Genomic DNA, 144179 nt, shown 5'->3' with positions numbered 1-144179 from the left:
CCTCGACCTGCCTGCCTTCTTCCCATAGTGCATCCTGCTGCTATCTCTTCCCCAGAAAATGACACACAAGCACCTGGTCATCCACCTGATAATGAAATGTGATTCATCAGATGAGGCCACTTCCTTCCATTGCTCCATGGTCCAGTTCTGACCATCACCTCCCCTTTGAAGGTAATTTTGGTGGTAAACAAGTGTTATTATGGGCACTCTGACTGGTCTGCAACTATGCTGCCCCATACTCATCAAACTGAGATCCACTGTGTGTTCTGACACGTTCCTATCTTGGCTAGCATTATGTTTTTCATGGGCCAGATGGGCTAGCCTTTGCTCCCCACCTGCATCAATAAGACATGGACACCCTTGGACACCCATGGACACCCATGGACACCCTGTCCCTAGCACAGGTTCACCAGTTGTTCTTCCTTTTGCATCGCTTTTGGAATTTACTAACCACTGAATACCCAGTACACTCACAAGACTTGCCATTTTGGAGATGCTCTGACCCACCCTTGTCAAAGTCACTCAGGGTTTTTCACTTGCCCATTTTGCATGCTTCCAACACATAAAATTCAAGAAATTACTATTCACCTGCTGCCTACTATATACGACCACATGGCAAATGCCATTTTAACAATATAATCAGTATTATTCACTTCCCCTGTCAGTGGTTTTAATGTTGTGGCTGATATATATATAATTGCCCACATATCTTGCACTCGTGGACTTCAATCCCAACTTGCCCGGTGCAACGTTAAGCAGATAATCTATGTTCAAAACAAACGTCACTCCAAGTACTTTTAAGTTCATATATAACTTTTAGTTTATTGTTATATGTAACGGACGCTTCCTAGCTTGCACCAAGGACCACAAGCACCGCACTGGACATGGCAACCACCACAGACTCCACAACCGCCGTAGCTTAACTGGAGCCTCGTCGTCTTCCGTCCACCCTGGATCAGCTTCTGTCCTCCAGGACCGTGTGGGGAAGACTTCTCCTCCAGGAGAGTGTATCAGGAACAAGAGCTAAGTGATTGGTAATATTGGCCTGTAATAAATAATATTATTGGTAATACAATAAATTAAAATGATCAAGGGAGTATGCAGAGCATAGCAATCCCCAGTGTGATATAGCAGTTCCCTCCAATAACGAGACAAGGCTACGTATTAAGGGTCAAGAAGATCTCTGGTTTAATGACACACACTCTGCTTTTATGCAATTCTCCCCTGCAAGGGAGACGCCCACATACAATTATACATTCCCCAATCACACAATGGTTACATCCCACACATCTCCTCCCTTAGAGAGGTAACCCAATTATACGTACAGTTTAAAACATACTTTTTACCCAACTTTCATAACTCTAAAACCATACATCCAATATTAATAACAGTTACATATTATTAATCAGCACATTCCAAATACAAACATACCCAAAAATCATTCAAATCCGTTCAGCCATTCGGGAGATAGGTATAAGTCACTTTTGACCGACCGCAAGCACATTTTCATGCCCAAAACAGTTCCATGGATTTGGGCTATACGGTCGGTCTATTTTACACCGAGCGTTCGAATCTTCGAACGGGACTTAGTCTCCAGCCGCAGTGTTGAAGAAGGTACGGGTCAGCGGTGTTCGTGCAATTGGGTAGCCGAAAACAGTTCCATAGATTTGGCTGCACACACCGCTGACCGCGTTCGAATAAGTTAAAATGGCCGCCGCCACGTGTTCGTTTGTCGAATGGTAGCCACTTCGACAACTTCAGCACTTCGACTGCATTCGAAGTGCCAGTTTAAAAGTTGTAACACTGCTCCAAAGTATTTAAAGGGCCAGGAACAGCATTATACAAATCCATTATCCCCAAATGCAGTTCTTAAAGGGCAATACATCCCAGGGCCATAGTCGCAGGGCAGGAGGCTAGCGATCAGTCCTCTCCAATGCCCAGTGGCAAATGCCAGTTTGTCACATTATATATATGTAATATGGCTTTTTACCCCACCAGTTGGTATTTGTGTATTTCTCATTCTCATGTCCTCTACCAGAGGACAGAGGGATTTGTGCATTATCTTGGCTGTTCCTAGAACTGCACTCTTCTAATTAGTCCTTGGTAATCTGGCTACAAGCGGGCTACTAGAAGAAACCATTCATGGGCATGAAGTGATCAGTCTGTCTGTCATGAAATCATGCTGTTTAGTATAAACTCTTTGTGTAATGATTTGCTAGAGGTTTACTGAATTAATAAAAGCTATCAAATCACAGGCACATGGTATATGTTATGTTAGAATAAAATCAGAAAGATGGATGCTGTGCAGCTGTTTGCCTTTACCACTTCTTGCAGTAACAAGACAGGATTGCAAAGTAAGCCACTATTAATTCCAGAGATCCTTCTGGCAACTTTCAGTATGGTTCACAGCTGCAATTAAATATTAATGGATTCACTAGAAGTGTTTTTTTTTTCTTCTTCTAATTTTTAGGACCCTGCATGACAAAATAACAATAACACAAATGTTCAATCCACCAGAAAGATCATTATATCTCAAAGTAACATTTGTACTTAATATACACGTTGAAAGATAGTGCTAATACACCCACATCCCCAGGTTTCTCTAAAATACAGTAAACTTGGTACTTTACACATTCAAGGGCAATGAAGATGCAACTTGCCTTGGTTGCTAAGAAAGCATCATGTTTTATAAATTTCGCATTACGCTATGGACAAACTAGCTCTGATATTACTAGGCATTAAATATTTATAACTAAAGAAACTCTGTCTTCGGCACGTCAATACAAAACAGCAGCTTATAAAGTATTGAGAAATAGTTGACATACTTTGTGCTTTTGTCCTTGCAGTCAAAGTTTAACAATATGCATTTACATATATTTGCAAACAAAGATTCTAAGCTATTCATTTGTTCAGTATATTGCTTCTTTCTCTAGTGTCCAAAGATTTAAGCGAACATTCCCAACTTTAAAAAATAAACTTTAAAAAAAAACATTATTCAACATAACAAGCATCTTACACAAACAAATAACGGAAAAGCAACTTATCAGGTCCAACTGGTGACCTTGGATGAGACAGTTGAAGCATGAAAAAAACGTAATGTTTCATCAAAACCTGCAGCATGTTATTCTATTCACTCCTTTTTTTTTTGGACAATCTTTATTGTTTAATGCATTTAGATAGTTACATAAATACTTTTGATGTCACATACTTTTGACATATTAGGGCTTGATATATAGAAACAATGCACAGTTTTATAATAATTTTAAACAAGAACGAGAGATACGTTAACATGCTAGCAACTTGTGTTAGGTAGGACATGCTTTAGGAGCCACTTACAGTTCGTTGGAGTTAATCTGCATAGGTATTAACGCTAGGACAGAAAACAATAGGATAGAGTACTATGCAGATTAGTTCCTTGCACTTTGAGCGTAAACAAAAGCTGAATTGCTGACTTGGTGCTGTTCGTACATATTGGCATAGGATAAAAATGAGAGTGGCCTACATCCCATGCGGAGTAGTGTGCTGATACAAAACAGTACTAATGCCACCAGGTCTCGACTTTAATAGGTAAATGGAGCTGGATGAGTCGTTGATACAGGTTCATGCTATCCAATCTCTCCAGAGTGCTACTCTCACCTATCTATCTTTCCCTAAGTCCACCCCCCTTGACAACCTTTATTTGCATATTCTCAGTGCATAAATAAAAAATCATGGCAGGCATATCTGTAACCCAGCTATGCGTAGTAGGGGCAAGGTACCAGTAGTGCAGATAATATGTGTGGGCAGGCCATGACAAGCATTGTTGAGTGTGCACTCACTTGGTTTAAAGACTATTTTGTAACAGGGTGTGCTTAACTTACATTAGGGGTTAAAGGATAGGGGTGCTAAAGAAACAAACAGTCTCTTGAGCCGTTCGGGAGTGTTACTGTGAGGGGTTATATAGGTTCACAGCGGGGATACCCCAGGGGCATGTTCACTGTTTGCAGAAGAGACAAGTCTGTGTTCTGATGAATGTAAGGACCTTGTAGAGAGGATTAACACTTCGGGGTCTAACTTTGTGAATAATATTCGACCGTCCTTATCTCGACAGAGATAGTCAGATAGTCGGTACATCGGGAACATTCAAGGACCTGCTGTTCAGTTGCAGGTCAGTGTCACCTGTTTGTATGGCTGTCTTAAACGTGGGGATGTCTCTCAGGTGGTGTACACCTATGGTGCGTGTCTTGCTTCTTCTTGTTGGGTCCCAAGTAGTGATATGTTGCAGTATCCCATCCAATGTAGTGCCTACTCTGCGTGTTGTGCTTGGAGTAAAGGGGTGGAGCAGGAGAGGGGGAAGGGGAAGGGAGGGCAAAGGGGGGGAGGGTCCGTGGCAGCTCCCCCATAGGTCTCTGTGTACCGCTGTAGGTGTTTCCACATCATGCAATTGTCTGTCTGTGTGACATTCTAGTCTAGGGCAGCCAAGTCGTGGCCCCTCAGAAACCTGCCGGACCCCTGCCCCCATGGTGCCCCGGCCATTTGTTCCGCCGAGAGAAATCTGGATTCTATTCTATTCACTTATTTTTATAAATTTATAATGGGGGATTGGTTACATTTAGTTACCAAGCAGCAATAGTAAAAAATAAAATAGAGTAAAAAAGTAAAATGGCAAAGTAAGTTTAAAAGTAGCCAATATACCTTTATTAGGAATGCAGAATAAAATATTAAAATATCCACAACGCGTTTCACCTATGATGGCTTTTTCAAGTGGAGACAAAAAACCTGTCTCCACTTGAAAAAGCCATCATAGGTGAAATGCGTTGTGGATAGTTTAATTCTTTTGAAAAGTAGGATGAGACATCTGCCAATTAAAACATAAGCTATCTGATCCTACAATATCTCTAGAGGGAATCCACTATAACTTGATGGTGCTACCATCAGCTCCACCACGCAGGCTCGTTGCCTAGGTGTTCTCTTTGACTCCGACCTCTCCTTCAAGCCTCATGTTCACTCTATCGCCAAATCCTGTCATTTCCATCTCAAAAACATTGCGCGCATCCGCCCCTACTTAACGCCAGATGCGACTAAGGTGTTGGTCCATTCCACTGTACTTTCTCGCCTTGACTACTGTAATCCGCTTCTCAGTGGTCTTACGTGCTCACAACTTGCGCCGTTACATTCCATAATTAATGTGGCGGCGAGGCTCATCTTCCTGTCCGCCAGCACCTCCCATGCCTCACCCTTCTGTCAGTCCCTACATTGGTTTCCTATAAAATATATAGCTCAATTTAAAATTCTGGTTCTTGCTTTCAAATGTCTACATAATGCTGCTCCCACCTATCTATCCTCCCTTATACACAAGTATGTCCCGTCTAGGCCCTTACGATCTGCTGAAGACTTACGTCTATCTTCTGTCCGTACTCCCACCTCTGATGCTCGCCTTCAAGACTTCTCGAGGGCTGCACCGTTCCTGTGGAACTCGCTTTCCTCCTCCGTTAGATGCTCACCCAGCCTCCACTCCTTCAAAAAATCATTAAAAACACACTTCTTCATAAAAGCGTATCAATTAAACTCTTAATAGCTCCCAACTGATTCCTCTTCTGCAACTGTCACTAGTCTAATACTATCCTTACCTTTTGTGTCCTTTTACCCCACTCCCTCTAGCATGTAAGCTCATTGAGCAGGGCCCTAAACCCCTCTGTTCCTGTGTGTCCAACTTGTCTGGTTACAACTACATGTCTGTTCGTCCACCCATTGTAAAGCGCTGCAGAATTTGACGGCGCTCTATAAATAATATAATAATAATAATAATAACGTCTCCATTATTTCCTCTTCCTGGGTAGATTGTGGGTGAGCTTGACCAAATAACATCTACAGAGAATGTCCTTTTAAAATAATTTTTATTACATTTAAAAAAAATCTTGTTAAAATCATAGAAAATAGAATGTGATGGCAAATAAGAACAGTTTGGCCCATCTAGTCTGCCCAATACTTTCATTAGTAGGGATGTGCATGGGCAAAAAAATTCAGTTTGGTTAGAAAATTCGGGAAAGAAAAAAAATCGTCTGCTTCGGCACTTCGGACCAATGGCATTTGGTTCGGCACTTCGGACATTTGTAAGCATCCGAATGTCCCAATGGCATGAAATTCGTACGAATGTACATTCATAAATGAAACGAATCGCACATATCTATTGGTCACATGAATGCAAGCCAACACCCTGACAGCCTGATTTATATACTATCCCACCTCAATGACTCTGTGTGCCTCCATTGGCCAAGTGTCAGTGATAAAATCACCAATATTGAAAAGCCCTACGGAATCTGTTGGTGCTATATAAATTGCAATAATAATATTAATAAAAATAATAATAATAATAATAATTGACTGTCCTCTAATATCAATCACAAAAATGTGCTTATTTCATTGGACAGGGAATAATGAAACCGGATTGGGCAAGCAAGCATTACATTGCACAAAGCTTATTGGTCAAGATGCCTGTCATCAGTAACATAATTTTCCCTCCCTCTCTCTTGTTTTGCCACTTTTCAGAAACCCAAATCACTTCGTCACTTCAGCGCCTCGGAACTTTGGCGCTTCAGGACTTCGGTACTTCCGACATTAGTAAGCATGCAAAAGGAATCGCACATGTCTATTCATTAGTCCCTGGACTTATCTTAAGTCTAGAATAGCCTTATTCCTTATTCCTTTCCTATTAGGGAAAGGGCAGAAGAAAAAATGGGGAGAAAATGTCTACATCCACAACAATATATTATTTATATATATATATATATATATATATATATATATATAAACAAAATGTTCAGAATCTGGCACTCTACCTTTAAGTGGATCTGAAAAAAAAGCCTCGGTGCTGCAGAGCGTAAATATATATACGAGAAGTGAGAAGAGCACTCCAGAGGACTTGTTTAAAGTAGTTTATTCCGTGTAAAAAAATCGTTTTTTTACACGGAATAAACTACTTTAAACAAGTCCTCTGGAGTGCTCTTCTCACTTCTCGTATATATATATATATATATATATATATATATATATATATATATATATATATATATATATATATATATATATATAAAATTGAAGAATAAGGGTTCACTCCACAGGATTTGTGCAATCACTTTGTTATTTTAATAATTTCAAAAAAAACATATACAATGTCCCTATCAACATTTCGACCTCTCTAGTCGTTTCTCTCACACCTCACCCCTCTGCCAGTCCTTACATTGGCTTCCTGTATGCTATAGGAGTCAATTCAAGGTACTAACTCACACCTATAAAGCACTGAACAACTCTAGCCCCTCTTATATCTCCTCACAGATCCATAGGTATGTCCCTTCTCGGTCTCTCCGCTCTGCCCGTGACCACCTCCTGTCCGTTGTCCGCACTCGTACGGCCAACTCGCGCTTGCAGGACTTCTCGCGGGCGGCTCCCTTCCTATAGAATAGCCTGCCTACCGCCATCAGACTCTCCCCTAGTCTTGCATCTTTTAAGAAGTGCCTTAAAACGCATCTCTTTAGGAAAGCTTATGGCCTCCAAGACTAACCAATACCTCACATACCTGTCTCTTGCCCTCTCCTAAAGGGCAGTCCACCTTATTTGATAGCAAATTCCTGTCCTAATGTGTTTTACACCCCACCTCCTATAGAATGTAAGCTCGATCGAGCAGGGTCCTGTTCAACCTATTGTTTCCTGTAAGTTTATTTGTAATTGTCCTATTTATAGTTAAATCCCCCCTCTCATAATATTGTAAAGCGCTACGGAATCTGTTGGCGCTATATAAATTGCAATAATAATAATAATAATAATAGGGTCTTTCTCAATATCAGTTTGTACAGTGTATGTATGTACAATATATAGATAAACAAGTAAAGTGACTTACCAATCAATGTGATACCCCTCCGTGTACCCGAACTCGGAAGTGCTCATGCGGGACACGTGATCACCTGGTGAAACTTGAGGATGTCAGATGCTGACCTCCGTTGAGCTTGGTAACTAAACAAACAATCAACTGCTTGTTCAGCTCTAGCCATCTTTGGTTTAATTTATTTATATATTTTGGAGTCCAGGCCAACTCATTGGTTTTGCACCTCTCCCTGTCACAGGTGCCTCATTCCTGGATCCTATTTAGCCTTGACTTGCAGGGAGTCCCAGGAGGAAGTATTTCCCAAGTAAGTGGATTAATCTCATAAGAGCCGACATTAGGCTGCTAGAGTTGGACCTGCCAAGAAAGGGGTTCATTGACGTTGTAGCAGGCTTATACAATATATGATCATATAATGTAACTAAACCCCCATTATTTATTGCCTAGTTGAGGTGCTTTTAAATAAAACTATTACAATCTGTGATATTTGAAATCATTGTTTAGTGAATAAATGAGTGCGCTGGATTATATATTGTGTATGTAATATATATGTGTATATATACAGGTGATACTCGAAAAATTAGAATATCGTGCAAACGTTCATTTATTTCAGTAATGCAACGTAAAAGGGGAAACTAATATATGAGATAGACGCATTACATGCAAAGCAAGATAGTTCAAGCTGTGATTTGTCATAAGTGCAATGATTATGGTTTACAGTTCATAAAAAAAACCCAAATCCACAATCTCAGTAAATTAGAATATTGTGAAAAGGTGCAATATTCTAGGCTCACAGTGTCCCAATCTAATCAGCTAAGTAGGCCATAACACCTGCAAAGGTTTCTGAGCCTGGTCTCTCAGTCTGGTTCAGTAGGAATCACAATCATGGGGAAGACTGCTGACCTGACAGCTGTGCAGAAAACCATTGTTGAGACCCTCCATAAGGAGGGAAAGCCTCAAAAAGGTAATTGCGAAGGAAGTTGGATGTTCCCAAAGTGCTGTATCAAAGCACATTAACAGAAAGTTATGTGGAAGGGAAAAGTGTGGAAGAAAAAGGTGCACAAGCAGCAAGGATGACCGCAGCCTGGAGAGGATTGTCAGGAAAAGGCCATTCAAAAGTGTTGGGGACTTTCACAAGGAGTGGACTGAGGCTGGAGTCAGTGCATCAAGAGCCACCACACACAGACGGATCCTGGACATGGGCTTCAGATGTCGTATTCCTCTTGTCAAATCGCTCCTGAACAACAAACAACGTCAGAAGCGTCTTACCTGGGCTAAAGAAAAACAGACCTGGTCTGTTGCTCAGTGGTCCAAAGTCCTCTTTTCTGATGAGAGCACCTTTTGCATCTCATTTGGAAACCAAGGACCCAGAGTCTGGAGGAAGAATGGAGAGGCACACACTGCAAGATGCTTGAAGTCCAGTGTGAAGTTTCCACAGTCTGTGGGGAGCCACGTAATCTTCTGGTGTTGGTCCACTGTGCTTCATTAAGTCCAGGGTCAACGCAGCCATCTACCAGGAGATTTTGGAGCACTTCATGCTTCCTTCTGCAGACAAGCTTTATGGGGATGATGACTTCATTTTCCAGCAGGACTTGGCACCTGCCCACACTGCCAAAAGCACCAAAGCCTGGTTCAATGACTGTGGGATTACTGTGCTTAATTGGCCAGCAAACTTGCCTGACCTGAACCCCAAGAGAAAGATGAGAGACTTGAGACCGAACAATGCAGAAGAGCTGAAGGCCGCTATTGAAGCATCCTGGTCTTCCATACCACCTCAGCAGTGCCACAGGCTGATAGCTTCCATGCCACGCCGCATTGAGGCAGTAATTGCTGCATTAGGGGCCCAAACCAAGTACTGCATGCTTATACTTTTCAGAGGTCCAATATTGTTCTTTGTTCACTCCTTATTTTATTGATTGCAGGTAATATTCTAATTTACTGAGATTGTGGATTTGGGGTTTTCATGAGCTGTTAGCCATAATCATCGCACTTATGACAAATAAAGGCTTGAACTATCTTGCTTTGCATGTAATGTGTCTATCTCATATATTAGTTTCCCCTTTTACTTTGCATTACTGAAATAAATTAACTTTTGCGCGATATTCAAATTTTTCGAGTATCACCTATATATATATATGTGTCATATATATATATGTACGACATTTTAAATAAATATGAAATATAGTGATTAAACTGTTGAAAATGCAGTTATAATAACAACCTATACAGAGAATTCTAGTGTGATTTTCCATTAAATTATGGACCTTTTTGGTGGGTTGAATGGTTGATTATAATGAATCCAAACAATAGTTACCCAAATGCAACTCTAATACAGAATGATCAATCAAAAAAATAGCAAAAAAAACATTAAGTGATGATTTTTTTATTGTTACCAATACTATTTTTTTTAAAATATATTTCTTCAAGGGTAGACATTCCTTTAGTTATCACAATTATTCTTTGACTTTACTATTGTTTTAAAATAAGAGCTATGAGTCAATAATATACATCATCTCATCTGAGAAAAACGACAATCCTTCAGCCATGTGCTTAAAGAAACATTCTGTAGAATGTTTATATGACATTGGCTCAATACATGACCTTTCCAGAACCTTATACTAAGAAATAAATACTTACCCTAGGGCAGTGTCAGGAAAGACATAACCTCTGTATAACTGCTTTGTTTAAATTGTTGAAAGAGATAATAGTACTTGGATTTTAAAATGCATGATTTAATTATTTTGTCAATAAACATATGACAAAACAAATGATCAGCCATGGGCGTTCTAAAATACTCATAAGGCTAGGGTGTGAAGGAGATTCTAAATAAGTAGCATAGTCTAAATGTATGTCAAAGACTTGATAGAATTGTGCACAAGTGCTCTGTCTCCAAGAAGTATACATCTGTCACTTTCTGATAATTACATGAGGGAATGGAGACAATTGTATGTGACAGAAATAAACTATTGGAATACATATTGTTATAATTTACCTCTGAGCTAAAAACGTGATCTGAAATTAACCATATCAGAAGAAACCTCCCCATTTCACCGTCCACTCAAGCTTAAAGGCATACTATGCACATCAATAAAACTTTAATTTAATGAAGCAGTTTTAGTGTATAGATCATGCCCCTGCAGTCCCACCGCTCAATTCTCTATTTTCAGAGTTAAATCATTCTTGTTTCTATTTATGAAATCCTAGCCCTCTTGCTGTGACTCAAACCAGGGGCATAACTAGGAATTGAAAGGCCCCGGTGCAAGAATCCTAGAAGGGCCCCCTTTATGCCCTCTCTGATATAAATGCACTGACACACACTCACAGACAGACAAACGTCATTGGCACACAAACTGTTCAACCAACACATTTTAAGTGACAGAAACACACACACACTCACTGACAGACATACACTGACATACAAACATTCACTGACAGACATACACTCACTGGTACACTGACAGACACACGCTCTCAGTCATTTGCCACACACTGACAGACACACTCATTGATTTGACACACATGCTCACTGGCTAAACACAGGCTCACTGACAGACACACACACTCACTGACAAGACACTCTCTCTCACTGACAAGACATACATTCTCACTGACAAGACACAAATGCTCACTGACAAGACACAAACGCTTACTGACTGGACACACATGCGAACTGACAAGACACACCCTCTCACTGGCAGACACACACTCACTGACAGACATTTTCTCTCACTGACAAGACACACGCACACACTCACTAACAGTCTCACACACACACACACACTAACAGACACTCACACTGACACACACATACTCTCACACACACTCAAATATTTTAGAGAATTGCAGGCAGCATTCTGCACACACAAGTAACAGTAATATATAATGCCCACCTCTTTGATCATGTCCCTCTTCTGTGTGACATCAATATCTTGGGAATCCTTCCCCACCACTCCCTCGGGGGCAGTGAAATCCCTGGGGTCAGGTTCACCCAGCCACTGACCTTAGGTGCTTCTCTCAGCCACCGCCGATCTCCTGTCCTTCCTCTAGCTCAACTGGACCAGCCTTAGGGCCTGCTGGAACAACAGCCCGCTTATCAGCATGCAGTATGGCACGAAAAAGCCACATGGTGATGAACCAGCTCACAGAGCAGGAACTTCTCCGTGAGCCAGAACCTGAAGAGATTTCTGCTTGCGGGACCCCGCCTCCCCCCATCCCTACAGATGACTCCTCTCTGACTTTCCCAGGCACAAGGTGATGGAGAGCTACTGGGAGGGAGCTACTTAGAGAGCGCGCAGGGTATGGCCTGGAGGGGTGAATTCCTCACTCTGCGACCGCGGTAGTTCAGCTACTGACTCACACAGCTTCCATGGAAAAAAATTGATGAGCAAAAAACAGCTTGAGAACTGAGCAGGGACCAACCGAAGGGCAGGCTATTTCAGCTACTGCCCGTTCTCAGTATTCTCTTGCGACCCATTTTTTACTCTCCACAAGTTTAAAGGGATAATCCAGATGTGGACCCCTTGCTCACGGTGCCTAGGGAGATATCAGCTATGCCTCACTGATGATGCCTATCAAGGCTGAAACGATTGTCTGGGGTTGCTGTGTCTCTCGTGCAGAGGGAACTTGCTGGCATTTCAGATCTGGACTGCCCGTATGGGAGGGAACAGTCTGATATGTTTCAGAGAAGTTCTCTCTCTAATGGCACAAGATGAGCAAAAAACAGCTTGAGAACTGAGCGGGGACCAACCGAAGGGCAGGCTATTTCAGCTACTGCCCGTTCTCAGTATTCTCTTGCGACCCATTTTTTACTCTCCACACGTTTAAAGGGATAATCCAGACGTGGACCCCTTGCTCACGGTGCCTAGGGAGCTATCAGCTATGCCTCACTGATGTCTACAGAAATCTACAAGAGCTAAATTCTTATGTAGTCTATCACCACTTCAAATTGTAAGGTATCCATCTCCTCTGTGATCTTCTACAGGATAGAGATTGGTTTACCTAGCTTGACCTCAAGGTTGCATAACTCTGTAATTCATCCAGATTGTTGCCGCTACCTTCGGTCTCATCTTGCCCCCCTGGTGCTTTACCAATCTCCTCAAGCTGGTTGTAGCTCACCTGAGATTGTTGAGGTTTCATTGTAATATCTACTTCAAGCATGTCAAACTCTAATGTTAACACGGGCCAAATAAACAAGGTTTAAGTTGATGTGGGCTGCAAATTCAGTATGAAAACAATGATAAAGTTAATGTTTTCCTCTACTAAACCCCAGCGCTCCCTCTACTAAACTCCAGTCCCCCCTCTACTAAACTCCAGACCTCTTTACTAAACGCCAGCTACTTCCTCTAATAAACTCAATTACCATATACAAACCCCCAGCCCTCACCTTTACAAAACCTCAGCATCCCCTCTACTAAATAAGAGCACCTCCCTCTACTAAATCCCAGCTCCCCCTCTGCTAAACTCCATCCCCTCTACAAAATCCCAATGCCCACCTCTACAAAACCCCAACCCCCCTCTAAAAACATCCCAGCTCTCCCCTCTACTAAACCCTAGTCCCCCTCTACTAAACCCGAGCCCCTACCTCTACAAAACTCCAGACTCTGCTCTACAAAACCCCAGCCACCCCCTTTACTAAACCCCTGCCCCTGTTTTAAACAAAATATGCATTTATTCGTCTTCATCTCCTGGCCTGGAGAGTGGGTCTGTTGTCTTCCTCCATTTACACAATCTTCTGGTTTTAATATATATTTCAGATGTTTTTATGTCTGCAATGTCCAGTTTATAAGTTAAAGGAGCAGTTTAGGGTCAGGAACACAAACATTTATTCCTGACCCGATAGGGTTAAAACCACCATCTAGCCCCCCTGTGCCCCAATGCCTCCCTAAATAAAGTAAAATCTTACTTGTATTCAAGTCTGCAGCTGCTTACATGTCACTGTTTCCTTTAGACCTGCCCACTGCCTGCTGACATCAGCAGAAGTGGTAGCCTGATCAAATCACAATGCTTCCCATTAGGATTGGCTGAGACTGACAAAGAGGCAGATCAGGGGCAGAGCCAGCACAATTCAAACACAGCCCTGGACAATCAGCATCTCCTTATAGAGATGAATTTAATCAATGAATCTCTATGAGGAAAGTTCAGTGTCTGCATGCAGAGGATGGAGACACTAAATGTTTGGATGCATTTTAGGCAGCCATGACCCAGGAAGATTCTCTAACAGCCATCTAAGGAGTGGCCAATGAAGTTTTCTCTGAAAAGACTGTTTACAGCAAAAAGCCTGAAGGTAATGATTCTACTTACCAGAACAAATTCAATAAGCTGTAGTTGTTCTGGTGACTATAGTGTCCCTTTAATGGAACTCACTCTAAATACAGCCCTGCATCCAGATGTATTATACATCAACATTTTAAATAGAAGAAAAAGAAAGCATAAAAAAATCTACACTGAAAATTTCTTGTGTATTTGTATGCAACTTTATTCTTGGTATCTTTTTTTTTTTCTTAAAGACATATTTATTCCATCTTTTCCTAATAATAATTTATTTTTTATTTTTCTCTGTATCTGAACGTTTAACTTTTTATTTATACATTATTTAAAACTAAGTCCCCAAACTGCTCTTGATTTTCAAGGTATTATTATTTAAATATATATATATTTTTTTTTTAATTCTTTATTTTTGAGTGCAGTATCAGATATATATTATAGCATTTTCACATAGCTTCATAGATAGAATAACAGCATGTCGAGTAGCGTAATCACAGATTACTGCACTTTTTTGTTTTTAGTATACGAGTAATATCAGATTACAAACAGGCATATTGGTTAACAAAGTATTCAAAATTAACAAATTGAGCTAGGCAGGCGTACGGTTAGTACTTACATGTGAAGAGTTAAGAACTTTCTGAAACAATTGCATAGTGAAAGTGTAAATATCTTGGTTGTGTCTGGAGGGCGGTAACACCTTATAACAGCCATATATTATTTTAAACTTGTACTGGGAAGAATAATTATAACGGTAAGTACCTGAGTTGCTTAGCAGGTTTAGGCATACATGTCAGAAGAGGCTAAAACATGGAAAAAATCTAGCCGCGTGTTGTCATTTGTTGGGGTTGGGATAACTGAGCTAGGCTTGCTCACGTTTAATACTGTTGTGTGTACAGAGTTAAGAACATGTTTACAAACAATTGTAAAATGAGAGGTTGTAGGTCACCGTGTTGTCTAGAGAACATTAAAACTGAATAACCGTTATAGAGTAGATTAAGCCTGTGTTGAGGAAATCGGTATAATGATGACTGTTGGTATGTCCCCGTTCGTTAGATGGCAGGGTTAATATAATTATAAAGATATGAACCAGAAGTAGTTAGCAGGTATAGATACATATGTTAGAAGGGGCAAAAACATGGAAGGATCTAGCCGCATGTTGTCATTTGTTAGTTTTAGGCTATTTGAACTAGGCAAGCTTACAGTTAGTACTGTTGTGCATAAAAAGTTAAGAACATTTTAAAACAGTTGTAAAGTGATGGGCTATATATCACTGATTCGTCTAAAAAACATTAAAACGTAATAACCTCTATAAATGGGGTTAAACCTGTATCGAGGAAGACATGAGAAGTATAGCTGCTGGTATGTCCCTGTTCATTATTAGGCAAGATATGCCTGGTAGATAACACAACGAAAAAGGGAAGATACGTAAGGCTACGTCTTGCAGTTCATACCAACGGTCCTGACATAGGAGCCGGCTAGTCCTATCAGGCGAGTCTCTGGATGCCAAGCAGAAAAAATGAAAAAATAGAAAATAATAAGAGTAAGAAGAAAAAGTAAAAACCAGTTTCAGTATAACCGTCTTGAGTTCGGCCCCTTGGTGCAGCTGGGGCAGGGACACAGGGTTGCCAGGGAGTAATAGGGTTTTTGTTGATGTCGGGAGTCTTCGGTGTAGGCTATCTTGCCGCCGGTTTCTTGTCATGTCACGTCGATCTTATCACAGGGTACTCCTGCAGTTGTCCAAATGACACTGGGTCGCGGGTTATTTGCTGTGTCCCTACTGAAACCAGGTGGGTGTGTTGTGCCTCCGACAGGTGAGCGTCTCTGTGTATTCATGTCGTAATTGCAGAGTAGGCATCCGGCGTGGAGCTGTGGGGGGTGAATGGGGTGATCCGATCTGGGTCCCAGGTGTGGGTGCGGTTAGGGGAGCTGTTGCCGTTCTCAGTGGCCTCACCAGCCGGGGACAGCAGGTCTTGTGGTAGTTCCAGGAGCCGGAGGAAGGCCGGGGCGTCTCGGATGTCCTGAATGCTGTGCAGGTTTGATCCCTTTTGGACCACCAGGGTCCTGGGGGCTCGCCATCTGTAGTCGATCTTGCGGGCACGCAAGATTAAGGTAAGCGGCCGCAGTGATCTGCGCCAGGCTAGGCTGCAACTGGATAGGTCTGGGAATAGTGAGAGGTCCATGTTGTCGAAGCGGAAGGGGGTCCTGCCTCGAAGGGCCTTCAGGATCGCCGCCTTGTGTCCGCCATTTCGGAGGGTCATAATGACATCTCTCGAGGCCGCGGTTGGAGCGTTGGTGGGTTTGGGGACTCTGAAGACCCTTTCCGGGGTGATTGTCGAGGTCTGGCTGCGTGGTAAAATTTCTTGTAGCATGCGCTCCGTGAATTTAGGCAATTCGGCCTCTGTGATGTCCTCTCGGACTCCCCTGAGTTTAATATTGGAGGCCCGTCTGGCGTCCTCAATCGCCGCAAGGCGTTGGTCATATTGCCGGGCCTGTAGTTCCAGGGCTTGTACCGAGTGTTGTATAGTAATGACACTCTGTGCCTGTGATAGGGAGCTGCTCTCCAGTTTGGAGATGCGGCCCGTCAGGCCTTTTAGGTCAGCGCGGAGCGCCGCGACCTCCTCGTGGAAACTGCGTTTCAGATCCGCCATTAGTGTCTTCATGATCGCTATGGTGATCGGCTCTGTATCCGTTCCTCTACCGCATTGTTGTACCCGCTGGGGTGGATTGGGGGGTTGTTCCCTCTCCTCCTCATCGGATATATCCTCAGAGAAGTCCGAGCACCCACCGTGCTGAGCCGCCATGCTTGCTTCGGAGGCCCCACGCGCCTGCCTCCATAAGTCTCCTATTGTTTGTCCCGATATGGGCTTGTGCGGTGTCATTTTCTTCCCCTTTCTCCCCATAAGGATTTTGGGGTGTTTGCCAGATAGTTGGGCGTTGAGGGGGGAGAATTTCAAGCGTTTTCCCCCCGTATTAGCTCGGAGCTCCCCTAGCATTTAAATATTTATTTAGTAGCAAAAATAAACTTTTTTCTCCATTATTATTTTTTTTTAGTCAATATAATATTTTATAGTTCTTGAAGACTAATTGCACAGGCATAGTGTTGTAAAGTTTATTCTTGTTAAGAAGATTCTTACTGAGTATGTACTTTACAAGCTCATTTGTGTAGCCACTGGGTTCACCAGAGGTGAAACAGGCTACGCAAAAACTATGGTTGCTAAGTGATAGGGATTATAGTACAAGCCAATATTAACTGAAAAACTGTTATTACGGAACACAGAAAGTAAGGAATCAGTAGGAAGCCTGAATCTCTTGGAAAGTTTGGTTAAGATGGGGCCTGGTGGACATCGCAATCTGGCACATCTTCCAAGTTCTCCGAAATATAGTAGAGGAATTGAATATATAATGCCTTCACTGTAGGTTGAATACTACCTGACAGTTTTACAAATGCTTCTGAGTTGAGGAGCATTTTAAAACACATTTTGAAATTTGAAATTCCAGATAACCGTATTCTTTACACAGTAAAGCACAATCCTGCCAATTGTAAACATATGGCAGCTACTGTTCTAGCCCTTTCTAGCCCTATTAGCTGGGATTTCCCTGGAGCACAACTCACTGAGGCTTGTCCTCCCTCCTTATGTTTGTATCTAACATGACTTTGCTGTGGCCTGGCTGCTTAATCCTGTGGTGCAGTATTAAAAAGAAAAAGTTGATCAATTTGACTTGCTATTCAATTGCTACTTTGTATACCTACAAATAGTTCTTGATTTCCAAAGGTATGTCTAGTTCTCCACCGGAAATAAAAACATAACCACTGAATAAGGGAAAGAGGTTTGGCAACAGCTTTATTTCTAATATTTCTAAACCATCTGTACATAAACAATTTATTAACTCCCCACTGCCATCTGAAAGGGCACAGAACCCCTGGGAGGTCCCTCACTCCAGAATTTAGCTTTTTAAATGGCAGGAACCACACTCCCAATGCTCTGTCTTCAAACTAACCTTCCAGGGGCTGGCCAGGGGAAACTCAGCAGGTGTGACAATAACTGGAAAACAAAACACTTCAAAAATGCACAAAAGGAAAGAAAAAAATGGTAGAAAAAAGGGAGGGGATGAGGAAAAAGTGAGAAAGAAAGGACAAAAAAAGAAAAATTGGGGTGAAGAGAAATAAAGGGGACGATGGGCAGGGAAGATCTTGCTCTTGTGCTATCCAAAACTGAAAAGGAGGAGTAGCAGTAAGTAGCAGCATTTTATACACTTACTGTAACCAAACCATCACTGCCTTACAAGACTGTCATGCAAGGCAGACTAGCATTCAAGGCAGTCATGGTCCAAAACACATAAATCGTGCATTGGGCTTCATTTTCACAGAAAACTCCTCAGCCATTAATATGGTGGATCCTGGCTCAATTTAAAATTCTCTTGTGTGGTAGGTGCAAGGGATCTGAGATGAGATTGCAGGCCTGATAAAATGAATACATCTCCATATCTGACTCCTCAAAAAATATTTCAGGTTTTGAGCATGAGCCACTTTAGCTTTGAGCGACTGATCCTTATTTGTGTATTTTGTGTAAGACCTGTAGAGTCTCTTGCAATATCTTCTATACACTCTAATTGTGCACACTTGTGCATGCAGGCTTGCCAAACAGGAGTTGAAGGGAACATGAATGTACCAAAGTTGAGAACATCAAGTGATTATATTGCCTACCCTTCTTCTTCTCCAACATGTCCTCTCGGGGATTCTTTGCAAAGAATTTTAAGAACGATCTGGTGACCACACATGACCTGTTCCTTCTTCCCTTTTATGTGAATACTAAATATATAGTATATTTAGATTTACTTACAAGGCTCCTGATGGCTGTCAAAATAAATAGGATGAATAGGGCTATGCTAGCCCACGGACCAGGGCTAGCATAGGGAACAGCCTGTCGTGAACATAGTTTTAGCATCTGCATTATATAGTGGTCTTTAACTATGGATCCCTAGCTACTAATGTATTCTAGCCACGGGAGCCCCCAAAGGGAAGCTTGTGGGACTACACATTACAGTACTTTTTATGTTGAATTATAGAATAGGCATATGCACATGTGATGCAGGTATGAGTTGAACTGAGATAGTGACAGCGACCCCTAGTGACTTGTATGGGGCAACACATTTAGGGATTGGTATTTATTTCTAGTTTAGACTTATTGTGACACATAGATCTCTAAATTATAAAAGACATGCGAGTGGCAAAATATTTGCCTGTTAAGGATTCCAATTAAAAGTAATTTTTTATAAATATATACCCACATGTATTTATTTTTCTGAATTTTTAAATTTTAGGGCTTAAACCCCTTGGTTGTGAGGGCAACCCCAATAAACTCTATGGACTCTACCATTTTTGTATCAATTAATTTTGTAATTTGAAAGAGTCCTTGTTATAAAATCATAACTGCTTGACACTGTGTTTTTATTTTTTCTGTGTGTAATGAAAGCAGAGCTTATTCTATCGTTCTACTATTTACATTCTTTATATAATGGTCTTTTTGTACCTTAGTGATTAAGCCACCTGCTGAAAAATAATTTTGTACACTGATTACTACTGGACTCTCATGTATATTGGTATAGATCTTTGCCAGTCATTGCAAATAGAACTCCTGATACACTTATATACTGAAAAATATTTTCACACTTCAAATCTCACCTTATGTTTGAATACCTGGAAAGTCGCATGACATTTAATTCGCAGCTGTTCTCACTACTCACATTTTTTCTGGACAATCATTCCTTTTCTTCCTCTGTGGTAATATTGTTCTAGGAGATAGTTCCTTGAAAAAATAAAGAAACAATTCTACAAATTATAGTATATTGGAAGTTGAAAATAAAGAGGGCGAAAGCTTTTGAAGGAAAATGACAGATAAATAGCATTATCATTTTTGTAATATATTTCTTGATTGTTTTCATATCTAGTTTTCATTGAAAATCTAACCTTCTCCCAAGATAAACAAATCTTTTCTATTTCTATGACCGGAACATGCACTAACTAGCAAACAAGAACAACAAAACAAGCAATATAATTCCCTAACTACCAAAATTGTCACAACCGCACTAACCAGCGACTCCCGTGCCGCGTCTCCGCCCGCAGCTGCAGCGGTCTCCTCTCGGTGCACAGCATTGTGTACATCTGACCGGCGGTCCTGCAACACGTGTACGCGGTGCCGCTGCTATCCACACCACTCCGTGACCCACGGGAGGTCCCGGCGAAAGCTACGTGTGATACTCTCACTAGGCGCGCGCAGGCCCGAACGCCAGCTTCTGAAAGGTATAGTACAGCTGAAGTTGTTTAAAGGACTAATCACCTTCTAACCAATAGAATGTGAGAGGAGAATACCTCTCTCCTATATATTCGCAGTCTACCTCTTCCTCACTGCTCAGTTCTACTGTGCTTACTGTGGTGTCAACTTCAGGGTGCCTATCCTGCCTTTTCAGATTTATCCGGTATCTGACCCTTTGCTTGTTTTATCGTCTCTGAACTGACCCCTGGATTTCCTTGACTACAAATTTGGTTTTCCCTTTGGTAAGTCACCTTGGCTGATTCCTGCCTCCTGGACTCCTCCCGTCAAACATGTTCCTTTACAAACTTAGTGATTTTTTACTAATATACACTCCCAGTGCAAATCATTGCTCTAATGTGCTACACTGACAAGGTTTAACAGAATTCATTTCTAGAATGTATACATGATTGCTAAAGTTGCTCTCATATCTCAACATCATGAATATATGATATGAATCATTGCAAATTACATTTGTTTAACATGAACTTTTTTTGCACAATATTTCGATTTTATAGATGGTTTACTTTAATCCAAATTGTTTGTATGACATAAGCTTACATTTCCATGACAGGCTATTGGCTCTGGTGTAGAGGGGGATTCAGCTGTTCTAAATCCATGCAGCTCTTCTGTTGCAGCCATATCACCCATAACCCTTTTGGAGCTGCTATACTGCTAGCGCTGCTGAAAGAGTTCATGCTGGAGGCACTAGTATTTGTCATATGTTCTCCTTACACGAAGCATGTCAAACTCACGGCCCACGGGCCGCATGCAGCCCACAATATATCTGTGAGTGAGTGTGTGTGTGTGTCTGTCTGTCTGTCTGTCTGTCTGTCAGTGAGTGTGTGTGTCTGTCAGTGAGTGTGTGTGTCTGTCAGAAAGTATGTGTGTGTCTGTCCGTGTGTGTCAGGGAGTGTCTGTGTGTCTGTCAGTGAGTGTGTCTGTGTTAGCGAGTGTGTGTCTGTCAGTGAGTGTGTCTCTGTGTGTGTCTGTCAGTGAGTGTTTGTCTGTCAGTGAGTGTGTGTGTGTCTGTCCGTGTGTCTGTCAGTGAGTGTGTCTGTCAGTGAGTGTGTCTGTCTGTGTGTCTGTCAGTGAGTGTGTATCTGTCAGGGAGTGTGTGTGTCGGTCAGTGTTGCGATGGCCGCGGCTGGATAGTGGAGGACTTGGAGGTGCACGGAGGCTTGCACCGCCACGTCACATACCAATGTGACGTCGACACGCTCCACCTTCACAGGGTGTCAAGAAGTAGCGGGAGGATCCACTTTGGCACAGGGTGCGGACAGCGCCATTTGGGATATTCCGGAGGCTGGGCTCCGGAGTCGCATACTGGCAGCGGCAATGTGAGTGGAGTCTGCTTGTTGGCTAGAGGGGGTTGCTGGGATTTAGTAGAGGGGGGACTGGGATTTAGTGCTGTAGTTTAGTAGAGGGGGATGCTGGGGTGTTTTTTATACTGTACTTTTCAAAATAAACCTACGCTTCAGGTTTCTTTTTTTCTGCGGACCACATAAACTTAAACCTTGTTTATTTGGCCCTTGCTAGACTTTGAGTTTGACATGCTTGCCTTACACTAATTGGCTGCTTGCTCTTTAGTTACCTTCAAGCACATGTTAGAGGATTTTGCAGTTTTTTGTTATCATTATTGCTGCCCTTTGATACAATGTCCAAAATGGTTGGTAAAATCTCAACACAATGCACTGATTGTGTCATATCATCCAGTATTTCAGATGGACAAAGAGCAACACTTTGATTTTAGGAGTGTGAGTGGGGTGAAACTGTCCTGACAATTTTTAAATGAGATACTAAAATTTTTTTGGTTCTGTTCTTTAACATGGCTTCTTTTTTCCATTCCTTCTTGTTTTCTGAATGTTAATTATACTTTTTTTGTGTCTGAAAATTCCTAAATAATCAGAACAGATCAAAGAAAGATCAGAACACTACAAATCAATAGCATGAATGAGGCAAATATGCCTATGCCACAAGCTCCTGGAGTAGTCTGCTAGCCTCTTGCCCAAAGACTGTGGAGTGTTTAACCGACCACTCTGTCCCTTAAAATACTCTGGTTGAATATTTTTCCTTCTTCAGTTCGGTTACCAAACAAACTCACAAATTGTCTCTCTATACCCTCCATACTCAGACCAGGCCAGGCTTGTTAACCCCTGTTAACCTCTCCTGACACCTGCATCATCGATTCACGCTTTTTTTATCCCAAGTGTTTGGCTGTGTGGCCGCCGTTCACATGAACGAACATGTGGGAAATTAATTGGCGCCATCTTAGTGCACGAACGCAGGTGTCGAGTGCATGGAACTAAAATCGGACAGACTAACTCAAGGGCACCGCTTATTTTTTTTTAACCATCTGAGTAGAGCGCTGTTCGGTAGGATTGTTCACACAAACTAGGTGAACAATTGCTACCTAGAAACCAGAGAATCTGTTCGGTATTTATTTCATTTTGGGATTCCCGAAAGTGACCGACCACTTATGAAACTATTTTGGGCAGAAGTAACGTGTGCGGTCAAAACTTTACCCTGGTGGCGATTCAGCTGTGTTCATAGGATCTGAGCGCTATTTAAACACTTTCGGCGCTTAGATCCAGGCTATCTGGAGATATAGCGCGTGTGGGGGTTCCTTGTAATATTGTGTGTTTTTGGGGTGTGTAATATTTTGTGCATTGTACCTCTGTGCCTAGGAGAAAATTAATTTAAGCAAAGTACACTCAATTATCTCCCTGACACAGAGACTCTGGGGAGGAATCTGTATTGAATTGTATGGAGACCCCCGGCTGGGGGTCTGAGTATAAATTGCCCATACCATGCCCCATTAAACCAGTTCACTCCCAGTATTAAGTCTCGGCTAATGTGTGTGTGTGGGGGGGGGGGAGGGGGGGAAGGCTATGATCACTCAGCTTGCTATAATCAAGCTGGATCCAGGACCCTATTCCAGGTTGGGAAGCAAAGGCGAGACCTCCGCCAAGCTGTGGCGGCTAGGGGCTGAAGTGCTGATGGTGTCCCCATGTTTTGTCACATTGCCCTCATGTAGTCCCATATGTTGTTGTACATTATCTCCCATTTATACAAACACAGATACAAACACATATAGCGAGAGATATAGTCACACAGAAAGAGTAAGCAATCAAAATCACATAGGGACCGACAGCTGCATCACCACAGATAGAAGTTCAAAAAGTACAGTGAGACGCACTGTTACTTACCTGTCTCTCTATGAACCTATTTACAGCTCTGCTAATTCAACTTCTGCTTGGGAGCTGCTGCACTCTTTAGCCGTTTAGTAGCATGGCTTTATTTTGCATGGTGCTGCAGCTGTTCCCAAAATATATATACAATATTTGAGTATATCTCTTGCATTTATGTGTACACTTTATTGGTAGGGTAAAGGTACTTTACAATCTATTTGAAAGACTAATACATGGATCCTCTATAAATCCATGTGAATCCACTGATCCTGGCAGTGCATAAACGGGCTAAACCCAAAATATCACCTACAGAAATTACTAAACGCATCCTCTACACAGATAGGGTGCCAAATGATTTGCCTAAGTAATTACAATTATATTGTAACGAGTATATACCCCTACACGCAGGATCCAGCCTAACAGAAGACAGTACAGAGGAGAGATACGTCTACCGGACCTTAGAGTGGCCGGACTCGACGTAATAGGATAAGACAGAGTCAGGAACGATCCGAGGTCAAGGGCACAAAGAGACAGCGTAAACGAAAACTAGCCGGGGACTGGTACACAGGAATCAGCAAGCCGGCAAACAGTACAGAATAGGATAAAGCGAAAACGAAGTCAGAATACAAAGCCAAGGTCAAATACGGAGAAACACAACTGAACACAACAAGCACTAAAGGGAACTGTAGCAGAAACCACGATAGGGCAAGGAACTAAGGGAAAAGGGTAAGTATAAGTAGCCTTCAAACTAATGTGATTGGCTCCTGTCACTTCCACTCCCCCAACAGGTAAGTGTATGGGGTGATTGGCATGACAGGAGCCAATGGGAGCCTTTTTGCAATTTAGGCTCCCACTGTCTCTTTAAGAGCGCGCCCGAGATTCGCGGCGCGCTCTTAGCTGCAGGCGGGACACGTGACCGCTTCCCGCGGTCACTGCCCGCCTTCCTGTCTGAACAGTCGGACGAGCCGCGCGCGGCTCGTGCAGCCGCAGGACCGCGCGCGGCTTGAAGAGAGGACCGCGTCCGGCCCCCGGATAAGGTAAGTACCGCTACAGTACCCCCCCCTGAGGACACGCCCTCCGGGCGGGCAGGACCAGGCCTGGCAGGAAAACGCGAATGGAAAGAACGTACAAGGCGGGAAGCATGAACAGCATCCGCAGAAATCCAACTGCGCTCCTCAGGCCCATAACCCTTCCAATGTACCAAGTACTGAAGCCGACCCCTAAGAAAACGAGAGTCAATAACAGCAGATACTTCGAACTCCTCATGACCCTCCACAGAGACAGGAGGGGGAGGGGGAGTATGCCGGGTATAGCGGTTGCGTACGTAAGGCTTCAACAAAGAGGTGTGAAATACATTGGGTATACGCAGATTCTTAGGCAGACCCAAGGCATAAGAAACGGGATTAACCTTATGTATAATGCGATAAGGACCAATGAAGCGGGGAGCCAATTTCATAGAAGGCACCCGGAGGCGAATATTCCGTGTGGAAAGCAAAACCCTGTCCCCCACAACATAGGAAGGAGCCGCTCTGCGATGCTTGTCAGCCTGAGCCTTCTGGCGGGCAGCAGAGTCCACCAAAGAACGCTGAACCTGCTCCCAAGTACTACGCAAACCAGCCAAATGCTCATCCAGAACTGGCATGCCCTGAGAGGAGAATGCAGCCGGAAGAACAACGGGATGCTGGCCATAGACAACGTAAAAAGGGCTTTTGCCGGAAGAATCATGAGTGGCATTATTCCGAGCAAATTCAGCCCAAGGAAGCAGGTCAGACCAATTGTCCTGATGGTGAGACACAAAACAACGGAGGTACTGCTCAAGAGACTGGTTGGCACGTTCAGCAGCTCCATTAGACTGGGGATGGTAAGCGGAAGAAAATGAGAGGGAAATACCCATCTCCGAACAAAAGGCTTTCCAGAACCTGGAAATAAATTGGCTACCCCTATCGGATACAATAGATAAGGGAATACCATGTAATCGAAACACTTCTCTAGCGAAGATAAGAGCCAATTCCTTGGAAGTGGGCAACTTGCGAAGAGACACAAAGTGAGCCATTTTGGAAAACCGATCTACTATCATTAGGATGACCGTGTTACCATTCGAAGGGGGTAATTCAACAATAAAATCCATTGATAGATTAGACCAAGGTCTCTCGGGAACGGGCAACGGATGCAACAGCCCACAAGGAACTCTACGAGAGGTTTTCATACATGCACAAGTAGTACAAGCACTTATATAGTCAGTAACATCCTTACGTAAGGTATCCCACCAGAAATACCGAGAAACGGCTGACACTGTTTTGGAAATACCAGGATGTCCAGCAGTCTTAGTATCGTGATAAAGTGACAGAATATCCCGTCTCTCGGGAATGTCAACGAACAATTTATCATTAGGCCTCTCGCTGGGTGCCATGCCTTGTTTCGCTTGTATGGCCTGCAAGAGGGACGAGGAAATAGACAATATAGTAGTTGCTATTATCCTGTCTGGGGGAATGACAGGAGTGACATCAATCTCCTGTTTGTCAATAGTCTCGAATTGTCTGGACAGAGCGTCCGCTTTGGTGTTCCGGTCACCTGGCCTATAGGTGATTATATAATTAAAATGAGACAAGAACAGTGACCACCTAGCCTGCCTTGAAGACAATCTTTTAGCTTCGCTAAGGTAGGATAGGTTCTTGTGATCTGTAAATATGAGAATAGGATCCTTAGTTCCTTCTAGCAAATGTCTCCATTCTTTGAGTGCTAAAATGATAGCAAGGAGTTCGCGATTACCCACATCATAATTCCTCTCTGCCTTGGACATTTGTTTAGAAAAGAAGCCACAAGGATGCAATGGCTTGTCAGGAGACTCTCTTTGGGATAAGACAGCACCTACCCCTATATCGGAAGCATCAACCTCAAGTATATATGGCAATGAGGGGACAGGATGCTGTAAAATAGGGGCAGAGGCGAACGTAGTTTTAAGAAAGTCAAAAGCCTGAAGTGCCTCAGTAGACCAGACACGTGTATTGCCATCCTTTTTAGTCATACGAGTAATAGGCGCTACTATAGACGAAAAACCTTTGATAAAACGTCTATAATAATTAGAGAAACCCAGAAAACGCTGGATGGCTTTCAGACCTTGCGGCAGAGGCCATTCTATGACTGCAGCGAGCTTCTGGGGATCCATCCGAAAACCCTCGGCGGAAATCAAATACCCTAAAAACTGGACCTCGGACTGGTCGAATAGACATTTTTCTAATTTGCAATAAAGACCATTAGCAAGAAGGGTCTTCAGAACTGTTGTAACATGTCTGTGATGAGCGTGAATGTCAGTAGAATATATTAAAATGTCATCCAAGTACACAATAACAAATGAGTGAATAAAGTCCCTTAAGACATCATTAATAAATTCTTGGAACACTGCTGGGGCATTGCAAAGCCCAAATGGCATGACGGTATACTCATAATGACCTGACCGAGTGTTAAAGGCTGTCTTCCATTCGTGGTCCTTTTTAATACGTATCAAATTGTATGCTCCTCTAAGATCTAATTTGGTGAATACCGTAGCATGTTTGAGCCTGTCAAACAATTCTGTTATTAGAGGTATAGGGTAAGCATTTTTGATGGTGATCTTGTTAAGACCTCTATAATCAATGCAAGGTCTTAAATCACCTTCTTTCTTTGATACAAAGAAGAACCCCGCTCCAGCCGGAGAGGAGGATCTTCTAATAAATCCCTTGTCTAATGACTCTTTAATGTACTCCTCCATGACACGGTTTTCTTGAACCGATAGGGGGTACACCCTGCCCTTAGGAGGTATAGTACCAGGCAACAAATCAATAGCACAATCGTAGGGTCTGTGAGGCGGTAATTTGTCAGCCTCTCTTTTATCAAAGACAGTCTTTAAAGTTAAATACTGAGAGGGTATTGTCGTAGATAAAGGAGGAACAGTAGGAACGTTAATAGAATTCACAGGCGTGACTTCAATAGTACATGACTCATGGCAGGCTTCACTCCATGATTTTATCTGCCCTGTCTCCCAGTCAAAAATGGGATTGTGGGCACGTAACCATGGATACCCTAACACCAACTGTGAAGAGGGAGAGGTGATGACCTGGAACCGAATGGTTTCATAGTGTAGAACCCCTGTGTACATGTGTAGCGGTGCAGTCTCGTGAGTAACAACAGGAGATATCAATGGTCTACCATCTATGGCCTCAACGGCCAAGGGTATCTCCTTCTCTCTGATGGGAATATTGTTTCTCTTTACAAAACCAGAGTCTATAAAGTTCTCGGCTGCCCCAGAATCAACCAGGGCGTCTATGTTTTCAACTATACAACTTTCTCCCATATGTAAAGAAACAGGGAGAAGCAGTCGGTTAGGAGGCAATGTAGGAGACTTAGAAATCACACCCAAGGCCAGTCCCCTATAAGGTCTTAGGTGCGAGAGTTTTCCGGGAGCAGAGGACACTCCTTTACCATATGGTCTCTCTTACCACAATATAGGCAGAGTCCCTCCCTTCTCCTATGTAATTTCTCAGTATCTGAGAGTTTGGCAACCCCTAATTGCATAGGTTCCTCTTCAGATACTTTAACACTCTCCGGTATATTAACTCTGGGTTGAATAGGTGTAACAAAACGTCTATTCCTGTTCTTAGTATAGAGCCTGTCACGAATCCTATTATCTATATCGATGAGGTAGTCAATAAGGTCCTCTAAGGCAATAGGAAGCTCCTTAGCTGCTACCTCATCCAATATAGAGTCTGATAAACCTTCCATGAAGGCCGTAGTTAACCCATTATTGGTCCAATCGACCTGTGAGGCAAGGGTACGAAACTGTATAGCGTAATCAGCCACAGACCTAGAACCCTGTTTAACCCTCATTAATGCTCTAGCGGCATTCTTAGACCTTTTCATAGTATCAAAAGTTCTGCGAAAAGCTGTTAGGAAACTGTGAAAGTTATGCACCATAGGTCCATTAGCCTCCCAAATAGGGTTTGCCCATTCAAGTGCTTTGTCGGTAAGTTGGTGCATAAAGAACCCAACTTTAGACCTCTCTGTGGGAAATGAACGTGGATACATTTCAAAATGAAACTCTATTTGGTTAATGAACCCTCTGCATGTCTTAGAATCCCCTCCATACCTAGGAGGAGGCGTTAAATGTGCTGTAGCGTTAGGCATAGTCGATACTTCAGGAAGCAGGGGTGCAGGAGGGTTAGGTGCGGTTGCTGGAATGGTTCTAGCTAAGAGCGTCTGGAGAGCCTGAGCTATTTGATCCATACGGTGATCCTGCTCTACAAATCTAGCCTCATGGGTCGCCATCTGTTGAGCTAAATCTGCGGGGTCCATGGCCCTATCGTAATGTAACGAGTATATACCCCTACACGCAGGATCCAGCCTAACAGAAGACAGTACAGAGGAGAGATACGTCTACCGGACCTTAGAGTGGCCGGACTCGACGTAATAGGATAAGACAGAGTCAGGAACGATCCGAGGTCAAGGGCACAAAGAGACAGCGTAAACGAAAACTAGCCGGGGACTGGTACACAGGAATCAGCAAGCCGGCAAACAGTACAGAATAGGATAAAGCGAAAACGAAGTCAGAATACAAAGCCAAGGTCAAATACGGAGAAACACAACTGAACACAACAAGCACTAAAGGGAACTGTAGCAGAAACCACGATAGGGCAAGGAACTAAGGGAAAAGGGTAAGTATAAGTAGCCTTCAAACTAATGTGATTGGCTCCTGTCACTTCCACTCCCCCAACAGGTAAGTGTATGGGGTGATTGGCATGACAGGAGCCAATGGGAGCCTTTTTGCAATTTAGGCTCCCACTGTCTCTTTAAGAGCGCGCCCGAGATTCGCGGCGCGCTCTTAGCTGCAGGCGGGACACGTGACCGCTTCCCGCGGTCACTGCCCGCCTTCCTGTCTGAACAGTCGGACGAGCCGCGCGCGGCTCGTGCAGCCGCAGGACCGCGCGCGGCTTGAAGAGAGGACCGCGTCCGGCCCCCGGATAAGGTAAGTACCGCTACATATATACAACATGGGAAAATAAGATACACCTAAATATATAAACAGAGAAAAAAAGGCTCATAGGGCAATAGCATATATCAACTTATGGCCCCTTGTGTTTATATTGCACTCACAAACTAGATGAATTTCACAAGCTCATCAATTTAGATTTTCACGAATCCACCATCCCTCGGTCCTCCATGAATACATGCAAAAAATGTATAGATTGACATAGTACAGAACTGTTAAACGTAAAAAACACACGCTTTATTGGGTACACTCAGGGCCAGATTAAGAAAAGAAAATGTTACTTGCGCTTTTTCCTTAATCCCTATGTATATTTAGACAAATGGAGGTCATTTAGTTGCTCCAATGGCCATTGGAGGGATGCCCGCCTGCCAACGTCAAGGCAGACCCCCCCTAAGCGGGTCCTAACACTGACCCTTCAGCCTGCTTCCTTGAGCTTCTGGCAAAGATATCTCTAATGAGACAGAAAGGGGTATTTTTTATATACACCCCTTTACTTATTAACCCTTAATAGGGAACACATGGGATGGGTAGCAGCATTGTAACCAGGCTGTGTGATACAAAGTAAATACAAATACAAAAAGAGAAGTCCTGCGCTTAAGCTGCAAGGACTACAACACACATCAGCCCCAATATATAGTAAAAACCAAAGAAAAGAAAATGTTACTTGCGCTTTTTCCTTAATCCCTATGTATATTTAGACAAATGGAGGTCATTTAGTTGCTCCAATGGCCATTGGAGGGATGCCCGCCTGCCAACGTCAAGGCAGACCCCCCCTAAGCGGGTCCTAACACTGACCCTTCAGCCTGCTTCCTTGAGCTTCTGGCAAAGATATCTCTAATGAGACAGAAAGGGGTATTTTTTATATACACCCCTTTACTTATTAACCCTTAATAGGGAACACATGGGATGGGTAGCAGCATTGTAACCAGGCTATGTGATACAAAGTAAATACAAATACAAAAAGAGAAGTCCTGCGCTTAAGCTGCAAGGACTACAACACACATCAGCCCCAATATATAGTAAAAACCAAAGAAAAGAAAATGTTACTTGCGCTTTTTCCTTAATCCCTATGTATATTTAGACAAATGGAGGTCATTTAGTTGCTCCAATGGCCATTGGAGGGATGCCCGCCTGCCAACGTCAAGGCAGACCCCCCCTAAGCGGGTCCTAACACTGACCCTTCAGCCTGCTTCCTTGAGCTTCTGGCAAAGATATCTCTAATGAGACAGAAAGGGGTATTTTTTATATACACCCCTTTACTTATTAACCCTTAATAGGGAACACATGGGATTAAGAGCCCAGTGGGCCTGGGGCTGACAATTATGATGGGGCCTAATTACAGACTTGTCACGGCCCCTGGAACGCCGCGAGGTGCGGTCACACCGGACCGGTGCGACCACGCCAACGAACTAAGCTTACCTGCTCAGTGGTGAGTCGGGAGCCGCTCTGCCGCCACACAAATGCACGTTCTGCAGTCAGAGGCCAGAGGGATATTTAACCTCGGTTATTGCCCTGTCGTAGTATTCGTTCCTGGTTCCAGAATCCTAAGAGTGCGTTTTCTTGTCCTGTTTTTGATATTACCATTATTTCGACCTTGACTATTCCTGACTATTCTGATTCCTGGTTTCCCTGACTTGGCTTGTTAAAGGGTATTGTATATTTCTGGCTCCCTTGACCATTCTCTGTTTAACGTATTAGTCCGGCCATTCTAAGGACCGGTTTATGTTTTATCATTTTCTGTTCTGTCTATGTAGATGTTACATAGTTCTGCGTGCTGGACCACACTAGCAGTCATGACAAGAATCTTATTGACAATAGACACTAAAACAGTCATACCTCTCAAGCGTCAAGTATCTAGTGAAGCAGGAAGTCAATGGGGACACTGGGAGAAATGTAGACACAGACACTAGGTACACAGAGACATGGAGACAGAGACACTGGGAGACATGGGGACACTAAGACACTAGGGACACTGAGACACTAGGGACACTGGCTGGGAGGCATGGAGACACAGGCATGGAGATGCTTGGGGACACTGGGAGACATGGGGACATTTGGGGACACTAGGGACACTGAGAGACATGGGACACAGACACTGGGAGACATGGGGAAACAGACACTAGAGAGACTGGCTGGGAGACATAGGGACACTGGGAGACATGGGGACACTGAGACACTAGGGGGACTGGCTGGGAGACATGTGGACACTGGGAGACATGGGGACACTGACATTTGGGGACACTGGGAGACATGGGGACACTGAGACACTAGGGGGACTGAGAGACATGGGGACATAGACACTGGGAGACTAGGGGACACTTAGACAATAGGGACACTGGCTTGGAGGCATGGGGACACTGTGTCCCATGTGTCTCCGTGTCACAGTGTGTCTCCCAATGTCCCCATGTGTCTCAGCATCCCCATATCTCACAGTGTCCCCTAGTGTTTCAGTGTCCCCGTGTTTACCAGTGTCCCCAAGTGTCTCCCAATGCCCCCTAGTGTCTCAGTGTCCCCTAGTGTCTCAGTGTCCCCATGTCTCTCTGCTGCCTTTCCCCCCATCCTTCACTTCCCTGAGCTGTAGTCTGTCTCTGCAGGCTGGGAGCTGCTGTCCAGTCAAGTAAAAAAAAATGGTCCTGGAGCTGCAGCTCCATCAGCCCCTATGTTAATCCGGCCCTGGGTACACTTACAGTAAACAAGAAGTTAAAATGCGCATCAATATATCTCTGCGTTCCCTCAGTTCAAATAGCACAGGGTCGAGTGTTGTTTGCAGGAATAACAGGCAAAGATTTATTAAAAATAAATAAAACTGTATGAATACACTCTACGCGTTTCGTCTACTCCGTTAGACTTCCTCAAGAGAAAATAAAATTAAGTGTTGTGCAAATAAAGTGCTGCATTCAATCAATTTTGTCTGCATATTAATTAAATAAAAAAGTAACCTTTATTAAATGTTAAAGAACTTGTTAGGAAAAATACACAGTGGAATCATAGTGGATAGTAAAAAGGTAGGGTTGGTTGAGATAGGAAGCAGAACACATTGCTTGAAGCTGGGAAGAAATAGATCAAATTTGGGATGGTCAACTAAACTAAAGGGATCCTCAAAACTTTCCAACCTTCATCCTAACCTAATAAAAATACAATACAAATAAAGGGTCTAGCGTGCGTTTCAGAGCTCTAGAGCACCTTCGTCAAAGGCAAAAAGACAATTGTTCTATGGCCTAAAATGTACTTTGCTCTATTTTGACTTTGCTAGTCATCTACTACAATTACATTAGGGAGCTATTTCAAAGCCGGATATTGAACAAGCTCTACCATATGTACTGGGCACCCATTAGCATTTAGAGATTTTACTCTTTAATTCACCATCATGAATTTGATCTATTCTTTTCCAGCTCTAGCAATACGTTCTCCTTCGTCCTTCCACCCCACTCCACCTTTTCACTATCCACGGTTTGATTTCACTGTGTGTAGTTATTAACAAGTTCTTTAACATTTAATAAAGATTACTTTTGTACATATTTGCCATTATTTTGGTAAATCCTTTGGTATTCTCTCTGTCTAGAGGGCACTTATAGTTATTTATTTTGGCAAATATATTATGAACTTAGAAAACCTTTAGTTTTAATATTAGAATCCAAAGACATATGGGCCGATGATTTCAAATCCTACTGAAATAGATCATTTGATCTGAAACAAAGTAAACAAGTAAATGTGCCAAAAAAAGGAAATACTTGTCTCCTTATTTACCTTTGGAGCCTTCATCCCCACACCTTTACCTCTAATCTCTAAAGAAATCTGTCACAACCTATATCTTACATATTCTTCCGCTAAATAATCTTGGAGACAGTATGCAGAAACCTATTTTTATTGTAAATAAAATTGCAATTTTATTTAAAAAGATCCAAAAATAAGTAAAAATCCTAATTTAAAAAAAAATAAACAAATAGAAAATTTCTGTTTAGCATTTGCAAACAAAACAATAAGATGCTGTTATTAGATTACTATTTATTTTATTCATCCTTACATAATAAAAGCAAAATACTTATTTGGTGTACGATAAATGCTATGTGTCACGTCTTTTCAGTATTCTATTGCATTCCATGCTCACCTATCATTTTCTTCCTTGTATTAGATTGGAGGATATGAGGCTGAGCACCATTAAAAAAATTAAGGTATTTTGTTATTTTAAACAATATGGCTGCAAATTTGGTACACATCCTTTCACTATTTTTAAACATTCTTTTTTTGTTGAGGAAAGAAGAAACTTTTTAAATTTCACATGCTAAAGTGCTCAGCCAATACCTTGTCAAGCTTGAAAAGCGCCTTTAAGAAAATATTATTAGAATGACAAAATGCTTGCATTGGCAAACTAGAAGAAATTATCTTTCCAATTCAATTCACTAAGCGAAAATGACTACGGTAGTTATTTATGCTAGCCAGGCTTGGTGGAAGCCTAACAGAAATTACTTAAAAACCAGTTCTAGTATATTCATGTTACAGAAAGTACATTCAGTACAAAAGAAAAGAAACTAACTCGTCTTTGTGGCTTTATTAACATTTCATAACATAGCGTTGGGTTAGCGATTTAGGTCCCCCCCAAAATGGAGTAAAAAGGTATTCATATCATTAACCTCAGAATAATGAAGAGCTAGACGGGGCCCTCCAACCTTGTGGTTTGAACAGGTAGTATATTAGCTGTAGATCACAAAATATATTTTCAGATTCTGCTACAAATTGGAAGAGAACGAATATGGAGAGAATTTTCTTTTATAGTGAATATTCTTTAATGGTTAGTAACCAAAGGGAAACATGATCATTATCAATGACCTACTACCTATCAATTATCTATATGTCAGATTGTGATATAGGTGCAGCACCAGTAATAACACATTATTTTCAAGAATAATCTTGCTCAATTATTCCTGGCATTTACCTGCATTCTCTGTCTCCTGTAAGGTATATTATTCAGAAATCCATATGTCAAAGCAGCAGAATAAATATATACCGACCTTTTCTTTAAGAATTGTCTATTTCTATAAAGATGTTCTCACTATGAAACACTTTTATTATACAAATTGTCAGAAATTTCCAGCTACAAGATAATTTAACATGACCACATCCTTATAAGATCTTAAAGAGGCACCGACAGTCTTTTATTGTTGGTCCTACCTTCAACATAGGCTTATTTGGTCCATCAAAAAGCCCCAACCACCACTTTACTTCTTGTCTGTTGTCGATATGTACCACTCTTGCCGGTATCCCAGAAAGATCTTTGTTTCTTGACCATCCATTGTGATATTATTATTATTATTATTATTGCCATTTATATAGCGCCAACAGATTCCGTAGCGCTTTACAATATTTTCAGAGGGGGGGATGTAACAATAAATAAGACAATTACAAGAAAACTTACAGGAATAATAGGTTGAAGAGGACCCTGCTCAAATGAGCTTACAGTCTATAGGAGGTGGGGTATTAGAAACAGTAGGATAGGAAATATCAAGTAGGAGTGAAGCAGAGCTGGAGGAGAGAGCAAAGCACTATCCCATAGGAGAGCAAGAGACAGGTATGTAAGGGAGAGATTACTCTGGGAGGCCATACGCTTTCCTGAAGAGATGGGATTTAAGGCCCTTCTTAAATGATTGAAGACTAGGGGAGAGTCTGATGGCAGTAGGCAAGTTATTCCATAGGAGAGGAGCCGCCCGTGAGAGGTCCTGCAAGCGTGAGTTGGCCGTACGGGTGCGAGCAGCGGTCAGGAGGTGGTCGCGGGCAGAGCGGAGGGTACGAGGAGGGGCATACCTCTGGATCAGTGAAGAGATATAAGAGGGGCTGGAATTGTTCAGTGCTTTAAATGTATGGGTTAGCACTTTGAATTGACTCCTATAGTATACAGGGAGCCAATGTAAGGACTGGCAGAGGGGCGAGGTGTGAGAGGACCGACTGGATAGGAAAATCAGTCTAGCTGCAGCATTCATTACAGACTGTAGTGGGGCAGTACGGCTTTTGGGGAGACCAATAAGGAGAGGGTTACAGTAATCCATGCGGGAAATTACTAGAGCATGGACAAGCTCCTTGGTAGCATCTTGCGTAAGAAAGGGGCGGATGCGGGCTATGTTTTTGAGTTGGAACCTACAGGACTTGGCAACAAACTGGATGTGAGACTCAAAGGTGAGACCAGAGTCAAGTATGACGCCAAGACAGCGCGCTTGTAGGGATGGACTCATGTGGATATCACTGACTTGAAGGGAGAGTGAGAGAGGAGGATCAGTATTAGGAGGAGGAAAGACAAGGAGTTCAGTTTTAGAGAGGTTAAGTTTGAGAAAGCGTGACGACATCCAGTCAGAGATGGAAGAGAGGCAAGCAGTGACACGTTGCAGGACGGCCGGGGAGAGGTCCGGTGAGGAGAGGTATATCTGAGTGTCATCAGCGTACAGGTGGTAGTTGAATCCAAAAGAGGCAATAAGTTTTCCAAGAGAGGCAGTATAAAGAGAAAATAGAAGGGGACCAAGGACAGAGCCTTGGGGAACTCCAACCGAGACAGGGCGAGGGGAGGAGGTATCCTTGGAAAAAGAGACACTAAATGAGCGTTGGGAGAGATAGGAGGAAAACCAAGAGAGGACAGAGTCACAGAGACCGAGTGATTGAAGAGTTTGAAGGAGGAGAGCATGATCAACTGTGTCAAAGGCAGCAGAGAGGTCAAGGAGAATTAATATGGAGTAGTGACCTTTGGATTTAGCGGAGATTAGGTCATTAGTCACTTTGATAAGAGCGGTCTCAGTAGAGTGGAGAGGGCGGAAGCCAGACTGAAGAGGGTCAAGGAGAGAGTTGGAATTAAGGAAGTGAGATACACGGGTAAAGACAAGTCTTTCCAAAAGCTTTGATGAGTAAGGGAGCAGGGATATGGGACGATAGTTAGAGGGGGAGGACGGGTCAAGAGATGTTTTTTTTCAGGATAGGTATTACAGTGGCATGTTTAAGGTCAGCAGGAACAGTGCCAGAAGAGAGAGAGCAGTTAAAGATGTGTGTTAGGATAGGCACAAGACAAGGGGAGAGAGATCTGATGAGGTGAGATGGGACAGGATCAAGTGGGCAAGTGGTGGGGCGAGATGAATGGAGAAGTGCAGCCACCTCTTGTTCAGTAGCTGGGGAGAAAGTCTGAAGGGTAGGGATTTATGTGTGGTTGAGAAAGAGAACGGCAAGGAGGGGAGAATTGTTTCCTTAGCTGTTCAATCTTGTCAGTAAAGTAATATGCAAAGCTATCAGCTGTAAGGTTAGTTTGGGGGGTGGCCACAGCAGGGCGGAGAAGGGAATTAAAAGTGTCAAAGAGACGTCTGGGATTGCGGGAGCATGAACTTTGATCATGAACTGGGATTGCGGGAGCATGAACTTTTGAATATTGATTATGTGTTAATTATTGCTTGTGAAATAAAAACACTTAAAATATGAAGGGCTCTGGGTACACTCAGGGAAGTGGTCTGGGTGCAGTAGTAATATAAAATATCGCCCTTTTTAGGTACTGTTTATACTGCCGGGTTAAATCCATCTCATACGGCCAATCACTAGAGGCGCTTCCACTGCACTGACTGAGTAAAACTCGCTCACGGGATTCAGAAACCTATGGGGAGTAAGAACCGCTGATGGATCCTCAGAGCTAGAAAAAGGTAAGTAGAGCCTTAATTTTATTAATTATTATTACACACGGCTGGTGGTAAGAGGGTACGGGATATACTTAGGAACAGGGGCATTATAGAGTTATGAATACATTTACTGAAATCAATATAAAGCTTTTTCCACTTTCTGAACAACTCCACAAAATTCTAAGAAAAAATGTAGTAGGTATCTGGAAAAGTATTTAAAATGCTTAATGTTTTATGTTCAGTGACTTGTACAATCATTACACTGTTTTATCTACAAAGGATTGAAAGATCTCTGCAGGAAATCAGATCAGTAGTTTACATCCAGAAAGTTCATAACGTAGTAGGGAACATTAAATATAAATGGCACAAGTAACAGGTTTAACACTTTTTACTGAATAATTAAGTGTTTCAAGCATTTATTTTTTGTTTTACTTAATTGATAGCAGTTATGTGGGATGCACAAGAACAAACATAATCTCCAGCTATTAAAGAAAACTTAATAATTGTGTTTAACAAATTATACTTTATCATTACCATTTTCCTTTACTGTGATAAACATTATTTAAAATTAATATTAATAGATTATATGGGTCAGAGAGAATTGAACTTATCATTATCATTTATTTATGCAAAATAAATTCTGCATCATTTTAGAACAACAATTATTTTAAAGTGCTACAGTAGACCCCTTACCCTCATAATTAGTAATATAGATGACATGATAAAATGTAGGCTTAAAGGAGCACTATAGTGACAGGAATACAAACATATATTCCTGTCACTATAGCTTTGACAACACTGTTTAGCTCCCAGTCCCCCCTCGTTTCCCCCATTCTAACCAGTGTAAAAGGTGAGTTTATTCACCTTTTTTCCAGCTCCAAGTGGGTACGTTGCAGCTGGCTCCACCCCCGTTCCTCCTCCATTGATGAGATCAGCAAATGTGACAACTTCAGACAATCCAATGCTTTCCGATATGAACGTTTTGGGAAATTAATGCACACCTGTGGCAAAAATGCAGCACTATGCCAGTCAGCATCTCCTCACAGAGATGCATTAAGTCAATGTATCTCCATGATGACCATTCAGTGACTGCAGATCATGGAGATGCTGAACATCAGCTTTGCACATTGTGCAGCACTGACACAGGAAGCACCTCTATTAGCTATCCGATTGACTGCCTCTAGAGTTGTACCTAGGCAGTAATGTAATCACTGCCTTTTCTATAAATGGCAGTGTTTACATTAAATGCCTACAGGGACAGGCAGTAGACACCAGAATAACTAAATTAAGCTGTAGTTGTTCTGGTGGCTATAGTGTTCCTTTAATCGTATTAATCATGTGACTTATTAATGTAGATTTTTTTGTTTTATATTATACAGAAGCTAAAGTATCAATGTTTAAAGTATCAAAGTGGTGAGTTCCAAACATATTTGGGGTTTAGACAAAAGTCTTGGGGGAAAAAGTTTAATTTTTAAAGCCCGTTTGAGAACCAGCTATGAAGAACATAAGTGTTAAATGGAATACCCATCCACGACCCATTTCCAATGCCCTGGCTGAGAGAAGGAGGTTCTCACCCAAGATTTAAAGGTACATGGCCCCGTCCATCATCCCTTTGATGTGGTGCAGTTGTCCTGTCCCCTTAGCAGAAAAACACCTCAAAAAGCATAATGTTTCCACCTCCATGTTTGACGGTGGGGATGGTGTTCTTTGGGTCATAGGCAGCATTCCTCCTCCTCCAAACATGAGTTGATGCCAAAGATGCCACATTTTGGTCTCATCTGACCACAACACTTTCACCCAGTACTCATCTGAATCATTCAGATGTTCTTTGTCAAATTTCAGACGGACCTGTACATGTGATTTCTTGAGCAGAGTGACCTTGCAGGCAGTGCAGGATTTCAGTCCTTCACGGCGTAGTGTGTTACCAATTGTTTTCTTGGTGACTATGGTCCCAGCTGCCTTGAGATTATTAACAAGATCCTCCCATGTCATTCTGGGCTGTTTCCTCACCATTCTCATAATCCTTGAAACTCCACAAGGGGAGATCCACCAGACCAAGGGAGACTGACAGTTATTTTGTATTTCTTCCAGTTGCATCAGTTACGTCCAGGATGTGGGCTCCGGTCTGTTCATTATCCCCCTTGGATCTACTCATGGCATTGGAGGTGAAGGAAAAGATTGTGAAGGGTGAGTATGTGGATCTATCATTGCTGATTCCAGTGGAAAAAGAAAAGGTAGACAGACTGAGCAGAGGTGAATTGGTGGATGGTGAAAAAGGTAAGCACATCCTTAGGACATTTGGGAACTGGCTCCTTTACGTTCTTTGCTAATATCATTACTAGATAGCCACTTCCTTGTTTTTCTATCTTGATTTAATTGTTGCCGAGTACAAGGTTTATGTGGGTCAATACTGGTTCAAGTATGACCAGCAATTTTGGCAATAGAGGGTTTCTTGCCTATAGCTGGAATTTAATTTCCAAGAATGGAACCTATAGTTGTTATTAATTATGTCCTGTCACCTGTATGGTTCATGCTAGTTCAAGCATGATGCTCCCACTGTGGAGGTGTGCCCAATGTGGTGCATTGCTTCAAGAAGGGGAAGCAGTCCTCCAAGATTGATGATGTTAATCAATCAGAGGACGCTGGTGAATTTCCGAAAGATGTTGCTGTGCTTAGATCTGTATCCCAAAGTTAAGGACGTGGCAGAGATGCAGTTCTGTTTTTCGGTTGGGTTTTTGATTCCGTTTGTTCACTCTGACCTTTCAGGTTTTTGCTCAGAATTTAAAATCAGTCATAGGGAACGAAGACGTACTTGAAGCAAAGTTCTCTTTGGAGGCTGAGTTGGGGTGAATGGTGGGTCCATTTGATGACCATCCGTTTGTCAATCTCTGTGTATCACTGTTGGGACTGGTGCCTAAAGTGTCATTTGGTTCATATTAGCTGATTCATCATTTGTCTTGCCCTTCAGTGGGTTCAGCTTTGTATATGAAATCCACTAAAGAGTCCACGTTTTGTTTGCTTCCAGGATTATTTTCATTTGTTAGGCTGTTCTTTTTGGAATTTGTTTTATTATGACATGTATTTGCCCATTATCTGTTCCATTTCCTGTGCCTATTTTGAGCTGTTTATCTTTTTTTTTTTTTAGTGCGTAGTCACGCAAGATTCTGGGTTGTCTTTGTTATTATACTACCTGGAAAGTTTCTTGTTTGTGGGTTTAGCCACATCGTATAACTATGCGGTTTTACTTTACTTGTTTCAGTCAGTGGCAGAGGACTTTGGTGTCCCTGTGGCAAACGACAAGAAAGTCACTCTGTGTACAGTGCTTTCATTTTTGAGGATCGAGGTAAATCCCGGGGTTATGGTTTTTCGTTTGCCATAAGAAAAATGTAATACTTTAGTCACGTTGGTTGATCAGGTAAAAAGCGTGTGGAAAGTGCAGCTTCGCTTGCCATAATCTCTCCTGGGTTACCTAGCCTTTGCCTGTCAGGTGATGCCGATGGGCAGGGCCGTCTTTAGCGCGGGGCAAACGGGGCAGCTGCCCCGGGCCCAGTTGCTCCTGGGGGGCCCAGAGCAGCTGCTCCGTGGGCTCCGCGATTTGGGCAGCCCCCCTTGGACCCGGTGGTGCGGCTGCACAGAGCCGCACCATCCCGCATGCTAAAGAGGGCCCCCGGGTGGCCCATGCACTAAGGGCCACCCGGTGGACATGTGCCAGCAGGGGCCCAGTCGGGCGCTGTTACGCTTAAACAGCGCGACCGGGCCCCTTCCTGTTCGTCAGCCCGCTGGGAGGAAGTGAGTGCCGCGCGTCACTTCCTCCCACCGGAGATCAGAGCCGCACAGGAGGAGAAAGGCAGGGAGGAGGGGAGTTTAAGAGGAGAACTCCCAACTGCCTCAGCCTGCCACTGTTCCCCAGGGAAACCACCCTCCAGAAAAGGTAAGGGTGGTTGGAGGGTGGCTAAATGTATGTCAGTATGTTTGTGTGTGTATGTCTGTCTGTGTTTCAGTGTATCTGTGTGTGTATATCAGTATGCCTGTGTGTGTCAGTATGTCTGTGTGTGTGTCAATACTTCTGTCAGTGTGTGTGTGTGTGTGTGTGTCAGTATGTCTGTGTGTCAGTATGTCTGTGTGTGTGTGTCTGTGTGTGTGTGTCAGTATTTCTGTCTGTGTGTCAGTATGTCTGTGTGTATGTCAGTATGCCTGTGTGTGTCACTGTGTCTGTGTGTATGTCAGTATGCGTGTGTGTATCAGCATGTCTGTGTGTGTGTCAATACGTCTGTCAGTGTATGTGTCTGTATGTGTGTCAGTGTATGTGTATGTATGTGCGTCTGTGTGTGTGTGTGTGTGTCAGTATGTCTGAATGTGTGTCAATATGTCTGCCAGTATATATTTGTGTGTCAGTGTATGTGTGTGTCAGTATGTATCTGTGAATGTTTTAATATGTCTGTCTGTGTGTGTGTATGTGTCAATATGTCAGTGTGATTGGGGGTTGGGCGTAATTGGGGGGTTGGTGGATTGAGAGGGTCGCAGGGCCGTGGGGGCCCAACAAAATTCTTTGCCCAGGGTCCTATTCATATTAAAGACGGCCCTGCCGATGGGGAGCAGGTTTTGTCGGCAGTTATCATTGGCTACAGTGGGGGTATCAAAGCCTTTTTACTACATTCGGATTGTGAAGTGGCTGCGTTCAGATTTAGAGATATGGAGCATGTCGGTCACGATGTCCAGACAGGCACCAGCTCACGTTACGTGGGTTATATTGCTGCAGAGCTCTGTTTCACATTCAGACACACTAACAAGATAGAGCTCCAAGAAAAGAGGGGCATTAAAATAGAAAGGGAGGGATTTAAGTCCAAATTAGTGAATGACCCTCCTTAATAGGGACACTTGGGAGCAGCATAAAAGCAGTTGTGTGTCCTCTAACTATGCACCTTAATCATGTTCAGGGACCCGCAGAACCCACTATTTCACATACTTTAGCACAGTTGAGATAATTTGTTTAGTTACATGAATATGCTAAATTTCCAGCTATTATAATGGTTTTCTAGAGATGGCTCTGTTATATCGTTGGACACTTTTATTAATGGTAAAAGCAATATATGTATGCCCCTGATATAAAAAATAATTAGATAAGCTAAAAGCCACATTGAATAAGTGAAGAATTCATTTTAAATTTACTTATCCTATAGACTGTGGATCTGTTGATCTACTTTATCTACTCACTCTATCGAAAGGGGAACATGATTTTAGTTCCGTAGATTTATGAAACACATGACAACACAAAAAAAGTCATTGGGAAAACTGCACAACGAAATGAACATTGCAGGCACAATTTTCACTACACCCCCTGTGTTAAAAGGTTTTTTACAACTAACCTGAGTTCCCCAAGCACCCGCTCTGCATCCAGTCTTCTTGCACGTGAGAAGCTGTGTGTTTTCATTGAGCTAAAGCATTGCTCATTGACTGAGAGCATTCAAATAACCATTCACTGCCCTGTATAGCTCAGTGGAGATAACTGCATTGACCTGCAAGAAGAATCTAGAAGCAGGAGATGCAAGATGTAGTGGTTGTAGTGTTTTGGCTGTGATGGTGATACTTGTATGCTACATGAGGTAATGTAAATATATTCCCATATATCTTTATTGGAAACATAATTAAAAAAAATGGAGGACCATGTAAATGTTAATGGATGGTATGTTTCAAATGTCACCGCCATAATTGTTTATGCCAACCATCAGTATAGGGATGTTGTAATTTGTTTGCATTCATAAGTACTGCAATGGCATTTCAGTGCTCTCTATGACCGTGTGACACAAATTATACCTAAACTCACAGCAAGAGAGTCACCACTGTATTCAGCAAAACTACAACACAATATTGTTTCTGTAATATATTCACTCTAGTGAAGAATATTTTTTTTTATGTTGACATTTGAAATGTAATACTTACAGATAAGGATAGATGGTTTCAGTAGGAAATGTCAATTGTCAAATGTCAATGTCCAACAGATATTTAGTGTTAGTGTTATTAACATCCATGTGTTTTTACCAATGAAACATCACATAACTTTATCTCATTAATATCTAACATGAACACTAAACAGACAAGATTGTTCACTAAACTCAAAGCAGTGATTTAGAAAATGTCTCCACATCAGCCATATTTTCAGACTATTTTTTGCTTTGTTTTAAAAGCAAACATTTGGGTTAAAAGGACACTAAAGTCACCAAAACAACTCTATTTTAATGACACAGTTTTTGTGTATAGATCATGCACTGCTCAATTCTCTGCCATTTAGAAGTTAAATCACTTTTGTTTCTATTTATGTAGCCCTAACCGCACCTCCTCTGGCTTTGACTGACTCAGCCTGCATGGATAAACAATGGTTTTACTTTCAATCAAATGCTAACTTGCTGTAGAAGTTTGTATCTCCTGCTCTTTACATTAAACTTTAATCACACATGGGATGCTCCTGAAATATCTATAAAGCTATTAACAGTGCAGGAGATTAGAAATTCTAAATTAAACAGACTGTGCAGGAAAGGAAGTGCAAACAGTAGATGTCACTTTTCAGGAAGTGCATAAACAAAGTGATCTAACTCCTAAATTGAGCTCCAGATAATTGAGCAGTGAGACTGCAGGGGAATGATCTATACACCAAAACTGCCTCGTTAAGCTAAAATTGCTTCAGTGATTACAGTGTCCTTTTAAAATTTAATCTGAATTCCAGACAATATATTGAATAACCCCGTAAGCATGTTACTGGATTTTGACACACCTTTTATTTAGATACAAATATTCAATTACAGGTTTTTTTAAAACAGTGTCTCACTCAAACAATTTTATAAACAGTGCATTTAAAATTATTATTGCTGACTAAAGTAACAAAAATATATATATTAAGCAATACATGCAGACAAATAATACATTTAAAATGCTTTTCTGTACATATTTGTACGAGCTAATTTTATATATGAAAAATGACTGGATTTATAATAGGATTGCATGAAATGATTATTGCTTTTTCTCCAACTTGCTGTAAAAAATGTAGCTTCAGTTGACTGGTGAATAGTGAAGGGGGAGGGAGAATAGAAAGGAGGGTTTTTCTCAAATCACTGTCAGACATTTGCCAATGGGGCTTCTTTCTTCTGGCCTCTATGGTGAGCCAATACATTATAGTGCTTTTTAAGATCTGCTATAAAACAACCTTACATCACATAGCTGCTGCAGCTTAACTAGAAGCTAAAAGGTAATTTGTAATCATTTATGCTTGAAAGGAAAGATTCAACAATTGGAACAATGCTGAAATATAGCAGTGAGCTTATTTATAGGCTTTAGACAGATCTCTGTGTGCATGTAGTTCAACATGACACATGCTTAGCTAATATTTTAGTCCAGACTCTGCACACTTGCTTACAGGAGGGGAACATAAATTCAACATCTCTCTTTCTCATTAAATTTTATGTATGATGCTATCTAGTGAATGAGGTTCTGAATCTCCCAGGCTATTGCAAAGTAATCAATTGCAAAATACAAACTCAGGTGTGATTACCAGGAGGTCCCCCATGCATTCAGAATTTCAGTAGGAAGAATATTTTTTGGCAGAAGGTAAGTTAGATTATTTTACAATTTATCATGAAAGGGGTGGGGGAATGGAAATTAAACATTACCTTTTAATATTAGTGTCATGATTGTTGTTTGTATTTATTACGTTTTATTCTAAATGGGTGTAAAATACAAATATTGTCATTTCTATGATAGTTGCTAGATTGTTAGATATTTGGTGTTGAATATAGAATTGTCTTTATGTGTCTGTGCACCTGATGCAAAATATATGTTTATGTTTCCGATCCTACCCTGAGATAAAATGTTACCTGTAATTTTTAGAAAAAGCTTTGGTGTAAAGTTTTCCTTAGTGCTACAACATTTATTTAACCATATTGCTTATAGGCGTCTAGATTTAAAAAAAAAAAAAGAATAGATAAGCTTTTTATTATCACCTTTTGGGTTAATATTTTCTTTTTTTTTTCTGCATGTTAACTAGAAGCTTTTGTAAAATTCTCCACCCTTTTGAACCAAAATGAACAGAAATACTGTTAAAATCGTTGTTAAACTGAAACACATGAATTGCATTATTATAATAATTATTATTACTATTATTGCAATTCATTTGTATTATAGATTTATTATGTTGTTTTTAATGTATAAAATTGTTGTTGTCTCTGTCTAACCATTGAGTCCAGTCAAATACTTGATGACTTAGTGCAAGACTTCAGTAATTATCTTTGGTTCTTGCAAGTTCATGCTCCTTGACTGAAACCATCAATTTATTTTTGTTTTTGTTTCTGTTTTTCATTTCCTTTGATAATTTCAAGCAATAAGATATTTTCCCTGCATCTTATAACACAGCGGACATTATAGCTGTAAAGATATGTGAGTGTCACATTAATCATTAGGTAGAGTTATCAGTTATTGTGTAAAATAAATATTTAAAATAGAAAACTTTGTCTTAGGTGCTTACTTACTAAACAGTGAGTTCTGGTGAATTGAGATTTAATTGTACAATTCAGTCTCAAAAAGCCAACATGTGAATAAAGCCGAGTTGAATCATTTTCCAAAATAAGCTGGTTTAGTCTTTATGTTGTCATTCAATTTACAATTCTCTTTCATTTTAGTGAGTAAGCCCCTTGACTTTCTTTAGGCAAACTAAATGTATTGAAATTGTTGCTTTACATATACTTATACACATTTTAGGTTCTAAATGATGAAAAAAAGGTGTTAAACTAAAACATGAAATAAAAATAAAAAATAAACAAAAATATTTTATTGTTTACATCCTATATTTTGCATCTCAGCTACAAAATAACATCTAAAACAGTTTCATTTGATGTTTTGAAGAATTGTGAAATAATAATGGCTTACGTTTTCTTGCAGAGGAACATGAATAAAGATGGAAATAGAGAGTGATCATCTCTTTACTCAGTCCTATCATTTGAACATGGATAACGAATCTTTTAACGAACTAAATACGACATTGCTCCATGACAGAGAACTGAACAGTCTGGGGTACCAAGTGGTCACTATTTTTCTGGTCATTTTAATTTGTGGACTTGGTATTGTTGGAAACGTTATGGTCGTTCTTGTGGTTCTAAGGACTAAACACATGAGAACTCCAACTAATTGTTATTTGGTCAGCCTTGCCATTGCAGATCTTATGGTCTTGGTGGCAGCTGGGCTTCCCAACATCACTGAAAGTATCTATGGCTCATGGGTTTACGGATATATTGGGTGTCTCTGCATTACTTTCCTCCAGTACTTGGGCATCAATGCTTCATCTTGTTCAATCACTGCATTCACAATTGAAAGGTACCTCGCAATTTGCCATCCCATCAAAGCACAATTTCTTTGTACCATATCAAGGGCCAAAAAAATAATTGTATTTGTCTGGGCCTTCACATCCCTTTATTGCATGATGTGGTTTTTCCTGCTTGATTTGAACACTACCATTTACAAAGATGCAACAGTGGTGAACTGTGGTTATAAAGTCCCCAGGAGTTACTACTCTCCAATCTACTTAATTGACTTTGCTGTATTCTATGCTGTCCCCATGACGTTGGCAACTGTCCTATATGGACTCATTGCAAGAATATTATTCCTCAATCCTATTCCATCTGACCCAAAGGAGAATTCAAAGACTTGGAGAAATGATTCAACCCATCAGAACAAGACGTATAACTCAAAGTTATCTAGTAGATGTTCCAACAATACCATATCCTCTAGGAGACAGGTAATTTCTTCAATGTTCCTTACCCCATGGCTAGTGTGTTTTTACTCATTGATAATATGATAAATATTAGTTGCTGATTGCAACTTTACAACAGATGTTTTGTATTCACGAGAAAATAATGAATCCACAACCCTACAATTAACTGTCTGTCTGTCAATCAATCTTTGTCTGTCTGCCTGTACTATGTCCGTCAGATTTAATTTAATGTATTAATAATGCTATATTGTCATACCTCATATTTGTTTACAATCTGAAATCTTCAATAATCCTCTATTGTCTATTTTATTTTTATGTTTTATTGTATGTTTTTGTTTTACTAACTGCCCGTGTTCTGAGTTTAGCAATGCAAATAGATGCATTGTCCTAACATTGAATGTTTATGACTAATTAATTCCATTACCCCAGACCAATTATATTATATGGGGTTGTGACAGTCTTGTATGTCAGGTTTTCTGTTCTAAGAAGTCTGAACCATGTTGTGATTTCCACAAAAACCTGTTTTGACATCGCAATCAGAAATAAATATGTAAATATGCCATACAAACTGATATTAACAAAAACTCATCAAAATATGGTCCTTGCACAGATAATTTCAAAAATAGTGTCAATAAAAAAAGGATTGGAACATCAAAAGTATCATTTAAACTTCCACCTCTTTGCAAATATATTGCCTGATGGTTGTCCTCATTTTATGCAATCTTAATATAAATATTTCAATATGTATCTATTATAGAGACTAAGCAAAGTAAAAAGAATCAGGATAAAAAATATTTCAATAGTGTATTTTGCTAACCTGGACACATTTTAAAATGAAGCTACACTTCAAAGGCAATTGTCCTTCAATCACATTTCAGAAAATCACGTTGGTTCCCAAGTTGCAATAAGCTATTGAGCAGGTAATGTTAGCTAGTTACATTTTGACATTGCTTGTTCTATTTTGCTCATTATTATGGTATAGTGTTGTAAAGATCAATATGTTTCACAATGTTACACAATGGAAGTTCTGCAGACATACAATACACGGTACGAATGACTGTCTAACACTTTCATACAGAATGCTATAGTGGATTGCTTGTGATAATTCAAAGATACAAATTGAGAGTTGAGAGAAGAGAGTAGAGGATGCAAGGGTAGTTGAAAGGTGATATTTGAGTGTGTATGCAAATACTGTTCAGCTTGTAAGAACTTTATTAGTGAGAAGTAGATGATAATATGGAAGGGTTGAAGGAAGTTGAGAGGGTAGAGGGGGAGGTGGTGTGGTAAGAAAGGGTGCAGAAGAATCTAAGTGGACCTGGAAGAACAGATCAATGGAGAGGAAACTATCAAACCTAGAACAAGCATTTCATTAAAGAATTAGGGAGTATTAGTGGGTAAGAGAGATGGAGGGGAATCTAAAACATTTGGCATAACAATAAAACATTATGATAGGATATTTTAAAATAACGTATAAACAGGATAATAATACAGTTTCAGATCAGTTGATTACCATTGACTACTTGCTATGTTACATCACATGGGTAACATTTATTCTTCACGTCTGTTTTATCTACTGCATGCTGGTAGATTTAAACGTTTCATCAGAGATCTGCTCAAAAATAAATAAATTATATAAAGAACTCCTCTAAAATGTTCCATCAGATGTGTCAGAGCTGTAGCTATCATCACATTGATAGGGCTAAAATGTTTTTACGGTAGGTTATGTCAATTAGAAATAACCATTTGGGTTATTAAATACTGGCTGGATATTGTGGTAGACTTTGTCAATGTGGACATGAATCTGCCCAGTCTCACTGAGAGCCTAGAGTTTGATGCTACGCAAGTTGATATTTTACTTTAGATGGTTAAGTATATCATAGTGAGTTAACAGAGGGTGTTGAGAGTTGAATTTGCACTGGAAGCTCACCCTTTCAGAAGTTAATAAGCCCACATACCTTTCCTTCTTAGAATTCTTCTGAAATGTTTACCAAGCAAACACCCCTTATTGTATAAATGGTATTGACCTCTATGGATTTACACTTTATAAAATCTGTAGTCCCAGTGAAAAGTCACATATCTGCTAATGCAACCCGAGCATTGATTGCAGGTGGTGAGGGAGACTTCCCAATTTAAGCATTGCAGCATTTAGAGGAAGTGATCCTAGATCACATCCTCCCAGGACTTGTGAATGGGAATCTGCACTGGAGTAGAGCAGCCAACAGCAGCTATTGCAGCTCCTGAACTTGACCTATACCTGGCTAACCCACTCCCCACTGCTCGATAACCTCATACAAATAATACGAACTTCCCAAACACACAGTACCCACATACATAACACCACTGACAATCCACATACACAACCCCAAAAGCAGACTCTCACATGCCATACCACAAGCAGCTCCACACATACACACACAATGTGACATATTTTCCAAATACACAATTCCTCAAGTAGCTCCCATATGCAGGTATCATACACAATACCACAAACGATCAATTCACATTAACAATATAACAGTCCCCATACATACAAATACAACGTTATAAAGCAACTGCAGCATCCATAAATAACACAAGCACTATATGGCAACATACACACCTCAATTTACAAAAATAGAACCCGAACGCCAAGGGACTTCAAGATCTAGATTTGGCACAGTACTACTAGAAGATTGTCTGCCCCTGCTCTAGCTAGAGAATAAGCTGTGAATGGGTGCATTTAAATTACTTGTGGCTCTCACTTAGCTCATGCCCATAAAATAATACTCCTGGATGTAACTCTATCTACTATATAAGAGCAGCGTATCATTAAAGAAGCACAGACATAATCATATATAATCACATGAACAATGCATATCATATGAGATGTATAGTACAGATGTAAAGAGTTTTGGAGGAGCAATGCTTGCCTAGTATACAATGTGATTGATTGGTTTCTCAAAACCAACCAATCACAATGTAGTGAAGTATTTTCAAACTAGTAGTGACATTTAAAAGCTCTCGCCACTTGTAGAGTTTTTTTTGTTGTTGAGCTTTCCAGCCAATGGGCTGGAGATTCTGGATTATTTTCTTTACTTTTTGTCATGCAGTTTTTAGTTTTTTTGTTTTTGTTTTTTTTTCTGGTGGCTTTCCCAATCAGGTTTTACATTTGATCATGGCTTTATCAAATTATAGTGTACTGGTAGTGTATTTGTAATAAAGTAGAAATAAGTTATTCAAGCAAATATTCTACAGATAAGTATGAAATTTTTTTTTTTTTAAATACTACATTTCACTACTATCCTCCATAATACCAACTAGAGGGAGAGAGGAGGTAGGTATGAAATATACTTTTCCTGGCTAATCATGCCAGCAGTACTTATGGGTAGCTCCGCCCATAACCAGATCAGGACAGGATCAACCAATAAAAAAGAGAGGAAATAGACTGGAGGCATAAATGGTCTCTCCTCCTTCCATGCCTCAGTCTTTTTTCCTGTCCTTAACCGGACAGACAGGTTAAATTTTAATCTTAACAATTTTCTTTTTTTTTGGCCACCATCCCATGTGTACTATGGGTCTCCCAGGCACAGTTCAGCCTCTCTGTGCCTGAAGGACCCAGTAAACAGCCTGCAAGAGCAGGAGTCTGGGTCAGATTCATACTAGTGATTTGAATCTACTTTAAGGATTGACTAACAACATGCTGAGGACTAGGCTCCATTGTACTTCAGAAGCCTTATATTATTCCCCCTAAAGAACCCAGAGGCTACTTGGAGATACACCTCTTCTTTCGGGACAACTTCCTTCTATTTCTACCTTTCCTCAGTTCGTGTACTCACAGGTTCGGGTATTTCCTTCGTTCGGGAGTTTGATCTTGTTGTGGGTAAACCTCGAACTCTGCTAAGTGATTCCCTGTTCGTTAATCTATTTCAGATGCAGGAATGCTGTGGCGTTCATTTTTCCTTTCAAATGAATTCTCCGGCTAACTTCAATTTGTTTATAGTCTGTTCTCATGAATTGGCGCGAACTGTCATAGGAAAAAGGATCGAACGATCTGTGCATGCGCGGACTGTTCACTTAAAGGTTTCCATTAGGTTCTTAAAGTGACAAGGGCTTTCTGTCTCTATAAAAATATCTTTCAGTGCTGCCAGTTGTTTTTTCCTTCACGCCTTAAGGTAAGAATGGATTCTCTGTCTCCCATTTTCATTTATATTCATAGGAAATAATATATTTTCCTTGAAACAAATTTCTCCTCCTGCGCTTTTTTATTCCTTTTTTATAGATGTCTTCTCCCTCTGCCTCCCACCACTCAGGTTCAGAGAAACATAGGTGAGCCAAAGTGTATTAGTTTATAAGGGGAATAAAATAATGTCATACAGGCCCCAGAGTTACTTACATGGCCCTTCTTATTTTGCAGGCCAACTATGTGCCAGGATAGATCCCCCAGGAAACAAAAGGAAAAATCTAATCGCTGTTTGGCCTACAATAAAACTGCTCTACAGGGTAAAAACCTATGCCTCACCTGTATGACAGAAGTGGCAGACATTCAGCCCAGGTAGTGTTCTCCTCAAGAAGAACTTAAAACCTGGATATCCCAAGCCATAGCAGAATGCTTCAAGGCTTCTACTAAAAACACCACCTCCAAAAAGCATCAAAGAGCTGAACCCTCTTCTTCCTAATCTGAGTCTGAGCTGGAATCCTTTGAGGATATTTCTGATGAAGAGGAGGAGAATACGGAGTATGGCCCTTAATCCTTAGACTCCAAATCTGTCCAAAAACGTATCTTCCTCATAAAAAATACCCGATAATTACAGGACGAAGAGATGGAATCCCTAGAATACGACAAATATTTTGAAGACCTCAGCTCTTTGAAACCCTTGTTTCCTGTGCATTCTTCTATCAAGGAAATGATCCTTAATGAATGGGCTAGGCCAGAGAAAAAAGCTACCCTCAAAAATAAAAATTCTAGGATCTACCCCTTCGCCTCCAAGGATTGCAAAACTTGGTCTGCTATTCCAAAGATTGATGCAGCTGTAATAAAGATTGCAAAACGTACTACGCTTCCCATTGACTCCATGGCATATTTGCAGGAACCTATGGAGAAGAGACTGGATACCAATCTAATTAAAGCTTATCTGTCTCTGGGCTCAGTCTTACACCAAGCTATAGCTCTTACCACCCTGTCCAGAGCTATGAAAGTATGGTTAGACAACCTGGAAGAATATATCCAAAGAGGTGTGAGAAGAGAACACATTCTGGACAGCCTTAGGGATTCACAGCCTTAGGGACTCACAGCAGATTTTAGCTCCAAAGCATCCCTGGGTATCTCCAAGATGATTGCCAAAAGCATGGCATTGTCTGTCTCAGCCAGAAGAGCCCTGTGGTTACATTCTTGGGGAGCTGACTACTTTTCAAAATCCTCCCTTTGTGCTCTTCCCTTCCTGGATGATCTCCTTTTTAGAAAAATCCTCGATGAGGCTATCCAAAAAGCTTCAGACAGCAAGAAAGCTTTCCTACCTCAGGGGAAGAGAACCCATACTCAACTTTGTGGAAAGACAAAAGGTTTTGTGACAGGTCCTTTCGAGACAACAGAGCATATCGACCAGGTAAAGAATATAACAGATGTGCGTCTTGAAGATCCTATCCGCCTCCCTCATCTTCCTCTAAATCCAACAGAGGGAGGGGATCGAGAGTCCCTTCTAAAAACTTCTGAAGGTTTACAGGCCCATATAGACTGCCTAGGAGGAAGACTTCATCATTTCCTTTCTGTTTGGGCCACGAATAAATCAGACTCATGGGTTATGTTCATCCTTGATCAGGGCTACAGAATCGAATTTGACTCTTTTCCTCCAATGAACTCCTTCAAAATGTCAAGAAAACCCTCTGGGAAAAAAAGAGAAGCCATGATCTCCGGGGTCAAAAAACAACTTCTCCAAGGTGTCACAGAAAAGTTGACTCTTTCAGAGAGATACAAAGGTATCTATTCAACTGTATTCTTGGCCTCAAAACCCAACAGGAAATGGAGGCTGATAAAAGAAAACCAAAAAATTCCTGAAGCGCCTATCTTTCAAGATGGAATCCATATCTACTATTATTCCCAACATCAACAGAGGGGATTGGCTAACATCCATAGACCTGAGAAATGCATATTATCACATTCCCATCTACCCTCTTCACGTAAGTTCCTCCGATTTCATACTATATGACAGCATTTCCAATTCAGAGACCTCCCTTTCAGCTTAAGCTTTGCTCCAAGGACCTTCTCAAAAATCTTAGTGGTCCTTATAGCACATCTGAGGAAACAAGGACTGGTCATATTTCACTTCCTGGATGACATTTTAATAGTTGCTTCATCTCTTCAAGAAGCCTATCGTCACATGTTACGGGCCGTTAACTGTCTACAAGAACACGGATGGATTATCAACAAGGAGAAGAGTGCTATAATTCAATGGAAGCAAGCAATATTTCTGGGTGCCTATATCGACACCGTAAAAGCAAAGGTCTTCCAGTCACAATAAAGGATAAACAGACTGGAAAACAAGATTCTCTCAGTCCTTCCCAAATATTTCATCACGGCCAAGGTCTACATAAGCATTCTGGACTCATTAACCTCAACCATAGGATTAGTCTGATCGGCGCAATGGAACTCAAAAACTATCCAATTGAACTTCCTGAATCAGTTCAACCACTATCGCAATAACTGGCTACAAATTATTCAAATTCCTCAAGTGTAGAGTTGAGTGAACCCGAACTGTAAAGTTCGGGTTCGTACGAACATTACGATTTTTTTGACCCCGAACCCGAGGCCGGACATTTCAGTAACAGTTCGGGTTCGAGTTCGGTGTTCGTCGATTTAATGGCGCATTTTGAAAAGCTGCAGGGTAGCCAATCAACAAGCGGGTGGGGGCCCTAAAGTAAACCCTGAGCGGTGGGTGGGGGCCCTAAATACCAATAAGGAGGGGACCCTATTGTTTGCCCCCCTGGCCCCCACCCCTGAGCGGTGGCTGGGGCCCCTAAATTAGAATAAGGTGGGGGGACCTATTGTCCTGAGCGGTGGGTGGGGGTCCTAAATAAAAATTGGTGGGTTTAAGCCATCCAATCAGAGTGCTCTGACAGGTAAATGAAGAGACTGACAGGTAAGTCTCTACATTTACCTGTCACAGCACTCTGATTGGTTGGCTTGAAATCCACCGATCAGAGTGCTCTGTGTCATTTTACACAGCAAGGGAAAGTTCTTTGGAATTTTCCCACGCTGTGTAATTTGACTCATAACACTCTGATTGGTGGATTAAGTACCCACTCCGAGGGCTTGTACCCAGGTATGCTAATAAACTGAAAAAAGACAAAATCTCCCAAGAAGGAGATCTAAAACTGGCATAGGAAAAGGTTAGACAACTATAATAAAGTGATACCTACAAATCCTAGTGAGCATAGGTGTATAATAGAGGGAGAAAGGGAAAGCAGAGTAATGCCTCCTAATACCGTGGTTAGTACCCTTTGGTAAAGTAAATTGAGTAATGGACAAAAGTCTTTATTGTATCATTTATAAATAACAAAGGGATACTATACTCATTTCCCTATAGTGGCTAATTGTGTAATAATGGTAATACTATTACCTATTATATTATATTGCCAGGGGCAAGGAAATTCCCTCTAAATAGATGGGTATAGGCAGAGAGTATGGAGACCGGAGTGATGCTGTCATAAAAAGTGTCAATAAGGTGATATAAAGTTAAATGTATCACAGACACACAGCCACCCTTTCTCTTAGCTAGTTTACAGAAATGCTGGATAGGTAGAAGGGCTATAAAGACTCAGAGAGGTCTAAGAAGAATCCTCTAAACTAGCCCTAATCTCCTTAAACACCTTCAAGGGTGTTCTAAGCTAAAGCTCAATCTAAACGTTTAGATGACTGCCTGATTTCCCATCACAGATGCTAGCTAGGAATAACACTGTGCAAGACAAAGAGTGGGTCTAAGTGCCCATACTGCAGTAAAGTGTCCCTAGTGAAGTGAAAAAGAGAATAACGAGCTGGCGCCCAAGAGAATAACGAGCTGGCGCCCTATCAGGGGATGTGTATATGGCATCGATTTTAGGAACCGGGAGATGGAAAAAGATGCTTGGTCGGTCCTCCTACTTCAAATTTGGGGCACTGCGCGTGCAATCTAATGTGCCACCAGATAGGAGTGGTGTGTTAAGTAGTACTATTCCTATCAGTTTAATCCCTGTTATGTGCCTTTTTTTTGGTTTGTTTTTTGCAGTGCAGCACCAGAGGCCCGAAAAATTAGGCATGTACACATGCCTGAAAAATTAGGTATTGTTGCAGCCGCTGTAGCAGCGGCCAGAAAAATTGATGTTTGTTTCCCAGGCAGAAAGTTCCCTAAAACATTGCGGCTTGAACCCTAGTTGGTGGCGGATAAGTCACGCAAGTCAACCGGCATTCAGAGCTAAAATACAGCAGCGTGTGGACCATTTTTAGCCCAAGGCAGCTCATCTCATCAGGCCGTTTTTAGTCGAATGTATCGCCCACTGTCAGTCCCTTCGGGATCCATCCCTTATTCATCTTAATAAAGGTGAGGTAATCTAGTCTTTTTTGACCTAGGTGACTTCTCTTCTCAGTGACAATACCTCCTGCTGCACTGAAGGTCCTTTCTGACAGGACACTTGAAGCGGGGCAGGCCAGAAGTTCTATCGCAAATTGGGATCGCTCAGGCCACAGGTCAAGCCTGCACACCCAGTGGTGAAGGGGTTCATCGCTCCTCAGAGTGTCGATATCTGCAGTTAAGGCGAGGTAGTCTGCTACCTGTCGGTCGAGTCGTTCTCTGAGGGTGGACCCCGAAGGGCTGTGGCGATGCGTAGGACTTAAAAAGCTCCGCATGTCCTCCATCAACAACACGTCTGTAAAGCGTCCTGTCCTTGCCGGCGTGGTTGTGGGAGGAGGAGGACTACTTTCACCTCTTCCCCTGTTAGATTCCCGTTGTGCTGTGACATCACCCTTATACGCTGTGTAAAGCATACTTTTTAATTTATTTTGCAAATGCTGCATCCTTTCCGACTTGTTGTAATTTGGTAACCTTTCAGCCACTTTCTGCTTACACCGGGGGTCTAGTAGTGTTGACACCCAGTACAGGTCGTTCTCCTTCAGCCTTTTTATACAAGGGTCCCTCAACAGGCACGACAGCATGAAAGACCCGATTTGCACAAGGTTGGATGCCGAGCTACTCATTTCCCGTTCCTCCTCCTCAGTGATCTCAATGAAGGTATGTTCTTCCCCCCAGCCACGTACAACACCACGGGTACCAGATAGGTGACAACGAGCACCCTGGGATGCCTGTTGTGGTCTTCTTCCTCCTCCTCCTCAAAGCCACATTCCTCCTCTGACTCCTCTTCCTCACAATCCTCTTCCAGCGTTGCCACAGGTCCAGCAAGCGATGCTGATAAGGCTGTTTCTGGTGGTGATGGTGACCACAACTCTTCCTCTTCCTCTTCACGCTCATCTACGGCCTGATCCAGCACTCTTCGCAGGGCACGCTCCAGGAAGAAAACAAATGGTATGATGTCACTGATGGTGCCTTCGGTGCGACTGACTAGGTTTGTCACCTCCTCAAAAGGACGCATGAGCCTACAGGCATTGCGCATGAACGTCCAGTAACGTGGCAAAAAAAATTCCCAGCTCCCCAGAGGCTGTCCTAGCACCCTGGTCATACAAATATTCATTAACGGCTTTTTCTTGTTGGAGCAGGCGGTCGAACATTAGGAGTGTTGAATTCCAACGTGTCGGGCTGTCGCAAATCAAGCGCCTCACTGGCATGTTGTTTCGCCACTGGATATCTGCAAAGCGCACCATGGCTGTGTAGGAACGCCTGAAATGGCCACACACCTTCCTGGCCTGCTTCAGGACATCCTGTAAGCCTGTGTACTTATGCACAAAGCGTTGTACGATCAGATTACACACATGTGCCATGCACGGCACATGTGTCAACTTGCCCAACTTCAATGCCGCCAACAAATTTGTTCCGTTGTCACAAACCACTTTGCCGATCTCCAGTTGCTGCGGAGTCAGCCACTTTTCCACCTGTGCATTCAGGGCGGACAGGAGTGCTTGTCCGGTGTGACTCTCTGCTTTCAAGCAAGTCAAACCCAAGACGGCGTGACACTGCCGTATCCGGGATGTGGAATAGTACCTGGGGAGCTGAGGGGGTGCCGTTGATGTGGAGCAAGATGCAGCAGCAGAAGAGGACTCAGCCGAGGAGGTTATGGAAGAGGATGGAGTAGGAGGAGTAGAGGAGGTGGCAGCAGGCCTGCCTGCAAGTCGTGGCGTTGTCACCAACTCCTCTGCAGAGCCACGCATTCCATGCTTGGCAGCCATCAGCAGGTTTACCCAATGCGCAGAGTAGGTGATATAACTGCCCTGACCATGCTTTGCAGACCAGGTATCAGTGGTCAGATGGACCCTTGCCCCAACACTGTGTGCCAGACATGCCATTCCTTCCTTTTGCACAATCGAGTACAGGTTGGGGATTGCCTTTTGTGAAAAGAAATTTCGTCTGGGTACCTTCCACTGCGGTGTCCCAATAGCTACAAATTTTTTGAACGCCTCAGACTCCACCAGCTTGTATGGTAAAAGCTGGCGGGCTAATAGTTCAGACAAGCCAGCTGTCAGACGCCCGGCAAGGGGGTGACTTTCTGACATTGGCTTCTTACTCTCAAACATGTCCTTGACAGACACCTGACTGTGGGCAGATGAGCGGGAACTGCTCAAGGCGAGAGACAGAGTGGCGGATGGTTGAGAGGGGGCAAGGAGGACAGCAGTCGTTGATGTGGCTGAAGATGCTGGACCAGGAGGAGGATGGCGGCTTTGAGTTTGTGTGCTGCTTGTACTCATGTGTTGATCCCATAGGTGTTTGTGATGTGCGATCATGTGCCTACGCAAATCAGTTGTACCTAGGTGGGTGTTGGACTTCCCACGACTCAGTTTCTTTTGGCACAGGTTGCAAATGGCATCGCTGTTGTCAGAGGCAGACACACAAAAAAGATTCCACAGTGCTGAGCTCTGCAATGACGGCATTCTGGTGGTGGACACAGCATGCGTTGATTGGCGTGCTGTCGGGCTGACCCCGGGTGCCGATGCATACTGTCTGACTGTGCCATTAGCTCCTTGCGACGACCTCCCCCTGCTTCCAACTCGTCTCCTCCTCCTACTCTCTGTCTCCCCATCTGAACTTTCGCCCTGTTCTTCTTCTTGCCGAGCGGGCACCCACGTGACATCCATGGACGCATCGTCATCATCAACCGCCTCACTTGTATCTGACAACTCAGCAAAGGAAGCAGCAGCGGGTACAACATCATCATCATCACACCGTACGTCCATGTGTGTAATGCTGCCTGACTGAGACATATCCCTGTTATCTAAATCCTCTGGCAATAATGGTTGCGCATCACTCATTTCTTCAAACGGATGTGTAAATAACTCCTCTGACAGATAAAGTGAAGCGGCTGTGGTGCTAGTGTTGGTGGTGGCGGCAGGCGGGTGAGTGGTATCTTGAGAGGTGCCCGAAGCTAAGCTGGAGGAGGATGGTGCGTCAAGGTTCCAAGCGGAAGCTGTAGAAGATTGGGTGTCCTGTGTTAGCCACTCAACTATGTCCTCAGAACTTTTCAAGTTCAGGGTACGTGGCCTCTGAAAACTGGGCATTATTCTAGGGCAAAAGGGAATCACAGCACCACGACCACGACGGCCCCTGCGGGGTGGCCTGCCTCAGCCTGTCATTTTTTTTGGATTAGTGGTACTATGCGTGCAAGCTACTGTGAGACCAGATATGAGTGGCACTGTGCAGTGGCAGAGGTTGGCAGAGTACACGCTGTAGGCCTGACACACCCGCTTGAAGACAACTAACTGCTATTCAATCTATAACAGTGAAAAAAGTTTTGGGTTTTAAATGCACGCTATTGTGAGACCAGATATGAGTGGCACTGTGCATTGGCAGAGGTTGGCAGAGTACACGCTGTAGGCCTGACACACACGCTTGAAGACAACTAACTGCTATTCGATCTATAACAGTGTAAAAAATGTTTTGGGTTTTAAATGCATGCTATTGTGACACCAGATAAGAGTGGCACTGTGCACTGGTAGAGGTTGGCAGAGTACACGCTGTAGAGAGAATCGGCGTATTCCCTGGCAGGAAAGGCCTCAGGAGCGCCGGAGGAAGGAGCTCTGCAGCTGTTGTGCTGCTTTAAATAAACGTCTAAAATTATTTAATCGCGGGTATCATTCAAAATATGATCCCAAATGAAAATAAATAAATACACAAATAAAACTTAGAATACCATCACCGTACTATACATATTAGGGTGGGTCTGAAAATAGAGAGTGGCCCGTAGGCAACCCGTAGTGTAGTTGGCGCTGGCAGGGTACGCAGCGACTGCTTACACAGTGTGGTGCATGAAGGACTGATAATCCTGAAAAGCACAACCAACCAGTAGCTGTCTAAGGTCCCTTTACATCAGCGTGTAGAAAACTCCCCGCTAGAGAGACAGATACAAATCAGGCTACCACCCCTAAGAAAATAGGGTATCTCTATATGAACAGGGAGACACCTTATTGCAACTTATTACACGTAAGACCCAGAGCGTCAGCCCGATGTGGATTAAGGACTAGCCGGGTAAAATAACTGCAAAAGTTGTCTTAATAATCATAAAGGTTGTAGTCGACCTGATTCATATTAGCCCAATTTCGAGCTATGTGGATTCTGTACTCTCTAGTTAGTTCAAGTCAGGTTGCAGCCTATAGGGAACACAGTATCTTTCTGTGAACCGGGAGACACAAAGTTGCAACTTTCTGTATAAAGTACCTAACGTGTCAGCCTAATATAGGTTCAGGGCTAGCAGGATCAAATAGCTGCAGACGTTGCCTGTTTTCCCATAGAGGACTGTAGTGGACCTGTTAGGGAAGAAAAAAGATTTCTATACTCATATCTGCCTAAGCTCTGTACACATAACCTCAGCTTGGTGCATTTGGTTGTCCAGAAAGCTAGCCAGGATGCTGCTGCTGAGAAAGAAAAAAGGATTTCTACACTTTACACTACAGCAAGATAGCTCTGACGTGGGTTGGGCATCGCTAACACCCTCAGCCCTCCCTCAGTGGTCACATCAACCGTGCTGGTGAAACATTTTAAAAGAATGAAAACGAAAAAACGACCTAACGTCCGTTTCGGCGCTGTTAGAGCGCCTTTTTCAAAGGTGAACCGGCTTTGTGCCTTACAGGGTTTAAATTAGGACACATTAAAATGCCTTACACTTGTCACAGTACCCAAGGGTGCAACTTTATGTAGCCTAGATGTGGAAAGTCTATACTCCTCCATCCCACATGCGAGTGGTCTAGACCACATTGGTTATTTTCTCAAAAAGAGAGGCGCTGAACATAATACACATACCACTTTTGTACTAGACCTACTGAGATACATTCTCACGCATAATTTTTTCATTTTTCAGAATAAATATTACCACCAGGTGCAGGGGACGGCGATGGGGACATCTTGTGCCCCATCATACGCCAACCTGCACCTGGGTTGGTGGGAATGCGAAAAGGTCTTTACGGAGCACAATGCGGCTTTCACTGACTGTATCTTTTTGTGGAAAAGATACATAGACGACATTCTCATCATTTGGACAGGCACTCAATCACATTTTGAGACCTTTGTAGAAACACTCAATAGAAATAATCTGAACCTCAAATTCACTATGGAGTTTGGAGACCAGTCATTAAATTTTCTAGACTGCACACTCAGGATAACTAAAGACTTGGAGATCGCAACTACCCTATACCGTAAGCCAACTTCCACCAACAATATGCTACGGTGGGAGAGTCACCACCCCACCCCACTCAAAAGAGGGATCCCGGTGGGTCAATATCTCCGGCTTAGGAGGAACTGCTCCACTATTGAGGACTTCAAGTTAAAAGCAATGGAACTGAAACTCAGATTTAAACAAAGGGGCTATCCAAATCGCTGTTTAAAACTTGCCTATCAGAGAGCGCTTAAAAGTACCCGGGAAGATCTGCTCAAGGATGAGCCCAAACAGGACGCAAAGAAACTGATTAGATGTATAGCAAACTATGATGCCGGGTGGGACGAGGTAAAGAAGGTGTTGGGCCGTTTTTGGCCGTTATTAACACAAGATCCACATTTAAAGGACACAATCTCCAATAAAGTGTCCATCACAGCGAGGAGGGGAAAAAATATGAAAGAAATGCTCGTACCCAGCTACCTTTCCACATCCAACAAGACAAGCAAGACCTGGATGACTGTACACGGCACGTACCAATGTGGGAAATGTGTTGCGTGTACATTTATAGCTAAAGGGTCGAAAACTCTCACTAACCATAATAATTCTGTGGAAATCCCTATAAAACAGTTTTTTTAACTGTAATACTCAAGGAATGATTTACCTACTCACCTGCAAATGTGGGGTGAAATATGTGGGCAAAACCATACGCCCATTTAAGCGACGGATTATGGAACACGTCCACTCCATAACTTCTAACAGAGACACGTCAGTTGCCAGACACGTCAGATCCAACCATATGGACACCCCCAGATGTATCAGATTTGCGGGGATAGAGAAAATCCAACTGGGTAAAAGAGGTGGAGATTTAGACCAAACCCTTAAAAGAAGGGAGTGTTATTGGATATACAAATTCGATACACTAGCCCCTAAGGGTCTAAACGAAGGTTTTACCTTCACACCATTTATCGAATCATGATGAGCCTCACTGTGTATATATGTATATAGATTTGTGTTGTCCAGTCTTTAACTAATGTCTCCATGCGAACAGATATTACTCTATGTATACATGAAGCGTGATTTACCGGGTGCCTACTTTTTGACCACATAGCTAGTAACCAGATAGTGCCCATCCACTTATATTGCTGTCCTCTATGTTCTCCCTTCACTTTAGCGTTTTGACCAAATGGTGGGATTCTAATATATGTGCTGTAGCCCCCATCCCTAAATAGGAACTCTTCCTATTAATATATAAAGTAAGGGCTCTCCATCTATACTAAGTGCCCCCCCCCCAATAATGACAACCAGTGTCACTGTAATAATAAGAATAATTATTATGCTCCCTTCTTTACATATCTATGATGTGCAATGGTAGCAAAAAATAATATTTTTTCTCCTTTTGAGGTCCACAGGCTCTGTGTAATATTGGTAATATGTGTTTTCAGCCATATGAATTTTCATCTGCTTAATTGAAATAATAACAATAATGACATGAGGGGGTTTTTGATAAGCCCATATGCCGTTGTTTGGGATATATACAGGACAGCTTTCAATATAATAGAGGTAGGCAACAACGCGAAGTATTAGCCGTCGGTATGTTTGCACATGGGGGAGGAGTTTTTTACTGTCAGTCAGTTACTGACACCCTCGCGAGGCTCCGCCCGTCTTACACCCACGTGGGCAGACGTAAACATAATTGACAGGCGCCACAGCGTTTGGAAATCGGGCGCGAAAGGGCAAGACACGCCCAGCGCTGTGATTGGCTACAAGCGCTATCGGTCCGGGTATTTAAACCCTGTAAGGCACAAAGCCGGTTCACCTTTGAAAAAGGCGCTCTAACAGCGCCGAAACGGATGTTAGGTCGTTTTTTAGTTTTCATTCTTTTAAAATGTTTCACCAGCACGGTTGATGTGACCACTGAGGGAGGGCTGAGGGTGTTAGCGATGCCCAACCCACGTCAGAGCTATCTTGCTGTAGTGTAAAGTGTAGAAATCCTTTTTTCTTTCTCAGCAGCAGCATCCTGGCTAGCTTTCTGGACAACCAAATGCACCAAGCTGAGGTTATGTGTACAGAGCTTAGGCAGATATGAGTATAGAAATCTTTTTTCTTCCCTAACAGGTCCACTACAGTCCTCTATGGGAAAACAGGCAACGTCTGCAGCAATTTGATCCTGCTAGCCCTGAACCTATATTGGGCTGACACGTTAGGTACTTTATACAGAAAGTTGCAACTTTGTGTCTCCCGGTTCACAGAAAGATACTGTGTTCCCTATAGGCTGCAACCTGACTTGAACTAACTAGAGAGTACAGAATCCACATAGCTCGAAATTGGGCTAATATGAATCAGGTCGACTACAACCTTTATGATTATTAAGACAACTTTTGCAGTTATTTTACCCGGCTAGTCCTTAATCCACATTGGGCTGACGCTCTGGGTCTTACGTGTAATAAGTTGCAATAAGGTGTCTCCCTGTTCATATAGAGATACCCTATTTTCTTAGGGGTGGTAGCCTGATTTGTATCTGTCTCTCTAGCGGGGAGTTTTCTACACGCTGATGTAAAGGGACCTTAGACAGCTACTGGTTGGTTGTGCTTTTCAGGATTATCAGTCCTTCATGCACCACACTGTGTAAGCAGTCGCTGCGTCCCCTGCCAGCGCCAACTACACTACGGGTTGCCTACGGGCCACTCTCTATTTTCAGACCCACCCTAATATGTATAGTACGGTGATGGTATTCTAAGTTTTATTTGTGTATTTATTTATTTTCATTTGGGATCATATTTTGAATGATACCCGCGATTAAATAATTTTAGACGTTTATTTAAAGCAGCACAACAGCTGCAGAGCTCCTTCCTCCGGCGCTCCTGAGGCCTTTCCTGCCAGGGAATACGCCGATTCTCTCTGTTTTTTGTACTCATACAAGGGTTAACCCCTACGGAGTTCTACAGCCACACTCTAATTCCCCTTGTTGGGAACCAAGCACTTCGGTGCCTTCCGTTTTTAGAGTACACGCTGTAGGCCTGACACACACTTATGAAGGACACTGACTGCTATTATATTACAGTCAAAAACCTTTTTTGTTTTTAAATGCAAGCTATTTTGACACCAGATATGAGTGGCACTGTGCACGGGCAGAGGTTGGCAGAGTACACGCTGTAGGCCTGACACCTGCTTGAAGGACACTGACTGCTATTAGATTACAGTCAAAAGCGTGTTTTGTTTTTTAAATGCAAGCTATTGTGACACCAGATATGAGTGGCACTGTGCACTGGCAGAGGTTGGCAGAGTACACGCTGTAGGCCTGACACACACTTATGAAGGACACTGACTGCTATTATATTACAGTCAAAAACGTTTTTTTGTTTTTAAATGCAAGCTATTATGACACCAGATATGAGTGGCACTGTGCACTGGCAGAGGTTGGCAGAGTACACGCTGTAGGCCTGACACCCGCTTGCAGACAACTAACTGCTATTCAATCTATAACAGTGAAAAAAGTTTTTGGGTTTTTAAATGCAATCTATTGCGACACCAGATAAGAGTGGCACTGTGCACTGGCAGAGGTTGGCAGAGTACACGCTGTAGGCCTGACACGCACTTATGAAGGACACTGACTGCTATTATATTACAGTCAAAAACTTTTTTTTTTAAATGCACGCTATTGTGCCACCAGATATGAGTGGCACTATGCACTGGCAGAGGTTGGCAGAGTACACGCTGTAGGCCTGGCACCCGCTTGAAGGACACTGACTGCTATTAGATTACAGTCAAAAACTTTTTTTGTTTTTAAATGCACGCTATTGTGACACCAGATATGAGTGGCACTGTGCACTGGCAGAGGTTGGCAGAGTACACGCTGTAGGCCTGACACACACTTATGAAGGACACTGACTGCTATTATATAACAGTCAAAAACGTTTTTGTTTTTAAATGCACGCTATTGTGACACCAGATATGAGTGGCACTGTGCACTGGCAGAGGTTGGCAGAGTACACGCTGTAGGCCTGACACACTCTTATGAAGGACACTGACTGCTATTATATTACAGTCAAAAACTTTTTTTGTTTTTAAATGCAAGCTATTGTGACACCAGATATGAGTGGCACTGTGCACTGGCAGAGGTTGGCAGAGTACACGCTGTAGGCCTGACACACACTTATGAAGGACACTGACTGCTATTATATAACAGTCAAAAACGTTTTTGTTTTTAAATGCACGCTATTGTGACACCAGATATGAGTGGCACTGTGCACTGGCAGAGGTTGGCAGAGTACACGCTGTAGGCCTGACACACTCTTATGAAGGACACTGACTGCTATTATATTACAGTCAAAAACTTTTTTTGTTTTTAAATGCAAGCTATTGTGACACCAGATATGAGTGGCACTGTGCACTGGCAGAGGTTGGCAGACTACACGCTGTAGGCCTGACACCCGCTTGAAGGACACTGACTACTATTAGATTACGGTCAAAAACTTTTTTGTTTTTAAATGCACACTATTGTGACACCAGATATGAGTGGCACTGTGAACTGGCAGAGGTTGGCAGAGTAGACGCTGTAGGCCTGACACACCCGCTTGAAGACAACTAACTGCTATTCAATCTATTACAGTGAAAGAAATGTTTTTGTTTTTAAATGCACGCTATTGTGACACCAGATATGAGTTGCACTGTGCATTGGCAGAGGTTGGCAGAATACACGCTGTTGGCCTGACACACAGACGCTTGCAGACAACTAACTGCTATTCAATCTAGAACATTGAAAACATTTTTTTTGTTTTTAAATGCACGTTATTGTGACACCAGATATGAGTGGCACTGTGCACTGGCAGAGGTTGGCAGAGTAGATGCTGTAGGCCTGACACACACGCTTGAAGACAACTAACTGCTATTCAATCTATAACAGTGAAAAACATTTTTTTTTTAAATGCATGCTATTGTGACACCAGATATGAGTGGCACTGTGCACTGGCAGAGGTTGGCAGAGTACACGCTGTAGGCCTGACACACAGACGCATGCAGACAACTAACTGCTATTCAATCTATTACAGTGAAAACATTTTTTTTTTGTTTTTAAATGCAAGCTATTGTGACACCAGATATGAGTGGTGGCACTGGGCAAGTGGGCACAGTATCCACTGTGAGCCTGACACAGAAGCTGGCAGGCAGGCAACTGCAATTCGATTACACAGGGAAAAAAAGCAGACTGATGTTCTAGCCCTAAAAAGAGCTTTTTGGGGTGCTGTCCTTACAGCAGAGATCAGATGAGTCCTTCAGGACTGTAGTGGACACTGAATACACTAGCCTAGCTATCCATTTCCCTATCAAATCAGCAGCAGCTACACTTTCCCTCCTCTCACTAAGAATGCAACTTCAGAATGATTCTAAAATGGATGCTGTACAGGAGGTGGGAGGGTCTGGAAGGGAGGGTCTGCTGCTGATTGGCTGGAATGTGTCTGCTGACTGTGAGGCACAGGGTCAAAGTTTACTCAATGATGACGAATAGGGGGCGGATCGAACCCGCCGTGGCGAACGCGAACACGCTATGTTCGCCAGGAACTATTCGCCAGCGAACCGTTCGGTACATCACTACTTAGTATTAGTAAATTTGTCTGAAAGACCAATTCAGGTCTTTCAGCATTTTAGTAGATAGCTCTCTAATACCGTGGGAATTAGGGAGTTATCTACGTATTCATTCCTGTCATTACATTGACTGACCAAGTAACTTACATTTTATATGAATGTGTGTTACTTGATTGTTGTAAGTGTTTCAAATGCTTACAGCTGAATCCTGGATATGTTTATATACTTTTTATTTAAAATTGTATACAGTGTAACATTCTTCTTCTTCCACTGGGTAAGTATATTAGTACTTAGGCAATAAATTTTACTTCCTTTTGCAGCCCTCTAGCCCTTTCCAGGACTTTTTTAGAGCCATTTTGGTGCCCAAAAGTTCGGGTCCCCATTGACTTCAATGGGGATCGGGTTCGGGGTCAAGTTCGGGTCAAGTTCGAGTCCCAAACTCAAACTTTTTGCTGAAGTGCGGCCGAAACCGGCGAACCTGAACATCCAGTTGTCGGCTCAACTCTACTCAAGTGGTGAAAGTTCAATTGGTATGGTGGTTACAGCGAGACAATATTTGGGGAGGTTTTCCTTTAGAAGATCCCCCTTGGCAAATTATCACCACAGATGCGAACATGACAGGATGGGGTGCTCACACGGAATCGATTTGGATTCAAGGCACTCGGAATCCCTCTGAATGGTGCCTTCACTCAAACCTGTGGGAATTGAGGACCATATACATTGCTTTACAGAAACTCCACAGAGCCCTCCAGAGTCCTTGGCTTTCAATACATACAGAAAACAAAGCAGTGGCTGCATATATAAATCACCAAAGAGGCACAAGAAGCAAACTTCTCTTACAATAAATAACTCCGCTGATGTCCTGGGCGCAAGTTCATATCAAGGGGATGAAAGCATTCTACCTCTCGGGGAAAGAAAATATTCTGGCAGATTTCCTCAGCAGAACTCGCATATTACCAGGAAAAAGGAGCTTGAACCCCAGACTTTTTTGGGCTCTGATGAAAAGGTGGGGCATAGCCCAGGTGGACCTGATGGCCAACAGATGGAATGCTCAGGTGACAAGCTACTATTCCCTATCCAAGGACCTTCTAGCTTTGGGTCAAGATGCCCTTTCCCATCCTTGGGACTTCGACCTGGGGTATGTATTCCCTCCCCTGCCTCTGATTTCCTGGATATTGAGAAAAATCTGGAAAGAGTAATTGCCATTATTCCTATCTGGCCCAGGAGACCCTTCTCCTGAAAATGTCTCTAACCCATCTTTGCTTGCTTCCAATCTCCCTGGACCTTCTAATCCAGGATCCAGCAACTTACCCCAAGCCATCCAGCTGGAACCTGGGGGCCTGGCTGTTGAAAGGAGATCCCTCCTTAACCAGGGCCTGTCCAAAACAGTGATTGATACGCTCCTGAAGGCAAGGAAACAGTCTATGTATTTCTGCTACTGCAGAATTTGGGAAACCTTTCAAAAATGGGCAGTCGTGAAGTCTTTGATTCTCAACACCCTACTCACCTCCATATTCTGGAATTCTACAGGCAAGCCTGGACAGAGGTCTCAGCCTAAGCACGTTGACGGTGCAGTCCTCAGCTCTGTCTGCCCTTTGTAATACCTCATGGACATTACACTTACACCCTCCAACCAGAAACTCAGCTCCTCCATGGGATTTATCATTGGTCCTGAATTCTCTATCTGAATGTCCCTATGCACCACTGTAGGACATCTCTATTCAACGCCTCACTCATAAAACAGTGTTCCTTGTGGCGATCTCCACGGCCAAGAGTATTTCAGAACTCCAGGCTTTCTCTAGTGATGAGTCACACACTCTTGTGTTTTATGATCGAGTGGTCCTGAGACCTAGTGAAGCCTACCTTCCAAAAGTCGTATCTAGATTTCATCTTCTCCAGGAGGTGGTTCTCCCTTCCTTCTGTACTTTCCCGTCTTCTCCTGAGGAAGAGTGATACCATGAACTTGATGTGAGAGAGCTTATAATCAAGTACCTATTTGTTACTTCTGTCTCCAGAAAGACCAACAAATTGTTTGTTCTACTTTCTGGCCTTCGTAAGGGTGAAGTGACCTCTTCCTCTACCTTATGGAGATGGATAGCTTCTGTCATAATGTGGTGGAATCTCTGTAAAAATAAATTTAGTAGGCCGAGATTACCACGTGGTATGTGTACGTGCATATACTGGTGTATCGGTCGGTTGGTTGCACGTGGCAAAGATACAATCAGTAGTGTACGGAGCATGTTCGAGAATACCGGATGCAGTATTCCCCTCCTCCATTGTGCTGGGCAAGCCATGCGGTCAAACAGGAAGTTAGTTCTTATTCGTTTGATTGGGTAAGAGTATGTGTGGGTGGAGCTTATTATGGGAGGAGTTACATGCATATATAAGGAGCCTACACTATTGTCCGGGGCTCAGATCTTGTTGTATTTTGGTGACATTAGTCCCTCTGAGTCCCGATCGGTGAACCGAATAAAGAATCTCTTCCTTCCTGAAGAAACCTGTGTCCATCTCTCTGTGCTTGGCTTCCGTCAGTTTCTCCGGTATCATTTGGTGCATTGGCTGGGAAGCTCATCGTTCAACGGTAGCTGAGAAGCAGAGGCGTGAGACGGTCTATCTTTGCCCACGTTCTCTACGGCTGCACCCTTGAACTTCTGCGTGGACCTCCCTTCGTCTCGGCGCCACTGGTTTGTTGTCCAGGAGATCATCGGCCTTTACGTAGTAAGTGCTGGGGTGTCCCCGTCGATGAGTGTGAACTCAGGTTCAGGAACGAGGAGGTAAGACAACCGCTGTTTTAGACGGCGGACCCACTAGGGGTATTGGATACCGATTGTGCGGTAGGCCCATAAGGGGTTATTTGGAATCTGCCCCCTCCAGTGGAGTGAAGGAGCAAAGGCGCACCGCTCAATTAAACGCCCTGTAGTCAGCCCGTTTAATTTTGGTTTGGAGTCAGGCGGGGTTCTGGTGTAAATAGCCCTAGCCGGACACCGGTGTCTTGTCTAGACTAGCGTTCTAGGGTGTATATTTCATTCGCTAGGTCGGAGGGACCGGGAGACTAAGCGGCGCCTGTGTAAATTCGGTTCGCTAGATCTCAACCTATCTTGGCTAAGTGGGAAGGCGTGTAAATTTGGAACCCACTAGACCAGTGCTCCCCAACCTTTTTATCGCCGCGGACCGGTAAACGTTTGATAATTTTTCCGTGGCCCGCTTGTTTTGATTTAATAAGACAAAAAAAAAAAAAACAGTCACATATATTAAAAAAACACACAGACACATACATAGTCAGAAAATCACAAACACAGTCACATAAAGACAGACTCAAAATTGTTGGTTCAGGGTCCCACACATACGCAGACTGAATGTATATAGCATGTTCATGTGAGAGTTAATAAAAATGGGGTACAGATGAGGGTATGTGACAGACAGGATAGATAGGTAGGTAGTGTTACACCAGCAAACTAATGCTGACGTAACACCACCTATACTCAGCAGCTTCTTTCCCAGTCACAGACTGGGGGAGTTTCTGTGGCTGGGAACTCAAGGCTGTATTTCAGTCTCCTACCTACCTTGTCCAGAGCTGCCTCTGCTTCCATGCAGTGCCCCTTCTCTCTGGTGCCCGATCACAAGTCTCATCTGTCCCTGGTCTCCAGTGCCGGCCTCTGGTGGGCTGGAGGTGAATAGCAGGGAGTGCTGATCATAACTTCTCCCTCGAGGTTCTGGCGATGTGTGGAGTCAGAGCGCAGGCTGGATATCTCTGAGGCTGGCTCTGACTCACTAAGTGAGCGCCAGAACTGCGAGGGAGAAGTTATGATGATCTAGCTGCAGCTCCTGCTAGGTGCACCACTGGACCATCAGGGATTCAGCTTGCGAGCCGTGTCGGCTGCCAGGGCGCCCCTTGTGTTATGGCGCCCTGTGTGACCGCACAGCTCACACCAGTGGCGGATCCAGAACCTGATCTCGGGACGGGCACTTGTAGATTATTTAAAGAAATAATCCACGCACAATAACTACTACAGCTCAGTGTAGTAGTTATGGCGCCAGTAGTGCCAGGATCCCATCCCAGAGTAAGTAGTCAAACCGTTGACAACTTACCTGGGGTCTGCTGGGATATTGGGCATAGGAGCAGTGGTATGTGTGAGCGGTGCAGTGTGTGTGTGAGCGGTGCAGTGTGTGTGTGAGCGGTGCAGTGTGTATGTGAGGGTGGCAGTGTGTGTGAGAGTTTCAGTGTGTGTGTGTGTTTGGGGCGGTGTGTGTATGGGGGGCAGTGTGTGTAGTGTGTGTATGGGGCAGTGTTTGTGGGGCAGTGCGTGCAGTGTGTGTGTGGGGGCAGTGTTTGTGGGGAAGTGTGTGTAGTGTGTGTATTGGGGCAGTGTGTGTAGTGTGTGCATGGGGGCAGTGTTTGTGGGGCAGTGTGTGTAGTGTGTGTATGGGGGCAGTGTTTGTGGGGCAGTGTGTGTATGGGGCAGTGTTTGTGGGGCAATGTGTGTAGTGTGTGCATGGGGGCAGTGTTTGTGGGGAAGTGTGTGTAGTGTGTGTATGGGGCAGTGTGTGTAGTGTGTGCATGGGGAAGTGTTTGTGGGGCAGTGTGTGCATGGGGCAGTGTTTGTGGGGCAGTGTGTGTATGGGGGCAGTGTTTGTGGGGCAATGTGTGTAGTGTGTGCATGGGGGCAGTGTTTGTGGGGCAATGTGTGTAGTGTGTGCATGGGGCAGTGTTTGTGGGGCAGTGTGTGCATGGGGGCAGTGTGTGTATGGGGGGTAAGGAGGGTAGGGAGGCTTTTTTTTTTTTAAATGTAATTAAAATTAATATATTCATGTCCCCCTCCCTTCTTACCTTTACTGAAGGAGGGGGGACATTTCTTAGTCCCTGGTGGTCCGGTGGGGAATCCCTGGTGGTCCCAGCGGTGGTGAGATGAACTCTAGCCCAGTTACAGGGCTAGAGTTCACTCTTGCGAGATTGGGAGTGTTGCCGTGGTTACCGCGGCAACGCTCCAAATCTCGCGAGAGAAGGACCCGGAGGAGCTGCAGGTAAGAGTTCCCGGGTCCTCTCTCACTCCCTCCCCTGCCGGCTGTCAGCACAGTGTCTGCGGACCGGGGAGGGAGATCTCTGATCTCCCCTCCGGTCCGCAGGCACATTGCAGGGCTGGCACTTGGGCAATGCCAGCCCTGCATTAGCCGGCAGGCTCGCACACCCCACACCCCTGGGCGGCCCGGTACCGTTTGATCCACGGACCGATACCGGTCCGGGCCCGGGGGTTGGGGAACACTGCAATAGACTATTGATAGAGTAGATAGACTAAGAGGGTACTGTTGTAAATTCCGCCCTCTAGTTCGCTATATGTGGTGCTTGGGCAGTGTGGCTAACCAAAACGTATATAGATAGTTTTAGGTAGTCCATCAAGGTACTGGCCAACAGATTAGTTGGTAATTGTATATGTGTTAAAGATTGTTTTAGTAGCGTGTATATCTTGCTAGATAGCGTGAGCTCTGCCGTCTAGCGAGAGTGTGAATAGTGTGTAACTGTATTATAGCGCACGGTACCATAACCATGTATAATTACTGGCACTGTAAATAAGTACTAATAATTGTCGTCTATGTTGCATGTTTTAACACCATAACCACTACTAATTGTACTGTGACTTTAAATTGTACTTTAACCTATGCTAACCGTACTGTAACTACTGTTTGTAAAGACGATGTTACTGGGGTATGTTATAGACGGGTAATTCAAATATAGGGAATTATAGCGTGGGTGACTGTATAGTTTCGCCAAAGGGCACAGTATTAGTTACTTAGTGACTGGTGTAACAGCTGTGTGTGTACGGGAATTCCCTGAGTGTTTTGTTGTGTGCGTTTCACTTAGTAACTGTACCACGTGGTGCTGTTGCCGAGGGAACGGGTGTGACCGTTGGTAGAGTGTTTGTATAGTATCTGTTGGAAACGACGCTCCATTGTTAAGTATGGGCGCGTCAGATTCAACGATTTTGGATCCCTTAGGATGTATGATAAAGAATTTTAAAAAGGGATACACTGTATGTGATTTGGGGGTAAAGATGTCTCCAGCACGCTTGATTACATTGTGTAGTAGGGAATGGCCTACTTTGGTTGCCGCATGGCCGCCACGTGGCAGTTTGGATCCTAATCTGGTACAGCGTGTACACGTGGCTGTATCAGGTAGGCCTGAACTTTACGGCCAGTTTCCATATATTGATTGTTGGAGGCAGGCCGTAAATGACTCGCCAAAATGGATCCGAGTATGCCACGAGGAGCAATGTCGCCTCATGGTAACCAGGACTCGCTTGTCCACTAAGGCCGTAATTACGCCCATTTTGGACACGCCCCCTGAGTCTGAGATCCCTATGCCGCCCCCTTACTCCTCCTCCACCGGAAGAGGAAGAGGAGGTGCTGCTGGAAACGCTCCTCCCCTTGCCCCGTTGTCCCCACCTACTTCCTCCTCTAGCTCAGAGCCCAGCCCTCTTGTTTCAAAACCTCCCCTTCCGATACTTGCTTCCGTTAACCCCACATACCCAGATTTGGCACCATATCTAGCTTCTGGTCAGGCTCCCCCTAGCCCGGCCCGGAATATTTTACTCACCAACCTTCTCCATAGTAAAGCTTCCCCATCCCCATGTCTTACTACCCCTCGACTGGAACCCCTAACTGACGCATCTCTACGAAGCCCTATACTAACCCGACAACTGACCGGTACCCTCCAACCCCGACATTATCAAATGCCTCTTCAATTGACTCCTGGCCCGACAAACATTAACGATGACGGCCAGATACAATATGCTGATCCAGTCTTTGTCTATGTCCCTTTTACAACCACCGATCTCTTTAACTGGAAGACCCATAACTCCTCTTACACCGAAAAGCCTCAAGCCATGACGGATTTGTTTACTTCAATAGTCCAGACACATAATCCCACTTGGGCTGATTGCCAGCAATTATTAATGACATTGTTTAATAACGAGGAAAGGACTAGGATAAATCAAGCGGCAGTTAAAGCACTGGAAGGAGAGGCCCGTACACAGAATCAGGCCAACCCAGCAGCATGGGCCACAGCCCATTATCCAAACACCGATCCAAATTGGAATGTCAATGGCGCAGACATGGTTCATTTAAAAGCTTATAGGGACGCTATTATTGCTGGCATGAAAGCTGGAGGAAAGAAAGCGATTAACATGTCTAAGACGGCTGAGGTATTGCAGAAATGTGATGAATCGCCCAGTGTCTTTTATGACCGATTATTGGAGGCATACCGCTTGTATACCCCCTTTAATCCGGAGGCCCCTGAGAATTCCCGGATGGTTAACTCTGCCTTTGTCAACCAAGCCTACGGAGATATAAAGCGCAAGCTACAAAAGTTAGAAGGGTTTGTAGGGATGTCCATAACCCAACTAATGGAGGTAGCGAATAAAGTGTACATGAACAGGGAAACAGAGACAAAGAAAGAGGAAGAGTGCAAGATGCGTAGAAAGGCAGATATGCTAGCGGTAGCAATCGCAGGCGTAGATAGAAGGGAGAAGGAAGTGTATAGGGGAACAGATAAAGGCGATAGTAATTGGAATAGGGAACCCCTGAGTAGGAATCAGTGCGCGTACTGTAGGGAAGAAGGGCACTGGAGAAGTGAGCGTCCACAAAGGGAACAGTATGAGAGAGACAGACCTAGGGCAGGATATGGTAATTATAGAGGCAGAGCGAGAGGTAGAGGAGGTCCTGGAGGGAATAATGGTAGCAATAGAGGAAGTGTTAGAGAAGACAGGTATTATCCAGCAGCGCAGAGATCCCGCGATAGAGAAGATAGGGACTTTGTAGGACTGGCTGATACGGTCACGGAGGACTATTGATGCCGACCGGGCTCCATCCCCCTTGGCCGAGCGGAGCCTATGGTCGATGTATCAATAGGGGGAAAAAGGAGTGCGTTCATGATCGATACTGGTGCTGAACATTCGGTGGTGACTGACCTAGTTGCTCCTCCATCTGGAAGAACTATCACCGTAATAGGAGCAACTGGAAGGAGTGCTGCAAAACCGGTACTTAAAAGTCGACTCTGTACATTGGGAGGCCACGTAGTGAAACATCAATTCCTTTATATGCCTGAATGTCCAGTCCAACTGCTAGGACGTGATTAGATGTCGAAACTACAAGCGCAGATAACGTTTCTACCAAATGGAACAACATCTTTAAAGTTCAATGGACCTTCAGGTATAATGACAATATCTGTACCAAAGGAAGAAGAGTGGCGACTTTATACAGCGTTGACTAGCCAAAACCCTAAGAGTGATGAATCCTTGTTCAATATACCAGGAGTTTGGGCAGAGAACAACCCACCAGGACTTGCTCGCAATATCCCACCAATTCGAATCGAACTGAAACTTGGGGATTATCCAGTGAGCTTAAGGCAATATCATATCCCACAAAAGGCCAAGAAGAATATACAATCATATTTGGATAAGTTCATAAGGTATGGTATCCTAAAATTCTGTACTTCCCCCTGGAACACCCCACGCCTGTTCAAAAGCCCGGTACAGATGAGTATCGCCCTGTGCAGGACTTGAGAGCAGTCAATGATGCGGTCGTAAGTATACATCCAGTTGTGCCCAATCCATATAATCTGCCTGCTTTAATTCTGGGCGGGGCTACCTATTTCACTGTCTTAGATCTCAAAGATGCCTTCTTTTGCCTTCGAATTGCTGCGGAAAGCCAGTGTATCTTTGCATTCCAATGGGAAAATGCTGTAACGGGCTCGAAACGCCAGATGACTTGGACAAGACTGCCCCAAGGGTTAAAAAATTCACCTACCCTATTTGGATCAGCTTTAAGTAAAGACTTACTGGATTCCAAGTCCATCCCAGGAGAGTGTGTACTATTGCAATATGTAGATGATTTGTTGATAGCAGCAGTTAGAAGAGAAATATGTCAGCAAGCACATGATCTACTACACATTCTCTGGAAGGCAGGATACAAGGTGTCCAGGAAGAAAGCTCAGTTGTGTCAGCCAACTGTCAAGTATCTGGGATTCCATATCTCTGAAGGTCAAAGAATAATGGGGCCAGAGAGAAAAGAAGCTGTATGCCAAATACCTATACCCAAGAATAGAAGACAAGTGCGGGAATTCTTGGGGGCAGCAGGCTTCTGTAGGATATGGATTCCCAGTTATGCGATATTGGCGAAACCTCTTTATGCAGCTATAAAAGGTACAGAACACGATCCCTTCCTGTGGACCCCTGAACAGCAAAAGGCATTTGAAGATGTGAAGAAGGCTTTGATGAGTGCCCCAGCATTAGGTCTACCTGATCATACACGTCCATTCTACTTATATGTACACGAGCAAAGAAGAATGGCTGTGGGAGTATTGACACAGTACTTGGGATCATGGCAAAGACCTGTTGCATCTATGTCAAAACAACTGGATGCAGTGGCCAGTGGTCTTCCACCTTGTCTAAGAGCCGTAGCTGCCGCCGCCCTGCTGGTAGCTGAAGCCGATAAACTCACTCTGGGTCAAGAACTCTATGTGCAAGTCCCGCACGCAGTACAAACGTTGCTAGACTATAAAGGCAATCATTGGTTTAGTAACAGCCGCATGACTAAGTATCAAGCTATGTTGTGTGAAAACCCAAGAGTGCATTTAGGGACTGTCAATACCTTAAATCCAGCTACCCTTTTGTCACAACCTACTGAAAGTCAACACGATTGCCTGGAGGTGATGGATGAAGTATTCTCAAGTAGACCAGATCTGCGTGACTTTCCCATCCAGAACCCTGATGTCCAGTACTATACGGACGGCAGTAGTTATGTGAAAGAAGGAATTACTCGGCAGCAGGTTGTAGAGTTGGGTAAAACTATGGAGGAGGTACAGAAATGGGTACAAGATAGATTACCTGTGAATATTTATCCCCCTGTTCATAGCTATCATCCAGGAGATCAAGTGTGGATTAAAGAGTGGAACAGTATACCGTTAGGGTCTAAGTGGAGGGGTCCTTATGTTGTTCTTTTGTCTACCCCTACAGCAATAAAGGTGGCTGAAGTGACTCCGTGGATTCATCACTCCAGGGTTAAACCAGCAGGAGTAGATTCTTGGCAAGCTACACCAGATCCAGAGAATCCCTGCAAGATCCGGTTAAAGCGCACGACTCAGTCGGAGTGACGAGGAGATATTGGGATTACAATTGTATTTAAAGAGATCAGTAAGTGAGTGTTTTGATGGCCATAATAAAGCTTGACCACTCACCCACGTGACATAGCCAGGGTGTCTTGAAGGGACCTCTGTGAAGGGAAGAGAGGACCTGCAGAACTCCATTCCTTGCAGCCCTTACATCCTGGAAGCTGAGGTGCCATCGCACGGACGAAGACTGAGTATGAAGACGTCGAAAGAAGAGTTTTTGATAATGTGTATTTTTGTGTCTTTAAATATTCAGGAAGGTAGAGGTACCGACACACCTAGCTGTGAGGTTTGCATTAAGACTACTTTAACAGGTAATCATATTTCCCAGACCCTAATTTGGCATTCACAATATGAGTGTAAAGGATATGCGTCTAGGTGTAGATACTTAGGTATAGAATATAGTGTGTGCCATTTAGGAGTAGGGGAACCTAAGTGCTTCAATCCAGAGTATCAACCCCGTACAATTTGGTTGACCCTCCGGAATGGATATCCACAGGGGACCCTAATAAATAAAACAGTATTAGAAACCGTACATTCTTCGGGTGTTCTGCCATTTGATACATGTAAAGCGATATCAAGTGGTAGAAAGCCGTGGAATGTATGTGGGGATCTTAAATGGGAGAGAACGTATGGGTCTAACGATAAGTATATTTGTCCCAGTAGTAAAAACAAGTACATAAGTCCAAAATGCCCAGATAGGGATTATAATTATTGCCCATATTGGTCTTGTGTGGGGTGGGCAACTTGGGGACAGACAGCAGATAAGGATATGATTGTTACTAAGTTGCCTACCAAACCGTATTGTAAGTCTATGGATTGTAACCCAGTCCATATACTTATTAATAATCCTGAACAATTCATAGATAGGTTTGGGAACTTATTTGGGTTCCAGATATATGGGACGGGTTTAGATCCTGGGACAATATTATTTGTAGGGATAGAGACCGATACCGTAGCATCCCAAACTCATCAGGTTTTCCATTCTTTTTATGGAGAGATGAGTGTAGACAATAAGATCCCCCATAATGCTAAAAACCTGTTTATAGATTTAGCTGAAAGTATTGCTGGTAGTCTTAATGTGACCAACTGCTATGTATGTGGAGGTACTAACATGGGAGACCAATGGCCCTGGGAAGCAAAGGAGGTAATGTCCGGTTCTGAGACAATTGAACAAATAATATCTTCACAAGCCGATTATCAAATCAGTGTTAGAGGTAAATCTGAGTGGCAATTAAAGACCTCCATCATAGGTTATGTTTGCATAGCAAGAAAAGGAATAATGTTTAACACATCTGTAGGAGAACTAACTTGTCTAGGGCAAAACGCTTATGATGATAGTACAAAGAATACAACCTGGTGGTCGGCTTCAAATGTCTCAGAACCACCTAACCCGTTTGCAAGTTATGCCAATTTAAAGGATATGTGGTTTGATCTATCTATCACATCTAGTTGGAAAGCCCCAGCAAATTTGTACTGGATCTGTGGTAAGAAGGCCTATTCAGAGTTACCACAGGACTGGGAAGGGGCATGTGTGTTAGGTATGCTCAAACCATCCTTCTTCTTGTTGCCTATTGAAACAGGAGAGACTTTGGGAGTTAAAGTATATGATGTGAATCATAGGAAGAAAAGGGGACCCCTAGAGATAGGTACCTGGGAAGATAATGAATGGCCTCCCCAGCGTATTATAGATTATTATGGGCCAGCCACTTGGGCAGAGGATGGTACTTTCGGATATAGAACCCCAATATATATGCTCAACCGCATTATAAGGTTACAGGCGTGGTTGAGATAATGTCAGGGTACCTGAAGTCTCTACCTCCGAGAGAGGTAGAGACTTAGACGTTCATCCGTCCGGACGCCATGTTTCCTCTGTTCCTCGCGGTCGACCCGCTCACACAAACGCCGGCCGCGAGGGAGTCTCTTCCTTTTGTAGCATGGTGCCCGGAGGCCGACGTCATCACGCCAATCCGGAACGACCTGTCACTCAGTCCGAGACAGACTAATCAGGTTTCGTCGGAGGCGTGTCTATCCTCTCTAGCCAGGGTATTTAAACATACTTCGCCCTGTTGCTCATTGCCCTGTCGTGGTTCTAGCCTGTCTAGTCACACAGTGCTCTGGTGTTTCTCAGTTATCCTTTTGGTTTCGACCCGGCTTGTTTCCTTACTCTGTTTACCTCCGTTATCCTTGACCCGGCTTGTCCCTCGCTTACCTGTCTTCTCGTTCCCTCGACCTCGGCTTGTCTCTGACCATTCTCTATACTCTCTGTACGTTAGCCCGGCCATTCTAAGGACCGGTATACGTATCCTGTACCTGTTTGTACTTTGCGTGTTGGATCCCTGTCCCGATCCTGACATTACGACAGGGCCAATGGATCCTGCAGGTACAAACAGTCAGGTTGGTTCCTCTGATTCCAGGTTTGACGCCATGGAACACAGAATGGACCAAATGGCCTTAGCACTACAGGCATTGTTGTCTCGTGCTAATAATCCTCCAGAGGAGACGCGTCCTACTCCTATTTCCCCTGTAGGTTCAGGTCTAGAGGTAGCTACTGTAGGTGCCTCTTCCCGTGTTACTCCACCTGTACGTTATGGTGGGTCACCTGAGAAGTGTCGTGGTTTTTTAAACCAGATCAGCATTCACTTTGAATTGCAACCTCGCTCCTATCCTACCGATAGGGCAAAGGTTGGGTTTATTATCACCTTACTCATTGAGAAAGCTCTGAGATGGGCTAACCCATTATGGGAGAACGATAACCCGTTGGTATACAATTATACTGCCTTTGTAGCTGCTTTTAGAAGAACTTTTGACCCCCCTGGTAGAAAGGTCAATGCAGCCAGATTACTGTTGCGCCTGAGACAGGAGAACCGAACATTAGTGGATTATGCACTAGAGTTCAGGTCTCTGGCGTCAGAGGTTAAGTGGAATGAACAGGCTTATATGGATGTATTCTTGAACGGGTTATCAGATGTTATCCTTGACGAAATTGCTACTAGGGAGCTACCAGAGAATTTAGAGGACTTAATTTCGTTCATTTCTCGTATTGATGAACGTATAAGAGAAAGACAGAACACTCGAGAGAGGAACCTAAGACCTGCCTTTAAATTAGCACCCGCATTTCTAAGTCCTGAGTCCAATACCTCACTAATTCCTGAACCTATGCAGATAGGCAACACTCATCTCTCAGAAGAGGAGAGACTGTACAGGAGAAGGGAGGGATTGTGTATGTATTGTGGAGTCAGAGGTCATTTACGCCTGAATTGTCCTGTTCGCTCGGGAAACGCCCGCACCTAAGTTTCTCTAGAGGACAGGCCTTGGGTGTTTCTATTTTGTCCTCTACGCATAATTACAAAAATCACAGGCTTTTACTACCAGTTTCTTTAACATGGAAGAAGGAAGTACTTAAGACCGTGGCATTGATAGATTCCGGCGCTGCTGAGAATTTTATCGATCAAGCCTTTGCCACTAAGCACACTATTCCTTCCCAGTTAAGAGAGATCCCCTTGGCCGTTGAGGCCATTGATGGTAGACCACTACTCGAGCCTGTTATTACTCGTGAGACTGTATCCATGAGCCTGTCTGTTGGTATCTTACACGAGGAGAGTATATCTCTGATGCTTATTTCGTCCCCTTCCGTTCCCATAGTCCTGGGGTATCCATGGTTAAAGAGACATAACCCTACTATCGATTGGGAGTTAGGGGAGATACTCTCGTGGGGTCAGGGTTGTCAGGAGAGGTGTTTACAGAAGGTATCCCCTTTGGCTGTAATTTACACACCTGACACTACTACCCAGCCTAAAGAGAGACAGATACCTCCTTTGTACATGGACTTAAAGGCAGTATTCGATAAAAAGAACGCTGACACTCTACCTCCACACAGGTCCTTTGATTGTAAAATTAACCTATTACCTGGTACCATGCCTCCTAGGGGCAATGTATACCCTCTATCCACTAAAGAGAATGCTGTTTTAGAGGAGTATATTCAGGAGAATTTAGACAAGGGATTTATCAGGAGATCCTCATCTCCTGCCGGGGCTGGGTTCTTTTTTGTTAAGAAGAAGGATGGCTCACTCAGACCTTGTATCGATTATCGAGGGTTGAATAAAATAACCATCAGGAATGCCTATCCTATCCCCTTGATTACAGAACTCTTTGATCGGTTAAAGGGCTCTAAGATTTTCACCAAGTTGGACCTCAGAGGGGCGTACAACTTGGTGAGAATTCAGCAAGGCCATGAGTGGAAGACAGCGTTTAATACCCGCTATGGTCATTATGAGTATACGGTCATGCCTTTTGGTCTCTGTAACGCACCTGCAGTTTTCCAAGATTTGATTAACGAAGTTCTTAGGGAATTTCAACATGATTGTGTTATTGTCTACCTGGATGACATACTCATACACTCTAAAGAGATTGAGACCCACCATCGACAAGTCAGACAGGTATTACACAAACTTTTACAACATGGTTTGTACTGTAAACTTGAGAAATGCAGTTTTGACCAGACCCAGATAGACTTTCTTGGATACGTGATTTCTGGGGAGGGCTTTAAGATGGATCCTGACAAACTCCAGTCTATTTTAGATTGGCCATTGCCTCAGGGACTCAAAGCTATTCAGAGATTTATTGGCTTCTCTAATTATTATAGACGCTTCATTAAGGGCTACTCGTCTATTATTGCGCCCATCACCAATATGACCAAACAAGGGGCGGATACTAAGACATGGTCTACTGATGCTCTAGCTGCTTTCAAGAGTCTCAAAGAACTTTTTGCTTCTGCTCCAATACTAGTCCATCCGGATACGACCTTACCGTTCCTGCTCGAGGTCGATGCCTCTGAGACAGGAGTAGGGGCGGTTCTGTCACAAAGATTGGGGGTAGATAAACCATTGCACCCATGTGGTTTTTTTTCTAAGAAACTTTCGGGCCCTGAGAGCAGATATGACATCGGCGACAGAGAACTCTTAGCAGTCATTAAAGCCTTAAAGGAATGGAGACATTTATTAGAGGGAACCTTACATCCTATTACTATCCTGACGGACCACAAGAACTTGTCCTACATTGGGGAGGCTAAGCGCCTGTCCTCTAGGCAGGCTCGTTGGTCCTTATTCCTGACTCACTTCAACTATGTGCTGACTTATAGACCTGGTTCAAAAAATTCTAAAGCCGATGCCTTATCTCGCCAGTATGAACCTTCTACTGTACCTGAGCCGGTCCTTTCCTCTATAGTTCCGAAATGCAATATTGTTGCTAATACGAATCTCAGGATTCATTCTCCGTTACTGGCCGAGATCGTTAAGCTACAACATTTAGCACCAAGACAGACTCCTGTGGGTCGACATTTTGTTCCTCCTGCTCTTCAACTGGAACTGTTGCAGTGTTTCCATAACAGCAAGATGGCGGGACATCCTGGTATTCGCAAGACTTTTGCGTTGATCTCTAAGGATTTCTGGTGGCCTGCTTTACGTAGGGATACTAAAGATTTCATCGCTGCATGTGAGGTTTGTACTAAGACCAAACAACCTCATACGCTTCCTTGTGGATTCCTGCACCCCTTAGAAGTTCCAGAGAAGCCGTGGTCCTGCTTGGCCATGGACTTTATTGTCGATCTACCTATCTCTAAAAAACAGACTGTTATCCTCACCGTGGTTGACAGATTCACTAAGATGGCACACTTCATTCCTCTGCCTAAACTTCCATCTTCTCCCGAATTGGCCGAGATATTCGCTAGGGAGATTTTTCGCCTACATGGGATACCCTCTCAAATTGTGTCTGACAGAGGTTCCCAATTTATTTCCCGTTTTTGGAGGTCCTTCTGTTCGCAACTTGGTATCAAATTGAACTTTTCTTCTGCCTATCACCCTCAGTCTAATGGAGCTGCTGAACGTACCAACCAGAAAATTGAACAATATTTGCGATGTTTTGTTTCCGAACACCAGGATGATTGGGTCGGTTTGATTCCTTGGGCAGAGTTTGCACACAACAATCTCGTTTGCGATTCTACTCATTCAAGCCCCTTCTTCATGAATTATGGCTTTCACCCGTCTATTCTTCCTTCGGCTTCTCCTTCCCAGGGGGTGCCGTCGGTTGATGTTCATGTTGCTAATTTGAGGAAGTTGTGGGATCAAACTCGGCAAATCCTTACGCACAATTCTATGCTGGTTAAGAAACATGCTGATAAACGTAGAAGGGCGGCTCCGCTCTTTGTTCCGGGTGATAGGGTATGGTTGAGCACGAGGAACATCCGTTTAAAGGTGCCCTCCATGAAGTTCGCTCCCCGTTATATTGGACCTTACAGGGTGTTGTCTCGTATCAATCCAGTTGCGTATCGTCTAGCTCTTCCTGATACCTTACGCATCCCTAACTCGTTTCATGTGTCGTTGCTGAAACCTCTTATTTGTAACAGGTTCTCCTCCACAACAGCCCCTCCTTGTCCTGTTCAGGTGGAGGGTCAGGAGGAGTATGAGGTTAACTCTATTATTGATTCTCGTATCTCCCGGGGGAAAGTACAATATCTGGTCGATTGGAAGGGATACGGTCCTGAGGAGAGGAGTTGGGTACCTCAGGAGGATGTTCATGCTCCTCGTCTCCGCAGGGCGTATCACTCTCGCTTTCCATCTCGTCCCGGTTCTTTCCGCCCGGTGGGCGTATCTGAGGGGGGGGGTACTGTCAGGGTACCTGAAGTCTCTACCTCCGAGAGAGGTAGAGACTTAGACGTTCATCCGTCCGGACGCCATGTTTCCTCTGTTCCTCGCGGTCGACCCGCTCACACAAACGCCGGCCGCGAGGGAGTCTCTTCCTTTTGTAGCATGGTGCCCGGAGGCCGACGTCATCACGCCAATCCGGAACGACCTGTCACTCAGTCCGAGACAGACTAATCAGGTTTCGTCGGAGGCGTGTCTATCCTCTCTAGCCAGGGTATTTAAACATACTTCGCCCTGTTGCTCATTGCCCTGTCGTGGTTCTAGCCTGTCTAGTCACACAGTGCTCTGGTGTTTCTCAGTTATCCTTTTGGTTTCGACCCGGCTTGTTTCCTTACTCTGTTTACCTCCGTTATCCTTGACCCGGCTTGTCCCTCGCTTACCTGTCTTCTCGTTCCCTCGACCTCGGCTTGTCTCTGACCATTCTCTATACTCTCTGTACGTTAGCCCGGCCATTCTAAGGACCGGTATACGTATCCTGTACCTGTTTGTACTTTGCGTGTTGGATCCCTGTCCCGATCCTGACAGATAATTACCAATGAGACATCACAAGCGCTTAATCTCCTAGCAAAGCATAATACTAGGATGAGGACAGCCGTTTACCAAAATAGATTAGCTTTGGATTACCTATTGGCAGTAGAGGGAGGTGTATGTGGGAAGTTTAACCTAAGCAATTGCTGTCTTCAAATAGATGATGAAGGGCAAGCAATAGCTGAGCTTACTAGCCATATGGTTAAACTAGCGCATGTGTCTACTCAGGTATGGAAAGGGTATAATCCAAGTAGTTGGTTTGGTAATTGGTATGAGCATTTTGGAGGACTTAAGGCATTTGTAGGTGGAGTCATGCTAATCTTAATGTTGTGCCTTCTCCTACCATGTCTTGTTCCTTTGGTAGTTAGGTCTGTGCAGGGCATTATAGAAAATATAGCAGAAAGAAAGGCTGCTGCACAGATAATGGCCATATATAGATATGAGGCTCTAAATCAGGGAGAACCCGTGCAGGAAGAAGAATGTTGAGGGATTCATGTCATTAGTCGCAAGGTCTGGTCTGGTTCATGGCAACCTGAGGTATATGCAAACTAAGGTTAAGTGATGCCTCCGTAATTGTGAAAATATCAGAGGCATCAAAGGGGGGAATGTGGTGGAATCTCGGTAAAAATAAATTTAGTAGGCCGAGATTACCACGTGGTATGTGTACGTGCATATACTGGTGTATCGGTCGGTTGATTGCACGTGGCAAAGATACAATCAGTAGTGTACGGAGCATGTGCGAGAATACCCTCCTCCATTGTGCTGGGCAAGCCATGCGGTCAAACAGGAAGTTAGTTCTTATTCGTTTGATTGGGTAAGAGTATGTGTGGGTGGAGCTTATTATGGGAGGAGTTACATGCTTATATAAGGAGCCTACACTATTGTCCGGGGCTCAGAACTTGTTGTATTTTGGTGACATTAGTCCCTCTGAGTCCCGATCGGTGAACCGAATAAAGAATCTCTTCCTTCCTGAAGAAACCTGTGTCCATCTCTCTGTGCTTGGCTTCCGTCAGTTTCTCCGGTATCAATAACAGACTCCTACCTGCGGCACAAGCTGACTCCTCCAGCCAGAATCAGCGCTCACTCTACCAGGTCCCTGGCTACATATTGGGCTAATTGGGCAGAGGTTCCTCCGGATGACATCTGCAGGGCAGCTACTTGGTCCACTCATACAACCTTTATTAAGCACTACAAACTGGACCTTCATTCTACGACTATTGCTTTGGCAGATGAGTCATGTTGGCTCATGTTTTAATGCTCATAATAAAACTTAGGTTTCCTTTGCAGCAATCAGAGTCTTGTCAATTCCATCTTTTTTCCCTTCCCTTCCAAGGTTTTATTTTGCTTGGGTATTACCCATAAGTGATGCTGCCATGATTAGCCAGGAACATGGAAAATTAAATTACATTCTTACCTAGTCATTTTCTTTTCCTGGCTATTTATCATGGCAGTATCAGTCATCCTCCTTTCTTTCTTTTTAACTGGACTAAGGTATGGAAGGAGGAGGGACCTTTTATGCCTCCAGTCTGTTTCCTCTCTTTTTTGCCATATCAGTGATTTCCAAACCAGTTTTCAAAGCACACCAACAGTCTAGGATCAAGGCATTTTTCAATTAGGTTCCAGTTGGGATACATTCAAATCCTAAACTGAAAATTAGACAATCTCATAATGCTTGTGGTAATTTTTATTTCATGCAGAGCTCTGTTTTATTTTAAGTGGGAAATCATTTATATGATTCAGCAACTTACATCACAAACACATTCATCGCTGACACAACCAGGGCACATTCTTTTGGAAGAATATAAACAAGCTTTAATTTAGATTTCACCTCCTTTCTCTGTGCTGGTTGCCAAGTTAATTGTTTTTATTGTCCATAGCCAGATTTCTGCAATCATCATTTCCTTTCCTAACTCCTCTACCATAAATTATTCTGACCGTCCTAAATTCCCTCCATCATAGATGCTTGTCCTCAACCTTGTCTATTCCAGTATTCATGGTTGTCCTGACCATTTCTTCTCAATCACTGCTGCTTGCACTCACGTCTCACTCCTCATTAAGTTTGCCTTTCTGATGGTCCTCCTCTCTTTCGCCTCTGCCACTCCTGCTTGTCCTCACCCCTCTCTTCTCAATTGTTCTGAAAGCCCTCATCCCCCAACATTCCAATTTTTTCTTTATTTTCCATCCTGTCTGTCATTATCCTCAATCATGCTTCACATTGACTCAGTTATTTCCTGTCCATGCTTTCAGCTCTCGCTCTCATTCTCTCTGCTTTATGCAATATAATTTAATATTATTTGCCTAGTAAAACCTCACAATTTACCGAAATGATATAGAATGCTGAAACTAAATGGGACAAATCTTATTTAATTGGCACAATGTAGACTAGATGCAGAATAAATGTATGTTAAATGCATACTATTACTGTCAATGTTCATCTACCTCATCGTGCTAACCTTATATTATCCAGGTACCATTGCACTTTTAGCAGTTCTCCATAATATGCTACAGTGGCGTGTGTTTAGTGGTAATGGAACCAACACTACATCAATTTGTAACTTACAGCTGGAGTCTGAAGAAACAGCTTACTGAAATTCATTGCATGTGTGGTTCCATGGCTTTACGTTTTGGATATAAAAGAAGGAACAGGAAGCAGACAACGTTTAACATAACTAGAGTAACCGTAGATAATTAACAAAAAAAAAGAAAAAAGAAACACCAGCAGAGGCTTTTGCTAAAGTGTGACTTGCCAGAAGTTTATTTCAAATGTTAGGTCAGAAGAGCCAAATTCTCCAATTATGCAATTTTTTGCTTTAATATTCAAATTAAATTTGTCTTTACTTTGAATATACAACAAATCACACTTTCATGAACAACCCTGTTAGTCTTTCGTAGGAAGACACCAAATTAACTTCAAATCTTTTGAAAAATGCAGAATTTTTGTAACGGGGACAACTGTTGGGGTTTGCATTCTTTGTTCCATCAAGGATGTCTTCCGAGAGTGCATGAGTTTTATGTAAAGTGGAATATTTATAGCATGGACCTCTGCAACTGTGCTGTGTACAACTGCACAGCAACCATTGCAATGAGAGTGTTATTGGATCAGGATCAGATAATAACCCCAAATCACAAGAAATGGCAGCACTGGTAAAGTAAGGGAACAAAACAGAAAAAACTAATAATATTCATTATTAAGAGAAAAATAAAAAAGTACCAAAAGAAGTTAAATAATAAAATGCAATATTAAAATGCTAATTGCAGTTTTCCTTTAAAATGAGTGCCCATATGGCCAACCTATGCCATTTCTACCTAGTATGGCTGTCTTATGGGAAATCTATCCCTAGAACGCTGATTTATGACTTTGTATAATGCTTCTACTGGTCAGAATAACACTAATATCCATTTTCTAACTCCAAACACATTTTCTAACTCCAAGTATTCAATTGGAATTTCACCAGTTATGCCCTATATACTCTGCCTATTGACAAATATTTTCTAATTTTCCCTTACTTTACTCTACTTCACTTTCATAAACTATATCCTATCCATAATTCAATGTTTTATGATTGGTGGTAGACTTACATTAAGCTAATTATTTTTTGTAATAAACAGGGGGAAAAAATGGTTTACACCCATATTCAGGCTTTTTTAAAAGGGGATTCTCTTTTTATTCTTATTTGGTTATTTTTTTAGCACTAACATTATAATTGTATTAGCAACTTGTGCATTGCAGTGTTATGGAAAACATTATGGAAAAATTACACAGTTCAACCCAAAATTACAATATAGGTTTTCACTAAATTGGGTATACTATTTAGAGATTTGTCCCTTAATTTTTTAATTTTGCAAATAACACAGTATTTGTTAAAAATCATTGATCGTCATAGTACCCTTCTGCAATGTATACGTTAGTTCCCTAACAAAGAAGATAGCAGGAACGATAGGAAGGTATATTACCGGACCGAAGAGTTTCTGGACTTAAAACTTAGAGAGAAAATTTAAATATAAGGTTAATTACCTAGCCATGGTCAAATCACAGGGGAAGCAGAACTATGAATGAACAACCTTAGTCAAGATACCAGAAAACAGAGTAGTCATGGCCGATCCTGGGCAGGTACACAGCACCCAGATGCTCTGGGACATTCTTTTTTTTTTTTTTTTTTTAGCTCCTAATCTCCCAATTGCAGCCCTACTTACTACTACAGCCCCTAAGCCCCCCTCCTACAACCCCTAACTCTATACTACAGTCCCAACATAAAGGGTGGTCTGATTTGTATCACTCCACCAACCCTAGGCTCTGCATGAGCCAGCCACCTGTGCCCACAGCTCCGGCTCCACTGGGGGCCAGTAATGGAAGTCCTGGCTGGGGTGTTCTGTCCAGGAGTGGGATTGTGGTTGGATGGGTGTCCTCTGGGGGCTCAAAGACCAAGAAGGCAGTCATGGGAGCCAGTACTGTACGCTAGGTCTGGGAGATTGAAAAGCCTTTCGCTGGTGATGTAATGCCAGGGGGTCACAGCTGCGGTCAGCAGACGCCATGGTTTGTAAGGACATCTGCTTTCAGTCAGTAGCGCTTTGCCTAGGGTAGGCCACGTGGAAGCCATTTTGTGGAGTGAACGCAGGAAATCATCCGCTTGGTAGTTCAGCAGTGGTGGTCTGTGTGGCATCAGTTTCCTCTAGTGGGAACTGGGATAACCCCCTGGTCCAAAGGGGGGGGGGAGTTGGGGCCTGCGGAGATTATCACCACGCAGTTGTATGAGCTGGCCAGCAGTCGTCTGTCCCGCTCTGCTCCCCATTAGTCCGCAGGCTCCAAAGTGTTGTTTCACCCTCATGGGGTGTCAAAACTCCCGGTCTTGGGGTCCGCGGTGGTGCAGGAAACCTCCTGCAGCTGTTAGGTAGCTTCTGTGCTTGGGTTGTAGCGTTGAGCTCAGATTTGCATCCAAAAAGGCCAAAATCTGCAGGAGCCCCTGCAGCATGCGACCGGTCAGTATGGCTAGGCACAGTCCCTTAATACATTTTTTATGATTGATGCCATGCGCACTTATGTTTAGCATATTGTTCTCAACGGCATCTACACATTCTAAAGCACAGTTGGAGTCTTTGCTGGAACCCCTATTATCCAGAGGGGGCCTGGTACTACTTCACCACCCTGTGGGTATTGGTGTATCTTTTTGTGTAGGCATTATTGCAATGCTGTCTACATGCACAGCTATATTGAACACGAGGAACTGAACCCTCTTCCTTGGGCTGTTTGATAACATTCATTGTTGACATGTATACTAATAAGTAGCAGGCAGTAGATTAGAACTTATTAAGAGTACAGTAAACCCATCACAGGTTTTCTTTTTAAAAGCAGAACAAAAGGCAGTGTAGACATCATTTGGCAACTGTATATTTTAAAATGAATTTGCTTTAATAAAAAAGATATGGGAACAATAACAAGGATCCCTGTACGTATGGCAGATCTACTGATCCCCCGTTTTATTCAGATGCAGCCGTTCTACAACTTAGGAGCATGTGGGTAGCCAGCATTTTTTTTAAATGTTGACACTTATTCTAGCCTTGTGTTGTGATGGAAAGGGGGAGCTGGGTGCTAATTTTTGTTATTTTTGCTACTCTCTGCCAGCTTACTGCTTGTGCAGCCTGCAGAGCAAGTTGTTTGAATTTGTGTATGTATTTTAATAAGCATGTATTTATCATGGGAACAATGAATTGTGTGTCAGCAATCCCTGAGCTTTTCACTGTATGAAATTCATTGATTTTGGTTATTATTGAACATTTTCTAATTCAAAAGTGAAACATTGATTTTCATAAGTGTCATATTCTAACTATTATGATTTTACAAAGTTAAATCAAACGAAATCAATAGAATTTTCATGGGTCATTTTGTTTTATTTGATGTGTTTTTTTCGAGTAACATATATAAATGCTACGCTTCACGAAAGGTACAGAACATATGAGGTCGGAAATTATAAAAATAACTGCAGATTTTTCTGTGCCGAGTTTGCACACCAAACTGTGCTAATCAGCATCGCTCTTTGAAATCACTTGTGTAATCATGTTAACAATGATCTTCGCAGCTTCATGTATAGTAAAACTTCATGTTGGGAAAATTACCCATCGACATATTAATTCACTTCTCATTCAGTAAATGTTTCAGTTAAAATCCAGTGCTGTATGAATCTTTCTCTTATTACTAAAACGAATGGGGAAAAGAATACTAAATTAAACATCACAATTAATGATTGGTGTATAGCGAGGTTTCTCTTGTGTAGAGTGCAAGCTGAAATCAAGTGGAAAAAATAATTAATTTATTTAGAAACACTGGTTGAAGAACGTAACAGTTATTTCAATCTTTATTGGTCTTATCAAAGTGAACACAATATCTTCTCTGTGGAAAATGTATCAGAAGTTGTTTAACCAGACTATTCAATGTAGTGGGGATAACAAAATTACAACAATCTCAATACAGCAACAACAACAAAACATTATGCGTTGACATAAATTATGCATTTTAAAGATGTTTTAAAGATACCTTTTTTTTTTTTTTTTTTTTAAATCACATCTTATCATTTGCCTAAACCATACACATGGTGGTGTAGTACAGTGTTTTGCAATCTTTTAGCAACCGCGGCCCTACGAAAAGAGGAGAAATATTTTGCGGACCGGCGTTAGCCAGAAATAAAAACTAATGGTATGTGTGAGGGATGCAGTGCTTGTGTGAGGGTGCAGTATGTGTGTGAGGGATGCAGTGTGTGTGTGAGGGGTGCAGTGTGTGTGTGAGGGGTGCAGTGTGTGTGTGAGGAGTGCAGTGTGTGTGTATTTGGGGCAGTGTGTGTGTATAGGGGGCAGTGTGTGTGTATGTATGGGGGCAGTGTGTGTAGGGGGCAGTGTGTGTGTGTATATAGGGGGTAGTGTATTTGTGTGTATGGGGCAGTGTGTGTGTGTGTGAGGGGGACAGTGTGCTTGTGTGTATGGGGACAGTGTGTGTGTATGGGGAGCAGTGTGTGAGTGTGTTTATTGGGGTAGTGTGTGTGTATGTATGGGGGCAGTGTGTGTAAGGGCAGTGTGTGTGTGTATATAGGGAGTAGTGTATTTGTGTGTATGGGGCAGTGTGTGTGTGTGTGTGTGTGAGGGGGACAGTGTGTGTGTGTGTCGGGGCAGTGTGTATGGGGACAGTGTGTGTATAGGGGTAAGTGTGTATGGGAAGCAGTATGTGTGTATGGGGCAGTGTGTCTATGTGTATGGGGCAGTGTGTGTGTGTGTGTGTGTATGTGGGGCTGTGTGTGTAGGGGGCAGTGTGTGTGTGTGTGTGTGTGTGTGTGTGTGTGTGGGGAGGAGTGTGTGTGTATGGGGGAGAATTATTGTGGGTCTGTGGAGTTGGAGGGTAGAATAATAAATGTATCTTTTTTTTATTAAAAAAATAATAATTTTTATATCCCCTCTCCCTGCTTGCCTTTGTCTGGGAGGGGGGACAGTACAAGGCAATCCTTGGTGGTCCGGTGGAGAAGCCCTGTTGGTCCCAGTGATGAGAGTGAACTCTAGCAGCTCAGGCTAGAGTTCACTCTTGCGAGATTTGGAGCGTTGCCATGGTAATTGCGGCAATGCTTCAAGCTTGCGAGAGAAGAACCTGGCGGAGCTGCAGATTAGCGCTCCCCAGGTCCTCTCTCCCTCACTCCCCTGCTGGCTGCCAGCATTACACTGCTAGCGGGCCAGTGAGGGAGATCTCTTATCTCCCCTCCGATCCTGCAGAGCCGGCAGGGGAGAAGGAGGCACAGTTCCCGGTGCTATGGGAAAATATTTTGCGGCAATTTATTGCTGGCCCACTGTAGCGGTATACTCAGGTGAAAGATTTTGCGGACAAGCAATAAATTCTTACAGACCAGCGCCGATCCGCGGACCACCGGTTGAGACCACTGATGTAGTGGATACATATTTAGCATAACACACAAAGTCAATGATTCGATAACAGGCAAGCATACATTGTACACTAAACAGGCAAGCATGCATTATTTACTAAAGTAAAAATTCTAAATTAATTTCAAATTCAAAGCCAGAGTAGATGAATTGAATGACAGCATAGCTGACTTAGAACATTTTTCAATTTTCGCTATTTTGACCATCAAAATGAAATCCACTTTGCCTCTCTCTTTAATGAATAGCCCTGTAAATTGTTGATGGCTATAACAGTGTCACAGTGCATAGATTAAATTGACACAACTTTTCACAAGGAACTGACAACTAAAGAAGATCAACACCAGTTTCTTATAAATCAGGGCTGCAATTGTCTTCCAACAAAACAAAAGTAGCCTTTTCTATTTAGTAGGGATGTGCATTGGCAAAAAACTTGGTTCGGTTCGGCACTTCCGAAATTCTGGACTTCGGCAATTCAGGACTTCAGCAATTCGGCACGTTGGTTCGGTTTGGCACTTCAAAAACTCGGGACTTCGGGAATTTGGCAATTCGGGACTTTGGCACTTCGGGACTTCGACACTTTGGGACTTCGGCACTTCAGGACTTTGGGAATTTGGGACTTCGGGACTTTGCCACTTCAGGAATTCGAGACTTTGGCAATTCCCTACCCCTAACCCTACCCCTAGCCAAACCCCTAACCCTACCCTTAACCGTATCCCTAACCCTACCTCTAACCCTAACCCTACCTCTACCCCTAACCATAATGCTAGCCCTAATCCTGCCCCTAACCCTACCTCTACCCTTACCCCTACACCTAACCCTAGACCTAACCCTACCTCTACCCTTACCCCTAACCCTACTAGGGTTAGGGTTAGGGTTAGAAGAAGGTTGGAGTAAGGGTTAGGGGTAGTGTTAGAGGTAGGGTTAGGGGTAGCTGTTTAGGGTTAGGGGAAGGGTTAGTGGTAGGGTTAGGGGAAGGGTTAGTGGTAGGGTTAGGGTAAGAGGAAGGTTGGGGTTAGGGGTAGGGTTAGGGATAGAGGTAGGATTAGGGGTAGGGGTATTGTTAGGGGAAGGATTAGTGGAAGGGTTAGGGGAAGGTTTGGGTAGGGTTAGGGGTAGGGGTAAGGTTGGGGTAAGGGGTTAGGTTTGGGGTAGGGTTAGAGGTAGGGGTAGGGTTAGGGCTAGGGTTAGGAGTAGGGTTGGGGGTATGGTTAGGTTCCTGTCATCATTCTCATAATTGTACCTCCCTCTCCAGTTTTGCCACTTGTCAGAAATCCGAAGCACTTCAGCACTTCTGAAATTCTGGACTTCGGCAATTCAGTTCGGTACTTCCGAAATTCTGCAATTCAAACTTCGGCAATTCGGACATTCGGAAGCCAAAATTTGGACCGAAACGAATTGCACATGTCTACTATTTAGCACAGAGGCAGTAGTCCAGCATATAAAATAATGTTTCCATTTGGCATTGTTAGGTAAAGCTTAATGAATAAAAATCAACCATTACCTGTCCTTTCACTCCAACATTGGTGTCTTCCGAGACTCTAGAATTGTGCATAAGGACTGTAAGCCCACCCACTTCCATATGTGCATTTTGTGCAGGGGCTAATGAGACTCAAATGTCAAGACTAGTAAAGGAGGTAGAGGAGACAGAAATATATCTCAGCATATAATAGAGATTTCCAGCCTGCAAAGCCCCCATATTAGGACTAGATTTGCATGATGTGCACTATGTATACTATGCATAGTAGTGTGTTTATACATTGTGGGTAGTAGCATGTTTAGCTGTGCTCACTGTGAGGGACTAGAGCCATGAGAGATTGGGCTCCTGCTGATTGAAAGTAGTGATCTCACAGTCCTGCAGCCTTAGCACAGGTCAACAAAAACATCTGGTAGCAGGTAGGGATGGTGGCTTTTAACAAGCAGAGTAGGAACAGAGTAGTGACACCCATTTCATCAGGCCTGCACATGTAGGCTGATGGGAAATAAAGCCCCTTTGTTGGCATCAACCAATTAATTATACTTACTGCTTGTACCATTATTTTCATATACAGTTGTTTTAGCATTCTTCTGACATATTGGGACACTACACTACACTTGATAAACATAGAGGGTGATGGACATTGGGGTTCATTAATCAAACAGTAAGCAGTGATGAGTAGGCAATTGACTTGTACAACTAAAGCAAAATTAGCAAACCTGGAAAATAATATCTCCAGTTTTAAATCTAATATTTTTAGGGCAAATCAAATAGTATTCCCTGCAAATAAGATATCTTTCCCTGCACTTTAATATAGTATGTTAACAGTGCATAATCTATGATTACATAATTTTTCAAAATTTGATAGCAACCTTTATAAGCACGAGCATCTCTTAGCAAGTGCTTTTCTGAAAAACTAGGTTACAGCTATTATGTTTTAATGTAGTCTGTAGTTCCTTATGTTGTGTTTATTGTTTTTTTTTGTATTTCAAAGATCATAATGTTACTCGGTGTTGCCCAAGCGTTGCCTTCTGATGTAGTTCATGTTCTAATTAGAATTTTCTCTGTATCCCTTTAGTTTCTGTATCGCTTGAATGCACTAAAGTATGTGGTAATGCAAAGCTAGGAGATAGGTGCTGCGTGAACTTAGGTGATAGGTAGATAGGTGCTGCATGCTTTTCCTGACTGTCAATTGGGGCAGCCCCCCCCCACCCCCACCCCCCGTTAGTACTCTACTGCCTGTGCACCAGGTACCTAATGTGAGCTGCCAGTGAAGGCTGTGTGACCCACCATGCATTTAGGAACTAGTTCAGGTGTGCCCAAAAGGTAGATCCCCAGATGTGGTTGAACTACAACAAAGCATCATGGATGCTGTAATTTTTTCAGAACACCTTACTAACTGCTCTTGCAATATAGAGCCACACCGATTGTCCAAACTGAGGACTGTGCAGCAAGCACAGTGACAAACCACCACTGTCCCCAGCCAGGGAGAATGAGACCAAGAGAGCCATCGAACCCTCTGCCCGCAACATGTGCCCCCCTGGCAGGGATAAGAGTCTGAGGGGAACTATGAGCCCACTGAGCGGACTTGCGAAGCATGTAACAGGCCGGCTAAGCGTTTAACTCGGATGAGCACCAAGCAAAGAAAAAAAAAAGCTTTGTCACTACCCAAAGGTACACCAGTGACACCTGAAATTCTGTAGTTCCTCATCCTCTTGCACCGTGCCAAACTGCTTTATAGACCTGCCACTGAACATAAGTTCCAAGCGACATCATCTGAACACTATACAAGCACAGAGACATCCACAGCCCGACATAGACCGGGCTTTACAAGAGACAGCAGCTCAACACATGCCACCTAAGAACTGACACTCTTGGACGAAACATGCAGCCATACCTTATCCCTACACACTTCTCTCCGCTAGGTCTCCCACGGACATATGTAATATCACAGTCTGCTCAGCCCCAGTGATTTTCACTTTAAGCCTGTTTCTCTTAGACAGCATGTTATACTATTTGTCCTCTTCTTTTCTTTTTCCTCCTAGAATATGCACAGAAGCACTAGCATTTACTGCGCAATTATATACATAAGTCTAGATTTTACACATGGTATAACTCTTACTATCCTACCTTACTCTACAAGTGCATTCTGATAATTTTCAATACATGTCCTACCTAAACCACTCTGCTATTGAATTGTATACATGCCTCCCTAATCTTGATTACCCTCCTCAGAGACATGCTAGATATGTTAAGCCTGAACATAAAACAAAAATGTTTCATTTAACATGCCACTGTTCAGCCTGATTGTATATGTGTACACTGTTGTGGCATTTGAAAATGTTATATAAACAAAATAAAGACTAAATGTATAGATATGTAACGCTTTAATGTTTTTTTCTAAAACTATTTTATTTTAAATGTATTTGAAAAAAAATTAAATGTAGTGTTCACTGTTTTACATTTGACCATTATTAAATTATATTGTATTTTATATGTCTAGTTCCTTTAAAATAGTTATATAATATTCTTTTTTTTCCTTCTGCAGGTTACGAAAATGTTGGCAGTGGTCGTGATATTATTTGCTTTCCTATGGATGCCCTACCGGACATTGGTTGTTGTGAACTCATTCCTGTCCCAACCGTACCTTGAAAATTGGTTTGTGTTATTCTGCAGAATTTGCATATATCTGAACAGCGCTATCAACCCTGTGATTTACAATCTGATGTCTCAGAAATTCCGTGCGGCTTTCAAAAAACTTTGCAAGTGCAAAAAGAAAAGTACGGAAAAACCAGCTAACTATGGCGTGGCACTCAATTACAGCGTTATTAAAGAGTCATCCAATGGAGGAAGCCCCGACCATTTTAGTACTGAGCTAGAAGATATTACTGTAATGGACACATATTTGTCACCTACAAAAATATCCTACGATGACACTTGTTTACCATCTGATGTGTCCTTCAGCAGAACATAGGAGCTGTATAACTGTATATCACGAGCACATTGTAAATGTCTGTGAACAGGTTTTAAATAATTAATTAACTGATAGTGAAGCACACATAGTATTACTACACCTCAAATTAGTAGATGTATTTTATTGAAAAGTATTAGTCTAAAAGAAACTACATTAATAAAAAAAAAAACAAAAAAAAAAACAATACACACAACAATCACGTACACACGCTTTTAAGTTATCTTGGAAGAATAGGAGAGCTATCTTTTTTTTTTTTTTTAACGTCTACAATTTTGTAAGAGGGTTATCTCAAAGCCAAGGGAGCAAAAAAGCAAACATATCTTCATTTTATACAGTCTTACATAGGACTTATTTTGGGGAAGAAACATGGGGTTATCTTCACTCTTATCGCAATACATTGCGATAGACAGCCATTGGTCAGTTGTACAGCATCAGTTAAATGTTCTGCAGAGAATTTAAGAAAAATTATTAAGGCATGCACAGTATAATAAATGCTGGTTTAGTTATATATCTTTAAAATCATTACACAGTGTATCTTTTTCATGGAAATATTGTGACACCACATGAATTTTATGCCTATAGGTGCCATGAAACATCTTAAAGTGACTGTCACTCTTTTTTTATTGTATTTTTATAGCCAAATCTCCCCTCCCTATATAGTCATTTTTTTTTAAAATAATTTATATTTATTAAGTTATACATAAGGAAAAGTAGGAGCTACTTTACTTAGGTATAACCTGCAGTTTGACAAAATTGACAATGGGTGGACCTTTAGTCTAGTTCCACGTTCTTTGTCATTACCTGCCAAGCTTTTACATCCTACCAGTGGTGTATCACTTCTGTCATTGCCTGTCTGTATGAACATGCGATGTACTGGGCATGCATGTATGGCCTTGAAAGGGCAGAGGCAGCGATTTCTGTCAGCCACCATTTTGGAATTGCCAAGATGGTGGCGATGTGGAAGAAGACTCAGCACTAGAGAAAAAATGTTAACTAAAGGTAAGTACAACTAAGGCCGTACTGGTCCCTGGGTCACTAAGGGTTATAGGGGATCTTGAGGGAGGCATAAACAGGCTGGGGGCTATTAAAGAGAGGATTTGGTGACAGAGCCACTTTAAACAGCAACTATATTATTTTACTTTTCTAGCTTAGGTCCAACTACATCCAAAATCCTTACCCCAGATAAACAGTACATGTAATCAAGCATTAAAACCTTAACAGATACATTTACCCAACCTGTAAGAGTATTCATAAAGGACCACTATAGTGCCAGGAAAACAAACTCGTTTTCCTGGCACTATAGTGCCCTGAGGCTGCCCCCACCCTCATGGCCCCCCTCCCGCCGGGCTGAAGGGGGTGGAAGGGGGTTAAACACTCACCTTTCACCAGCGCCGGGCTCCCTCAGCGCTGGGGACTCTCCTCCTCCTTCGGTCGTCATCGTCGTGCGCGCATTAAGTCAGTCAGTAGGAAAACATTCTCAATGCTTTCCTATGGATGCTGGCGTCTTCTCACTGTGAAAATCACAGTGAGAAGCGCGGAAGCACCTCTAGCGGCTGTCAATGAGACAGCCACTAGAAGCTGGATTAACTCTAATGTAAACATAGCAGTTTCTCTGAAACTGCTATGTTTACAGCAGGCAGGGTTAACCTTAGATGGACCTGGCAACCAGACCACTTCATTAAGCTGAAGTGGTCTGGGTGCCTATAGTGGTCCTTAACTCTAGATGCAATGTGACAATTCCTGATTAGAGGATATATTTAATCTTGGGGAAAAAAAAAGGTCTGAATGCTAGTTGCCTTAAAAAGTGGATTTTTTTTAAAAATAGCTACAAATATTAATAATAATAGCTTGTTGATACAGGTAGAAAATGAGATCACTATTACTTATTTTTTATTGAAAACATATTACCATAAATAACATTTCTTTGAAGCAATGGATGCATAGCTCATTTTTTGTGTCGATTGCTTTTCAGACAAACTTAAAAATTACAATTATGCAAATGTACACAATTTCTATTTTTCATTTATTCATTGAGGCTCTATAAAAAACATTGGAGTAATGAAAAGCTTTAGACAGGATGCAATGTCCTTGATCTTGGAATATCTTACAAAGGGTCCAATATTTTAGTTTTAAAGACAACATTACATTTTCTGCATATACAGTAGGTGTTACAAAGTAGATAAAAAAAATTATCAAATAGCCTTCTTATAGGTCTTATAGGTAAAGGGCACTGATTTTATTACTAGCAGTACAACTTACTAAACATGGCAAATGAATGTAAAAATAATTTCGGCAACGGAGCATAATGCCCACATATAGTAATTACAATTAAAGGAACACTGTATATTATAGAAACACAAAACGGTATTCCGAACACTATAGTGTCCCTCTGCTCCCTCCCAGCATGGCTCCCTTCCCAACAGCAAATAAAGGGTTAATAACCCTTTTACACTTATCTGGGTCAGGCTCCTCTGTCATCAGCCAATGGGGGGGGAAACCTAATGCCACATGCACATTAGGCATTCCAAATAGGAAAACATTAAATAAATGCTTTCCTATGGGGATTTAGAAGACACTGGACATCCTCATGCAATGCGTAAGAATGTCTAGCATCATTTAACCGAGTCAAACTCTGTGAAAGGAAAGGAAGCGCCTCTAGTGGGTGTTTACCATAGTACTAGAGGCAGGCTTAACCCTGCAATGTAAACATTGCAGTTTATCTGAAACGGCAATGTTTGTAGCTGAAGGGCTAAAATAACAGGGACTATATACCCAGTCTTTATTGCACCCATCTTCATCAATGAGATGAATTGTTATGGGTGCCTATGGTGTACCTTTAAATCATATATTTCTAAAATTAAGGTATTTAAAACAGTCCAATGGCTTGTCCCTCCTCTCTGATTGTAAGAACGATGTGACCAATTGAAACCTCCTTTACTCTTTAGAGTGAGCTATTGGAGTCTAGCGGTGAAATAGGTTTCTGTACAGACTATTATTCATTCCTAGAGTTAAATAATGATGAGTAAAAATGTATGGGTTAAAATTAATTTTGCTAAATACATGATAGTAAAAAAAATTATACTCAGTTCTGGGAGTGAGGTAATTTGTGTGAAGAACTGTTTTTCCCTTTATAATTTTTTTTTTAAATAAAAATTAAATTGGTTATGGCTTAAGTTTAAAGCTTTACATTGTTAACTAGCTACATAGAGATAGATAGATAGATAGATAGAGAGATACACAGATAGAGAGAGAGAAAGAGAGAGATATAGATAGATAGACAGACAGACAGACAGACAGATAGAGAGAGAGAGAGAGAGAAAGAGAGATACATAGACAGACAGATAGATAGATAGATTGATTTATTTATTTATTTATATGTATAGTATAACAATTTTCACTGCCTTTTCTTGTACTGAACCAAGGAGGGCAAAAAAAGCCGCAATTTACAAAATGGCAAAAATCCTTTTTGACTCTCAAGTAGCTGTTTTTTTTTCTTTTATCAGTCTTCTTTTGGATGAACAGGGGAAAGGATGTGTGAAAAGTCACTTACGGTGATATTTATCTCATTAAGTTACCGAGACATGACAGCCATGAAATAAATAAACATATGCACAACTCGACATTCTGCACGTGTAGCTGGGATACAGACACCGTGCTTGTTTTGTATGTATTTATACGTATATTTGGTTTATGATCTTAGTGTTTTCTTTTATCAAGCTCTAGTAAAAGTGTTGCTTTATGGCTGCAAATTGCATAATTTATTTGCATAGTTTTTTTGTGCAGAGCTGTTTACTTTAATATGTTGTTTCAGTTTCTTTTTTTTTTTTTTTGAATTTCCGGATATATTGTGCTACTTTTTATTTGTGGAAATTAATTTTAGAATTAATATTTGTGTAATACTTGTAAAATATTATTTCTCTCTATATAACATACAACTTACTGTGTGAAGCCAGTACTTTTACTTTTGCACAGCTAACATAACATCAGTTTGGTAACGTTAATTAGATGTATGTGCCACTTTATTATGTATATGTCTCTACATTTTATTAACCCTTTCTTAACAAATGATGTCAGGAATGACTTCTATAAAGGGTAATTTATTGTCACGAGAAGGGTAATGAATGCTCTATAAAATATCATACATTTAAGAATGCTTATAGCAGATATGTACATTTCATCTTTAACGTAGGTTGTTTACAATTATTCTGGCCACTGATTGGCTTGCAGAAAATTAGAGTTTACTGCAATCTAACAAGACTAGACACCAAGCCCTTAGGGACCAAATGTTCCTCTTGTGGATGTCACAGTCTTGTCTTTGGAGAACTTACAGCAGCAAAGAGGACCATGCCTGGTTATCTGTGGTAGCTCTGTGCAGTCATACAATCAACTGAATGGATTGTTCTACTTTTGAATACCTTTTGTCCTACTCAGGTTTGTCCAAAAAGACAGAGAATTCCCTAATTTGTCTTTTGGTATCTATGGATTGTGTTGGAATTTCAAAGAACTTCCAACAAAGTTAGTATGTATATTTTAAAAAGATCATCTTTAAGAAATACTCAGAAGTGGCAGAGAACAGATTCTTATTATGACGTAAACCAGTGAGGTCCTCAAGGGGTTAATTTTTTTCACTATAATTGTGCAGGTTTTTATTTTTTATTTTTGCTTTGCATACTTTATTTTTCCTAGGCTTATGGATACAGTATAAACCAAACAAGCTACATTTAAGCTTTGTTCATGTAAAAAAAAAATATACATTGTAAATCCACATTTTTTACTTCAAGCACTTAATGGTATATTGAAAATATGTTGTGTTTGGTGTACATAGTATGACATTCCAGAAATCAGGGCTATGTATCAAAATCTGTACATGTTACTCTATGGTGAAAAGTGGCAAAATTATGGAAATAAAGCTTATCTTTATAACCACAGATTGTGATATTAATGAATTAACTCATTTGTGGGAATGGCACCTGGGCACTCATGAAAAATGAAGATTTAAATTGTATTTTTTGATTGTAGCGTGTGGGTCTTGTCCCTTCATATTCACCATTAAGCATATTGATGTAATTTCACAATGAGGTAACGTTACAAGGATAATCAATTTTGTTCTTAGAATAGTTAAATTAAATTACATTAAAAAGTTATATTCTGAGGCAAAGAGCTTTCTAGGATGAATCACCATGGAAACCACTAGAATACCTCTCAACATTTAGCACTTTTCACCCACAACAGCACCGGTTTTACCTTGATAGATCTCCACCCAAATGTAACATTTCTTTGAAGTTTCCATACCTTAGGTGATGTGAATTACAGTTTTAATGCAAAAAAAAATTTAAAAAAAACAAAATGCATACATTAAGGACCACAAAAGTCACCCTAGCCACTTTATTGATATTACGTGACCTAAATGCAGTGGTTCTGTCATATTACCATTCAAGGTAAAACATTCCCCTTTATCAGAAACTGCTATGTGTACTTTTAAGGGTTAAACACACCTCCAGTGGCTGCTGACAACAGACGTTAAAATCTTCCCCTTCTAGACGGATCACCTCAATGAGTGAGCTACCTCTCTCATCCCTCCCTGTCGATGCTCCCTCCTGACTACCTCAGTTTGCTTATTTTCTTTCTTTTAACTCTCCTTTTATCCCATTCCCTTTGCCATGTATGCACTCTGAGCCGGCAAACCGGTCCAATTACAGGCTTTTTGGACTGTGCATGGCCCCAGTGATGTCAGGAGAGCCCCAGTGACGCCAATAGGACATATTACACTACTAAAGTTGTGCTAGAGCATAATGCAATACAACGATCTGAGCATAATAAAAATAATTTAAAAAACAAACAGATATCTATAAAATACATGGAGCAGAGCACAATACAGAGTTAACCATACCACAAACAGAGCTGATGAGATACAGATGTGTACTACACAGAGCTGGACACAATACAACAATGTCTATAAAATAAACTAATTAGGGTAGACCACAGAGAGGAGCTGAGTAAAATACAGAGAAATAACACACCGAGCTGGGCACACTAATGAGATACTCATAACTATCCCACACAGCCAGGATCACTGTGATCTGCCTAGCCGTCTCATAACACTCACTCTCATGATCTGATCTTCAGCAGTGCTCCTACTATGCTAACTTTAGCTTTCCATAAATATGGGCAGACTAGATAGGCTGATGGGTTCTTATGTGCCCTCACATTCTATGTTTCTATGGTTGCTGTTACAAAACAAATCAGCTATTCCATTAGCACTCAGTACATAGTGTTCACAAGGTAAATCAGCAGGATAATGATGGACTCGTTATTACCTTTGCAGCTGACATTGTAAATAATCTGCAGTAGTAATATAGAGCCAAGAACTAGCTGACATGGTTAACAGAATCAACAATCATTACAGAGTAAAAAAGATTGAAATAAGAATCAGATCAGTCCTCAGAGTCACAGCCCGCGTCCTGACGTTTGAAGCTTCACATCTTTTCAGCTAGCCACAGCATGAGTATCTCAGGTCTCATATGTAGAGGGACTGAGCATTTTAATTAAAACGGTAAGTATGTGCAATATGAGTTATTATAAGTATTAGTGACAGGCAGCACAGTGCTGTGTATCATAAATCTCCCCCTCCTTTTGTCACTCCTGGGCTTCCCTGACTTTATATATATTAATTATGTATTTGAGTAAATCAACTCTCAGGCTGGGTTTATTGGGAGAGAGGAAGAGATAATATTTTACACTTACATTTGGCAGGAGTCAGGAGCTGCTGCTGTTGTGCTCTCTCTGTGTTACTTCCAAGATGGCTTCTTGGGCACAATAACCCAATCTCCTGGTGCTATGAGCCAATGATGGCCCCTGAATAGAGAGGTTAATAGCATGCCTGCTCTCATGGGCAGCTGGCTCTCCTGCCTGAATGGCAATTCCATGGGATATTCTTCTTAAAGGAGACTAGGCAAGTGCACAACCTGCTGAAATGGGGCAGATTTTAAACCTGCCCAAATTTTTTGACATGCCTAAATGCTCCCAAGGAAGCTGCTCCAAACAGATACCAATGAGGGAGAGGAACCCTGCAGAACCACCTTACCATAATAGGCTTACCACCCTCCCCTCCAGAAAAAGAATCTTAGTGATTCTAAACTACTGCAAATAACCTTTCCCCACATAAAAAACTGTTGGGCACTGCCACAATTGCCCATAAGGAAGAACCTCCACTTCATTGTCCTAACTGACCATATGGTTGCCTTGTTATACTGTTTCCTGTCCTATGTAATCAAATGGACATTGATTGATTCATATTTGAGATTTTTGTGAAAACCTGCACTGGCTCTTATGAATGCCCACTCTAGAATGATTACCCAAAACACCACAGGTCATGAGGTGCCTATCTATCTTTTTTCATATTTTTAAAGAGGTAGAGGTTATAGACCTCTGGACTCTCTCTATCTTGACTGTTATGCCACACAAAGCTCTTTGTATGTCTTGTTGGGGCACACGTAGATGCTGCTAGCACAATTTAGAAAAACCTCTAAATTGTATTTCCTACAGCTTCACCTTACCTATAGTTCCAAACACCTGTTCCAACCTTACTTATAATGTTGCTTTAGCTCTTTTTTGCCTTTATATATATTCAACAAATTTCATGGAGACTACAATTTTAACCACCCACCTACTAAACACGCTTAGAACACAATTGCTACTCATTGCTGTACAGAGAGATTCAGCACCCTTTCACACAGTTTCCTTGCCATGTATACAAATATGTTACTCTTCTCCTCTATAAGATCAATCTGCTTTTACTTTGTTTCATTAGTAGCAAAAGGAGCATGATCACAGATAGTCAGATAACTGTAGTGACTATATTAGGCCTTTAGCATATGCCTCCTTCGGGTATATTGTCTTGAAATACATACATTTTCTGCTTGTTGCAGCACGAATTTTAGATATATCTAAAAACATCAGTGGTTGTTAGGGCTGCTCTAGACTTCAGATTCTCAAAAGAGATTACTGACCCTTATAAAATAGATCTCTGAGTCTTAGTAATCCACATACTCCAGTCAGGCAAATCAATGCATGACCAAACGCGGCAAAAAACTCTATTGCTCTGTAAAGGGTGACCCCTTTACAGAGCAATAGAGTTTTCTTTTGCAGCGGATGGTCATGTATCGTTTTGCCCAACTGGAGTATGTGGATTACGTATGCAATGTTCATTTGCATTTCATGACATATATGTTCCAGATCAATTAATTGAGAACAGCTGGGTATTGTGTTCACAAAAAGGTTCAAGGCAGTCGTGGGGAGTCAACTAAAAAAATTGTGGAAGGTCTGCCTTAAAAAGGTCAGATTATATGTCAACCCATCTGTGATGACCGTCAGGAGAGTGCCGTGCTTGGACCTTGGCCAACAATGCTGCTGCATAGTAAGTTCTCAAACTTGGTAAGCCCAAATCCCCCCCACACCACTCTTGGTCTATAAAAAACTGTTCTACCAACCCTACACCTTTAGAACCTAAATATAAAGTAATCTATTGATGTGTGGAGGAACCACAGGTCCGAGTCGACCACTGGGATCGGAGGGGCCTGAAAAATAAATGACTGGTGTGGCAGCATGTTCATATCAATGCTGTGTACTCTGCCCATCCAAGAGATTGTGTATTCCTTCCAGTTCTCCATATCTCTTTTCAGGAGTATAGTATAAAAATTATGCCTTTAACATATTAGATTAGCGTATATAGGGGAGTAGTTTACAGTGTAGAGGGCAGATGGGGAAGCTGTTATTCTGATGCCCAGACAGGGCATAGATGAGGAAGTGAACTGCAAGTGGAAGGCCTCTAACAATTGTTTGTAAACATCATGGGGGAAATGTATTGCTATTGCTATGGATGTCTCTATATTAACTTTGTAATCTGCATATGCAGAGAAGTTGTACAGAAGAAAACATAATTGAACAGGGAGAAGGATAGCTGTATAAAAGATAGAACAATAATAGAGGGCCTTATGGGGCTTCATATAGATGGCTAGTGCTACTTCCTCTTGTGTAGGTGGGGATGAGAGGGACTCCATTTTAGTTTCAGGTCATCTTTGGTGTGAGAAGGGGAGTGATTACAAATTGCAGTGTAAAATGGACATCAGCTAGTAAAGAGACTTTTCCAGTCCCTGATGCTTGTGATGGTGCATAAGGCCCAAAGGCAATAGGTGTGTTAATTCTATTGGAGCATTCAAAGAAAAATTTATTAGTATTCATCAAGGACTTGCACACATAATCTAAGGTCCTGTCTAGTCTGGAGAAAGTCCTATGTCATCAACTGTGTTGATTAGATTAGACTGTGTTTAAACACCAGTTTGCGCAAGTGAAATTGGAGAGAGAGGATGCCAGTCATCATTTTATTTTTATAGTGAGAAGCATGTTTATTGAAGGTACCAGATTACTCCCTTATGAGTGGCCTAAGTACATGGCAAATTAGTATCAGAAACAGAATTCTCCTTAGAGTAGTTAATTAGATTCAAGCGTATACTCTCCACAAGCTCCTGATTTTGCAAGAGGATTCAGCTTCCAGGACCATAGTCAACTTGGAACCATTAAGTTCCATTAGAAGTGGGCCATGGTCCAACCATATCAGTGAATATCAAGACGCCCAGGGCTCCGCTCGAGGATATTAAAAGAGAGTCTATACACAAATAACACTGAGGGGAGAAGTAGTACCTAACTAAAAGGTGTTGTCCTCTCTGTATGTCCAACAAATTAGACAAAGGAAGCAAAATGTTCCCAAGTCCCCCTGGCGTGGGCCAAAGAGGGTGTCAGAGCAATCCACTGGGGGCAGAGCACAGCATTAACATCATCCCCTCCCCCCCACCGCTTCTCACATCTCTGATAGAGTGGCCCAGAATGTCTTATTTAAAAATTTTGGGGTATACATGTATCGACCAGAGGCAATTGTACACTTAATCAAGCTAAAGCATCAGAATATATCAAAAAGGTATCAACAGTTTGTTCCTGAACTGTAAATAGACTATTTATATGCATAAGAACTGAATTACCATTCTTTTTTGAAAGAGCACAGGAGGAGAAGATCCTGAAGTAGAGACCATCGTAGAGCCAAAAAGGAGAATTTTTAGAAATATGTGTCTCCTGTACAAAAGTCTTAAGCTGTTTAAGTTCTCGAAACATAAATCTTCGCTTCTTAGGAGAGTAAAGTCCCTTAACACTAAGAGAAATAATATTTATTGAGGGGATCATTGAAAAAAACTTACTGAAGAGTGTTTTAGGAGATGGTCGTTCTCCATCCTAGCCTACACCCCAGCACTCCCCACTCCACTCAATAGGGTGAAAAGGAAAGGATGCAAGGAAGTAAAGTGAAAAAGATAGAAAAGGAGAAAGAGAAGTAAAAAACATTTGGTTATTATTATTTAAACTTGTGCATATCAATGGTATAGATCACCCTGAACAAAGGCAAGTGAAATCTGTCTAACCTGGCTCAATGGGACCACCAGATAACCAAGAGAGAAAGGGGTTGGAGGAAGTGCCAAATATTGATCAAGCAATCCCACCCACACTCAACCCGTAAGGATAAAACAGTAACATTATAATAGCACTCAATAGGGGGAAAACATAGAGAAAATGGGTACGCATAACCTCACACTTGTAAAGGTGTGGAGAACAAGAAGAACAGTATCAAAGAGGGCAGAGCATTTCGTTATGAACCCTCAAACCATTGGGGCCATAATGGAGCAAGACACAAGTATATTCAGTCTATTGTAAGGCCTTGGTGGCATGGGCATATCTGGAAGCTGGGATCCATTGATCATAGCGATGGCTTCATCTACTCCAGTACAAAAGGTTATACGTTGTGGGTTCATTGCTATAGATTTGGGGAGAGAAACAAGTTCTATAGCATGTCCAAATTCTGGTGCAAATCTCCATACTGTGTCAAATCAGTTAGTGCCGCATCATTACTGACTCCAAGGAGGTTATATGGAATTGTTCAATAAACAGGCATACAATAAACTGTTAGGAGTTTTTTTCAGTTCTTTTTGGGGAGGGGATGGGGGGTTGAAAGTTGTTTTGTTATTTTTAATGCATATCCCCCTTCACCCTTACTAATTTACGGTGATTATTTACTCTTAGCTATTGTATACGTGCCTATAATTTGGAGTCTAAGTATACCCCGTCATAGTCTCAGTACTTCTCCAGTGTCCTTATCTGAGGACATCCCCCCTCCTAAAGCCCTAGAGGCCAACTAAAATAAGCCAATATACAGTGTTCAGTTCTTAGGATTCTAAGAATACAATCTGTGATTTCTGGTATTGGATGATCTCCGCCTCCTCCTCTGTGGTCCACTGCCTGAGTACCTCTACTTCAATGATTATCTGCTGGGCACTATTGTCTATTCCCCCTTTCAGAGAGTGTTCCACAGTGAAGAGGATGTGGAAGAAACAGACACTTCATTGTGGTGAAACGCATTAAATGTTATTTTACTACTTTGTATTGTTTTTATTATTTTATGTTCTAGTGTATTAAATAAAGCAGCTATTTGCTAACCTCTGTGGACTTCACTGTGATCTTCCATGGAGCTTGGGATCAAATATTCCTTTGGTGGGGGGAAATACCACCTGAGTGCTGTGGTTTGAGCAAAACCTAATTTTTGTGAGTACCTCTCTGTAAAGGACCTCCACCAAGGACCACTTCCTAGCTGTATCAGGGGACAAACCACAGCACTTCTGCCCACAGTCGCCATGGCTTGACTAGGGTCCTGGAACCGCTCCCTACTTGAGCCGAAGGGGAACTCGCTCAAGTCATTCCCCAGGCACTGGAAGACACTCCTGGGAGCTCTAGTCCTTACAAGGACTTTCCCCGTTGAATCCACCACACTGGAACAGTGATTTGTGATTAGCCCTTTCCCCTCCCAGTAACCAGTTGACACATAGTTCTGGGAGTACAAGTTGGAATACGTTTAATCTGGCCAGATGACCTGCTTTTATACATTCTGAACACAGAAAAGCACGCCCATGACACTCCTGTGCCTGACACATTTAGGTTTATTTAAGTATTGGTTTTCCATTTAAATATTTGTCTCTCCACTTTTTTTATATATTCTACTATTAAAAGTTAGGTTTTAAGATTAATTTTCTATTGTTAGGACTTTATCTTGAAACAGGACAGTGTGTTTCTTCCTTTTTCATTTAGGAACTGTACTAAACCCAATTATCTCCAGGCACAAAAAACACACATTTCACAAATACCCCAAAAGTACCTTAAAAATACATTTAAAAAAAACCTAGAGTGTTACACCCCCTGATAGCCCCGATCTGGGTGATCAACATATCCAAAAATCAACCAGATCCGTTCAGAGGTTTGGGAATTTCCTTGAAGTCTTAATTTGACCGTGTCAGGATTACAGTATGATCCAGCACGTAGAATTGTGTAACACAGAGGACTGATAGGTAACGTATACCGGACCTTAGAATGGCCGGACTAACGTACCAAAGAATAGTCAGGAATAGCCGAGGTCAAGGGATACAGAAAGAGACTCAATGATAAGGAAAAGCCAGGGGTCAGGGATGCCAGAAAATAAGGAAGTAAAAATCAATGCCAAAGTCAAATAACCAGAATAACCAGAATCAATAACGCGCTCTCGGACAACCACAAGGGAAACCACGACAGGGCACTGAGCAAGAGGAGAACTGGGCCTATACCCCGCCTGTGGATCCGATTGGTTGTAACCGGCCTTTGACCCCAAAGGCAGTTACCAGGTTCCTATTTGCATGATTGCTGCTCAGCACAAATCCTCCTGTGGATTGATTGCTGCTTGGCACAGACCGACCGCACACAAGGCTCCTGCCCAAAACAGTTCCATAAAATCATGGCTAGCAGTCGGTCTAGTTTGGTAGTTTAAAACCGAACAAATTACTAAACATAGTCATTATTCTGTCCCTTGTTCATGGGAATGTTTCCACCGAACAGTGTCTTCCTAAACCGAACAGAGGTGATCATGGAAGTCCAGCGGTGTTCGAGAGAGTTTCAGTGCCCGAAAATAGTTCCATAAACTCGACGACCAAACATCACTGCCTGTGTTCATGTGTTCATGCGAACAAGATGGCCGCCACCTCGTGGTCGTCCATAGGAAATGCGGTTACCCAGACGAACACTTAGAACACTGCGGTGCAAATTGCTACAAAGTAGCGATTAGGCTTAACAAGCTCCCAGGTGGTCTCAGGTCCGTGCGGCTGTTTGGTTCCCGAACCATGTTGTCCAAATACACGGATGGAGACTTTTACAGGGCATATTACAGGGCCCATAGTCTGTGGAAAGGGGAGGTTGTCACACTCTCCTAATTTTATTCTTCTATTTACAACAGTGAGCACTATATTTGTCATACTTTTTTTATTTTATTTATTAACTACAAACCTACAAACAAACCTGTGAGATCCCCAAGGTGGGGTGAACACCATCCAGAGTCACCATACCTAAGTGGAGTTTCTCTGCATGAAAGCACTTTAAAGAAGATGCAGAATATCCCTAGGCAGGGATTGTACGCCCAGGCTCATTCAGATAGAGCTACTTTTGCTCTACAAGCTCTAAGAGCAATTCTATTTGTTATATTCTTACTTTACACAAGATATATTACACTATATTCTGCTGTATACTTCTGTTCTAACATATCCCACTACACCTACCTCAAGCAATACATCAAGTCGCTACACTCTTTACTAATATTATGTAATGTCTATCCTTGTCACTGCAGGAGCCACAGGGTACATCTCTTCTCCGCCATGCTGTGAACAGTGAAGCATGGATGCACCTCCATCTTGCGCCATGTCACTAGAAGTGACTGGAGCTTCAGGGTCTCAGAAGCTGGAGCTCCTCTTACATGCATCCATCCTGTCTGTTAGGCAAGCTCCAACCCCATTACCCCTCTTCTTTGTATTCTTTCTCTATCTAGAGAGCCAGGTGCAAAGGACAAAGTTTATAACATCATTGACAGGGAGCTAAGTTGCAAGCTCAAAGTTGCAGGATAAGGAGACATAGATTTCTACATGTACAGTAATTTTTTAACACCTCAAAAACAAATATTTGTTAAATATCAAGATAAGTCAACATAATATTAATAATCCTGGGAATTGACAGTACTGCTTAAATCAAGCAGGTCAAGGCAGGAGGAGAATATATTTAAAAGAAGAAAAACGACCGCAACAAGAGGGCATAAATTAGAGGAGAAAAGGTTTAAAAATAATATCAGGAAGTATTACTTTACTGAGAGGGTAGTGGATGCATGGAATAGCCTTCCAGCTAAGGTGCTAGAGGTTAACACAGTGAAGGAGTTTAAGCATGCATGGGATAGGCATAAGGCTATCCTAACTATAAGATAAGGCCAGGGACTAATGAAAGTATTTAGAAAATTGGGCAGACTAGATGGGCCGAATGGTTCTTATCTGACGTCACATTCTATGTTTCTATGTTAATCTCAAAGGCTAACACGGGCCAAATAAACAAGGTTTAAGTCTATGTGGGCCAAAAAAGAAATAAATAAAAAGAGTTCAACCTAGACGAACACAAACTAAAAGTACTTGTATCATTCTCATGCAAACAATATGTAATCCTGGGTACATAAATATATTATTTACTCAAAAGATTCATTTCAAGTTACTTACTATGCCCCCCAATCTAATTCACAGTCTCCCACAGCCCCGCTCCCCCCACTCTAATACACTGCTCCCACTCCCACCAGTCTAATTTAATACTGCTCTCCCCCTCCCTTCCACCAATTTAACACACTGCCCCCTTACCACTACTCTAGTACACTGCCACCCACTTTCTTCTCCCAATTTAATAAACTGCCCCCCCCACTCACTCTGCCTCTCTCACCCTATTTAATACACTGTCCCTCCCCCCCCCCCCCCCCCCAATTTATTACATTGCCCCTCAAATATAATATACTACACTGCAGGAAGTTTCCCCCAAGCCCCTTTTCCCCAACCTTAAGCCGTCTTCCAGTCCAGCCCTGCATGGTATTCTCTGTTTAAGCAGGACACACGCTCCTCTGGCACTGTGAGCAGTAGGGAAGGGAGAGTGGCTGACCTGCTTTGCACAAAGCCAACCACTCTCCGCACAGCACAGCGGGTATGATGTATATATCTTGGAGCACGTGATGGCCATGGGCCACAGGAATACCACAGCGCAAAGCAGCCCCTGGGCCTCAAAAATACCCATGGTAGGCCGCATGTTTGACATGCCTGCCTTAAATGGCCTCTTCAGGCTCCTAAAGCAGTTTAACATGTTGCAATGCTTTATGTGTGAAGAGTGTTTCCTCTTTTTATTTAAAAAAAAAAAAGATAAATATAATATCTTTTTTCTAAAGTGCAAATTTCAATATATATTGTTATTAATATAAATTAACATTGCTACACTCACCTGGCTGTCAGTCAGACAACCAGTCCTGTTACTTCCTGGTTTGTTTAACTCTTTGAAGCTAAAATCTAGAGGCAGCAATTGCCCAGAGCACCTGCCTTGCAAAAACATATCATTGAGCTGTATTGGAAAGTCTGTGATCGGACAAGCACAGAAAGTATGGGCAGGGGAAGAAGGAGAAGGCTTGCAAAGGCTGCAGACAGGAGATCTGCAGCTTGTGCAAGCTGGTTTTAGATATACACCAAATGAAAAAAATGCATGCATGTTTTCATTGATGACACATCTATTAATCATTGATTTTTATTTGTTTTTTTTTTTATTTTTGTAGTGGTGTCCCTTTCCCTTTAAACAAGATTATTCCCTTTGCCAACAAGTATGCCTGTTACTCACTAATTATTTTATTGCTTCTTTAAGATGATTGAAAAAGACAAACTCATTAATTGGAAATCTGTGATTTAATTTCTAGTATGATACATAATACAAATCGGATATCATGGAAGATTATATATTTTAGAGATTAATATATTTTTTTCTGTTAGAAAAATGAATAAAAATAGAGAATATGAGTTAAGTTAATTTGAAAGTGAACACGCTAATATAAAAGGATGATCTTCTAATAATAGTAAGAATAAAAAACATTATATTACTCATGCATACAAATGGAAAATCTCTATTAAAACTTTAAAATAGACAGCATTATGCAACCCCCACATTATGACGATCATAGAAGAGTTAGTGTCGAACTAGAAAACTAAGTTTTCAAATAAATGACAAATTCATTTTTCATTTATTAAAGAAAATGATTTGCTGCATATTTCAATTAAAAGGATATAATAATGTTGGAATTATAAAGGAGCTAAAAAGTGTTTTACTATCCACTGTATCTCACTGGATGTATATCTTTTTAAGTTCAAAAAGGGAAAAAAAAAAAATCGATGCTCACCTGATCCTTTTTGGACTCCCCTTGATGTAACATCCAATGGGGCCAAATGGAGAGGAAATGGATCTTTAATTTGAATACTGAACACCTGACGGCCTTAATAATGACCTTGAACTCTGCCACTTTCTGTAGGAGTTTTTTATTGAAATTTATTTATAATTTTTTATTAATGGTTTATTAGTTACGATGAGACACTACACGGGTTATTGGCCACTGAGATATAGACTGGGATGTACAAGAAATAGGATGTTACATGAAGGGGATTTTTTTTAAACATATGTATATACAAGTGCATATTTATATATATATATATTTGTGCATATATGTGTGTGTATATTCCTTTTAAATATATATATATATATACTCCATAATACGTTTTAAATTAATTATCTACATATATTTTTTATCAATATTTTTATTAAAATATAGTTTTCTATTATATATAATTTTTTTGTACAGTTGCTACGTCTAATAAGCATATATTGCCCCACTAACCACAAAGGACCACTTCAGATATATTCAGCTACGGGACTTTGCAGGTAAGACACAAGTGAGGGAGGCAGCTCATGTCAAACCAACCTTCTTTGAAACATTGTGCTTATCCGACGGACCACGTACCGGCCTGATTACCCTCCTCTACACCCAATTAAGCGCACCAACTGATAAGACATACACTCCCACTTATGTCACACAATGGGAAACCGACCTACAACAAACACTAGAGGGGGGAGATTGGCAAGACATTTGGGAAGCAGCAGCAAAAACATCCATTTGTGTACTCCATCAAGAACAATGCTATAAAACACTTATGCGGTGGTACACCACTCCGGTTAAACTGTACCACATGGGTAAAACAACCATTGACACATGCTGGAGGGGGTGTGGAGAGAAGGGCACATACATACACATGTGGTGGACGTGCCCCAAAGTAGTGACATACTGGGAGGGAATAGCCCGGCTTATGACGGAAGTACTACACAAACCATTAACTCCGGACCCATGGTCATTCCTGATAGCTAGACCAGTAGACTGCCTGACCAACAAAGAACAAAAACTGTTCAACAAGATATCCCTGGCCACAAGACGAGCCTTAGCACATACCTGGCTGCATACTGGTATGCCACAAATGGAAAAAGTCATCCGTAACATCAAAGAGGCACACCTTATGGATAAATTAACAGCACAAATCAGAGACACATACCCTCTATTCCTCAAAACGTGGGAGCCATGGGAGGACTATACTGATCGTTGAGCCTAGATACAGTGACGAAATCTCTGGTGCACACCCCTGGTGGTGGCCACCGGTGCCGGCCACCCCGACCTCGTGGATGCCCACTCTACACAGACGCCACCCCGTCCTACCCCTTCCCCTCTCCTCCCTGTCTTCTCTTCTCCTCACAAACTTTCCTATCTTTCATTCCGACCTATTCTCGGGTCATATCATAAAAATGTTCATGTATAGATAGGGTGTATAGGATACAGATATAAGGCCACAGGCCGCAAACGTATAGATTTTATGGATACACAGAGATAATGAACGGGGAACATGTGGATGGCAACTGGTATCGGAGTTGGACCAAAGGTCGAAGACACAACTCCGATAGGGATCGATTGTCCTTGCACCAGAAAACCAGGATAGCAACCTAATGTGTAATGAAGGATACGCGACCATAACTGTTCATAGTTACTTTCGCTAGACCAGTCTTATGTAACCCTGTGCGGAATATTTCAATGACCCTTGTGTATTTGTACCACTGTCAAGCTGTATTTAACTGTATATCTATACAAGCATATACCCTACAAGTATGTTGTATTCAATAGACATGCATGAAACTATAAATAAAGATTTAAAAAATAAAAAAAAATGCTAAATACAGGTTAGCTTTGCATGTCTGTTGTGGTGGGTCATGGTAGGGTCGTCAAGCTTGAGTCAGTAAACGTACAGTGGTTCTAGTGTATATAGTGGTGGTTAGATACGATTAAACATTGCTTAACTAGCTAAGGATATCGGTTGATGCCACGACAGCTTAGGTAAGTTCGGCATCTTAACTGTAATTCGCAAGCATGGCATTAGAGTAGGACACTCTTTTGTCTATGGTGTAGGCAATATAAGCAGGCTTATTGCGTTATGTCAGGAGATTAACAACATACAGTATGAACATTAACAGGTTATATTAGCTGACATTTGAGTTTGGTGCAGTCATTTGCTTGATAAGTTGCCACCTTTAACTGCTAAACTGAATGAAAGATAAGAACTCAAATCCAAGTTAGTGCTTTGTTAGGTTAAAACTAGCACATTAGCGTAGGGTGGCGGTGTAGTCCAACTAGGTAATAGCCCAAAAGAGGATAGGGACCAGACCTGCGATTAAGTCCAGCTTCAGCCGATGCCAGTGCATGGGGTGTTACACTTTTCTGCACCGATGCCGCTGGTGTGCTTTAGGGGGTACCAACCCCTAAGTTTCTCGCCATGTGGTTTATTCCAGGCTTGGGTGAGTGCTGGGATCTTGCTGTTCTGGCAGCTGGCGTGGTTGCAAGCAGTGGACAGCCCCGAACCGGCTGTGGCTTGCAATCTGCGGTGTTCGGAGGTTGCCGGTGCCGCTGAGTCGTGAGTGGGTTGAGTTTGCCTGGCAGTCCCGCTCAGCGATGTGTGAGAGTAAGTGTGGGTGCTTGTAGGGTTTGTCTTCGCTTCCCACCATTTTGGTCTCCGGCCTAGTCTCCGTCTGAAGGCTGCTCTGGGGGTGCGGTTTGAGTAGCTACACAGGCGGCGCCGGGTGGCAGGGCGAATCCATGCCACAATCCCCTTCACTATTAGCTGGAAAGAGCGACCCTTGAGGAGATATTTTGTCCATAAGTTGGTGCAAAGCCGCTGAAAAAATTCAAGGGTTAGTGTAGGTGGTTTAGTAAGGGTGCGTTTTGTCGCTGGTCTCGCTCGAGCCGCCATCTTGCTTAGGCTCTGACAGGCTTGGTTGACCGCTGGTTTTGTCGCTTGATGAAGCTGAGTGGTGGGGGTAATCGTCCCCAGCGAGGACCGGGATATCCCCCGTCGATTCAGAGGGGGGGGGCTGCGGGGCAGTGTCCGCTTCTTGCTTACAAGTGGGGCCCATGCCAGGAGATCGGCCGCCTGCCCATGCCTCAGGCTCCATTTCTGTGCAGGCCGCGTGGCCGGTTCAGGCTTTTGCGTTGCTTGTCGGTGTTTGACCGGCATCATTCCGTTCCGTGTGTTGTGCTGCATCTCTCTATGGGCTCCGTGTGCTGCTGGCAGTATGTGATTATACAGAATCATCGTTATTGTGCCCACTGGTGCAGGAGCTCTCAGAGAGCACGTCCGGCTATCTTGGCTGTCAGGCCCCGCCCCTTAATTTCCCTTTTTAACCTTATATTTTGCAATTATCTTGCCCATCATGCTAATGGACACTTTTCAATATGGATACGAAATCGGAAGTGACATGGCGACATGACTCGTCACTTCCATTCACTTCAACATCTATGTAGTTTCCAGCACTTTTTCCCATAAGTGAAATGGAGCCAATAGATGAATGATGCGGTTGGTTCCACACCGCATCATTTCCGGCAAGTGATGAACAAAATCAGCTGGGGAGATACACTTCCACACGCACAGACACAAATGATAGGATAACAATTGGCGGAACCGACCAATGGAATTCCATTTGGATGATTTATAACCATCCAAACCCACGTGGTAGATACAACTGATTGAGAATGTCACGGATAGCGGCGAAACGCGTCTCAGGAGGATTCAGCACTTTAGCCTTTTTTTAGAATATTGTTTTTATTGTTTTTTACATACTTTATGTTCAAATAAATTTCTATTTACCAGCTTATACTGTCTGGTGCCATCCTCAGTATCTACCTGTACAGCAAGAAAGGGTAGTGTCCCCCTTCAAGAGACACCAGGCTTTTTCACTTGGAGCCAAGGTGTGAGGCTCCTTAAGAAGGTGAGCAGTTTATTTAAAGTTTGTGCACAAGTCACTTTATATTACGTACTTCACCTGAAGCTTTGGCTTACCTGTGTTTTATTGTCTCCCCCCTAAAGTGTGTGTTTAACACAAAGACAGAAGAGGGCCGTGTCACCATAGAACACAAAAGTCAGAGTGATTTGAGCCTATCCCGTTTGGCTCTATATCTGTGAGTGAATCACTATTTATTATCCTGCCACAACTTTTATAGCACCATAGTGTGTTTTCCTTTATATTACAATTATTTTTGTACAAGATATCCCTTATTATAGAAGGGTAAGTGTGTTATACTTTCAAATACTATATAGCGCTCCACTATATGCACTGGTGGTAGAATCACCACTTAGTACATTTTGCTATATTGCCTTATTCTGTGTGAAGATGGGGAGGAACTCACATAAGTGTAGTAGCAGCTCTGTTTATGTATAAAGATCTTTCTTGAATATAAGCGCAATTGTAATACATAGAATTTTGTTCCTTTTACTTAGAACACTGAGGTGGAAATTGTTACAAAGTAGCAATTGGGCTTAACAAGCTCCAGGGTGGTCTCTGGTTCGTGTGGCTCATACACCAACAGAGACTTTTATATCACATTTTACAAGGTCCATAGTCTATGGGCAGGAGGCTGGCAAGCAGGCTCCTCCAGGGACTCATGGCAAACTCACTTGAAAAGGGGCATTTGTCACAGTTACTATACTGAGAGGGTAGTGGATGCATGGAATAGACTTCCAGCTGAAGTGGTAGAAGTTAACACAGTAAAGGCTTTTAAGCATGCGTGGGATAGGCATAAGGCTATCCTAGCTATAAGATAAGGCCAGGGACTAATGAAAGTATTTAGAAAATTGGGCAGGCTAAATGGGCCGAATGGTTCTTATGTGCCGTCACATTCTATGTAATAGTTGTTGCACTCAATTGACTGATGCAGCTTCTACCACACAAGAAAGGCTTGAGAAAGGCTCCTGCGCGAGCCAAAACTTTGCCTGTTCAACTTCAATAGCATTTGCAATTTGGGATAGAGCCTATGTGTGCCCGGAAATTTTTCCTTTGGTTTAACACATAAAGTCACACAAATTGTGAACTTCAAAAATCATCTTTCCAAACTACCATTGTTTATTTCTCTGACAAACTTTGGGAATTATCATAAATATGTTATTATTAAAAAAAACATTATAGGGTCAGGAATGCAAACATGTATTCCTCACCCTATAGTACTAAACACACTATTTAGGTGGCGGCCCCCCCTTGACCCCTTTAAATAAATGTAAAAACATACTTTTATCCCAGCGTTGCGTGAGTGCTGGCACCACCCCCGATCCGCCTCCTTGGCTAAGATCATCAGAATTGACAATCTCCATTACTTCCAATGCTGATGATCTCAGCTAATGAGGCGGGCAAGGGGGTGGAAGCAAATGCCGCATTTACCAATCAGCCAATTTACCAATCGTTTACCAATCAGCATCTCCTCGTAGAGCAAAGCATGGAGACACTGAACGTCAGTGCTGCCAACTGAGGAAACACCTCTAGTGGCCGTGACTGTAGAGTGACTGCCACTGTAGGTGTCCCTAGGGAGCAATGGAAACACTGCCTTTTCTCAGAAAATGCAGTGTTTACATGAAAACACCTGAAAGGACAGGCAATAGACAACAGAACAACCCCATTAAGCTGCAGTTGTTCTGTTGACTATAGTGTCATTTTTAAGATACTTCTCAATCACTGCATGCATGGCAAGGGAAAGGACATTAAAATCTGCTTCATGCTGCTAACATCTTTTGGAACAGGGTAAAAGGTCATTTAGTTAAGAAACCACAAATAAACAACAAAAAACAGGAACAAAGTCCACAGCACAGGTGAATTATATGTGTCCACTTAAACTATTATCTTTTCAATTATCGTCCTCTCCACTTGATTACAATGTCATGCTGTTCTATGCTAGACACATAATGGCTTTCAATAGCCCGCAATTTAAACTAACGCTGGATTTTAGTGTCTGTAACACACACACACACTCTCTCTCATCAAGGAACAAACATACTGTTAATCATAGTTTTACAGAACATGTTATACATGCATAACATGGGTTTCACCTTGTGAATTACAAAAAATAAAATCAGTTTGTTGCAGTTATATGTAGCAAGGAGAGATATAATTTTTTAAAAATCAATGGATGAGTGAGGAGTACACGTTTCCTTGAAAGGAAATATAGTCATTTTAAAGCATGCATTGCCTAGAATGCAGTTGATTGCATTTATGTTTTAATGATTCCAGCTACCCCCTAGTTCAGTTTAAACCGATGGGCTTTCTTTACAACACCTTTGTGTGCCAGTGGGGTACCTGCATTAGTAGTTTTTTCTGTGCGAGGAACCCCTGCAGTAAATTTCTAAACCTTTTCTTTTTAATATAGAACATCTAATATTCTGTTAAAATATAAATAAGAGTATTTTCAATCCATTTGAGTTGACTAGCAGTTTGTTTTTGTGTCTTAGAAATTTTTTTACAGTCTTTGTAAAAATAATAAAAACATATTTTTTCTTGTGAAGAAATTATAATAAATTGAGTGCTTTTTCTTGGCAAACACAGAGAATGTAATTTAAAAGATGTTTCTTTTACATACAGAAACATGACAAATGTGTTGACAAGGTTTAACGTAAACTGCGTATGTTGGCGGTTACAGTAACAGGTGTAGGAAGGCAATTCAATCCACACTACCTAATGATTTACATTAAACAATGTTATAGTTAAGTTGTATATTAACTTGTATAGCTTGAAGGAAAGACGAGGCGGGTATGATAGAAATATTTAAATGCATAAAAGGAATGAACACAGTAAAGAAGAAAAACTTCCAAACAAGAGGACATAGTCTTAAACTAAAGGGGCAAAGGATTGAAAATAATATCAGGAAGTATTACTTTACAGAGAGGGTAGTAGATGCATGGAATAGCCCTCCAGCTGAAGTGGTAGATGCTAACACAATGAAGGAGTTTAACCCCTTAAGGACCAAACTTCTGGAATAAAAGGGAATCATGCCATGTCACACATGTCATGTGTCCTTAAGGGGTTAAGCAGGCAAGGAATGGGCATAAGGCTATCCTAGCTAAATGATAAGGCCAGGGATTAATGAAAGTATTTAGAAAATTGGGCAAAATGTTTTTTTATCTGCCGTCACATTGTATGTTTCCATGTTTCTATGCTTCTATATCTGCATTAAATACATGCTTTTATAAATGTTATTTCAGGTTGCAGATATTGTTTGATTTAATTTAAAGGAACAGTCTAACTTTAAATTATATATATATATATATATATACAAAATACAAAAAAGCCTTGCACTCCTACCAAAAAAGGTTTTGACCCGGTGCTTGGTTGCACAATAAACATAAAGCCAAAAAAGACCAGCACTCTCAGGGTTTTTAAATAAATAGAAAAATATTACTTTACTCCGTAGTCAACGTTTCAGCACCTCTTGTGTGCTTTCATCAGGACAGCATACAAAACATAAATGAAAATACATTACTTATATAAGAACATCAATTAGATTGGGACTCACATATCAGGTGTAACGCTAACTAATTCTCGATAGTTTCCAGCCTCTAGTCACCAAACGCCGGGGAACATCCCCTTCCGGCTGTTGCTCGCGCTGTCACGTGATCAGAGTAACCTCATCACGTTACCCATCACTATGGAGATCGAGACGCCATTTGCGTCTAACGATCTGCCCTCCAGTTACTTCCTGGTGGATCGCGTTTCCCTTCACCATGGGAACGCACAGCGCGTGCGCACTAGGTCCGCTATCCTGATATCCGGGTGCATACTCGAAAAAATATGAGTAAAAATCTGCCTATCAAAAAGCTTGCTTTAAACATAAATCAAAAACCTGAAAAACATACAGAAGAGCCTATACACTTGTAGCTACCCCAATAATACCAAGAGTTATATATATCCTCCAGTGAAAAATAATTTTAAGGTATAGTGAGATCAAGAAAAATATTGATCGGGTCATCTATATAGAGGTGCTAAATGCCCTTTCTGTGTGGAGAGCCAACCCTGTAAGGATGGCCGCAAATATTGAAGTGCAGTATTCCTTACCATATTTGGGGTTATTGCCAAAGTGTCATAGTGAGCAGGATAGATTCAAACCTGCTTTATAAGTGTATTTAACACCATGTGTGATAATGCTTTATAAGTGTATTGAACACCATGTGTGATAAGCGTCCTCATGGATGTAATCTAAATGTGTCCACATCCAAATTTCAAATTTCGATAATCCGCCCTTACTAATATCTATGTAGGTGCCAGTTGGGCATAAAGTGCATGGTGCTGCAGTGTAAAAAAATTCAAACGTAAAACCAAAAAAAACAATTCAAACGTGAACTAAAAAAGTGCCCAAGGAATATACCGCTATAAGTAGCTAGGTGAAATAAAGTCCCATCCATCCTAACAAGTTCAATAAGGAAAGTCCCTAACCCCCAGGCGAGAGGACTGACCCCTCCCTTGAGTAAAGTAATATTTTTCTATTTATTTAAAAACCCTGAGAGTGCTGGTCTTTTTTGGCTTTATATATATATATATATATATATATATATATATATATATATATATATATATATATATATATATATATTATTTTTAAAGTTAGGTGTGTACATTTCTATGATTAGATTTAGTGCCCCTCTTTGATAACGAAAAAAGGCCCTTTAAATCACCCTGGTGGTGAGATCTAGCTCAACTATGTTGATTGTGAGCCTGCACGCACCCTGCTAACTTCTGAAATCACGGAACACCAGACATCTTTTTTAATAAATCACCGTGGCTAATTCATCGCACTCAGCTGAGATACCTCCAGGGTCTAAGAAGAACACTCTGTACTCAGTTAAAAAGAGAGAGGGAGGTGCAGCGCTTAGAATGTCCTTGGAGTGTGTATATATACCCATAAAAAGGAGGAGAAATAGGAAACTGATAGTGAAGTACGTAAAAAATACAGTAAGGTGAGGGTAAATTAAATGATATGCACTCACACTTTATAGGAGCTTAGGTGCAGCTCCAACTCAGACGCTTGGGTGGAATAATCCCCACCTGAGGATATGGTGGAGTACAGACTCTATAGGAGGTTCTTGTGGATGCAGCTTCTCTTGCAGATATGTAAGAAAAATCAGAGATATATAGTGCAATATGCCAGACTCAATATTAAAATATGTAGCCATAAAAGAAGTGCACTCATGTGTACTGGAGCTTATAGAGTGGCTCCACAGGTATGGCGTTAAGTGGTATGATCCATACTCTAGGATAAAGGTGCTGGTGGTCTCTCTCCAATTATATAAGTAAAAGAGAAAATAAAACCACTACGGTGTAGTCTGTAAGAAGTGATAAAGAAAAAGAAATTAAATAAAAACTACTCACATTTGATAGAGTAAATGGGGGTTGCTCTGTCCAACAGGCTTAGGTGGTATTATCCCCCACCAAGGATATAGAGTACAGGAATCCAGCAGCAAACAGGTCCAATAAAAGACTACTTTTATTGATAACAATAAATGATTTAAAAAAATAGGGTAAAAGAGCTATATAAAACAATATTTAAATACACTTAATGTGTTTCACCATACAATGGCTTTCTCAAAAGTGTTTGGAAAACGCGTTAACATACAAATATACATCCCTGAGATCAAACACAAACATTACATGCAAACACATCCCTGAGATCAAACATTACATACAAACACATCCATGAAATCAAACACAAACATTACATACAAACACACTCCAACATTCAAACACCAATATTGCACACACATGTACACCTGCATTTAAAAGCCAACACTACAAACATACCTTTGTATTAAAACACTAAAATTATATACAAACACCCTTCATTCAAAGACCAACACTACATACACAAGCACACCTACATGTAAACTCCAACACTACATACAAACACACCCCTGCATTCAAATGAAAACAGTACTCACAAGTACTCCAATGGCAACAGTATATACAAATACACCCCTACATTTACATACATACAAAAACATGGGAAAAACACAAATAAATATAACTAATAATAAATATAACCAGCAGGTTGACCAAGGTTCATAATAAAATGCTTAAATGAAAAGTGTCAAAATGTTCTTAGTTCAATAGCCTTGGGGGTGTTCCTTCTACAAATATGTAATTTTTTGTAGTGGCCTGGGATTCTTTACTCTCTACATACAACATTTTGCAGTGTTAGCTTTAAACCATGATGCCCTCCTTGCAATATTGGTTTTATAACTACTAAAAATTAATTGAAAGCTTGGACATATTGAGTATTTTAACAATCTGTGTTTGTCTTTCTTGGTGACTGACCTAAGCTAATTCTATCTTAGGCTTAGGTTAGAGGGAGTTGCAGCTGTTGGAGAAAAGTCTTACTTTGTGTCCAACTTCCTCCACTATAAATTGATGCTACACTCCTACAGAATGGCTCTTGCCTCTGCAAAAGAAAACTACTTCAACACCCTCATAACCATGCTCTGCCGAGAACCCAATTGACTCTTTCACACTTGTAACTCTCTTCTTTGCTGTGTTGCTGCTCCTCCTCTTACTAACTTGATGACCACAAACTTTGGAACACACTTTACTGAGAAGATTTTGACTGTCATAAAAGAGATCTCCAGTCTCTGTCCTGTCCCTGACCATATTTCCCCCAGCCCTGCACCTTCCTCTGTTTTATGCTCATTTTTGCCCACTACATTAGCAGAGGTTTCTGCTCTGCTTTGCATCCTACAGCCCCACCATTCCCTCGATCCTATACCCTCACATCTACCTCCTGCTATGTCTCCACTTCACTACAATATTCAACCTCTCCCCCTCTTCTGGCACATATCATTCACTTTTTAAGCACACAATCATCACCCCAATTCTAAAAAACGTCCAACCTTGACCCTAACTCCCCATCCAACTACCACCCTATCTCGCATTTGTCTTAAAGATCCTCAAGAGAGTTGTGTACGCTAGACTGACCGACTTCCTTGAATCCAACACTGTGCACGAAAATTTCCTAATAAATCTATTTAAATCAATAAAAGTAACAAATGTATTTAAATTACAGCCAGTGGCAAATGTAAAACCTTTTTTAAAACAGTTGATATTAACAAGTATTTTAAGCCTATGGCTTACAAATACACCTAAAGGACAGTTTGTAAGACTAAAAAGGAATTGTGTAGACGAAAGTGTTTTTTTAGGAACAATCCCTGACTTTAGAGAAACAATTCTATCAAAAAAAGGTTATAAAAAAAGAGGTTGAAAAACTATTTAAAGAAACTCACAAAAAAAAAGGGGGGGGGGAAGGATTAGCTAGTTCATAATAAAAAGAAAGAAATAATATCAGGGGGACAAGTCTCTTTTATATGTAATTTTAATTCACATAGTCCTGTTTAAACAAAAAATATTAAACAGACATTGGCATATTTAAACAAAAATAAGACTTAAGGATGTATATAGTTGAGAAACCTAAAATTATATACAGAGCTGCACATAATCTTTAAACTGTTTTAACAAAAATTTGCATCCTGAAAGGGGAAATGAAAGAAAAGGATATTTTAGGAAATTACTCAAAGGCTTTTATAATTGTTGGCATTGCAGAGCATACAAAGTTACATATATCACACCCTGTTCCAAATTATTTTGCAAATGATATTTTTCTCATTTACCTAAATAATTGATGTAAATAACAGTCAGCATAATTCTCATGTTATCAACTATTAAGAGTACAATTCAAATTTTATTGAACAAACGTCCTAATTATAACAGTATTTTTTTTAAACATAAAAAACTTACAATGCACTGTTCCAAATTATTACGCACAGTAAGTTTCAAAACACTTTATTGGTTGTAATGAACTGAAAATTGTCATTTGTTGTGTTGCCGCATATTTACTGAACTCAAAAGCTATTTCAATCAAACTTATAACAACATTTTAACTTTTTAAACATTTTAACAGGTCACGGTACATTTTAACATAGGACCCCTTATTTGATAGCAGCTTCACAAGTCTTGCATCCATTGAACTTCTGAATTTTTGGACAGTTTCTGCTTGAATTTGTTTGCAAGATTTGTCAGAATAGCCTCCCAGAGCTGCTGTCTGGATGTAAACTACCTCCCACCCTCATAGATCTTTTGCTTGAGGATGCTCCAAAGGTTCTCAATAGGATTGAGGTCAGGGGAGGATGGAGGCCACACCATGACTTTCTCTCCTTTTATCCCCATAGCAGCCATTGATGCAGAAGTATTCTTTGCAGCATGAGATGGTGCATTACCATGCATGAAGATGATTTTATTACAGAAAGCATAGTTCTTCCTTCTGTACCAGGGAATTGGTCAGTCTACACCTTGATGTCCGTGGGACTCCAGAGGCACCAGCAGCTTCAAATATCTGTTTTCTGCTATGTAATGGTATTTTAGCAGCTGCTCTCTTAATCCGATGCATGAATCTGGCAGAAATCTTCCTCAATATGACTTTATCTGCACGAACTCGTCCGTGCTCTAAATCAGCCACAATTCTCTTAATAGTGCAATGATCACGCTTAAGTTTTCGTGAAATATCTAATGTTTTCATACCTCGCCCAAAGCATTGAACTATTTCACTATTTTCGGCAGCAGAGAGATCCTTTTTCTTCCCCATATTGCATGAAAATGGTGCTCAGCTTAATAATGTGAAACACCCTCCTTTAGTAGTTTTTCCTTAAATTGGGCTCACCTGGCAATCTAATTATCACAGGTGTCAGAGATTACTTTTAGTGATAAAAAGAGCCCTGAGACACAATGCCATCCATGAGTTAAACTGAAAAACAAAATATTTAATCTTTGTGACACTTAAATAGAATTTGCATAATAATTTGGAACAGGGTGTAAATATTTTTTTTTCTCAAATGTGATTTATAAAAAAAAATAACATTAAGAATGTTATTACATTCATTACCAGCTATGTGATATATATTTAAACTTGTAAATGTGGCCTCCAATATATTGGAAGGACCACAAGACCCTTAAAAGTCAGGATAAATGAACAATTGAGAAATATTCAAAATACATTTTGAATCCACTCAGTTTCTGTCCATTTTAGTGAAGTACAATGGCAATTTTAAATCTCTTTATTGTATGAGTAGACAAGATGTAAAAAAGCCTTGGAGAGAAGGTGACCATATGACGATATTGAATAAAATATAAATGTGATGGATCTTTGATATGGAAACCCTCTCTCCAAATGACTTAAACATTGATTTTAATATGTATAATTATATATAATAAAGGTATTTCTGTCACAATTGAATATTTTAATATTGAAAACACACATATATTTATTTTACATGCAAAAAAACTTTTATATATTTAAATATGAAAGTTTTATGGACAATGTTTTATAAAAAATGTTCACCGAATCATTTCTCGGGGCTCCTAAGGACTGATGTATTTAAATTGAGGTGGATAATTATGGAAGGAGGAGTAATATGGCTTCTATAGTAGTGTTGTTGATGTAGGAAGCAGAAAAAACAGATCTGCAAGATGACCGCCACAGTGGTGGAAAGCACATGTCATGGTAATATGGTCACTGAAATGCATGCAACAGACTCTTAAGTGCCGTATCACACCCTCGCGGGCATAAAGATGGCTGCAGTAAAGGGTGCAAAAGGTGTCACCTGAACTGGATTAGCTGAGAGCCAATAATGGGGCATGTTTAGGATTATTTTGATGCCAAAAAATGCTTAAAATGTTGGGAGTTTAATCATGGCCGGTGCTAGGATTTTTAGTTACACAGGCGGAGATGCATTTTGGCGCCCCTCACCCTCCTTTAAAAAAAAAAAATGCATCTTCACCTGTGTGTATGTCCTCCCAAGCCACAGGCATAATTTTTCAGTAACACAGTCAAAATCATACAGGTACACTGTCATACAAACACAGAAATAATCATACAGAGACATACAGACACATACAGTCAGAGATATACAGACATACAGGCAAAGACATACATGCATACAGAGGCATACCGTCATACAGACACATACATACATACATACAGGCATACAGAAACATACAGGCACATACATTAATACATACATACATACAGAGACATACAGGCATACAGAAACATACATGCATGCAGACACATACATGCATACAGGCATACAAAGACATACACGCATACAGAGACATGCATGCATACAGAGACATACTGCCATACAGACACATACATATATACAGGTATACAGAGACATACAGGCATACAGAAACATACATACAAAGACATACAGGCATATATACACATAAATATGTACATACAGAGACATACAGTTCTCTCTCTCCTTGACTACTACAATCTGCTTCTCAGTGGTCTTACGTGTTGCCAGCTGACCCTGTTACATCCATAATGAAAGCAGCAGTGAGGCTCATCTTCCTGTCTGCCCACACCTCCCATGTCTCCCCTTTTGTCAGTACCTACACTGGCTTCCTGTAAGATATAGGGTTCAATTTAAAATGTTGGTGCTTACTTCTCAGCATAACACTACTCCTACCTACCTATCATCACTAATACACAAGTATGTTCCGTACAAGCCCCTACACTCTGTCGAAGATCTGCATCTATTCTCTGTTTGTATTCGCACCTATGACTTCAAGTCTTCTAAAGGGCTTCACTGATCCTGTGGAACTCCCTTCCCTGCTCTGTAAGACTCTAACCCAGTCTCAGTTCATTCAAAAGATAACTAAAAATTCACTTCTGTAGAAAAGTATAGCAATTAAACTGTCAATCCTTGCCCGCACCTTGGCAACCCACCTTGCTTCTTCTCCTCGTACAATAAACTAACCTTTACCATAAGCTATTCTTGTAACATATTTTTTTTCACATACATGAAATACATCCTACCCTTAACTCTTGTGCCACTTTACCCCACTCACTCTAGCGTCTAAGCTCATCTAAGCTCTATCTTGTCTTGTTGCAATTACATCACTATGGAATTTGTTGGCGGGTTAAAAATAATAATAATAATTTCAGTTCAACTAAAGAATAATAAATAGCCAATTCCTACTAACATTATAAGCAATCCACGTTATATTTCAACACCCTGATTTACAATGATTTGCAGGATAGGGGGATTTAAAATAAACGTGTTAAAAAAGATTTGCATTTTAGATTCCTTTACTGGTGTCTAAATACAATATTTTAAATATGAGTAGCCTACAAATTATGTTTTAGTATGGGGCTTGCAGTTTATATAAAATATATTAAAAGAAGAAAAAAAAACAGATAACATCAGTCAACTGATGTTTCATTGCGGTATACTGAATTACTTTGTTAATAATAGCGTGCCTTAAAATACCCAATAGGCTGTTGCTCTAAACGTGCAGCGTAATTATTATATTTTAGCATCAACTCCATCCTTTGTATTTTCTATCTGTTCATATTTTAAGATTAACAATTTTTCTTTTGTGTTTGATTCTTTTATGTGTGCTATGAGTTCTGCCTACTGAATACAAATTTGACTCTGCCATATTCGTCTACTCCAGCATTAAGGGTTTAATTATTTTGGATAAGCTTTTAAAATGATCAAATCTGTTAGAAAAACTTAAAAAATTATTTATCTAAGCAAATCCCATATGGTGACTTCGGTAGATAATTTGAAAAACCTTTCCCAAATAATTAAAACAAAACCCAAGGACTCGATTTAATATTTGTAGATAAGCTTTTCAACTGATTTTATATTTTTTGATAAACTTTAAAAAAAATCTAAATAAAAAACTAAATATAACAAAATATATAAGTATATAAAAAAAATATTCAAATATTTTTCAATATATAAAATCATTTGAAAAGTATAAAAATATAAAATCAAGAAATCAAATCAGGAGTGAACCAGTAACTAGCTAAAAGCCTATGATCTGATGGCATCAAAGTGAAAACACCATGAAAGTAAACTAGAAATTCTGCAATGTAAGAATATGCTCACAAAACCAAAAATATAGTGCAAATATATAAATGTTAAAAATGTGTGAAGCCAATAAATTGGGTGCTGTTTACCTTTCATATCATAGTGTTGGTATCTAAGTAGAAATATTACCGCACTGTTTAGCATTATTATATTTCTAATGGTTTGCTTTTACTTTTATGTATCTTTGTATATTTTTAAAAGCGAAAATTCTGTGAATAAAGAAAAAAAGTATTGATAGCAGTTTGTTGTCCGCCGTTTATTTCTTTACATGTGAAATAGCCATGCAAAGCTTTTGCTGCCCCTGTAGGTCTTAGTAGCCATTTTATAGTTACACGTTTTAACGTGTTTTAATTTCTCTGCAAAAAGGGGTTACGCTGACCCTGAACGATACTTGGTCTTTATCACAACGCACGAAGAGAGAAAGCTGTTTATTTTATGTGGGAGAGTATAGACAAATATAGGAAAGGGAAATCTTCAAAATGATCTAGTCAACTAATTAAATATAACTTGGAACAAGATATTATCTCATGTAGAAGATATTGGAGCCGACTCAAAAATAGACAGTAGACATTTTGGAGGCTTTTTATAATTTCTCCTCTGCCCTCTGAAAGCCAGTGCTGCAGACTCAGGGATTGAACTGAGCAGTGAGACACTTAGCTCAATTGCCAAGCCCTGAAGAATACTGCTGCCACAGCAGGCTGGCCATTAAAAAACAAGGTGACACAGGGTGTCATGGACAGAGAAAACAGAAACACTATGTGTCTATATGTCATATAGTTTACATTTTCTTTTTAATATGTGTGTTGCTGAATGTGACAGGCAGTAATGTCAGATTTTGTTCAGCTACACGTTTTCCATGTAACATTGAAATATCTTTATTATTCTGTAATTCATTTTTGAGCTTTTTTAAAAAGAATAACTAGAATGATATATGATAACTACAGTATTCGCCAAAGGGCTTGTTTCTCAAGGGCTTGTTTAACACATTAGCTGTTTGCGAAAGCCTGATTGTGGGTGAGACGCATTCGTGTTTTAGTGGTGTTTTACTTTATGTTATTGGTTTTATTATTTTGTTTTCGAAATAAAACTATTTTTTTTAACTTTATTTTGACCTTCCTAAGTTCATCCTTGAAGATTTTACTCGGATTATTCTGATACTTCAATTTCCTAGGTGGGGAGGATACCACCTGAGTCTTATAGGATTGATACCACCTGAGTCCTTTTATTGCTTTGAATACAGTTTTATGCATATGGAGAGCACTATTGTCTGTTTTTATATTTTCGCTGGTGTACTCTCACTGCCAAAATACTACATATTGAAATAGAACACTTCGAGTTACCGTTGACTGCTGTTTACCACTGACGTCCCTTGTGATATCCTCCAACACGAGACTAGGACCTGGACCAGCATATCCATAGGCGGGGGTTTTACCATCCAAGTGAATATATCTGGAACTAATTCTAAGCTCCAGAAAATTGCATGTAAAGGATCCTGCTATCCGTGCAGCGCTGATCCTTGTAGCGTCTCCCGAAAACCAAGCTGAAAAGAGTGAAGTAGTGATTATAGCTCCCAATTCCCCAAACATGAGTCGAGACTTCATGAAGGGGTAAAACGAATGTGTTTATTGATGGCCAAAATCAGCCCTTTTATGATGGTCTCCCAGCAAGGGAACTCCCACATGGGACCTTGTGGAAGACTGTAACAAAATATGCAGAACCAATCAGTATACAGTACAATTCTTATACACACCCACAGGAAGAGTGTAACCCCTCCTCTGTATCCTGGAGATAATTAACTTACCCCTCCTCTCTATCCTGGAAATAATTAACTTAAGTGGTTGCAGAGAACCTAATTATCTCCGGGCAGAGAGAAACATGTGCTTTTTACCTTTTAACAAAACTGTATTAAAATCAATAACTCATGTTTCGCTAAACAAAGTCCCCATGTTCCACACACCCCCAGATAGCGTGGATCTGAGCGCATATTATAGGCGAATAGCGCTCAGATCCCACGAACACAGTTCTCAATAACGTCGAGTAAAGTTTAAGTTCACCAGCTGTAATGAAACTGCACGAACCCACATACGCGTGTAACAGGGGAAATGTACAATCCAAGCAAGTAAGGCGAATGATGTGATCCAGAGACAGAGGGCTCTGTCCCAAGTGCCTTAAGACCCCATGACTTAACGGGCCAGCATCCCAGGGTAAGAGGCTAGCAATCCGGCTCCTCCAAGAGAAAGGGGGGCAGGGCAATTTGTCACATGCAGACCCAGTGACAAAAGCCATTTTGTCACAGTGCAATTTTCTTTTCTCTTTCAATATGACCAGCAATGAAAATACTGCACTATATTTCATTTTAAAGATAGACAGACTTAGCGAGAGGAAATCTGACGCCAAATTTTGTATTGGTTGTAGGCTAATTAGGGCATAACCCAAAATGAAGATGCCCGGAAAGATTAGAATAGGCTTGCAAAAAACAAGACAAATACTAATCCTATTACCCTGGTTTGAATTAACTAAACAGGTATTAGGCTAGGTGCCTTGATTTAAAACACTAACTTTATTGAATCCCTATACGGCTAAAGAAATCACACACAATAAGATAATAAATGTAATGAAATTGTCCAAAAATGTGCTTTAAAAAAAGTAAATATACTTGTTTTAAAATAGGACCAACTGTCAGAACTTCAATGGTAATTCCAAGATAACACACCCACTTGAAATCAAGATACACTAGCTAATAGACCCAATACAGTGTTGCAAAGAGTTTCAATAATCAAGGGTACTGAGCTGTGTCTAATTAGGAGGGTAAATTGAAAGGGTTATCCATGAAGGGCAGTGTAATACGAGATATCAATTTAATCTGTGGTATAGTAAGTAAATGAAATGTAGAAATCTATCTCTTAGTCTTGTTACTTAAAAGGGCACTTGTAAGTAGGAGGGTGGATAGAGTCTCTAGTAATGGATATAACCGATATATGGGGCGAATTGAACACAGCGATCCAATACAACCGGGTAAAGTAAACAGAGGCTCCTCTACCTCGGTGTGCCTGCTCCACCATGTGGCATGCAGTGACTAACAGGAGGGGACCACAGGACTGTGCGCTCCCCTCCTCCCGGTCACCCAAAGATTATGCATGGGCACCCCCTTACTTAGTGTCACCTATTGTGGACCCCTCCCCCTTAGTAGGCCACTGACACACAGATGCACATATTCAATCACACTGTAATACTAGTAATGTAATTTATATATATATATTTTTATGGACCAATAAACCAATAAATACTGTACAACAAAGAGAATACATCACATCGCATTTTGTTAACGTATATGATCATAAACCAATGCATGAGAATTAGCCAAAACATTTATATACTTTATTTTTAGCATGTGCTATTTTAATTGTTCTAAACAGAGTAACCCACTTACATGGGATATTTCTTATAAGAATAGGCATTAGATTATAGTAATAAGATCTTTCAATGAGGGGTATATTTCCATCATTTCCACGAAATCATGTTTCATAACCTTAACACATACCTACTGGAAAAAAATAATGAACAAATAAAGCTGTATTATAAACTACAGTGAATTATTCAATATGAGTAACTCATAACTAAATCTAACTAATCCTATTAAATGTTCATCAACAATTGTTTAAATAACAGAGTTATTGGTAAACACTATCTATCATGTTCTTCGAAATATCTAATGTGTACTGGGTTTTTTTCCCCAGGGACAGCAAAAGTACACTGATATGATACAATTTAAAATGAAATGGTTATAATATGAATCAGATTACTATAAAGCAATAGCTATCTGTAGGACACTGTCAAAAAAAACGTTGTGGAATCATGTTCCATTCCACAGGGGAACAATGTAATATGTAGCAGCCTACCAAAAGACATAGAGATGTAAATAAGCTTGGAAAATGTAATACTTCATATTAAAGGAATCATCCAATCAGCATGCTGTTGTGGTTATGGTGCACTCCCATTGTAAGTAGTCAAACGACTACCATGACCCACCCCCTCTAGTTCCAACACAGAGCCAGAATCTCTCTGTCTGATCGAAACCTGGACATGCAAGACTTTATTGTTTGAGAGCGATCAGCTTTCACTCTCAGCCAATGCAATAGCCCTACACTGCAGGGATTTGATTAGGAGAGCTAACAGAAGCTCCTGCTTAGGAGCTACAAGCTGTCCATCAGAAGTAGTGGAGGTGAAGAGTGAATTCTGTGGTACCCCAGGTAAGAAGACAGATCATTCTAAAATGGTTTGACCACTTACAACATACCAGCAAGCTAGCTATAGATTAGTATATGTTATGATAAGATAGATGAATCATGCTATTATTGGATGGGGCTCATAAGACTACCTCTGTTTCCTATTCAATATAACCTGCTGTACCACCTATTAAACATCAGAAGTCACCTTGAAATTTACACTGTGTTGTGTCGTTCATTGGGGCTCCTCACCTTTGGGATAAGGAGAAATAAAGAGAGTTCCAAATTGACGAAAGTCCATGGCATGAGAGAGTACGTTTGCTGACCCATAGAATCTTCACTTCCTAACAGATGGGGGCTTGTCTGGGATCGAAGGAGAATAGTTGGTGAGTACATAACATTTGAATTCTGACACCCAACTGTGTCTCTCTTCAAGCCTGAACTTAGAAGTGAAGTGGTAATTGCAGAGACACCCGGCCACTGGAGACATTTCCTATACCGGAGACTTCAGTATGATGTATGATAATTTTTTCCAAGTAATATTTATCTAGTATACCTCATTTGTAATAGGATAATGGTGAAATTGTATTTTTTATAGAGATCAGACAATCAAATCTATTAAACTAATGTATTGGTAAATTGGAAGCATTTTGCCAGAAAGCCTTGTTAGAAGATATTTTATCAAAATGACCCAGAAGAGAATATAAATAAATAATATAATAATTTCACAAGGAGCCAACTTATGGGAATTGGCCACCCAAAGAACACTCTAACGGGTTAAACTCATTGTTTGATAAGAACATAATATTTTGCTTTTGTGGTTGGAGACTTTTTGATACTCAGTTTGAACTATGTCTCAACCACATCCTTGCAGTTACAAGAAACAATATACTTTTTAACATTTGCAACTTCTTAGTGTTTTTAACACATTTACTAAAATGTGAATCATGCTGACAAGGGAAAAGTACCTAACAGCATGTTCACGCTACACCCACGACCCAGACTGTCAGTATTGCAAATCCTATATGAAAGTTATGCTTTCGTTTTAGATGTTCACAGACCCCCATGATTGGTTGATAATGCCTCCTCCCCCTCCTCCCGTCCCCCCTGTTGATGCATACACCCCTAGACAACTGTGCCTTATATACACAATTTAACTACACATTAAACCTTTGAATGCTTATTGATACTACATATGTGTGGTACACAAGGAGGGTGTCTGTTGTTTAGGCAAGCTCACCCTAGCGCTGTTCATTATTGGGAACAAAGGCCAGAAGTTAGGATTTGGTAGTAAGAGATTAATAAATTGTTGAAGAATTTCAGAATTTGATATTTTGTGTTTTTAACATTTTATATATCATTTTGGGTGTTAATCCAAGAGTACTGAAGTATTTGGGACTATTAAAGTAATTAATTTGGATTATCATATCAAGGTTTAGGTTTAGAAACAGAGTTTTACTGGGAATTATCCCCATATGTATATGTTAAGATTATGTACAGACTTGAGAAAGTGTTTTAGTTTTAGGCATGCACTTTCTATTAAGAGGTAATGTAAATTACATTTTAGAATTCTAAGTAATCACAAACTAAACTTTTTGAAACACATTTAAACTATAATATTACCTTTTTAGTATTAACAAGCAAAATAAATTTCACAAAAATGAAATTTCTTTCCGGCTGTGAGGACATTTCCATATAGGCTTCAAGCAAGACGGGAGAACCTTTCTTTTTTCTTTTCACTTGAATCAATTTGTGACGAGACCAATCTCGCCACTGTGCATTGGAGGAGCCTGGTTGCCCGCCTGCTGCCTTTAGACTATGGCCCCATGTTGAAACGCTTGATTTTCCCCTGCAAAGACACGAAAGCCGGGTCATTCAGTGCTTGCCCTGTTTGAGCGGTGATACCCCAGATAGCTATGCCATGGAGCCCATTCGTATAATGAAAGACTATGGGAAAGACTTTAGCTCCATGGCAATTGAACTGTATGAGTGTGATCTGAGCGCCATTCCGTTATAATGCGCGCTCAGATCTGAGATATCTGGGGATATGTTGAATGTACCTGTTTTATGCAATGGCTGCACAGTTATATATTTTTATGTATTTTATTGTCCTTTGCTGCCATGTGCTTAATGGAGTTTTGCCACTGTCCTTGGAGATACTAGGATTACTTCCCAATTATCTCCAGGATAGAAGACTCTGTGGAACTGGTTTTGGGCAGAAAAGCCATGCTTCATTTGGTCACAAAGGACTACGATCTATCTTTTGAACCACAGGACCAATTTGTATGATTTTGATGTATGTTTGTATTTGGAATATGCTGATTCTGAAAATGTAAGTGAATGTGAATGTGATGCATACTTTTAAAGTTATGAATAATGTGTAAAACTTGTATTACTCTGCCTGTGATAATTACATTACCCATTGTGTAAGGTAATTGTATCACAGGCAGAGGGGAGGATTTTGTGTGGGAGGGTCTGAGTGTATTGTACCTGTTTATTGGTTGTTTTCCAAAACCCTGTGGGTGGTTCTAATGTGTATATAAGAACAATAAACCCACAGCTCTGGCTGTTCACTGCTTGACCCTTAACACAGAGATTTGTCTCTTTCTTGGGGGGATTTACTGTATGCTGTTAGAGACTGATTGCCAGGAGTGTAAGCCGCTTGGGTGCTTTTCCTGTTCAGCTGCTAGCAGCTATTCGTGAGGTTCCAGTTCGGGAGTTTGGAGCATTCCCTTGTATCCAGTTTGGGAGTTTGGTGTTCTGCAGTAGCTGTGCCTGTGTCTCTGGAAGGGAAGATCTACTAAACGGCGGTTTAACCCTTTTATGCCTGGGGGTGCCGTTACAATTTCTATTCATCAGGCATTTATCATAAGACAAAGAAAAATATATGACATATCCCATACTCATTTTTGAAAAGCATAAAAATATAATATCACTCCAAGACACAATTTGAAAGCATAAAAATTAATAGGAATCTCTCTAATACATAAAAAAAATTAACTGTACTTATTGTCATTTTGACATATAAAACTGAAAAGCAGAAAGAAAAATACAGTGAAAATAATTGTACATTTTATTTTTATTATCATTATCATGATAATTATTTTGACTTAAAATTTTTGTTTGGATTTTCTCCTACAGAACACTTTTCATAATCTACCCAAAAAGTAATAAAAATAGCAATGTATTATTAATTATGATGCTCATAGTAACCATTTACATATACAAAAAGCTTTTCAGAAAAATATTTTTTATTTTCTTGCTTAGAACCTTCATTATTTTTACCCTTAATTATATAAATGTCAATATTAAAAGAATGATGTTACAAAGATATATCTGCTATCTTTGAAGATAATAGGGCATTTTCGTCACATATAGAGTAAGTATTTTTTAGCAGCTTTATTTGAAATTCCAAAGACAACATTTTACAAATAAATCGGTAAATAACATAACTATTAAGTTCTCATGTCCTCAGATGTCTGCCTTGATGTTGGCAGGTGGGCTTACCCTCTCATGGCCATTGGAGGTAACTAAAAACCTCCATTTGTTTAAAAATACATAGGGATAAAGGAGAGAGCGCAGGTAACTTGTTTTTCTTTGGTTTTTACTATATATTGGGGCTGATGTGTACTGTAGTCATTGCTGCCGCCCAGTAGTGGTGGGAGTGAGCGCAGGACTTCTCTTTTTGCATTTTGTATCCACTAAAATCAAGGTGTTACAAACCAAGATACACAAGATAGAGCTTTCCAAATTTGGATACAACCTAAAAAGATTGAAAGTCAAGTCTTATGTCCTAGGCAATAAAGCAAGCAAATTAGTAGCTCAATGTCTCAAAGACAAACAAAGTTGCACGCTTATACCACACATTACTTCACACACTGGCCAAAAAATAATACTCCCCAAGAAAATCTGCAATGCATTTGCCAAGTACTATGGTCATCTGTACAAACTCAAAGTTGACCCAGAAACTCCCCCTCCCCCCGCGGTCACCAGCGATGCCACTCACCGCTATACATACTCACAATAATACATTTGGTCCCAGCACAACATAACTCATATATATCAAGTAATACAAGCCAACAAACTATATACATTCCAAGAACTCCAAAAAGGATACCATCTCCCCTACACAGCAACTCAAACACACAACACAGAAGGGCCCAATCCTGACCCTAGAAGACCAAGTCTTCCACATGACCACAGTTGAAAATGTGTGCCTAAACAAACTGAGACACACAAAAATCCTGTCTACGTGCTATGCAGCTCTCACAACAGTACCTGTTGGACACCTCGGCCGGAGCAATATGGGTAATGTAGTTCCACAGGATGGAATGCGACTGTATTTCACTTCTGGTTTTGAAGTTAAGTACACAGACCCCCAACAAACGCTTCACAGTGATGAACTCTCTAGTGATAGGTAGGACAAAAAGTGAAGGAGGAGTCACTCAACATTTAAAAACGGAACCCGGGAACGATTGTTTCTACACCAATTGATAAAGCCCTAATGGCAAAACGCAGCTTGGACATTCTCAGAAGGAAAGGACTCTATTATTTATTGTTTTATTTTGATTGTTATTTTTGATACTCTGTTTTAAACCCCCCTTTTATTTTGGAATAAAATTCCTTCTTAAGTCCCTTTCTCTATCTTCAATTTCTCTTTTTCTTTACTTGTGAATTACCCCATACAAATTAAGGGGGTAAGTAAGATTTTGTATAGCGCTGCACTCTCACTTTTTTGTTTAGGTGGTGGGGCATATCACCTGAATAATCAGGTTACCAATAATGTGAGTTACGAACGAATAGCAGCTCCACACCTGCAAAAAGGGTAAAACAGCAATGTAGGCATAATAGTTATGGGACAAGTCTGCCTCCTGACCCCGCAATGATAAGTACCAATACTCCACACAAGAGCACTAAGTGGGCTGCAAAGCTAGGAGCTACATGGGGCAGGTAAACACGTGGAGCAACTCCATAGCCAACACAAAGGGTGTGGAAAAGATCTGGGAAAGGGGGGTGGAGCGGGACACCTTCTTAGACCAAAACTCCTAACCGAGTGCCACATACGATAAAGTTTACAGGCACCTAGCCACTGTTATTTTCTGTAGTTCTTAAGTTTGTTAATTTTCCTGAAACAAAAAGCGTTGAGACAGGGGCAATGAGAGAAGAAGTCAGTACTTGCATGAAACTCAGCTCTCTCCACACAAAGTCCAAAATTTTAGATTTGGGTATGCTTAACTTAATGCATTTTAAGAGTACAACTGTCTATCTGTACATTCACTTCATTACCAGATTATTGTGCGCCTAATTTGTAAATTGTTACATTTTCAAAACGTTTCTTCCTCACTGGAACTAGATATTATATTTTGCATTTCATCATTATATGTTCTATTCCTTTGGTCCGCACAGTATGTTGGTTTCTCTTTACTCTGCCTGCATACACTGCACAAATGACCAATCTTAACACAAGTATGACATTGTGCCGACCTAATAGCTTCTGAAAGCTTCTAGCATCATGTTATACCATTCCACATCAGTAACAGCTAAAACTAGTACTTGATATTACTGTTGCTTTTCTTCCATTGTCATTTGTCCTGGGCTTACCACTGTTTTTCTGTGATCTCTTTTTTTATCACCTCTCTGTTTTGCTTCCATCATAAGTCATGTGTGTCTTTTGTAGCTAGCTCCATTACTAAGGCTATTTCTGAAACTTTAGACATTGTCAAGTTACCTTCAATTAATAGTTTATTTTGTATGTTCTCATTATTCACTCCCATTACAAATCTCCATGCACTTGCTAATTTCCTGACTGCTATCGAATATGTTTTCATATCCTCACCCTGCTCTTTCTTTCTATTATAATAATAGTATGTTTTGGTTTATCAGGTAATAGAAGTGTATTATATTCTTTTGCATCTATTGCTTTCACATATTTCTCGTCTTTAACATCCTGAGCATCAAGATATTGCTCTAATCTTTCAGTCCATGAATGCCAAGCATCTATGTCTAGATCAAAACCATTCAATTCTCCAAATAATGACATGTTACAGTCTGTTATGAGTACTCGCAGTTTTATGTTTTGTTCTGTTTTCAAATCCTCATCTCCACTGTGAAATAATTCCTGAAACGTTGTAACAGCTTATTATCATGAGCAGCCTTCCATTTTAATTTTAATATTCACAATCAAATGATAACCAGAGAGACCTAGCATGCTAACTTACGTAGTAGCTGGATAAACTTGGGATGTCACTTTAGAAATAGCTCTTTGTTTACACCACAAATTGTTTGAGATAATGAACAAGTAATCAGATGATACACCATATACAATTAATGAAACAATTCATTGAAAATGCATCATAAAAAAACTCTGAAGTGTCACTAATAATTGGAATAAAATCAAAAATAGAAACAAAAATAAAAACTTGACAAAAACCTACAAAAACTGTATAATTAAAAACTGGAAATAATTCAAATAGCTAAAAATAATCCAAATAGATAAAAACAATTGGATTCCATTCCGTGTTTAGATGTCCACTGCCTTCTGTGTAGTAGTTAATCAGGCCTCCTCAATAACATACGGACAGCTTCTGACACTGTTTGTAGTGAAAAATCCTTGAGGTTCCACTCTGGCAGGGATAGTGGCGCATCTTGGACATATGTTTTCCCGAGTGCCATGATAGAGGAACGGAAGACCAATACAGTGTTTTGTACGCATCAGGTTTTTTCTCCCTGCAAAGACAATAATTTACACCTGTTCATGTCCTCAACTGTTGTAATTTTAAACTTATTATTTATTATGTGTATTGTTTTGTGTATTGTTTTGTACTATGTGTGATGGTCACACCATGTGTATTTCACGGCTTTGCTGGTTCCTGTCACAAAATAAAAAAATGTAATGAAAAAAAATAAATCTCTTCCCGTATTGAGGGAATTCTTGTGAAGTGAATTAGCTTTTTTATCTGCTGATATGTTGATGAAACATATTTAGTTTTTGACACAGAAAGGAGTAAAGCATTGCAGACTTGACAGATGGGGCATAGAAGCATTAGATATGTGCAACTGGCCCTCTCGGACAGCTGTAATAGTAAAGACAGAGTGAAAAATTACATCAAATTCTGCCCAATTAGCAACAGCCAAAAACACTAAATCACAACTGTATAATTTGTCTGTTACTGGACAGATGGAGCAGACAGCTTACGGCATTTGCTTCTGTTTCAATACATTTCTGTGTATAGAACTAATAATTTTTAAACAGCCAAATGTTCCTGAGAAAATCTTCTCTAAAAGGCATCTGCACTGAGAGAGGACTTGGATAAATTAGGAGGCTTGGCAGGCAAATGGCAGACAACTTTAGTTATGCATTTTGGGATGAAGAACAGTCCTCTCCTCCTCCCCCCCAGCAGATAATACCCTTAATGGGGTTAGACGGAGATAACTGTAAACCAAAAGGACTTGGGAATAATTATAGGCAAGAGACAAATCAATAATAGGCAAAGTAAGCCCCCCAGAATGTAAGCTTTTTCGAGTGGGGCCCTCAACACCCTCTGTCCCTGTGTGTCCAACTTGCAAATACTTGTCTGTTAATACTCCTATTGTACAGCACTGCAGAATTAGTTGGCATTTTAAATACAATAACAATAATAACAATGTCACCGGTGGCAAAAGATAGTAAGGTACTGACATACATAAAAAGGCGTTTAACTTCATATGAAGAAACCATAATTTTGCCACTTTGTAAAGCCAAAGTAATGCTCCATCTCAAATATGCAATGACATTTTAGGCAACGGTTTAAAAAAAATTCTATTAAGGAATTTGAAAAAGTGCAAATATAATAAGCAGAATGAAACATTCTAAATATGAATTAAAGGTAAAAACAAAAAAAGGCTTGCTTTTAGATGGAATAAAATATACCCTATAAAAATATACACAGGGTGAGTACAAATAGCGGTTTATACTGTAACGTGCTAACACAAAGTATCTATATGTTGTGACCACACTATTAAGGCTGTTTTCTTTAAGGTGAGCCTAGTTTAATCACAACTTGCATTTTTTAGATTTAAGAAAGAACAAACTTGCTTAATTTCTGGACTACCTCAGGGGATATCATTTCAATTTTCAGTAAGTCCTACAAACCAGTTTGTAATTTCAGTTCTGAGAGTTTCCTTAGGCTCTGGATAGACCATGGTCAAAATAAGAAAAGGAGCAGTAGATGTCACCCCGATTACTGTTTACTGCTGCAAGTAGATTCTATAGATTATTCATTGCATTATAAACTTTAAACATTTCAATGAAACATTTAATCGAAAAAATTATCAGATTATCAGAGACTTATGTTTAACCCCTTAAGGACACATGACGTGTGAGACACGTCATGATTCCCTTTTATTCCAGAAGTTTGGTCCTTAAGGGGTTAAAGATCTGTACCTTTTGAATGAAGCCACTCTGTAAATCGTAAAAGAAAATAATTCTGCCAAAACATGAGAAACACAATTTGTAAACATCAATATAGCTTTTGATCTAATCAACATTCGATGAGTTGTGTCGGTATGACCGGTTAGTTCTTTAATGTAAAAGAGTAGAAGGAAAGGAAGATGCAATTTGAACATCAAATACAGAACATCTTAGTAAAGATAAAAAAAGGAAAGTTGACCCAGTTTATTTATTGTTAACATTTCAATTAATTATACTGTATTTCCCCATGTAAAATATTTTTGTCCATTGCCTTAAATTTAACTTTAAGCACCATAACAGCCTATGCTCATTAAAAAAAAAGGTTATTTATTTCATAAAATGAGAAATACTAGAAATTCAAATTGAATCCGAAGTAAATTTTAAATTTAAAGGGACACTATAGTCACCAGAAAAACTGCAGCTTACTGTATTTGCTCTATTGAGTAGAATCATTCCCTTCAGGCTTTTTGCTGTAAACACTTTTCAGAGAACATGCAGTTTGCATTACAACCTAGTGATAACTCTACTGGCCACTCCTCCGATGGCTGCTAGAGGTACTTCCTGGGACAGGGCTGCACAGTGAGCAGCACTGCCATTCAGTGTCTCCACCCTCTGCATATAGACACTGAACTTTCCTGATAGAGATGCATTGATTCAATTCATCTCTATGAGTAGATGCTGATTGGCCAGGGCTGTGTTTGACTTGTGCTGGCTCTGCCCCTGATCTGCCTCCTTGACAGTTTCAGCCAATCCTATGGGGAATCATTGTGATTGGCCCACAAAATCACTTCTGATGATGTCAGGCGAGCAGGCAGATCAGGGGCATGGGCAGAAGCTGTAGACTTGAATACAAGTTAGATTTTATTATATTTAGGGAGGCAAGGAGGGGCTAGATGGGCTAGATGGTGGTTTTAACACTATATGGTCACTATATGGTCAGGAATACATGTTTGTTTTTCTTACCCTTTTAGACCAAATTAGTGAAACTGAAAGCAGTAATCACTGGATATTTTTTCTAATTCAGCTATTTTGCCTATATTTTGATATAGGCTTTGAATTTACTTTGAATAACCAGTCACTTTAGTGAATAACTACATTTGTGTTTGGGGAGTGGAACTGCAGTAGTAAACTTAAATATATATTATTATTATTATTATTATTATTATTATTATTATTATTATTACTATTATATGAATGTTGTACATGGATTTATAAGATGTGAATGTCCTGATATAGTATTATATTTAACTTTATTTATAATGTGGTTTTAGCTTGCAGTTGTTGAAGTCCTGCCACCCCCAAAAAATTAAAATCATTTGGTTTTGGCTAATGCTAAAACTAAAAAGAAACGAGTAGAATTCGGTTTTAATTTTATTTTTAAAAGATTGAAATATAAAATGTTTCATATACTCCATTTTTAATTAGAACTTACTGACTCCTGTGTGAACTTGCAGAAAATGAAAATAGAAGTAACAGAAGGGATTGCTCATTTAGCGAGAAATGTGATAAACTTACTTGAAAATATTTCTAAAAAATGTGAAAATTCTAACTAAAAATTAGAAGATTCTTGCAAAGAGAAATGAAAGCATAGAACATATGTTATGTCATACACATCGTCTACTAATTAAGTCATCTATTGAGAATTCTCTGATACCTTCTGAACAGAAGATAGTTTTAAAAGCAGTATTTTGCAAAATCACTGCTGCTAAAAGTGTTTTCTAAAATCCTTACTAAATATATATCAATAAAGCAAGGATATTTCTATAAATATATCCACGTTATGTGTTACATAGACATCATACAATATACTGGAATAAGTGAATAACTCTTACAAGGTTATCACTACAGTGAGAATTGTCAGCAATTCGCTTTAAATTCACAAAAACTCTAACTTTAGTGAATAAGCATGTTAGCTGTATTTTTGGAAAGAATTTGAGCAAAGTCTTTCAAAGTCTTGAGCAAAGCTAAAATGAGTGCAGGGCATTATACTTTACTGGAATAACACTTATTCAGTGACATAACAACAAACAGTGAGGCAGAATCAGAAATTCTGTTAATCATAGAAAATGCAGACAAAAGAGATAACTGTACTTAATTCTAGCTATGTACATTGGCTACAGTCCCACCTCAGGGACACTGTTAGACTGTAGTCTAGTTTCAGTGCTATGTGTGTGTGTGTGAGTGTGTGTGTATGTGTATAACTTGTGATGCTTCACGTCGTGTGTGTTTAGAATTTATTTTTAATTCAAAATGTTTGTCCTTGCACATATATGCACAATCAAAAAAATAAGCTAATGACACACATCTTACTAACAGAAAGCTCACTGACAAACACACACATACCAAGCTTCCTACACACCGCTCACTACACTCAAGCTCACTGATGCACACAATTTCATGACACACAAGCCCACTGCCACATTCACAAGCTAACTTCACACAAGCTCACTACAGAATGCTCACTAACACACAACATGCTGACTACATAAAGTCCATTGACACATGACAATAGGTCCTTTGCATTGTATATTTAAATACTTATTATACTATATGTAATCCCTTAATATCATGATCAATCTTTTTGCAACTTACACTGGCTAAAGTCTCAGTGTAAGAAATATAATAGATATATCTATATATTTATTATTATTTTTGAAGCATGATCCTTTTCAAAGAATATATCAATGTAAATCGGAAGCATGTCTAGTAAAACAAGTAAAATACAAACACCTAAGTTAATTCTTTCTTTTTTTCCTTTTCCTTTAACCATATTCCTATTTTATTTCACGTATATGAAAGAGTCCATTCATCTCGTGGTCATTGTGGTTCAGACTAGGTCATGTAAATTACATAATGGTAAACATTTCTCTGTAATATCTTTCAGCCGATTCTTAGATCACTTGAATGATTTTGAAAGAGAATGACAACAAATTGACTGCCTGAGGTTCCAAATGTGAGTCTAGATGTTGGTCCTTGAGGGGTGTATTTAATATGCTTTTCTGCACAGTTTAATTGTTTTGTAAAAAGCCAAGATGATATTTGAGACATAACAAAAGTTATTTCCTGTGTTTGCTTGCTGAGTTTTGCACAATCTACTCAGTAGATTTGAAGA

The 144179-nt window shown here is 41.3% G+C and overlaps 1 protein-coding gene across 1 annotated transcript; it reads left to right on the top strand.

Annotated features, from left to right (window-relative positions):
* Nucleotides 1-44493: 44493 nt before the first annotated feature.
* TRHR (thyrotropin releasing hormone receptor) lies at nucleotides 44494-96235 on the top strand. Its single transcript, XM_063450282.1, has 3 exons — nucleotides 44494-44523; nucleotides 46209-47061; nucleotides 95697-96235. Exons 2-3 carry the CDS (start codon nucleotides 46225-46227, stop codon nucleotides 96120-96122), a joined length of 1263 nt encoding a protein of 420 aa, XP_063306352.1. The 5' UTR covers nucleotides 44494-44523; nucleotides 46209-46224; the 3' UTR covers nucleotides 96123-96235.
* Nucleotides 96236-144179: the final 47944 nt, after the last annotated feature.

The sequence above is a fragment of the Pelobates fuscus genome, chromosome 4 (genome assembly GCF_036172605.1).
Source record: "Pelobates fuscus isolate aPelFus1 chromosome 4, aPelFus1.pri, whole genome shotgun sequence".
Lineage (NCBI taxonomy): Eukaryota > Metazoa > Chordata > Amphibia > Anura > Pelobatidae > Pelobates > Pelobates fuscus.
Note: the sequence above shows the minus strand (reverse complement) of the source record. Positions and strands in the feature narration are given on the sequence as shown.

Bases quoted from the DNA above. Each gene is read 5' to 3' on its own strand.
- TRHR (XM_063450282.1), top strand. From the start codon at position 46,225: ATGGAAATAGAGAGTGATCATCTCTTTACTCAGTCCTATCATTTGAAC. The intron at 47,062-95,696 runs GTAATTTCTTCA...TTCCTTCTGCAG, and splicing joins CCATATCCTCTAGGAGACAG to GTTACGAAAATGTTGGCAGT.